Below are 127,086 nucleotides of genomic sequence, written 5' to 3' on the forward strand. Positions count from 1 at the left end.
GTACAAAAATAAAAGTGGAATCGATGAAAAGTTGAAAACATTGCTCAATGCAAGAAGTAGTTTGAAAAGTCTCCAGATGTCCAGCATCATAGGTCAAAGTTGAGCAAAAAGTACTGAACATCTTTTTTTTATCATCACTGAACAATAAAACGTGTTACTCAAACTGAAATTCTACTGAAATTAAAAGCATATTTCGCAATGAAGTAAAAAAACCCTGATGTAACCAATAAAACTATAACAACCCCATACACTCAACACAAATCAAATGCACATTTTACTTGTACATTTTACTGCCAAGTCCACCCCACCCGCAGTCCAGGATTCCCCTTGAATATCCCCTAATTCCCCACTGGAGCTGATAACAAAGCCGTACGGGATGCCAACAAAGCCCCAGGAGATCCTGAAATATCCCACTACCAGCTCCCTCTCCCCCTTCAGGCAGAATAACTCCCTTTTCCTGCCAGAATTCCTTGTCTGTTCATCTTGGGCCAGACAATATGTGTTGCAGAGAATGTGAAACTCTGTGCGGATGGGCCCTTAGGGACATGTAGTCATCACATAGGTTTGGAATAAAGGGAGACCTGCCAGGAGAAGGGATGGTAACTCAAGCATAGAAAGGAGAGAAGGGACGAGCCATCCAGGGAGTCAGTGTTAAGGAAAATAAGACCTTGGTTCAGTTCCCTCTGCACGTGGCTCACACACCTCCAGGCTCAGGTGTGTTTTCTCCTCTCCTCTGGGAATGTTTACCGAGTGCATCGGCGCTGCTTTCACCAGGGTCTGGGGTCAATTTGCAGTCAAGTCAGTCAATTCTACGAGTGCATTTTGGTGAAAGTAGAATGAAATATTGAGCTAAGAAAATGTTTCAATATTATCTATAAATCTGTGAGTAAAATCTTCCAATCTCTGTTTTTATGATCAGCAAGGTTTTTAACGTAATGACTAGTTAATCCTCTTGGCTGCTTTTGGTATTTTCTTTCATATTGAGTCTAAATCATTTTGAGTGAGTCCAATAAAACGGGGTAATTATCTTGAATTTAACAAGTGTAGTTATTATATCCCTTGACACAAGTTTGGAATTCGTCAATAAACTGGACTATTCATTATCTTTAACCATAGCAACTGTTGAATAAATATTTCCATCCCTATTTATTTTTCTCTTTTACACAATCTTTCTCTTTTTACTACTGATTTCCATTAATTATGGTTGGTTATTTTGGTTTAAGTTTATATGCAGACCTAAAAAGTTCTCTCAGGATGTGAGTAATATTAATTTAACCCCACAAACACTATGAGCACTTTTGTGTGAACTGCAGTTTTGTTTTTACAACTTGAATTTGATAAACTGAGAGAGGATTAATATCCCCTCTGACATTTACTGAGAGTTTCACCCTGCAGTGTCATGTACACTGTATTTGTTGTGTGCAAAAGCCATGATGTCAGACTAAAATTCCCAAATGAAACAAAAGTGGTGATGAAATTATTACAGCAGCAGATTGTTGTCCAAGTTTATATTAGACAGTAGAAGAAACAATTAGGCCAAATAACAAATAGAAAGCCAACTGAGCTGATGTGTGTCTGTGTTTGTAACATCAAAGGTTCAGTTCAGAAGTTCGCCGCACAAATTGAGCCTTTTCACACACCATACTTTATTATAAAACATGTGATTTTCTGTCCACTTACTAATTAATTGAAAATGCATCCTTTAAATCTGAATTCAGTTACATTATTTTCTTCATTCATTATCCAGCCATTAGATTCCGGCACTGAATAATTGTTCATATCTCCACCACTAGAGGGAAGTGTTGTCTCTGAATGGTCACTGAAACCTGCCTGAAGAGAAGAGGGCCAGCTTCTCCCTATCGGAGCAGTTTAGGTAAGAGTACTTATGGTATTAGTATTTTATGAATGTAAAGAATAAAACAACACAGTAAACATTGATCAAAAACACTGATATGAGCCAGTTAGCGCATTAACATTAACATTAGATAGTGATAGACAGTGATTACTCTAATTGCTTCCACCTGGTGAGCCAAAAAGTTTCAGCTCAAAATTACATCATTTTGTAGAGTGGTGAGTTGTTATCTATTATGCTCATATCAAGCTTTAAAAAAAAGAAGATTTGATGTGAATTTCTTTGCTGAGACAGCTGACAAAACTGTCAGCTCAACCGAGTTCTCATCTTTCTAGCAAACATTATCCAAACTGTGGTGTCATCTTTTTTTATTATATTTGTTTTCAAAAACTTGTTTGAAAACACTAAGCTAAGTGCTTTGAGCTATTTGCTGAAACCAAATAGCTTCCGCACCACTTTGACAGTAAATATGTAATTTCCCGTTTCCACCCTGTGACTATCATTAGCTGTTGTATGCATTTCATGTGTATATATGTAGTGTGAGTGCACCCTGAAGGCTATACATTTCGCTGTCGATTCACAGATGTGGACCATCATCAAAGTGTACTTTTCCCCTTGAGGGAGGCATCCAACAGTAGGCTACACCCTTCTGAAGTCAGGAGGTCTGTGTTTGCTCCAGGGATTACATTACCACACCAGAGGCCTTCCAGACAGACCTACAGACTGACAGACTGCATCACCACCCAAGGTAAAGCCTCCTCTGCTGGTGGGTGCAGTGGACGGTTCAGGATAGGCCCAGGAGCTTCACGGTGTTCCTCTCTTTTCTGGGGAGTGTGTTGACTCAGATGGGACGAGTAAACAGAACTGGGGTGAAGCCATGTGGGCGCTCCTTTCTCATGGAGCCCTGGCCCAGTGGATTAGGCTAATGCTGGCCCATGAGGGGGGGTGTTGCAGTGCGGCCTTCACTGACAGGAGGTGATGGATTAGGGCTTTGTCAGGGTCCATGTCGGCCTGAGGGACCCAGTGATGAAGGAAGGAGGGAGGCAGAGGGGAGATCAGGGCCCAGGGGCAGCCCAATCCCAGGATCAGTAACATGTTGACAAGGGATTATCCCGTTTGGTGTGTTGCTGAGGTCTCATAGATGGTCTGGGAGAGAGATAGCAAGTGTACATGCACATGATGTGAGATGTCCAGAGATCTTTAACTGAAGGCAATGTTAGGGAGAGTGACTGATGGCACAGATGGTTGTTGTTACAGGTGATATAATACTTGGACACGATACTACTTGTGATGTGATATGTGTGCTATAAAGATCTGTGCATGATTTTTAAAATTCTAAGTCATGTGCCATCAAAACAGAAAAAAAATGCAGGTTTCCATGTCAACCAAGTAACAGTCAATTCAAATGATTGCTCCCTGTTCTCCTTTTTGAGACATCAAAATTAATCAAAATCTGCTGCTGTAGTGACTGTTAGAAATGAAAACCTTAATCATTTTGGGTTTCGACTACAAGCTCTGAGAGCCGTTGATTTAACAATAGCCGTAAATCCCCACGCATGAACAGAGATTGAATTACAGTAAGCGCTGGCGATAGCACCCTTTGCTGGAAACGGCGGTGGCATGGTATCTCAGCCACATTTTGCCTCCTTCGTCAAAATGTGAAAACCAGATTGTCTTTTTATGGGTTCCCTTTGAAATCTGGCACACTTGACCCTCCCTCCGCTGTGATTTTACTGCATGCTGTGGTTTATTTCTGGAAACCTCCTACGCTCTTCAGCTTGTTTAAGACGCCTGCCCAAGTGTGCCTTTTGTTTACTTTGCCAGTTGGGACAAACAGTAAAGTGAGGTGATTAAGCATTTGCATGAGGTCTTGAACGCCCCAACAGAAACCACAAGGAACATTTGAAGGGAGGCTCGTCAGTCCACAGTTGTAGGTACTGTTGAGAAAAAGGATCTGGAGGCGAATAAATTACCAAGTCTTGGCAATATCAGCCACTGGCAGTGGCACTGTCTTTACATCTGGGCTTTGTCTAAAGTTATTAAATGTGAAAAATGAGCTCTCCTGTGTGATGTTACGGTAAACGATATGGAATGACATTATTTGACATGAGAGCTTTCTATCATCTACTTTAGGAATATAAAATGATACTCTGAGGAGGTCAGATATTTGACATTTAACTCTGCAATTTTTTGCCAGTAATACATGCCTCAGAAGATGGATTTGTATTGAGGTTATGAAACACAAATTATTAGTCTTACATATTCAGATCATGAGAGAAGGGAAGGAGGTAAGGGGGAGTAAAGGGGGAGAGTGAGACATGACTGTGAGAGATAGTGACTGACATGTGGCAAGGAGGCACTGATCCGTCTCTTGACGAACTTGTCACCTCACCACGCTCCGTGTGTCAGGGCCTGGCAATCTCCCTGTGTCAGGCGTGGGTGGCCTCCTGACACGCGTTTGAATGTGTGTGTCACGTCCGTCTGGGCTGAAACCGCTCCTGAACACACACCCACACAACGACACTGACACTGTGCCATCAGGCCCGCCACCAAGCCCAGACGGAGTCCCTGGCAATCACAACCTTTATCTCTTCCCTCTTTCTCTACGGGTTTCTCTCAACCTCTCAGTCTCCCTGTTGCTTTCTCTTCCTCTCAGAGTCTAGCAGTCATTGGTTGAGTACAACCACAGACATTAACCAGCAATTTGGGCCTGAATGATTATATTTAATGTAATTACGACCATGAGAAACAGAAAGAGGGCCTTGGGAGTGCGCCCAGCTCTTGGACTGAGTTCATCTGAAAATGAACCCTATGCTGTAAATTGTGAGTACCTGTCAGTGAACAGAGTGCCAGCCAGTCCTACACAGGCGTCACTCATAGACCCCACTCTGTAATTGCCTGCTAGCTGGAGCTGCTGTGTAATTTTTTGACGTGGCTCTGTGGCGGTGGTGGCGCTGACAGAATAAGGGACTAGAGATTTAATGCCCGGTCTCAACTTTCTCCCAAGCTTCTGACTCTCTCTTTCTGCTCTATTGGTGAACCTTTTTATTCCTGGCTTCAATTATTTTCTGTGGGCTAAACTCAGGCTGCCCAGGTTGTTGCAAGAAGGGCACAGTCTGGCATGAGTTAAAAGCGACTTTAGTGTCAGTTGTAGAGCTGGATCATATCCTTGTTTTTGCAGCAAAAAGCACTACGAAGATCCCATTAATTCAGTGGGAAATTTGGAGAGATGTCATTCATATTCACCGAGGAAGGCTGCGTGTCTTCACATAACAGATGTCGGTCCATTTGCTGACACCCTACATATTCATTCCAGTGCATTCCTGCAGGTGTGTTTGTAGGTGGTGATCTCCCTGTGATGCACCCACTCAGCATAAAGAGTGGGAGGAGGAGGAGGAGGAGGAGGAGGGGGAGGAGGGAGGGTGAGTCTTTAGTGACAATAGCTCCCCCCCGGACACTCAGTGGGTGTGGGCGGGGGGCATTTAAAGGCCATTCATCCCCCGGCAAGACCCCCCGAAGACTCCCCCACATTCTAGGGATGACTACCTGCCCAGGAGCTCTCTCTCAGCCCATCTGTCCCTCCTTTTCCCTCCTTCACCAAAGTGCTCCTGGAGAGGCTGCAGGCTCCTCCACACACACGTACCAATGGGTGATTGCTGACTCAGCTCTGCATCAGGCTGACGGTGCAAATGGAGCAAGGCAGGGGGTAAAGAGTGTGTGAGCGTATGTGTCTGTGTGTAGGAGGACATGGGCTGCTGTTGTATTTGTTGGGGAATGAGTCGGTGTGTCTGTTTGTGTGCGTGGGAGTTACCGGGCGGATGATTGAGCATTCATTAGTGTTGATGGATGTGTGTGCGTGGGTGTTTTTTGTGAGTGGACGGATACGTGTGTATGAGGTGGTGGGTGTGTGTGGGTTTGTATGTAGGAGGAATTCAGTGGGTGGCTGTGGGTGTTTTACTGTGTAGGTGGGTGCGGGGCTTGATATCCTGAATTAAATATATGCAAACTGACTTAAATGTATCTACAAAAAAAACTCATAAACATCAGTGACACATTAACATTTTGCCTCTTACAATTAAACACAGATTAAAAAAAAAATGTAAAAGAGAAGAACAGTTTTTGAATACATTTAAGCATCTAAATGTCTGAAATTATGATTATGAATATTGAATATTGTTGAAAAAAATCTCAACATAATATAAATATAATATAATATATACCTATCATCTGCAAATTGTTCTTGTATGTAACACATGCAAAACAAGGTAAATTTAATGCCTGATAGCATGTCTGTAACATAAGATTTTAGAGTCAATGCCAATTTCTCATCTAATTTGGATAAATATTTAGCTTTGGGATATTTTTGCCCAAGAAGATCCATTCATGAAATTTTGATGCCAATATGCAGGTGTGTTTTTTCAGCAACATGCCCTCATTTCTTGCAGCAAGGCAGCAGTTTGTAGCCTTATTCCCATAAGCGGGTCTATAGGAACAAGCACAATGTGACCTTCATTCCAGCAAGCTCAGCCCATTAGTCCAATTTACTCAGCTGTCAAACTCCAAATTCACACTCTCATCCACTCTGAGAGCAGCAGGTTAAAAGAAGAAAGGCGTTCTGCATTCCTCTCACCCTCTTGTATTTAAACCTCACGGTCTTTGCACAGAAACTTGCTGAATAAACCTTCCTCTCTGTCCAGCAGTGAGAAACCAAACCTCATCCCCCTCCCTCAGTGGGAGGATGACTGTAGATGAGTTTGTAGTTGAGAACACTTTCTGGCAAGCAGGCATGCCGCCGGCTGCACACACGAGGCCTGCAGGCGTGGGAAAGACCTGACTCTGATAATAAGCAGCATTTGGCCCTCCTAACCTCTGCAGGCTTTGGCTCGGGTTAGTTGTCTCTTTCTCGCTCACTTGTTTTCTCTCTCTTTCTCTCTGTGAGTGGAGGAGTCACAGGAGAGGAGGTCAGCCAGGGAGAGGCCCACAGCTGTGGCTGCGAGGTCTCGGTGTGTTTATTTGGGCAAGCCCAACCAAAATAAGCTCCAGCCAGGCATTGCTCCTGAGGACTGGGGCCACCACCGCTGCGGTGCTTTTCATCCTAACAATGGGGAAAGTGCTCTGATCGAGGAGGGTGCTGCACGGCAAAGTTTACTGTACAACAGCTGCCTCATCTGTGGGGGAGGAAGTGTGCTGCAGATGTGGACAGGATGGATGGTTCATGTTCCCACACCTACTCAGTTGTACAGTTGTTCACCCGTGCTCGGCGGTCAGTGAATGAGTTCCTTTGTTTAGCATGAGAAAGTTTGCCTGCCGAGTGGGAACGCCACAGGGCGGAGATCCAGAATGAGTACAGTGTTTAATATTTACATTAAACAGGTTACATAGGGTGCATAATGTGTATGCACAGAGCTGTGCACCTCAGTACATTACAAAATATCATCTTTATATAATGTTGAAAGCAGTTAGATGTATTTGTAATGTGATCCTTATGCAATGTTCAGTATTTTCTGTTAGTCATGGTAGTTTGGTAAAATCTGAATAGCTCTGTCATTGATAATCATGTAAAATAAACAAACAACACAGTTGCCCAGGTTATTTTAATGGGGATTGACAGGCCTTTGTCTGTGATCAGAGAATAAAGGGCTCTAAGCTAAACAAAGTAACGGAGTAAAATTACAGGTGTTACTTCTCAGTGTGTTTATAGCTGGTATAATATAAGCTAACTTTGGATGGAAGGGCCATAAAATGCATAAGGTCACAACAATGCCTTTGATTCACTGACCTGCTCCGCTATCACTCAGGTGATCTATATTGGGGGTGAGCAGTCCTTTTATTTGCAGAATAACAACATCCCCATCCTGCTTTACTCATCACACTATCCTGCACTGACCCCTCCAATTAAAAGGGTCACCCAGCCCTATGCAAAGGTGAACAGGTGTGCCCCAGGCCTCACTAGGCTGGGTGATTGACAGCTGCCCGCCCACCGCCCCCTCCAGCCGCCAATCACTCCTCCCTGCCCTGGCCACCTCCTCTCTGCTGCAGCTCTGCTCATCTGTTCTGGGTCGTAAAAGTTGACAGATGATTAGCTGTCCTGCTTATCTTGTTTGCTCCGCTTCCATGCTGTGAAAGTCACCATCTAGCTGTTTATCTGAATTTTGTACCCTGCATCATACCTTGCCCATGCCCAAGGCCTTAACATACCTCCTCCTTCTCACCTCTGCACAACCTCTACAGAACTCAACATTTCCAACTCCATCCTTCCTTCATCAGCAACCCCCCTCCCCCCCCACCCGACCCCTCCTTGCATAGCTCCTGTCGGTCAGTCAGCACCTTAGGTAAAAGCCCTGGATGTGTTTGCCTGTTGAGGCCCCTCTTGGCTCTGACAGTGGGGGAACTGCGTGGGGCCACAAAGAGGGACACGTGTCAGCAGAGCCGACAGACAAAGCAGGTGCTGTTGCCGGGGCTCAAGGAGGGGCAGCTGTCCGTCAGACCTGCTGCACCCAAACACTGACCACATCACATATGGCCACTAGATCAGGGCCTGACTGATTGACAGCCAGCCAGTCAACTCTACTGCTGGAGACTGACCTTAAACTGACCGCAGCTTCACTGACGTCAGAATTGTAAAACAAGTATTCTGGTGTTTTGTTGCTGGTTTCAATACTACCATGTGTTGTTTGAGAGCCAATTTAAAGGGCCAATACGTTAAATTTGAGGTTGATTATGTGTGTTGCTAAAGAACTTCCTCTTGTTGACCATCTTTTTTAGCCACAGAAATTGCAGAAAGTCTCCCTTTAATCCACATTTATTAATTTACCAAGTGTGACTGTAACAAGCAACAGATGCCAACACACTGTATCTGCCACATCTGCCAGCTTTTATCTGCACCCTAATTTTTGCTACAAGCAGGATGCTTCCAGCCAATCACCACCTCCAGGGGGCCCGCGATTCTTAACCATTACCCCCCACCTCCTCTGAAATTAAAATGCAAAAATGCAGACTGCCCTGTGAGATTCCTCGCTACAATTCGCTGTTCTTCCCCTCCCCTAACCCCGACTCCCCTGAAGCATCACTCTGAGGTCTGACAGCAAGTGGGTGACTTCTGACAGGTCGCATTGATCTCCTAGCTGGGAAAGAAGTCAGCTTGACAATGGAGAACATGTGTCCATTTTAGGACAAGCCTTAACTTGTCTGACCCCCTCATTTGGGATGCACCCACAAAAAAGCCATCCTTTGGTTAAAAAAAATATTTCATCTTCTCAGACAGGAATTTGTTCCCTTGTAAATGTTATGGCCTGACTTGTTTGAAGTAAAGTAGAAATGATTGTATTTTGTTTTTCATCTAAATACTGAATAGAAGCATTTGTCTTTAATTCAGCAATCTGCAATGTTGCGCACTTTCTGCTTGGTGGGTTGTGTTGGTGGGTTAGATTGAGGGCTTTTTTGGGGTTCCTTTAAAGCGGCACCATGGAGAAATGTGTTATCGTCTGTGTGTGATTAGGTAGTTCTGTTCCATTGCTGTTGCTTCCATGTGAACATTAAATAAGAGCCAGCCCACTTCTAAAATGTCTTTGATAGATGATATGAATAGCTAAATTCATTTATACAGCTTTGAAATGACTCAAACTGGTCACATTAATAAAAGGGATCATAATGGAGACACAGATAAGCAGGAAGATGGTTTAGTTTACATTTGGCTGGCTTGTTGCTGTATTACACATTACAATGATTGTTGGAAAACCACAGTTTTACACTGTGATGTGCACTTAGAGTAGAGCTGTGCGTGCCTAAGACACAGTAGGCTTCAGCACAAGGCGGGGTTGACTCTCTTTGTCCCAGGCCTGCATATGTATACAGTATATGTGTGAGAAAGACAGGAAGAATTGATTTCCCTTGATAAAACTGAACTAGAGGATCTGGGAGGTAGAGCATGTGTGCATCTGACTGCCACAGCAGCCTGTAATAGTTTTACAGAACCCCTTTGAATGAAACAGTGTGTGCTGATGGGGAAAAATGCCAAGATTGCTTATCTGGGTTCGCAGTGGCAGCAGGCTAATCAAGGTAACAAGATTCTTCCCAGCCATTTCCTCTAGCTTGCTCACTCAAAGTAAACGCTTTTATCTTCACTGTTGTCACTACCCATAGCTCATGACCAAAGGTGAGGTTTGGAACATACACAGAGACGTTTGCCTTCAGACTCAGCTCCTTCTTCACCACAACTGTCCACATTATTTCTGACGCTGCACCAACCTTTAAAAACAACAATTTCAAATGACATGTTTTGGATGTGTACACACAGCAGGGTGGTTCTGCTCTTGACTATGTCTGGACACCAAGGTTAAACAGCTCAATACAAGTACTGTACTGCTTGCTCCTCAAACTGATTTTCAGTTTATGAATGCCATATTTTGCCATAGATTGCTTCTCAGTATGGACGTTTGCACGTGCTCATGACAGCAGGGTTAAATGGATAGCACCTACTCATCGGTGTTGACGTCTGAGAAGTACTTGCTAAAACAGTCACTCATTGGTGCAGGATGAAACGTGATGAAGTCATGCTTTACATCTACTGCCAGACGGTTTGTCTCCAGAAAGTCAGTTAGTAGTGTGAATGTGTCACTTATCCAGGATAACAGCCTTATTCTATAAGTTGCGGTTTCGCATATCTGGAGTCTGGATGAGTTGTGATAAGATGCAATAAGCTATAGCTCCTGTTGTAAGATATGACATATTACAGAATATAATAGAAAAGAAAAACTAAACATGGCCTAAACCCACAAACAGGTGCGGTTGTTTTCTTCTTCCTCTGTTGTACAGTTTGGTGAGAGATGATAGAACACCTTTCCTTCTCTAGTTTAAGTTTTCTGTCAGGGCAAATAGGCTGACAGGCCCTCGTATTGTACATGTGTATGTGTGAGGTCAGTGTGAGGGGACTGGCACGCCAGTGAGTGACTTGATTTCAATCTGGAGACATAAAGTTGATTTCAGGGTGAGTTAAAGGCCCAGCACTAAATCAAACAGGATTCTCAAAAGGAAATATTCTCAGCTGCCAATCCACTCAAACCATATAAGACACAAATACTGAGTGATAGAGTTAGGCGAGGACAGCCAGAGGACAGTATGATGTCAGAAATCTGTGTTATAACTATTAGAGAATGTGGTGACTTGCCATCAAGGTAATAAACCTTTTAAAGTAAAAACAATTTGTGTATAATCCTGTCAGCACTTTTATCATAATACATTTCCCATCAATGTAATAAATGTAACCTGAAAGTCACATTTCCCCTTTTATCAGCATTATTTCATTGTTGGTTTTTATTGCATGAACAAGCAGGTTTATTTGAGTTCGTTTCCACTGATAACATGAATATCATTAGTCATATGCAGATGTAGCACCATTGTTATCTTCCTATTGTAATTATTCTGATTGAATGACATCTCTACTGTGATGATTATTAGTATACAACATATTACATTTTTAGATCAATATGTTTCATGTATATCCATGTCTTGCATATGCTCTTGATGATTCTGCAGATGTGTAAACTGCCAACATTTGTTAACTTGTAAACTATCGATAGTTAACATAGCACAGATTCTTTCAAATCAATAGCAGCTGTTCAGTTGGGTACATTTTTGTCCTGCTTCTGTTACAGCTGCAGTTAGTTATTCAATAATTTCAATGGTGATTGAAGGAATTAAGTTTCATCTTATCTCAGGCATACTAGAACCCTTACATTTAGATTTTCACGCCAGTGGCACTGTTGAATTTCATTTTAAACTCATATAGTTTCTGGATCTCAGATGTACTTAACCATCTATGTCAACACTGCTCCTTTTGTGGAAATAGGCAAGAAAACAATATTTTGAGTCATTTCATCTTTCAAGAGGCCACAGTTAATTGACGACATCCCTCCTTGCGTCACTCACAACACCACAAGCTGAAGTGTGGTGAGTGTGAGTCTGTGTGAAAATGACAGCAAGTGTTCTAGCGAGGAGTAGGAGGGTGGCGACTGTGCCTTTCATATCAATGCGAAATGAATTTGTGTTCTAATTAATGCATCACAGCTCGGCCGATGCACCAAGCAGCATGTGCTGAGGGCTCCAATCTGCATGGAAGCTCAAGCTAACTAGAGAAATGATTACAGTTTTACTATATCTCTCTTGTTTGCTATTTCCATGGTTACTCTCGAATGAAGTGCCTTTTTCAGTTTTTGAGATGTAGTCCTCCAGTTTTGATATAGCTGATGTTGTTCAGAGATTGTGTTATACAGAGCTGAAGTGAAACTAGAACATTCAGATTTTGTTCCAGAAATAAGACAATCCCATTGACATTTGTAATAGTGCATTTAACTAACAATCTAGCTGTAAAACAGCCTTCTCAACAGTATGTAATGTTGTTCATTGCTATATTTAGATAAAGATGGCAATAAAACAAACAAACAATCTAATATTGTTATTCATTCAACATTTCTGTTATTAGTGGCCTTTAACAAACCAGACACTGAGAGTTAAATGTCATTGCTTGACGGAGGAGGCGAGTCCAGAGGTCGAGAGGCCACAGCAAGTTTAGACATGTCTGTAGGCCAGAGAGGACTGAACGATATTGAAGTTTTTTGACAGCAGAGATTACAGCTAGTAAGTTGAAAAAACAACTTCAGAGGAAAGAGTATTGGTGAATTTTATGGATATGGACAAAGCCAAGTTATGATGACATAAATACTCGCACTGCCACGCTGGTAAAATTTCATGTGATCTGTAGTCTTTTGTATGCTCACACAGTTATCTTTGTACAACTGTTAAATTTATAACAGCAAGTGCTCTGGTGGATGCCAATTTGTCTTAGAATATGAAAAGTAAACCTTCAGTTTCAGAAGGTTCAGAAAGACTGATGAAAGAAAGAAGTGACAGATTGCATTTAGCTGCAGAAGCTAGTTGGCTAGCCTGGATGTGATGTCATGACTTTACCTCTCTATTACTATTTATGTATTAAGATAAGATAATATTTTTAATCATTTGCGCTCAAGTTCCACAAGATACTCCATATATTATTGAAGTAATGCACACTTACTTAAGGAGAAATTTATTAGTTTATCTGTATGCATCCAACATGGATCTTATATTCTATAGTTTAAAACTATGGAATACAACCGACTTAAAAACTTAGTAACAGTTGTGTAACGTTGTAACAGTTTTACAGCTAAGTATTTATTTTAGTGTAGTAAAATAAGGGTTTAGATTTATTGAATGAAGATACTTGAATTATTTATTCTCACATGAATCTTGCTCGTCTCTCTTGACCTCTCCAGTGGCATCAGGCGCCCTCACTTACCAAACCACTGTTTTCCCTGCTTTTACATCTGTGACCTTTGATAACCAGAACACATTAACCAGTCATTGTCTGACATTCAACTCCATTCAAAGCCTGGGGTCACAGTCACAAATCAATACCTTGTGTTTCATATCTCCACAAGCAGAATCTCCTAATCAGTCAGGAACAGTGTGGACCATCCACTGATGCCTTTTCCAGCCTCCTCTTTTTAAAGACACTGGTGGAAATAAGTGGCAGTGGAAAACATGTTTATAGATGTTTTATGGCACAAATGAGAATATGAAGTATGTATCCCCATCACTTGAGTGCACGCTCTGTGCTTGTTTTGTTGGCTACCTGCAGATCCTGTCTGTTGTCTGACAAATGTCCAACATAGAAGTCTAGTATTTCAAACTCACCTGTGAGTTTATCACACACCACGTGTTCATAAGGATAGAATAGACTTCTTCCCATGATCACCCTAGATGTGGACAGATGGCAAGCATCAAGCTGCTACTTCCTGCAGTCATTCAGGGGTGACCGGCTGGCACTCAGTGACATTCTCCAGGTTCTCTCTACCATGGATAAACACAGAACTGCTCACTTTCCCTACACAGAAATGTTCCCCTGAACTCTCCTGCTCCAGTTTGTGTCCATTGGGCTTTGATGTGGGCCATGTCGGGTCAGCCCCTCCACATCTTTTGCCTGACCTGAAGGGGCACGCTGAATAGCTTCCCCTGTCTGTGATTCCTCCATGGGGAAAAACACACACATACTCATTACAACAGGCTCTCTTGTTGTTGGTCTGCGTGAAGGCATTCCCACCTGTGACTGGGGCTGTGAGACGGGCGGAGGGATGTGTGAAATATCAGTCTGAGATGGCTGGAGGCTGGGCAGCAGCTCAGAGAGACGGAGGGAGTGGGCCAGCTGTAGATCTAATATCACCTACGGTCCTGCCGGCTGGGAAGGCCTGCCTAATATGATACACATGTGCTACATCCTGTCTGAGCCACTGCCTGGCTTTGTGGTGCTGAGTATAGGCATGGTGGGAGGGAGGTGTGTGTGTGTGTGTGTGTGTGTGTGTGTGTGTGTGTGTGTGTGTGTTTGTCCACTATGCGTATATATGAGCATGACATATGACAGCTGGTGAGCGCGCTTGCCGTGTATTCTGTAATTTGTGTTCTTTTCTGTGCACACATCTATTGCATGTCTGTGTGTCCTGGGAGAGGGATCCCTCCTCTGTTGCTCTTCCTCAGGTTTCTTACATTTTTTCCCCTTTTTATAGGGATTTTTAGGGAGATTTACCTTATTCAAATCGAAGGGTCTAAGGTCAGAGGATGTTGTATTGCTGTACTGAATGTAAAGCCGCCTGAGGCAAATATGTGATTTGTGATATTGGGCTATACAAATAAAACTGACTTGGCTTGACATGTACTGATCCTCCAGACTTGAGTGTTTATGGTGTTAGCTGGAAGTTATATTGTTAGCTTTCACTGATTACCGTGTCAGTTACTACAAAAAACTTTGTTGCTATTGTCTGAAGACCAAAGCATCACTTTGTGTAGCTTTCTGCTGTAATTTTGGGATGTAGGGAGACAAAGGATAAGTAGGAACATATCTTTTTAATGATTGTTTTACCTTTAGGGCCAAGAGTTTTTGTGGGATAAGTCTAAGAAGTTTGGGTATTTTGCAAGTGGCAACCAACCCGTCAGCAAACAGACCTTGTGTACAAGTCGGGTGTGTTGGAATGTTTGAGTGAAGCGAAGCCTTGCCATTAACATACACTTTATCTCTAATTAACTCTCAAGTGGTTACTGATTGACCCTGTTACACCTGGGCGGATATGCCAGAGCTTTTAGCAGCTGCGTCGAGGGAGAAGAGCTCTTTTGATTTAAATCCACCTTCAGTCTCTAACTTCACCACTGGGTAAAAGAGTTTATAATGCAACCCTGGCTGACACCGGTGAGCTGAGATTACTCCGGAAGTGGATCAGTGTTGAGAGCACATTAATGTATCTTTAGAGTCTTACTTGATAATACCAGTCTGACTACCTGGGATTCAATCCATATCCCTCCCCCAGCGACCAAAATAGCCATGCTTTGATGGCTTAAAATTAATTACCAATTTACTGAGTCCATAACTTTATCTTCAACTCCTGCTTAAGCTGTACGCTGGTATCTGGTGCCAATTCAGGGCAATCATCAACCAATTTTAGAGTTAATTGGGAAATGGTGCCTGGCCAATTAGGAAAATAAGGTGTAAGATACAGAGGCAAGCTTGGATGATAAATCCTGAAATAAAATCCACATAATAAGGAACTTTCACATTCAGTGCTCTTAATTAGTGAATTCTCTTTTGTGTGAAGTCCTCTAGTCTCATACTGTGTCTATACTTAAATTATTAAAAGGATCATGATTCTTTGCTTGGTTAGTGAACTGCACCATTGTGCCTGGGAGACTGATTACCAGAGGCTCAGCAAGGGCTTTTGGGAGCCACATGCCTGGCTTGTGCAGAACGCTGGTCTCCTGAGGAGAGGTTAAGGAGAGGAGTCAGCACCTCCCTGGGAGCTGCAGACTTGCTCTCTGCCACCATGTCATCCATTCTGGGGCCTAATCGAGTTATCATATCAACAAATCTCCCATCAGGGGCCCCACAGCTGACAGTCTCAGAAAGACACCCACAGGGGGACAACAAATTTTCAGCAGCAGGGCGTTGCTAAGAGAAGAGCTGAGGCACCTGTAAAGGTCTCCTCTCCTGCCCACGGAGAGGGCACTCCCGCTGGGCATCACACTGCTCTCTGGCCCCTTGTCAGCCATGGAGCACAAGTGCAGGGAAGCAGGAGCCATAGTTAATGCTGTTCACAATAGGTTGACGACACAAAAGAAGCACTATATCACCAAGACTGTCAATAAATTTAAAAGCAACCCACAAACAATTAGCTGAAAGGGCAGGACGGTTTCATGGCCATAGGCCTCAGCTCTGCAGGCCAACGGAGACAAACTGTCCACCCACGCACAAATGGCAGCTGGTGATTCTGCCAAGAGAATACGTTCACAAACTCCTGTGGATTACCGCCTGACCTTTAAGTGTGTCCCCCAAAAATAAACCACATGCTGGGCCATTGCTCTAGTCACGGGATGGTTTATGACTCCTTTAATGCGGGAAATGTCGCCCAATAGTTTGTCCTCGTGGCTATATTGAATTACGTAGTTTGTTCGCTCCATGGTTTACATTGTTGGGAATATGAGCCAGGCAGCTGTTCCCCTTGATGTTTTATGATGTTGTTGCCAAATGTTTACTTTCTGTGATGATACAAAGCATGTATAGCTGTTTGTGCTCATAATTTCTAACTTTTGAATATGGGTTTTCTAACAAATTCCTCCATTATGCTCTCTTGGTTTAGCTAAATGAGGCTAAAGTGAGTCATCTGCAAATCCTGGATAGCATAATGTCTCTCTTGATTTGATTTTTGTGAGATCATTTTAAAAAAGGCTTTGTTTGTATCGTCCATGTAGCCCTAAAATCACCCAACATGAAAAACAAATGCCATCTTTGATTTGGGCGAGTGGGTATGAAGTCCATCTGTTCACAATACCCTAACAAGAACAAAACGCCCTTCAGGGCAATCAGAGCTCGCCTGCCTTCCATGACCAGAAAACTTGTGAGCCTGTAAACCTACTTCTGAAGTGTCCCAGTTTGATGGAATCACTTAAATAGGTTGGCAAGCGATAAACAGTTCGCGACAGAATGACAGATCAAGCTCGTCTTTTACTTTTGGCAACAGATCGTTTTGAAACCACATTTTTAAAGATGTGAGCTAGCCCAGGTTTTGTTCATTAGCAGAAGGTTTCAGGGGAAACATATGCAGAGGAAAAATAAAAGATGACTCAATGGCATCCGATTTTTGAAATGTATAAAAAAAAAACGTCTTAAAAAGCTGACAGCTCAAGTCAAAAAGTTCAAGTCAAGTGCTTATGGTGGGGGATAAGCAAAGCATGAACATATTGTGCCTTTAGAGAAACTTTAAGAAAAACCCTGGCCAGATTTAAGTGCGGCCTCTTAGCATTCTCTCCATCCGGTGCATCTATAAATCATTCGTCTGACCACCATTGCTCCCCACCACTGACCAACTCGACCCATTGGCCAGGAGCCAAGCCTATGTCCGGACAAGGCCCTGACCCGTGAACCCTGGCTAGAGCCCCTGGGCCAATGGGGCGAGGCCGTCAGAGCTGCGACCCCAGCAGCTAGGACTACCTGCTGCTCTGGTATAAAGCAATTGGACACAGCCATCAGAATGATGGAGCACAGGGAATTCTCCACGCTGACCACTCCAATGGTTGCTGACCACTTCAGCCAACACTTAGCCCCTCCAGAATGTAAGAAAATGGCCCTTTTGATATTATGTCACAGATGCTGTTTTTGTGGGGGGTTTTTTTTTGCTTTTTTAGGTTTTTTAGGTGCTGCAATTTGGGCCATTTTCAAGGGGGCAGGGTAAAGACGGTACTGTTTTAAAGGGGCTTTGTTTACATGCCAGCTTTCTGCTTTGTGTTTGCCAAAGTGGTGAGAATAGCCTTAATAGAAAAGCTACTCTTAAAGGTTTTAGTAAAGTTCAAGTAATATCATGACAAGTTTAAGATTTCGAATATGAGCCTCTTTTTTTTTAGTTTGCTGAAACTGTGCTTTAGTAAATTAGCTATTCCTTACTTAATTTACATATAATGTTAACCTTTCGTGTTTGCTCCAGGTTTTACCAATTCAGTCACATTGTCATGTCAGGTACTAGGTCGGTCCAAACTCAGGCTCCTGCTGACATTTCCTCCCTCTGTCTCCACCTCTGTTTTGTTAATGGCATGAGGTTCACACTGGTAGGATAATTACTAACATTAGACCAAACTAAGAAAGACTCTGCAGGGTGCTAACCCCATGAAGCCTGAACCTCTGTTTGCCTATCAAGAGAAAAGGTGTGCCAGTGATTCCCTGCTTGGCTCTGTGTAAACTGAAGGCACGCTAGTGTATTCATACAGGTGTTCCCCCCCACCATCAAACACACACACACCTGAGGGACCCCCTCCAAATCAACACAATTAGCATCCTCCATGCCCTGCGGAGTTAAACTCTCAGTGCAAACAAATGCACCCGACTGACAGGCAGCTTAGGCAAATTACTTGTTTGGGGAGTGGGTTGAGTCTCTTTGGGTTTACAGAAAGGCTGAGTTGAATTTCAGCTGAATTTCAGCTGGGAGCGTTTGCATTACAGAACACAGCGTGAGAAAGAGAAGCACCTGGATACAGCTCACCTGAATTGACGGATAATCTTGTTGAGAATGGGATTTAGAGTTTCCTACATCATAGATTTATACAACACAGGGATGTTAGAGGATGTATGGAGAGAGGTATAAAGTGATGGAAATTTAATACAGTGTAATGGAAATATCACCAGTTTTGTGAGATATTGACAACAGCTGCAATGCAATGAGACGCTTTTTGATGTAGTGCAATTTGGTTGTCCCGTTAAGAGAGAGATCAACAATAATTGTGATCATCATCCGTCATATACATAATTTGACCATTCTTTATGTCCGTCTCTCATTTTTTCAGAGGGTTGTTGCGTAATATCACAATCGTACAGGTCTAACCAAACTAACTTCATGACCCTGTGATCAGATGTGAGTCTCATATCAGCAAATAATTCTGTCATTATTTGTTTTAAGCTTATATAATTATGTCCTACTCAGTGAATGGACTTTAGCAAACAGGACAACATCGCTAGGAGTCTTAGCGTTTGCAATTACTTTGTTAAGGGAAACATGGTTTGGGTTTAAGTTAATACTTAAGACACTACATTAAGATAAATGGACCTTTGTCGTCATGGTTACTATAATAACCACATGGTTTGCAGTCATGGTTTAAAAAAATCTAAGTTGACTTGTGATTGGAAACAGGAAACAAACAGTGATCCCCCGTGTTAAAGTCTCCCCCCGAGTTTTGCTGACCCATCCATCCACCCCGACAGGTGCTTTGGGGCATCTTGAACAACTGATCTTGTCATTTTTCTTGGGAGGACAGTCTCAAAGACTCCTAGCGCAGTAAACCTCACCTGTTGGGTATATAACCAGTTTTTGCTTGACCCAGGCCCAAACATGGGGGCAGGTCATCACTAAGATCTAACATTTCTGAACAGAAATGTTTGGTCTTAAAGCAAGTCACATCATGAACAAACCATAACAGACCATCATATAACTTCATTGACTGATTGATGATGATTCATTTGTATGTTGCTTTGGACAAAAACATCTGTCAGATGAATAAATGTAAATGTAGTGATTCCAATATAATGATTCCAACCTTTCTTGTTTCAGTATTATTTCTATTTTATGAGAAATCCAAATTTGTTTTCAATGGGACAAGATTTATTTTTTGAACTTTTTCTTGCTTTTTCATTTTTCCTGATTTTCAATGATACAATTTTGTTCCTCCTGAGCCTGCTTTAAGATACAAGCATTAAAAACCAACAGCTGCAAGTATTGCCTCTCCTCATAAGACTGATTTTCTGTTTATTGTTATTTTAAAGATTGTTGTCTATTTTTTTGTGTTTCACTTTTTCTATTTAATATATAAATAGATAAATTAGATCCCTCTGACAGAAAAAATGTGGAATCTAATAAAGTCAATAGTTTGACCTCACTTTGAAATTAGCTATTGTGTTATTTTTCAAAAACCCCAGGAATGTCTTCAAAGCATATTCAATATGGGCCAGTAGATCCCATTACTCATCTCTGGAGAAGTTTAGTTTGGGGCCCTAACACTTTGAAAGGGGTTGTAGGCTCGGTACAATGTCCTCTATGTCTTTTGCAATGGGCCAAGGTCTCCAAGCTGCACAGAGGACTGAAGAGAGAGGGAGGTGGGCGTGGTATTATGTCCTAATAGGCCAAGCTGGACAGACAAACAGATAGCAGCATCTGCCTGCTTTGTCAGCGGAGGAGAATTTAATGGAAGAACTGAGCAACGAACGTTCAGCAGGACCAGATCAGGACAGAGATGGATGGTTGCGGGGTCACAGGCTTCTTCTGGCCAACGGGTCCAGCTTCTTATCTCTGACCCTCACTGGGCAATCGATTGGTTGTGGGGCATTAGTCATCAACTAAACCCAGGTCACTGTTTTCTTCTCTAGCTATGACCCACAGGCAAAGCATTGTCAGCCTTCATGTATGTGCCACTGGATGGAGATGGATGAATGTTCAAGCAAATATGTTGCCAATGGCAGCCTTACATCATGGTTCAGAGAAGTTAGAAGGGTCATCATGATCTGAATTATTGTGTAAATATTAAGGGATATTTAGGCCATGACTCCGATTGACTTTTTCACTTGTTCAAGTTTAAATTGATATGGATGATCTTTGGTGAATAGTTGTGACTTTGGAGTTTAATATTCAGTTGGCTCACTGGCCAAACATATTAGTCACTGAGAGCATACTGTGGGTCTGTCTTTGATATTTAATACAAACCAACTGTTTTTGTTACTTTGGTAATGATCAAATGTAGGAATGAAGATTTTTTTCATTAATCACCCTCAGGAGAAAAGTTTTCAAGATCCAAACAATACTGTAAATGTTTTCTGACCAGGATATAAGCTCCTTCTAAATCTACCAATTATATATGTTGGCATTTTTGAAAAAAAACCAGCACCACTTTTTCTGTAAAACACACACTGGCATTCTGCCAATTTCAGGACCTAGAAACATTTTTGTATCTTTAACTTTAATGTCTTCATTAAAAAACAAACAAACCTCTGAGCACTTGTACTGCAGCACTGAACCTGCTCATAGTTTGTTTGACAGACACAAACTTACAATATTTGACGTCATCCAACTCTTGTTCCTACAGAGGTTAAATGCAATTTTTGGAAGTAGCCCTGGACAAAAGTGTCAAATTAAGGTAATATAGATTTCAGTTTAAAGAGAGACTTTTGCTACTTTTGCAACATTACTCCTCTCTGATTATAACAAGGCAGCTTAGCAACACATTGCAATTAACAGTCTCTCCTTGTGCATTATAAGCAAATTTCTGTGTTGCCCTGTCCTCTGTGCCAGATGCCTGATATTGTGCGAGTCATTTTGGCACAATCCGCCAAATTTGGGGGAGTAAACTGGCTTTATGTGGCTTGAGGGGCTGCAGACAGAAATCATGGCTACCCCGCAGGGTAGCCATTGGGGCACAAGACAAGGGGAGCCAAGAGGATGTCTGCACTCCAGGGATCTAATCCAGTACCATGGGCTCTACTTTGGGGGGGGGGGGAAACAAAAAAACAACGTTCTGCAGTTCCTGAGCTCCCTCAGGTTCTGGCAGGTGCTTTACTCCACCAACAATTAGCCATCCACAGGGTTTGGCTACATTTGTGGCTGAACTAAGCCCATAGGAGCATTAACTCTGGTCACATTAGCTCAAATGGAAAAGTCAGCAGGGGCACCTTTTTCGGCTTGGTTAACTTTATTGTTTCATTTTTTTGTTGGGATGTTAATAACATCCAAATCCTGACTTAGTCCCAAGGATCTTTTCATACAATGTCAACAAAAAAAGAAGATTGAAGAACTCTGCATGGGTTGACAAATTGCTTTACTGGCATAGTCAGTCAGTCCACAGCCAGTCAGTTCTGAGTCAGTAGTGATTGCTGGCCACAGTTGATACTATAATGGTATGAAGGGCCACTGTGTTTGACTCCAGCCCTTCACAGTTTACTTTTACTTATCATAGTCCTCTTCTGCTCTCACTTCTTTGGTCTATGAGCATCTGTTCAGAGCTCTTCTTAGTGGAGTCTTTACGGCCTCACCTTTTAATCTTGGTTTTGGAATCAGCCCTCCTCTTATAGGGAAGCTTTGAGCTGCTGCATGAGAGTGAAATTAATTGTGTGCTAAGCAGAGTGGAATTAATGGCTTGCACTGAAACCTGTGGCCACGGCTGGCTTAGCCCTTCGCCGATCCCCCTGATCCTGCTTGTTACAGGAGCTTGGCCATTGTAGATGGTGAGATGATTGTGTGGTTTCAGCCTCTTGTCTCTGTCTCTTTTGTCTTTTGGGGGAGCACAGGGATCTCTCCTTTTGTCTGCTTCCATGTTCCTTTCAGGCAGTATCACAGCTGGTCCCTTTAATTCACTCAGGACATTGGGTGACCCTACCCCCCAGGAGGCTACTGTAAACACACACACCAAAAACGACATTAGAACATAGCCAAAATAGGTTTCTCTCTACATTTTAAACATTTCAACTTTAACAACAACTCCTTGAATATCAACATGGGTCTTTGTAGGGTTTGTCACATGATAAAATGTATAGCTTAACCTTCCTCCAAAAATCACTGTAAATGTGGCAAGTACATAGCAGTTAGACATTAGTTAATAGCTCAATTTTCTTGTACAACCATTATCCAGTTGCCAACCAAAGTTTCAACAAAAATGTTTGAGTCAGGTTTACAAATGCGTCAGGATGTCCCTGGGAATCCACAGCATGTGTTGTCTAGCCATCTGCCCACTCTAAAGATGCTGACTCATTGAGCTCCACAAATAGAACTACTATACAGTCAAACAATTACCCTAAACAGCTTGGTAATGGGTTTGTGGTGTCTAGAATGATGGCCTGGAAAATAAAACTACAGGATCCCCACAAAAACCTTACATGGCTGTAAATATGTATTAACCAGAAAATGGGCCTTGTGTGGGATCATTTAGAAGAGACAAAGACTGGCCCTTTGACAAAGACGCAAGATGCCGTAAGAAAGAGGGGATTCTACTTAGCTAATGAGTTGCTCCATAGAAATGTAAAGAGGTGGGTCTTTAGGAAGAGCGGTTGCCCCGCTGGTCAGACCTGATAGACTGTAAAGTGTGGAGGTCTGGGCCACTGTGCCCAATGTCCATTGTGGCCATGCTAATTCACCCTGGCCCCTAGTTATGTCTCGGAGGGCTTTTATTGTGGCATGAGGTGGAGGGGGACAAAGTCATAAGGAAACTCTGCGATAAACCAGAGAGGAGAAAGAGGCTTTGTTAAGTGTCAGTTCTTTAGGAGTCTCAAAGAGAGGCATCCTCCTCCAGCCACAAATAAAAATAAAACTTCTAATATGAGCAATGGACGACAAGCCAATTTAGCCCAGAGTCCTTCAGCATCAAGGGCCAAGTGAGACAGCACCTACTCTAGTTCATGAGAAGTGGTCAGCCATTAAGAGGAATTGACAGACAAACCCTTGTGTCAAATGAACATCATATAAGAAGACTGACATGAAAACACACAGATGAGCTTTGTTCTTTTTTAAGTTTCACAAGGTGTTTGAGTGTAGATAAAGGATTTCTTGGAAATAATGAACAAAAAATTATTCTGATGCAATTTCTCTAGTAGAGAATGCAATGAAAATGCAAGACTAGGGCAACAACTAAAAACACCAGAAAAATCAACCATTAGTATCTTACGACATACATTGGTAGCTAAACACCTTGTAAAGCATCATCACAATCGGTGGAACTGCTCGTGCTTTATTGCAAACTTTAGACCGATCCCTTCATTATCACATCTAAATGCCTGAATTAGGGGGATATCAGTGTTTTTGTGTTGGGGAAGATGGGGACTTGGAGATTATACCACCGATTGAAATGTAAAACAGCTTTTGCAATTACCCATAACCTCAGCGCGAACCTTGCCTGAAACAATGCAACTAGTTTCAAAGCCTGAGAGGCAGGCGCATCCCTGAGAGGCATGGCTAGATAACAAGAAGGCATCATTAAAGGTAAAGGAAGGAAAAAGAAGATTTTTTTAAAAAATCTTTCCTCACAGTGATATGGTCAACAGAGGAGCTCCCTCAACCAAATGCCTTTTAAATCTTCTTTTAGTGGGTAGTGAAATCATTTAAGATGGAATAGGAGGTTAGGTCAGTTTTGTTTCTGTGTTTGTGATTTATTCATTTTGATATCAAAGTCTGAAATAAGAGTTATTTGGTAAATAGAGAGCTGAGACTTGGAATTGGGAATTAGATGCTTATCACTTAACATGTATAATAGGCAAAAGTAAGGAAAACAAATCTAAGTTACAAGCACTGTTATTGAAGACCTGTCCAATTGTTAGAGGTATCAGCTAGGTTTGGTTTGTATCGGTTCTGGTCTTGCTAAACCCTTTGTCGCTGGATTGGTGGTATCAGTTGTGTGTGGATTACTCCTCCCTGACCTGCCATATTCTACTGTTTCATAGGGCTGTGAAAGGTCTGTTCAGCCTTGGACAGAGCTGGATTTAGCAGATATTTGCATGTTAATGTCTCCAATACAATCCGGTACAGAGAACAGATATAGGATCAGAGCTACTGCTACCTTTTTAAAAGGGTTCAGTGTCCCTTTTTTCAGGGAGGTCTTTTGATTGTTGGAATTAGCAAAGTGCACTGTTTCAGTCTCTGTGTTGGAGGGGTGTGGGGCTGAAACACCCACTACCACACACATTTACTTAGGACACACCTAATCTCACCATCCTGATTCCCCCAGATGGATAGGTTTCGCTCTCTGTTTTGATGTGCACTGCTGTCCCCTTAATTCCAACCTTTAATCACTCTGTATGTCGGAACAGAGACCTCAGCTTGCCCTCGACCCACTTGAGAACGACCCCGATCCCTCTTCAAATCTGCTACACTGGCAGCCCCAGTATGAAGGGCAGATGTGGGACATGAGCCAATCTGCTCCCCGAGGTGTTTGCCATCTCCATCCTCTTTGTCAACACTCTGCTTTCTCTGCCTCTCTGTCACTCTCACAATAAGAGGCAGAGTTCCTTTGTCTAAGATGAGTTTAGATGGAGACGGCAAACTCTGTCCAACACGGATTGAGGTTGGAAGATGTCAAGGGAGGTTGTTTGATGTTTAATGTTTGATCTGCTGTTGCCGTTTGTGCTTTAAAGGATGACTGTTTGGGCCTTGAGTCGTTGTGTCTCAACAAGTATTCTTTAGATTGGTGTTTGCATAGATTTGCATACTGGCCTGAAGATGAGCTTTAATGAAGAAGTGGGTTTTGGTGTATTTACGTTTTGGAGTGAATTGTTCTGCCTGTTGACAAATGTTGAGCAGCTTTTAGAAAGGAGAGGCTGTAGCTTTAGAACTTTTTCTTTTTTCATACAATATATAGTCTTGCAGTTGGCATGCCTAACCATTTAAGTATAACATGAACTGAACTGATTATGTATTTAAATACTTCTAATGGTCAGAAGCTCACTTTAAAATTAAAAAAATAGTTGCCACTGTTTAAGTTAATGACAGTCACTGAACTCAGACATAAAAGACCCGTCTAATAATATACAGGTAACAAAATTGAGAGGGGTAACCATCTGTGTGCCCAACAGTGGTAGTTATGCAGCATTAGGCCCTGGAGAGTGTAGGGGACCACTATAATGTCCAAAGTGAGCATTATGTGACCCACAGACAGCTACACTGTGCCCACTAGTGTGCTTAATGCCAGTAAATTATTGTTACACTGTTATCTTATAGATTACCATTGGCTGTGGGTTCAAATCTGTGTTATTTTTCATAGAGTAAATTTTGGCATGACAGTATTGAAACTGACTTGTGTTTTTGTTTTACTGCGTTATGTTTGAGCTACACCTTCACTATTTGATACTCCAGTAAGGCATTTTGAACAAAGATTTTGGTTTGTGCTGGCCCAACAGCAGAAGAAAATTCATTGATAGCAGAACTGTAACATAGAACAAAGTAACTTGTATACTGAAGGCAGTAAATAGAAGTTATGTTTGCATTGACTGTATTTCCATGAATGATAATATGTCACATTTTGTCGTTCAGTCCAGTCTGTATTCAGCCCCAGTTTGTTTTTCTCAAAATCTTCATTTTTACATGTGAAATTTTGCATTGAGGATTATATTTGAATCATAGACACAAGTTATTGTTTTGTATGTAAGACCGTAGGGATGGAAGGTTGGTCCTTAGTTTTCCATTTTCTATAAAAAGTAGTTATTGCTGCCTCCGTTGGTCATGTGACCTCTATCTTGCTCATTGCCCATAAACAGTCTTCCCATTTGGCCCAGAGCCTCTCAGCTGACTTTGTATTTAAATGTGAATTGCTGAAAAAATCACCTGACTTTGTGGAAGAAAGAATGTTAAATCTAGTGTTGTTTTGACATTAACCTCCTAACTCATTTTCAGCATGAGATGAGGACTATAAATCTGGGTGAGGACAGAAGTGTAAACAGACACCTATTTTCACTTGCTGGGCAGCACAAGGACCTTATTGAGATGAACAATGTCTCAGCAGAGAAGATGGGTGCTACTGTTTGGGAAGGGAAGCTGTGACTCAAACCACTGCCTTTAGCCTCAAGGTGTGAAACACATTAACACCTCTTAAGCCCAGTGACACACTAGCTTATGTATATAGAAACTCTACAATGTAGCAGCAGGAGCCATTCTGTATTCAGCCACCTCACACAGTGATGGTGCATCAGCTGACCTAAATTTCATGGTAACGTGACAGGCAGAGGTTTGTGTGTAATAACATCTGTGAGCGTTGAGATGATGATCCTAGTCCTATGACCTGGGTGGCTACTTTATGGTCTTCCTCTGGCAATGCTCCAGTTTGACATTTAGTTCAATGGTGGCCAAAGGCAATATGTTCCGCTCATGTGGTTGGGTGTTATGATGCAGGTAGGCAGGTGGCGGGGACTGAGATGACAGTGAAGAAGTAATATCACTACAGAGCCTTCAAAAGCAAGTAACTGAAATTACAATTTCAAGCATCACAATTTGATGTAAGTGTCTTTGAATGCCTTTAAAAGTTCTGTATCAATAAAATGTATTATTATTAATATTATGTACTGTAGTCCTACAGTCATGTATTGTATGTAAACAGTACTGGGAGACATGGCTGGTATGATTTCATGCAAAGCTGTCAGGTTTGTTTCATTTTCCACACATTCCAAATAGCAGTGAAAATAGAAAGAATCATGATAACGCAGCATTAAAGATCATCTTGATGTTGGGGACAGCTTTCTTGACACAAGAAACTGTAATTTTGGCATAAATTCTCAAATAGTTAGTAAGTGTGATGTCCCAGAAAGGGATCTATGTGTCTTTGATGATAAGACAAAGATTAGTAGAGGCTGAAACAATGAAGAAGTCTCACTGACTTGCCTTGTACCTACATGGTTTAGGTGTTGTACTTCCACCGTGCAGCTTTGCCATTTTGCCATTTGAAATTATACTGTTTAACACATACACTCCTATGGCAGGCAGACATGTTTTAAGTGTGAGAGGCAATGAGGTGCACCTTCACTAATTATACCTCCACTAAATGCAGCTCTGCCCCCACACATGCTAGTATGCTGCATTTCAGACATGTTGGAAAGTTAGAAATTCCATCATCCCGAGATTTCTCAGCCTTCAGATGCTGATGTGACATCAACATAGCTACATACACTATAACTTTGAAACAAATATACTTTGAAATGTAAAGTTGCATGTAGATGCTTACATTTAATAACTATCTAGCTAACACTTCTAAATATTGACATGAGGTTAAATGTATTTTTTGTACGAAAACCAGCAGCAAATATTATTCTGGATGTTCATGTCTTGACTTTTTTGGGCTTGCTAATTAGTGCATGCTTTAATTATTACCTAACACCTGGCAGTAAGTAAGTAATTAGTCAAAGGTTTTCCCCTTGCTGTAATAAGGAGGGTAATCATGTTTTAACACAAACTTAAAAAACAATGTTTTGCACAAATTGTAGTGTGAATGCTGATATTTAGCTCAGCAATGGTCGGTTAATTTTTTATTTACTATTATGTTTTGATGCTAAAACACAACATGCACCATCTTTAGTTTCAGCACTGCTTGTATGTATTTTTTCTGTTTATGTGAATTAAGTTTTTATCCCAAATTAAATTCCCACAGATAAAACTGAGTGTGGTTTCCTGTGTTATATTTCTGTCTCCTTCTTTACCAGCAGCAGAGAAATCTAAATTTACTAGAGCTGCTATTTATCGTGGTTATGGCTGGTCATAAAGAAGATGATAAGTACACCTTTAAAGTGCGGCCAATCCATACTATTGATGTAATGGTTGTTTAATGTCTGTGTCGACTCCTAGTTTAGTGTGTAAGTGGCTGCTGATTGCCAAACGCAGGCCAGGTCTCCTCCCCACAGATGAGTCTAGAGGCTGGCGTAACACCAGGCCACGACCTGGCTGCTTTTGCACCATCCATACCTTCCTTTTCTCCCCTGCTACTCCCTCCCTGCCTCCCTTAATCCATTTCTTTGTTCTGTCGTTATTTTATGAAGAACTGCAGTAACGGTCATTTGGGTGAGGGGTGGTCAGATCAGAGGGGGGGGTGGAGTGTGCCGTCCATCAGACAGCTCGGCCCTCGCTGTCTCCTAATGATGATATCACTGGAGCCAGACATGCAGAACGCACACATTCACTGGCACACACACACACACACACACATCTCATGTCGCCTCGCCTCAGGCTGCTTGTCTACCAGGCTGCACAGGTGACTCACGGTGGCCCTGATGGAGTGTGTCATCGTGGAGTCTGGTGTCTTCATGAGTCTGGCTGTGTGTGGCGTCAGTGTGTGTGTCTGTGTGCCTCAGTACAGCCGAATGCATTGGTGAAATGGAGCATGATTTACCCAGTGACCCCCTGGAGTGCGCCTCTCTTATGAACTCATCTGTGACTCAACTAATAGCTAAACCTGCCACCGATTTAGCTGTGACCTCATCACCCCACAGCCCCACTGCAGGTTTATTGAGGCACGACAGTGTCTGTATCTAGAGAGGATAAGATTCTGGGTAGGTGGGTGTGTCCGTCCCTGCTCATGTACTCTTAGTTTTTGTTTGCCTTTAAGAGGCCTCACTTGGTGAAATCATGCAGTGTGAGCATCCTTTGATGGCAGTTAAAGTCAGCAGGCATGAAGGATAGCTAATAGTCTGGAACCCCCACCACAGGACATTACTAATGAGTGATTGGTGTGTTTTATAGCCATCTGATGACAAGGTATTCATATGACTAGAGCTCCCTGTGAGCGACATGTGTTTCAGGGTTTTAAGCGATGGAATGGCAGTGACGTTAGATTTAATTGCGACACACAGAAGCATATTTTACTTTATGGCACCATATTAACGCAGTGTGAGTGTGTGTGTCTGTGTGAATTAAATGGTCGGTTAGATTTGTGAAGGGTCAAAGTTCTGTCTTATCGTCCAGTGTGGGTGAACCTGCCTGCCTGCTGTTAGATGATGTTTATAGTCCTTATCAGGCTCCACAGCAGCCACACACACACACACACACAGTCTCTAAACATACAAGCCTCTGCCCTCTTGATTGCTTTAGTGGCAGAAACTGCATGCAAACCAAACAAACATGTGTGCAGACACACTCACATATACACACATAAGCACAGTTCCGCTAGCCTCCCAGTCTTTTCCCACACTGATAGAGATCTGGAGCATGCCATAAAGCACAGAGTCTTGGATCACAGGGCACAACAGAGGCCCTCCTCTCCTCTCTTAGCCCACTTAGATCACTCACGGCTCGCAGGGCTGATAAGATGACCGTGGTGCCTCCCTTACCCCTCTCCAGCACCTCCTCCCCTCTCTGTTTCTCCTCACCCACTCCTACTGCTTTCCTCACTGCCGCCTTGTCTTCACCTTTCTGCCTCGCCACCCCTCTTAAATTATTAGATATTTCCACTTGCAAGTCTGTCAAGGCTGTCAGTTCAGCTATAAATGCACACTAACCATTCCAATGAATGCTATAATTGCTTTGAATCCAAATCACAGCTAAAGCAGTCTGCTAGCTTTGACATTATAGTGGTAACTTCAAACCATATAAAATGGTGCATCACCAGCTATAACTCTCCTGTTTCCTTGACCTCATCATCACACAACCAGCATGACCTCAGCTTAAAGAGAAAATTTTCTGTGCTGAGCTGCCCACACAGACCTCACCTGCCTCCCCCAAATAGATAATAAGTTGAAATATCTCAGCTATTTCTATGATGTCATTATTTAATGTCCAATTAATGGATTGCGGTGGAAACTCAGATTGTTTAAACTCTGTTCTGCAGATTATTTACTGGTGTTTGAGCATGTCCAGCCCTTTGCTGGTTGTAAATCATCTGCCCTCTCTTGACCCTCACAGCGCTATAAAGCCGAGCTTCCTCACCAGGGCCACTAAGTGGGCTTTAATGGAGCCTGCAGTCAAGTTTGACCCTTTATAGATTTTTTTGGTGTTTGTTTAGTACACATGAGTTTGTCTTAAAAGAGTAATGTAAATATTATAATTTTATGGAACTCATTAAAGAACACACTTTCCTTAATTAATTAGCTCAGTGCTGTTGATGGTGGAAATGACAGGCTGCCATGTTTCTATTCTTCTGTAATAGTGATTGATCCTCCCATCCTATCCAGCATGGTACTAAGAAATGCAGTGTTTCTAATGCTTCCACTACCCTCCTGATATGTAGTTATATAAAAAAAAGTTTAAACATTTCTGTTGTTTTCTTAAAAATAATCAAATCAAATTCCATCAACCTCCTGCAGATGTGTAACCTTGCCAGCTGTTCTGGATCTTGAGACGAAATAAAAGTAAGAAACTGTAATCTATACATATTATCTCCATTTCTTGATCGTTGTCAAAACCACAAACATTTCCCACACGGAGTCTGACTAACAGGCACTTGGCACTTACTTCCAGTAAGGCCAGCAGTGGTTGTTATGAGTGGAAGAGGTCGTCTCATCATTCAGCGGTATGTTGGGTGTGTATGGGCTTATCAGTCAGTGCATACTGTACAACGCAGGAGTGGAGGGAAAAGAAGGAAACAACTCATACAATTATTCACCATGCTAATTAACCCTTTAACAAGGACATTCTACTTAACTACTCTAAACCACTGATACTGTATATAAAAAGTGCACTGCAACCATCAAGTCAAGTGTCCAAACATCACAAAAATTCTCTTGAATTCCAAAAACAGCACAATCTTTAGGATCTTGATTGGCTGTCATATCATTGCAACACAGCACATAAGAAAACACAAGGTCACAGCTTTTTTTATTTTTCAGTGATTGTTTGTGGTTTGCAATGTCCCTCAAACACAAATGTCTGCACATGGGTTTATTTTTCTCTACAGCACAACTGTAAGTTAATTTTTTAAAAACCCATATATATATATATATATATATATATGGGTTTTATATATATATATATATATATACACACACACACACGTACATATATATATATATATATAATATTTTTAAAGATATTTTTTGGCTTTCTGCCTTTCATTTGACAGCAGGTGGAGAGAGACAGGAAGCACCAGGGAGAGAGAGGATTATACCATGCAACAAGGGCCCCCCGGCCGAGAGCTGAACCATGGACATTGCGATTATGTGGTATGCTCCTTAACCGTTAGGCCACCAGGGCACTCAGGAAGGGATATTCTACTTCACGACAGCAACAACTGGAGTATGTTTGGAATTAATAGAAGAAGAGATGGATAGATGATGAGCACGACCATTAGCTTTCACCATGTTCAAATAGACAAAGAAGCTATAGAAACCTAAACTTTATGAAAAGAAAAGTTGTCACAGTACCTTTTTAATTTGAAATCTTTGAGAAGAATTAAAATTAGGAACATGTGAATTTGTACAAACAAAACATGGAATATTATTGTTATTTTAAGAAATAACAATATACTGTCGGTGACACTGCATTACTGCTGTGAACACAGCAGGCAAAAGGTTGAAAGAACATCTCTGAAGAACTAAAACATTAACATCAAGAAACAAAAAAGTAACCACAACTCTGTCCATATATATTATCTTGCCGTGATTTAACACAAATGGGTAGCTGAAACAGTGAACCAGAGTAATGGGATGAGACTGTGTGTGTGTTTGTGTGTGTGTGTGTGTGTGTGTGTGTGCGTGCGTGCGTGTGTGTGTGTGTGTGTGGGAAAAGACTGGAGAGACGGTTGATCACTGTTAGGAATGAGTGAGTGAAGAAAAGGGTCAAATAAAAAGGGAATGACCACCCCAAGTTGATTGTGATGGAAGTGTGTGTCTGTGTGTGTGTGCGTGTGTGTGTCTATGATGAGGGGGAATCCCAGCGCCAGCCACAGAGCCAGATATGGGAGTGTGGGAATGAGACTGAGGGCTGGCAGGCTAACAAGGTCTAACACAGGAGGGGGAGGCCCAAACCAATATGGCACAGAGTCAGCTTATTCAACCATCAGAGAGAGCCAGGGCTGTGTATGTGTGTGTGTGTGTGTTTGAAACCCTTGGCCACTTATTCTCCCCACTGGTTCAGTTAAATTGCACCCATCCTTGGACTTGCATTTGTATAACACACACAAACAGACACACACACACACACACACACACACACACACACACACACACACACACACACACACACACACACACACACATACACACACACACACACATTATTCTTCCTCTTGTCTCTCTCTCTCTTTCTCTCCCAGGGATATTTGTATTTTATTTCTGTGGGGGTATTTGGCGCTGTCTGTGCGTTGATATGGAGAAGGGAGATTTGGATGAATTGAGGATCTGCTCTTGGCGCCTGGCTCGCACTCAGGATAGCTTTGTGTGTGTGTGTGTGTGTGTGTGTGTGTATGTGTGTGTTTGATTTATTGTATTCCGGAAAACAGGCTTTAGAAAGTGGGCACACCGTTTGCAGCTTAACAGAAATACAGCTGTCTTTTTGTTCCCAAATAGTTGCACTATTATTAATACTGTTACAGCGTTTAAAAAGCATGCAAGGAAACAAAATCGAAATTTGCAAACTATTAAGCAGAATATTATGGATTTAATGCATCGGTACAATCTCTATGAATGCATTGTATCTTTAGCTGCTGAGAAGGTGTAGAGACTGGAGAGCAGGCTTTATATTGCGACACCCTGGATGTCGCTGACAGGAAACTGCAGATCTGCTCGTCTTCCTCCAGCTGGAAGACAGATCATGAGGGCTGAGGACTGCTTATGTCATCAGTACTGTGTGTGAAAGAGAGAGTGAGTGTGTGTCTCAGCAGACATGTTTTATGACATGTGGGTAGGCTGGGTGAAGTACGGCAGGTGTGAGGAGTGTATTTTTAGGCCCTGTTGCGGAGGAGCATGGGATGATTGACAGAAATATTGTTCTGTAAAACCTGCTGACAGGAGAGAGATACAAAAACACAGACAAGGAAGGTAAAACCAGAGTAAAGTCTTGACTGGTTGCATAAGTGAACAAGCGCAGATAAATCTGGCTTTCCAACGAAGGCTGGCAGTGTTCACACCGCACATGGACTGAGATAAAAACAGAATTTCACTTCCTCACCTCGTGCATCAATAACAAGAATAACTGACAGAAATATCTTTCCAAGGAATAGGTGCAAAAGCAAGACCTCAACATGGAAAAATGTGTGTGCAGCAACACAACAGCAATTTGGTAAATAAGTTTATTATAAGTTGTGCAGAAATGATTTCCCTTAACAGCTGTTCACATCTTCTTGAATACTTTATGAAGATTAAAAGTGTCTTTGAAGGGAAATGTCACCAAGACAACAGCAACGTAGACAGTTACAGCTAGAGGACAACATGACACAAAACACTAAAGATAACAGCTATGGGGGTAGCAGTTGAGTATTTAACTAACAAGTATGCAAATACCAGAAAAATGCTATTGGATCTGATTTGAGACAGAAGGAAAGGAAGAGATTGAGAGAATTAAAGGGGTGAAGACATCAACGAAGAGTGACCAGACTGGCTGTAAGCTCAGAACATGCACAGACACAAAATGGAAGTAGAAATTTTCTGTTTGCCAAGTGAACTTTCTATTAAGAGGAGAACAGCAGATAATATACACTTGATGTTGGGGAGATTGATAGTTTTATGCTGAACAATTTGTTATTTGAAGCAACTATCTGACTTGTTGGCAAGCATCAGAGAAATTCAGAAAGCTGCCGCAGCTCTGGATCCTCACAGCGATGAAAGCAGTGTACACAGAGAGAGAAGATGTCAGTGTTTGTGTTGAAGAGGAAGAGGCAGAGAGAGGGGAATGGGATACAGAGATAAACACACAGAGAAAAGGAGGGAAAGAGCAGCCTCCCTTCTTCTCGGGGCGTCTTGGCTGTTTCTGACAAGGAGTTGAGGAGGTTGCCTGTGTGAGTGTGAAATGTGTGTGTGTATTGTGGAGGGCTTGGTGTTGGCATAGAAACTGTCTGCAGGAAGCGGCAGTTCCAGGCGGAGCTCCGCTGGCAGACGCTCTCCGCTCACTTCCTGTGTGCTGCAAGGCAGGCACACAGGCACGCGCATAAACACACACACACACACACTCTCGCATGCACACACACTCGCATAGGGTTGGAGCAGGGCAGGGCGCTCGCCTGGAGAGCAGTCCAACGAAATGAGAGAGCGAGGGAGGGAGGCATGGAGGGAAGGAGAGAGGGAGGGAGGAGGGAGTTCAGCAGAGAGCAGCACTTTCCCACAGTCTGGGGATTTGACACATGGCTCTCACACATTCCTCAGCCCTGCGGCCGACCGAGCACCGGCACTCAGGGAAAGGAGGGAGAGATAGACAGAGAGGGAGGAAGGTTCCACCCTTGGCGCTCGAAAACAATATGGAGTTATGGAAGTCAGGGAGTGTGCGTCTGTGTTCGCATGTGCCCCGCGTGTGTGTGTCTTAACATGTGTTTGCCTCATGCACTAGTGTTTAACCCGTTCTTAGCCACATTTGGCTTGTCAGACAGAAGAGATCAGTGACACAAAAGACCTGACAGGTAGAGAGACGAGCCACCAAGCTGAGGGACAGGCGTCTTTTTTATTAACTATACCAGCTGTGGTTTTCAACTTGGCCTGTGCACAAACACATTACTGGCTTTTTAAACATGCTTGGAGCTTTTTGCTTCCCAGTCCATGTTAATGCTGCAGGGACCAGCGGGTTAATGTGTTATGATTAAGGAGATTTTGTCTGAGTATTTCCAGTAACATCTAAGCACAGGCATTCAACTTCAGTGACACTGTCATTATTAAAGATACCTCATATAACATTTAAAGTATCGACCAGTTACTGTCAAAATAACTGTGTAACCATTTTATAATTAGATATTTAAAAAGTACACAGCAGTCAGCCTCCATGTCAAACAAGTGGTATTGTTAAAGGAGCACTCCACCAATTTTACACATGAAGATCAGTTTACTTGTCATGAGGAGTGCTGCTCAGCCTTTGGAAACATTTGCATCATGTCTTCTGTGGCTCTTTCTTTGGCGCTTTCCAAAGTTCACGTACCTGTTTAGAACGGGCTGATTGCTTGGCCTCTGGCTGCTGCTTCAACACATAGAAAAATGAATACAGTTGATGTGAGGTGTGAATGAGTATACATACCAACAACATGAAAGAAACTAACATTCTATTATACACAGATATAAATAATCAATACTCTAATAGTAAATAAATGTTCTTTTCTCATTTCCAGTAAGAAAAGGGCTGCATTTAAAAATGAATACATAACAAAGCGTTTTTGAAAAAATGTGCATCTTGTGGATTGATCATAGATTGTTTATTTTCTGTGCCTTCACTTTGGATTTGAGTGCATACGTTTGCTCAAAAGATTTGTGCTTTGTCTCGTAGTGGCGCTTCACAATCGCCATGGTCTCGGAACATATGAGACATACTGGTTTTGAACTGTCTGTGGGAAGAATGAACATGTAAGAGTCTGTTCATTCTTGATTAAAAGCTCTGTTTTCGCTGTCTACTTTGATCTATTTAGAGCACGTCACATAAAATTACTTTTCTCTGACTCTCGTCTCGTCTCTCCCGTGTATGTGTGTATCTTACTCACTGGCTTGAGTCACAATGCTTATCGGAATGCACAGATTTGATGAGTAGCATCACGTGAGATGATTTACAACGCATGCAACTGGTCTGTGAGTTTCCTGGGCTGCTAAACCAGTACCGTAAAGGCTAGAAAAGCTGTGCCGGTTAAAATAGAAATGCTCCATCAAAATGTAATAATCCTCAATAATTTATCAGTTATAATGAGCTTGCACTCAACACTGCACTTCCTTGGGTTCTCAGTAATACACCCGCCGAGTGTGAAGTTGATTGGATGAGCAGTTGTCGAGAAAATCAAATATTGGCTGCCGACTGAGGTAGAGAGGTAGACAGAGCAGAGAGAGAGAGAGACAAACAGCCAAAGCGATAACCTTTTTAACAGTGATGAAACTAAGAGTAATGTATTATAACAGGTAAAACATTATGATGTTGCTGTTTCTGTATAGATACAGAAATAGAAATGACACCTGGCTGCCGCATGTTGCAGCTATGCATCTGCGCCATGGATTTATTATAAGAGCTGGATACTGGACTGAAAATGGTACCTATTCAGTCCGATAAAAATTGCTCATCTGGCGCATACGCCAAAAAAATTTCTAGTTTCCAGATTTACTTCTGGGGATATGCGGCCTTCTGCATATGCGCAGGAGTGTTTCTCCCGCTGGCCCCACCCGCAAGTTCCCGCTTAGTCCATAGACTTTAAATCGTGATGATGTCACAGATCACAGATTAAAACCATTTTTCTCAGCTCGAGGAACGTTTTACAAATATAAAACCTCCATGGATCCATGGATGGATAATTGATGTTGTTTGCAGCTTGAGGTGTCCTCTCAACAGTTTTACAATGGTGGTCTATGGGGAAAATGTTTTTTTGCTGCAATACCAAAAGTGACCACTAGGAAAAATTGGCTGCAAGGCGGAGCAGCGGTGCCATATCCAGCTCTTCTAATACATCCATGGTCAAGATAGATGGAGAGGTCAAGATACACTAAATGTTTTCTTTTAATGATATCTTTAACATTTCTCATCCAAAAAACCTCACACTCAACACTGCACTTTCTTGGGTCCTCAGCAATACACCCGCCAAGTGTTTAGTAGATTGGATGAATGATTGTCGAGAAAAGTGAAGGACAGACAGACCCTCCTTTATAGTTAAATAACCCTGATGTCCAATGATGTCATCAGGGTTATCTCAGCTTGATTTGTCTTTTCACTTTGAACAGAAAGCCTGCATTAACAAACTAGAGGTGGACAAATAGGAGGTAAGGAGGGTCTAATAAAAGATCAGCTGCATTATGGGAAATGTAGGATACAATGGTTTTAGAGCTTGACCCCCGAAATTCCCAACTTTATGGAAGTGCAATACTAAATATAAATGGAGTACCCCTTTTAATGTGAATGTTACTCAAAATTAAAACCATGAAAAATGCTGAATCAAATGTCCACCTCAGACTGAGTTTTGGGGGTATTCAGCTATTTTCTTCGGTCTAATGCATCTAATTTGACTCAGATGTAGCATACTGCTTCACCAGCTCCTCACTTCCCTCAGGGTAATTAACTTTAATGGAGATAAAAAATTCAAACTGTCTTAATTGCACAAACTTCTTTGCCTCCTTGGCTCTGTAAAAGACTTATTAAATGAGGGTCCCTGTATTCTTTCTTTATCAAATACAGTCATGTGACCGGATACTGACACCATCTCATCCTCTGTATCTCCTCTGTGGCAATCCATTTAGTCCAGGTTATCATGGGCAAGAAAGGACAAAATATTAACATTGGAAAAGTAAGACAGACTACGCTAATCTCCTTGAAATGTATAATAACAATCCAGAACAGGGAAAAAATTAGGAATGTGGTCTTGTGGTTCCCCTCTCATTTTCTCTGTCACTTTTTCTCTCCGTTCTGTCTTACCTTGTGTAGTCTTTGATGTCAAGGCTGTGGGTCCATCCTGTCGTTCTCCCCCCTCACTTAACAGCCCCCCCACCCCCACTCCCACCCCCTTTCCAGCCCTCAGTGCTTCCTTAAATAAATGTTCTGCTCCGCAGGATTTTAAAAGGAAGCCAAGGTCGTCCTCCTTGACAATTACAACGCAGCCTGGGAAGAGTCGCTCCGTGAAGCTGCACCGGCTCGCCCCTGCCAACAGACACACAGACCACCCATACACGCTCATGATTGAGTGTGTGTGTGCATGTTAGTGTGTGTGCAAGCACCCAAGTTAAAGACCTGACAAGCAGGAAAAGAAATGATTGCAAGAGAAACCTGGGATGAAGGGAGGTGGCATGAGGAGAAGATGGGAAGATGAAAGTAGGCAGGCCAAATCATTTCTTACTCGAGTGCCCATCCGCTATGGAGGATCCCAAATTGCCAATTAGGATGTCCTCTCTCCCCCCCTCCCTCTTCTTCCTGCTTTCAAGCATGGGGTCAAAATTAGAACATCTGAGTCTCTAAATGGCTGTGTTTCTAATTTACGAGAGAATCCAAACACAGCGGGGAGGAAAATGGCTGCGGTCCAGGTGGCAGAATGGCAGGCGGGCGTTTGATGCCGGGAAAGCGACAACAAAGTATTCCCCGAGGGAATCAATAGGGGGACAGAGCAGCCCTGCTATTCCGCACTACACGCCTGTGACACCTTGACACTGCAACTTCCTGCTAATTAAGAGCCGGCAGTCTCTTCCCTGTCAGCACATCCTCAACCACATGTGTGTACGTGTGTGTGTGTATGTGTTTGAGGCCAGAGAGGTCAGCTGGACTGATGAGCCAGGTCAGTTGAGATAGGAAGGGATGGGTGGGAATGAACACTGGAGTTTTGGTGCGTGTGTGTGAGAAAACACTTTTCTGTGTGATGCTGTAGTACAAGCTGGTCTAGGTGTGTTTTGGTAGTTCAGTGCCTCTCATCTTTTGCCAGTTTTATGTGTATGTTTTTTTCAATGGAGACATCAGGAGGACAGCTGCTGAACAGCTTAATGTGCTAATAAAAGAAAATGAATGATATGATGGAGGTGTTATTCAGAGGAGCTGGAGGCTGCTTTTAGAAATCACCTGTACGTTCGTTCTCATGTCAGAGATCGAGCCAGGGATTCATTTTAATGAGTGCATCAATTCTTTCTGCGACAGACAGTAAAACATCCATAAAGATAAAGAACTACACATACTGCCTCTGTATATAACCATCTGTTGCAGCATTGTAAAGGTTAAGTTAAAGTGTATTTCTATATATCTATACATTGTGTGTGTGTGTGTGTGTGTGTGTACATATGTTAATCCTCTGTTTGACAGACGAACATCTGTCATGACACGCTGCCTTACCTTTCTTTGATTGGTGTGTGCTTTTTTTAAAATTTAATATTAATCATAATTAACTTTATGTGCTACAGGGCAATCTTCATGGCAAACATAAAAGCAGACATTAAAGATAAAAAAAAGTAACCTCGTCAGAAGTGTTAATCTCCTCTTTTTTGGTTGTCAGGTAAGTCGTTTCTGTGTGTCATTTGGTTTGTATGGGTGTGTAAGTCAATGAGTGCAGGAGTGTGTTGGTGAGCGAAAGTGAACGCTCATGTTTGTATGTTGGGGCCCCACCCAAACGGTGAGTTGGAAAATCAGGGTTACCCCATTGTACCCGAGAGGCGACTGTTTCCCACTGATGTCTGATGTTTTTCAAGGCAGACGAAATGCTCTTTTGTTTCCAGATGACTTGCCGGCACAAAAATGTCTGTCCTGTTCAGCCATCTCCACGCGCAGATAGCCATGGCGCAGTGAAGGCAAAGGAATAACACACACACACACACACACACACATATGAGTCTTTAGTTTGGGGGACGCGGATGAGGAGCGCTTTGATGTTTCCTCAAGATGTTTTGTTCGGCTTGGCGGACGCCATGCACCACAAAACCGTTCTCCCCCCTGTGTGTGAAGGCAGGGGATTAGCAGTTCCTGGAGTCCTTCTAATGAAGCCTTTTTGATGTGAGGGCCCAATTACCGTACGGGGGCCTAGAGAAAGGGCGGGGTGTGTGTTCATGTCGGGGGGGAGGGGGGTGAGGGTCCATCCACTGCGACAGCTCCAATGACCTCGCCATCCACCCCTTGACTCTACATTACCCCATTCTCTCTAGTTTGGGGTTAAACTAGGGAATGGGGCCTGCTTCTCCATCCCTCCTACCCCATTTAGCGTTAATATGCAAAAGTTTTTATGTTTAAAGTCTGAAATGAATATTTACAAGTCAAATTCAAAATATATGATTTGTATCATCACATTTTCTATAAGCTACATATGAGGACATGTCATAATGCTGAGATGCATTATGTAGCCTTGATCTTATCAAATTCTGTATTTGGCAACATGTAACTTTGTAGCTTCAGCACACAACCATGGAGTCTCAGCAAAGACATCCAGCTGCTCATTTCACAGCTGTGAAGTTTCAGCTTGTATACTTTTGGATGCATTGTTACTTAAAGATAAAGAAAATGTAACGTATTTTTTGTGAGAATGTGGAGGTTGGACGTGCACTGATACTTATCTGTTGCTAGTTTAAGGTAAGTAAATCCCGCTGCCCAGATGTTTCATTAAAAAAATGCAAGGGGCTGTCTGGATGGGGCATGTTGCTATATAACACTGGAAAGTTATCGCAGCCACAATCATGAGGTAAATAGTAGAAATACACAGTTCACATTAACAGTAATCTACAACAAATGTGCACTTGCTCCTATTTCACTGGCTGTCCGGTGTCAGATGTCAGATGACATTGCATTGCGGTGCAGAGGAGTTGAGCAAGGTTCCACTTTTTTGCCAGGTGACGCTGCATGTTTTTTGCTCGATCTCAGGGTGCAGATGCATTGTTCTCATTGAAATAAATGAGGAAGCTGCGTTTCTTGATGTTGTGTTAATGTTGGTCTGAATACGCCCTTAGTAGGAAGTCACTCACCACAGGCAAGATTGTAAGTGTATGGAATGAAAGAGATGAAGGGCAAAAAGAAAGTGCTGAAATGTTCTCCCGTCATTCAGGCCCATATCTGAACAAGAGTAAATATTTGGCTTGTGGGTAGGGAAGAGGTTGGATATGTTGGCACAGGGAGTCTGGCGGATGTGCTGCGTGTGCATGCTGATTGCAGTGAGTGAACATGTAGTGCATGTGCACATGACTGTCTGTGTGTACAGTATAGGGACAATTGCAAGGTTTGTATAAGCAGAGTGTGAGCATGTAATCATAAACATGCGCGTGTTTCTGCAAGGTTGTGTGTGTGTGTAAGAATGTATGTTTTTTTCCAGTAGGAATCATTTCTCTACATGTGAGAATATTTGTATGTGTGTGTCTGCGTGTGTAGCCATTTGGAAAGTATTTTAAGAAAGTCTTATTCCACTTTGTTGAGTCTTTAACAGCTGTGGTTAACAGAGACAGCACAACAAGAATTGGACTGAGAAACATTTTTTCTAATATTGATAAGCTGTGTACAAACTATTTCTGTCGCGTATAATAAAGTGTGATAAAGGTGTTAATAGGAAATTTATCTCCTAGATGGACTACATAATATAATTCAATGCTAATGTGGTGAGCATGTCAGGCAATGCTGATACTGACCTATTGGGTGCATCTCTTTAAACTATGATAACCCTAACCTCATCTGAACCTCATTATATCCTCTTTAAAGTAAAATGATGACCAATATAATGCTGTCCAAATAAAATATGAACAACATCTGTGCTGTTATACACATAATCAGTTTCAAATGAGGTCAACTCAAACAACAAACAAAATCTGTTTCTGCTCACTCATTGTATCTACTTTTATGTAAGGACTGTCACGACATAAACGGTAAACAAGGGACTATCCCAAGAGTCAGAGATTACTCATCGTCTGCCTGGATGATGTCTGGGAATCAGGATCTCACTCAGCACCAGACTGTCCTGTTTTTACCACTATGATCATGCCAGTGATCAGTATGAATGATGGATGAACTGACCTCATGCAAACAACAAGTCACACTGTCATACCTCAAATGTTATGTATGTATGTCTGTGGGTCACTTTATGTGAAAGAGTGACTGAAACATAAGTTAGAGTAGCAGAGTGGAGCAATGTGTTTATCTTTTACTGCTTCTACTCATTGTATATTCAACATTATACTTTTTATTCCACTACGTTTATCTGACAGCTATAGTAACTACATTTCAGATTTCCAGATTTTCCATTTAAAAATATCAAAAGTGTATAAAATACAATGTATTGGTTTAGATTAAACCACATTTTTGGATTGTGATCCAAAAACAACAAAAGTATTTTTTGGACCCTTTGTCATGTTTCAGAGGTGAACTGATCAAGTTTAAGAGATGTAAAAGTACCCAATATTTCACAGAAAATGCAAAGATTATAGAACAGTCCCCAAAAAATGAACACATATTTGTGTTGCAGATCTTCTCTGATTCATTAATCATCTCACAACCTCCTGCCTGACCCCTATGTTGGGGAAAACTGGGATAAACCACTAACTGTATCAAAAATAATCAAAACTAGCTCCACCTCACAACACAGTAAACATTGTAGAAGGCTGCTTACACACTAATGCATCGGGATTAACAATCTAAGTGGTAGAGCAGTAGATGAGGATTTGTAGTGGTATTCATATCCTGAAAAGCAACAAAATATTGTAAACACATTATAGATGCCACATGCTGCATGTGAAGTGTGTTACAGTACCATGAATTCATTAATTCTTAGAGTGGGTGGCCCTATGGGGGTCAAATATGGCTGAAAGGAGCAGTCTGTAGGGTGAGTGATTTCACAAGCAAAGACAAGAGAGGAAGTAGATGACACACACTCAGTGGCATGGCTGTATTAGGTCACTGGGGGTTATGGTGGTCAAAGAGGATGTGTTTATGTGTGTGTGTGGGTGTGTGTGGATGGGTGGTGGGGGGGCTGCTGCGTGCCAACAGGGTCCTGTTTGCATCTCCGGAGAGGCCCTGAGAAGCAAGATCTTATCTGGCGCGTGCCTCTGCCGCTGTTTCCCACACTCTGCATGCTCCATTGCCAGGAGGGGGGTGAGGGGGGAACTTATGATTATGTGTGTGTGTGTGTGTGTGTGTGTCAGCAGGGGTCCCATCCTGTCAACTTTACGCTGTTTTGACTGCCATGACATAATGTGCTTCAATACAGTGGACCCCCCTTCCCTCCACACACACACACACACACACACACACACACACACACACACACACACACACACACACAAGCACACACATTTTTTTCTGTCTTTTTTCTTTCTTCTTCAAAGGTTCCGCACATCAACAAGGGCCTCCTTTTCTGTGAATGTCGCATATTTGGCTTTTCATCAGTGCCCCCACTCCTCTTTTTTTTTTCTTAAGACCTGCACCCCTCCCTGTCTTTTCCGTCGCCTATGTTTTTCACTTTGATTGCGGCTTTGCTAAGGATTAGGACCCCCCCACTCCCTGTCTATTACCACCCTAGCCTGCTTTTCTTATGGTGTTTGCTATGAATGAGAAGTGGTGAACCATTATAGAACATATTGCAGAGATTAAATGATGACCTTGCCAGTCTGCCTGAATGCAGCATCTTTTACTAACAGTACATTTGACAGGACACACACACACAAAACACTCATACATGTTCACACACTCACATGCACTCTCTGTCGTCTTAATACAGGTGCCTTTTGATTTTAATTTTCATCCTGTTTTTGTTTGTATATGACCCAAGATTGCTGGTTGATTTTGGTATATTGTATTTAAAGGTGTACTGGCTTCATATGTTGGACACAGACACAGTCACAAATAGTAACAAGAGGTAACTGTTTGAAATGTTTACCAACCAGGCCAGAATTCATAATGAACACTCAATATACTGTATTAAAGGGGAAAAGAGACTAAGCATCAGTAAACACTGTATTTTCATCGGCCTGAAATGATCTTGCCTGTTGCATATTTAATTTAGTTTAATTATTATTCATCATCTTAACAATTCGCAGATGTGCAGCCTGTAAAATCTTCTACTTTGTATTCAAATCAGCAGCTACTGTATATCTGTGGTTTGTCCATATTTAGCATGCATACATGTATTCCAGTTTGCATGTGTGCGATTAAGTGTTTGTGTGGGTGCCCATGTGGGTTTTGGACAAGCTTCTAGAGGTTAGCTGAAGAAAGCCTGGCAGATTTCAGAGAGTCACACCAGGTCGAACCTCGAGCCCTCTTACATCCACCGCCACTGCTTCAAGGTTAGGAATCTGATGTGTGTGTGTGTGTGTGTGTGTGTTTTGCAGCCGCCCCCACAGCTGGGAAAAGATCGATGCAGCCTCCACCAGCAGGCTCCTGGCCCCCGGCTGCTACTGTCTGAGAATGAGAGGCGGCGGGGGGATAGGGGGTGGTGGGATGGGGGTGAAGGGGTAGGGGGGGTGGATGGAATGAGTGAGTAGCAGAGGGAGGGATGAGGGAACAAAATGAGAGGTGAGGAAGGAGGGAGGAGACAAAATATGCCCATGCTGGCTGACTCACTCCCTCCTTACCTCCCTCCCTTACTCACAAACACACATATGCTTTCTCCCCCGAGTACACACAAGCATTCACACACACACACACACACACACACACACACACACACACACACACACACACACACACACACACACACACACACATACACACACACACTCATAAACACACTCCTCTCCTTTCTCTGCCAAGCGCTCCTGTGCCCCTGCTCATCTGCGTGGGGGGCCCTGCAGGCAGTCTGGGCCCTTACGTGCCCTCTCTTTACACACACACATATGTACACACACACACACACGCACACAGAGGAGTTGATGTGTAAGACACGCTCTGATCCTGCATGCTGATGATGAAAGACAGGCAGCCGGGCTCCTGTCTTAGTGCCAGAGGGCAAGACCTGAGAGGAACCCGCGGATTCTTGATCTTCCTCCTCCTCCTCTGTCTTCATCACTGTTGAAATAATTTGAATTTCAGCACAGTTTTATTGCGCTTACTCTTTTCCTCTCTCATCTTAAAAGGCATCTAGCCAGGTTCCTCTGTTTTCCATTGAACCGGATTTGAATGACAAAACCAATTAGCAGGTCTCAAGTTGAGGTCTCCAAGTTGACGCTTTAATGGAAATAAGCAAGAAAAGCAGTTGTTTGCTTGTGCAGAAACTGAGAAGCAGTCTAATGAACATTTCCTATATGTGCGTGATTCTGTATTGCTCATAATGCCTCGCTCTGCGTGGTGCAATGCTTCATGTTTTTACGTGCATTGCCCCCAGCCTCACACCTGGCTTGGCAGGAGCTCTGGTCCCACCCCTCTTCCTCTTGTTCCTACATTAAACCCCCCACCTCCAGCTCTGCCTCCATACACCCATGAGAGGGAAGGACAGCACAAGACCTCTTTTGGGTTCTTCAATCACATAAACAGCACTCAGAGGTCTGAATGAAACCTGTTGCCCACATTCCAGCGCAGTTTAGAGAGAGGATGTATCACATGTGTGGATGGTGCAGATGGCCTGGGTGATGAAGGCATAAATTAGCCTGTGCAAGGAAGGGAGATCCCCCATTGTTCTGATGGATTGCACACACACACACATACACACACACACACACATACACACTTGCTCACGACCCTCTGAGTCGGGCTCAAGCAGGAAGATCACACACTGTCTGTCACAGCCTCTCAAATCAGGCTGCCCAGAGCTTCCTGTAATCCCTCCTCTGTAACATTAATTATAAACTGGTGCTTTGTGCCCCGCGGACCAACCGTGACTTTCCCAGGACAATTAAAGTTACTCAGTAGAAGAAGGGGGATTGGGTAGAAAAGAAGGGAAAGGGGATCAGGGAGTGAGTCAGAGGATTTGACTAGAACTGCGTCTGAGAGCGCTGAAATGAGGCAATGGGTGAGATGAGAGTGGGAGTTTGGGGCCGGGCGTACAGGATGTCTAACTTCAGTTGGAGCAGGGATAAGTCATAGGCACTGGAGCTTTTATATTGTTCTGTAAGTGAGGCTTTTAGCATAAGCTTCGGCCCGAGAGTTGAGGGCTGAACAAGGTAGGGTCTGGGTGGGCAAATGCCTGGCCGGGGCGGGTGCGGATTAGCTGCCATCTCAGGGGAGTGATTGGCCAATGTGTGGGAAACATGTCCCTGTTGTACTTCTCCACCCCAAAAATTCATGAATGTAATAAAAATGTATAAAGTATCCAAATATGGTGACACATTATTACAAATGAAAGCTGTCCTAGCAGGAATGCAAGATCATTACTGCCCTTCTCTTGCTAAACTCAGTCAACTGCTGGCTCACATGAATCGTATGAAAAAAAAAAAAACATCTTGATGCAGCTCTTTAAGGCTTTTTAAAAGAAATAGTTCAAAGTGTCATAAATTGAATAGTCATTTTTTGCTGTGGCAAAATGTCTTTTTTGGCCCAAGAGAGGCCCTGTGACCTGCAGTTGCGTCTCTGGCTACCACACTAAAATCATTGCACAGTACAGCACTATCCCTGGGGGCTGGCAATAATTGCCTGAATATCTCTCCTACTGGTCACTGACCTTTAACAGGCCACCGAATCACTAAATCCTGTTTGACTGGCTTTTTACTTCCTGCCAAGCATGACTCCCTCTGCTGAGGGCACCTGCGTTGCGCTGTGCCTACAACAGGTGGGAAAAAAAAGCGTAAAATATGCTCCCGAATGGAGAAAAATCCCATTTCAGAATGAGGCTGTGTCCCTGCCCTGCCCTGCCCTTTGCCTTCCTCATAGCCCCGAGAAGACTCCACTGCAATGGCTCACTGAGCCAAAGGCAAACCCTTTCAAGTTGCTCCTGATGTGTTTGCAACAAGAGGGTTGATTTCTAGATAAGTAGAGGCAGGACAGTTATCAGGCTAGCCAGTGAAGTGGTTCATTTGACAGATGTTGTTATCCCAAATGGATCTGATAGGCTGCTGTTTAATCCTGTTAAGTCACCTTGCTCCAGGACATGAGCCCAGCTTCCTCAGTGACGCCCTTTCTCTGAACCCTTGACCCCTCACTGTGGCTAGCGAGGTGAATTATGTATGATGAGGAATGGCCTCACCACTGTCTCCAACAAATCACATGTATATATGCAATAAATATGCGTTAATAATTCACATTCAATAGCAACATTCAGTACCAATGCTGAAAGGACTGTGACTGTCATATAGGGCAGCAGAAAGCAAGGATGAGAGGGTGGAGATGGCGGCTGCTTGTTTGCATTGTGTCTCTGTTCTAACCTTAATCAAGTGTTTTAAATGGTCTAACCTAAACCATAGCTTAACCTTACTGTAGTTGCCATGCAAGCTAAATGTGGTTTCATGAAACCATAAACAATGTTTGAGTAGTTGGAAAGATCTGCTCCAGAACTTTAAGATTACACATTCAGTACAGCAGCCAACAAGTGTCTATCAAGGAGTTTTCACTGTTTTGAAAAATCAATAATTTATCCGCTCACATGTTGTCCATATGGATAAACAAATTATGAACTGGAAAGAGAAAATGAAGGACTGAAGAATGAAGTCAGAGACAATGCAGCAGGATACAGAGAGAGCGGAAGAACACACACACCCTGCAATCCACGCTAAGAGTGCCACAGGCAGGATAGCAGCATAAAAACAATTGAGAATATCTTCTTACTTGGCTAAAGAGAGCAAGGACAGGTAATGCCTCTGTCCACAGAAATATTTTAGAACTGTAAACAAGGCCTTGGAATAATATTACCGCTTTCTTAGTTGCTTTTGTTTACAAGAGGGAGAGTACAGCTTTTTGTGTTTGTCCTCTTTACATTTAAAGAAAATGCCGGTGGTCATTGTTGTTCTTAAAGTTTTTTTTCTTTATCTTTTGACCCTTTTGGAGTTAAGCAGTGCATCACTTCAGTAGCGTAATAAGAAGTGTTGTTCTACATAGGATAATAGTTAAAGGAATAGTCTTCCCCAAAATGAAAATGCAAGTTCACCCCCTCTCACCCTATATGCAACTGAACTTGGAAGGGACACCAAACACACGGTGAGTTAAGCCACTTCAATCTATAACCTGCTGTGTTGTCTTGCAATGTTTAATTGTGTTTCAGAATTTCAACAGAGTAAATAATGTCAGAATATTATTTCAGGGTGAACTATGCCTTTAAGAGGGTCCCCCACATAATACTATCAGCCTCTCAAGAACTTAGACATGTTGATGCAGCCAGTTTACTTTACCCCTGTAGGTGGTGCATTTAAGGTGGCTTAAAGGAATTTCTTATCCAATATGGATTAAGTTGAGTGGAAAGGTGTATGAGGTTAATAGAAGTAGTCAGCACGGTGCAGCTCTGTGTTGACTGAATAAAGATTATGTACAGTAGATATCATTCTCTTCATTGTTAGACCATGCTGTGAAGCAAGTAGCACCTCTAATGGCCCTTGAGGAACTGTGGTGAGCAAACCAGCCCTTTTAAATCACTGAAATCAATGCTGCAGCAGCAACACTTGACTCCAGCCCAACCACTTACATGTCAATGGCCTTTCCCATAATCCTTTGCCCAGTGATGACTGCGTGCAGGCTTGAGTGGGTGGAGCAAGCCCCCAAGAAGTGCACCAGGAAGGCTTTGAAGCCAATTTGACATAGTGGCCAAACCCAGTGATAACAACTTGCGGATCCGACGGGCCCAAAAAGCACTTTTCCTGCAAACAATCGTGGGAAAATGAGTAGCTGTAAAATGGGGGATACATTTTTTTGAGCATCACAACCCTCACGAAATGACTTATTTCAGAATCAGAATTTGATCCATTTGGTCTGATAACATCTTAAAAGTCTAGAAAAGCCGCACGCTTGAATGATTTTATCCCCATTCAAGTTAGCGGAGGGCTAAACTGGAAGTTAGTTGGTTCAGCTGGCAGAAGTCTCTGATGCACATGCGGTTGGAAGGCAGGATATAAAAATATCAACATCTAAATATTACTTTCAGATTGTTTCAATTTGAACCAGAAAGATAGTAATGCTCATCAGTTTTGGCTGGTAGCAACCTGGCTAACTGTTAGCTCACCTATGCAAGCTAATGTTACCTTACTTCCATGGTGGAAAAATGCTACTCTAAAAAGCAAATATACATTTTAATATCATCATAATAATAAAGCTGTAGTAGCAGACTAGTGAAAACTAAGTAAACTTTAAAACTTTCCATGTTGGATGTAGCACTTTTTAATGTGTAATGTGTAATTTGTACCTTTTTGCACAGCCATTTAATTAAAAAGAAAAAAAAAATGCAGGCATCGGCAGCAGGGCTCTCTCTGATGACATCACAATCACTGAATGGCTGATGCAGCTGTTGTCCCAGGGTTATCATACTAAATTGGTCTCAGGACAACAACAATGTGGCAAAATTGGGACATGCCCCCAACGCTGTATCCAGTTTTCTTAATACATCGGTGGGGTGGAGAAAACAAACTGATTGCTGAAACCAGTGTGACGCTGAGGGTTGTAGCCAGCAGGACTGCAATCTTACAGCAGCATTAGTTAGCTCATCTCCTCGTTGAAAGCTGATACTTTCTGATGGGAAAGAATGGAGCTTGACATGGGTGTGGCAGTAAGGCTGAATTTACACCAAATCAGGTATTGCAGCAAAAACGCAAGTCCTCCAATTCATTTGAATGGGGGTAATGCTTTTAGGCTGTGGGCGTGGGGGCCGCAGTTAGGCTTTGCTGATGGCCTCCTGAAAAAGAGAGGGAGAGGGAGCACAAGCGAGCTGAGAGCACCAGCAAGAGAAAGAGAGAGAGAGAGGGCAGCGGAGGTCGAGCGAGCTAGAGAGTGAATGAAGAGAGCGAGAAAGCAGGTGAATGAGAGAAATATAACGTTATTTTCTGATTGTTTCACGGCAGTTGCAAATAAACACACCCACATCCCCGCACACCTCTGCACAACCCTGCTGAGGTGCGCCGCAATGCCTGATTTAGTCTAAGGATAGAATATGGCCTAAGGAGAGGTGAGGGGGCAGATAGGGTGTTAAAATGACAGAGCGAGAGACTGTGGAGGGGATGGGGGCAGCAAGGTGAAACCTAGAATGTGGCAGTGATGATCTCATACCTGTGCATATGTGTGTGTGTGTGTGTGTGTCTGAGAGAGAGAGAGAAGTCTCAGAGAGGATTCGGTTCAAAGCCCCTTGAGGCCCCATCAGTAGTGATGTCATGGGAAACTATTACAAAGCCCATCCCGGCTGTTTGTAAACTCTCTCCATTTCCTCGTCGAAATCTGAGGGCCACATGAAAGCCTCCGTTTTGAACTGCAGAATAAAAACTCAGCATGTCTGAGGGCAATCTACTGTAACATTACCAGACCGGAGTAAAAAGTACTGAGTGAAAATGTACTCCAACTTGGACAAGATGTAAATCATTACTTTTTCTTTGATGTTCTTCCGATCTCTTCCCCTCGGTCTCTGTCTCCCTCTCGTCTTCATTACTTATCATTTCTCTTGACCGTAAACATTGTGAACTGATCCCCGCTGCTATCCTGCAGGAGCATGGGGCCCCTCTCTGCGGCGCGTTGAAAACAGATCAACTTGGAGGAGCTGGGAACATGAAAGGAGGGAGCTAACTACAGGGGATAAACGCATTCCTCTGCAACCCGGCCTGCTACTGCTGCTGCTGCTGCTGGCTGGTGGCAGTGCAGGGGAGCTCGCAGCAAGAAGCATTGTTGCCACAAAGCGAGGTGGAGGGGGGCAGCTGAATATCCCTGAGCTCCCTCAGATCTCACAGGCAGCAAGCAGCACTTGACCTTTCCAGCACTAAAGGAATATGACAGCCGTGAAGCCGACAGAGAGAATAGGGAGAGAGGCAAAGAGGGGGTGCGAGAGGCAAGAGACAAAAGCCACACAAAGTGCAGGCTGCCACCAAAACAGTTAGTTTGCAATCAACGTCAGTCATCCCTCCTGTCGGGACAGTTTGATTTCCACTTTTCAAATGAGGCGTTTATTTTTGGCCTGATAACAGGGCTCGCTAAATTGAAATTGGCAGCTCGACAATCTACAGATAATAGTCAACTACGCAGGAGATCATGTGAACAGCCCTTTCTTTCACTTTACTTGAGCCCCCACCCTCTCTCTCCTGTCGAAGACGAGAAAGGAGGAAATGAGGGAGGGAGAGAGAGAGAAAAAGGGCTAATCTTAGTCACAATCAGAGGAGGCTGAGAAGGCAAAAAAGGGCCCAAAAATGAAGGGAAGGAGAGGAAAAAAAAGGGGGGGTACGCTGAGGAAAAAAATAGAGTAATGTCCCGGTGATCAGGAGGAGGGCTTGAGGGGTGGTGGGGTGGGGGTGTACAGGAGAGGTGAGGATAGAAAGAGAAAAGGAGGGAAGGAGGGAATTTCTTTAATGTTTCTGGCAGCAGACCAGCTGAGGTCTCAAGGTTATCCTGGCTTTGCAAACTCCCACGGGAAAGGTGGAGTGCTGAGGGCCGAAGGGGGGGATATGGGGGCTTGAGGTGGAAGAGAGGAGGGAGAGATGGCTGCCCTTTTTCTCCAGGAGGGAGGCTAATGCTCTGGGGGAGGGTAATCCTCAGGCCCTCATGTCTGATAAGGTTGGCCTTGGCCCAGGTAGGAGGACAAAAAGGGCTCCGAGGCCTCCCAGGGCATCCTCGCAGACAGCTCCGCCCTCTGCCAGGTTAGCACATAAGGAAATCTTGGAAATTTCATGAATTATTACTCAAGACATTAGTTATAATTACATTTGATTGATAACAATGTAATACCATATTGGTTCCCATGGCGAAACTTTCTTTTAGCATTTTTCCCTCCAGGGAGGTCAAAGGTCAGCTGCTGTACAGAACAGCTGCTCTTGATCTGGTTAAGTTTAACATCTTGCTTAAGAACACTTGGCTGTCTGACACAGGGCATGAACCTTACCATCATTTTATACTGCTGTGTTGATTTATTTATGAATATGTATTTGTTGTAAGATCAGGCTTTTCCTCTTGCTCTTTATTTCATTTTTCATTCACAAATACATCTTGCCAGTGCACATTTAAGTCCTCCTTCAACTACTCACCGTCTACAGCGAGATCATTGTCCAGAGATACAGTTGATGCAGCAGCCATTGTGACAAGACCATCCAGTCTTGAAACAAGCGATGGAAAAGATGAAACGGTTTCATCTCTCTTTCTATAACCCTTCACCTCTCCATTCCCGGACAAAGAATTCAAACTCATCACCTTTATGCAAATATGAGTAAACCCTGATTTTGACACGTTTTATCTCTTACTCTCTTACTCTGCATGTGTTTGTTTACACTAAACTAGGCCTATTAGAGATAATGATTCACAGCATCAAGCTGTCAGTTTAGGGAGCTGAGTGTGTCTATGTGTGTGTGCATGTGTGCCTGCCTCTTCAAAGGCTGGCCTTCTTATCTACAGTCAACAAACGGCTTCCTCAGGAGGAAATAGGGAGGCTTCATGCACCTGTAATTCAAATGTCCCAGTGCTCGCTGAGAGTAAACAAGTGAGATTCTCCCCCACTCAATTTTATGTGGACTTGATGATTAATGGATCGAAAAAGAAAGGGGCAGATCTGTTCAAGGGCTCGACGAGAAACTTAATGTTTCAGCTTCAGTGTTTTCTGCTTGTGTAAAAGTGGCTTTGAGACAAATCGAAAATGTCTTGTTCTAAAGACTGATCTTTGTTCCGAGCCCAGTCTTGTTTAGCCAGTGATTCTGCTCTGAGCAACTAATGGAAAACACATACTGTACATCCATACATATTTAGCCATAGGAGCAGAGCCCATCAATACATTATCAACCTCAACAAAATGTAAATATATGCCAGTGTGGATCCCGAACATCTGACCCAAATCTGATGCTATGTTATCTTTTATCTCTCCTGTAGTTCGACAGTTTAAACTCTGTATATAAATATGTCTACAGCCAGAACATCCAGTAAATGGTGGTTACGCTGCATTTGCATGAGTGGCCCTCACCCCCACCCGCACCACTACCAGCAGCAGCAGCAGCAGCAGCAGCAGCCGTATTCCCAGTTTGCTCCAGCCTCAGGCATGCTAACCAGAGACCCAGGCCAACTCACTGGTCCTCTCCCCAACCACTTCCTCTCCACTGCTGCTGGGTTTGACTCACCATGACCTCTGACCTTCGATGCTACACCGCCTCCCCCACACATGCAAATAGAGCTGGTCTGCTCCAGGAGGCATCAGAGAAAAGGAGAGGGTCGGACGGAGGGAAAGAAAAGAGAAAGAGAAGTGACGTGGATGGATGGAAGCTGAGGGAGGTGTCGGTGAGCGAAGGGGAGAGAGAGAGACCCCTAAAGGAAGTGCGAGCATCTTGGTCTCTGAAGTGGAGAGAAGTGGAGGGAGGCGGTGGCAGCCGCCTAGGGAGGCTCCAGTCTACAGCCCAGCACTGAGGCCTTAAAACATTTCTCTCTCTGTTTTAGCCAGCCAAAACGGACCCCAGCGCCTGTGTCTGCGAGGCTTACAGTGACCCACGCTGATCTTTTCTGTATGTGTGTGTGTGTGTACGAGAAAAAACAAGCGTGAGTACATTCACTGTACTTATTGTTTTCTTTGCTCCCAGGCTGCTCCAGGCACCTCGGTTTGTGTGTGTGTGTAAGTGTGTGTGCAAGGGGAGGTAAGCGATGTGTGCGGCTGTATCTGGAGAGCTTCCAAACTCCCTCATCTCCTCTCTTCTCTCCTCCTTCTGTTCTCTCTGCTTGGAGGATCTGTCAGTTCTCCTTCTCTCTCTTTGTGCCTGCTTTGATCCTGCTCTCCAAGCCTTGGCTGGCCTCGCTAACAGCAGCTGAGCACAGGTCCTACTCCACTCCCACTAATAACACACATTTATGACACACTCGCGCACACACACACACACACTCTCACTCGCTGCTCCACTTACTCCCTCTCTCACACACTCCAAAATCGGTAACGATTGGCTCTGCTATCATTTAGCGCTTTCTGTAAGTTGTCAGACCTTATCGCTTTCTCACAGCCCTTTGTTTGCTGTAACCCTGTGCTCACACTGTGAGCAACTCGGTTGACGGGTCACTCTATTCCAGCTGATTGTGGGTGGTGCTGGAGCCTCTAAATACAATCATATAATGGTTTCTTGTAGATGCAGTATGTTTTTATGTTTTATGTTTTTAATAGGAGAATCAGATCATTTTGCTTATTTGAAATTTCTTATCACAGTGTCGCTTTGTTTTGAAGAATTAAAGGATTTATGATGTACGGCAAAGATTTACGATTGAAAGATTTATTGCATGCTACCATGTAGCATCTTTATCGCACATACTATGTTCAGCGTTTCTCACCAAGACACATTTTGTGAACATCGAGGCCTAACTTTGCTGCATTTCTTACCTTATAAAAGATTTATATACAGTTATTGTTTTGACATCTACACTGTTTTTCTTATCAGCTTGTGGTTTTTCATCATTTTTTTTTTACTGGCACATTGCTTCTTTTTTGGAGTACATTACCACTAACATCTGTTACTGCCCTCTGCAGTCAGCAGAAATGTGAATCATGTCACACATCTGCTGGTTTTGTCTATGTGCATCTTCGTGTGCATGCTGGTAGAACACAGTTTACACACAATACACTCAATCCTCCTTTGTACTGGGTACCTTTGAGCTGTACCAATTAAAAAAATTATAAAAGTACAGAAGCAACCCTTTGCCAAGCACCTTTATTCCTGTAGTAATTCAAGTAAAGTTCAAGATAAATGGAAATCTCTGAATGTTTATTATGAGCCACTTATCTATTTTGCAGTTTCCAAGCAGAACTGCAAAGTTCATTGGCTGTTGACAAGCAGTGACAGTGCACACACTGGCCACTCATCTCTGATAGAGATGAACTTCTGGTGACTTGTTGAACATGCTTATCACACTGTGAACTGCTGGATAAGTCAGTCAGATAGTCAGCCACTGTGTGGCAGCCTCTTGGGAAAGCAGGCTGCGTCAACACAGTGCCACCCTCAGTTTGGCAGTGGCAGCCACATGACACCTCAAGGCTGGCCTTGATACAGCCTGCCTGTCTGCCCGCTTACTTCCCACTCTTCTTGCCAGCCATTAACGAAGCTTAAATGTCAGCATAGGCATTTAAGCTTCACCCCCAACTCCTCACCCCACTGAACACACACACATACACACACACAACCTTGTCACCCTTGTGGCACTAGGAGTGCCCGTTGGCAGCAGTACTGTTCACCAATGGCTTACACATTAATGCATGAGCAGTGGGTGACAGCAGGCCAGATTGTTTTGTAAGCGCAATATCTCACACTTTCACACACACTTTAGCCCCACAATCTCTCTGCCTAATTGCATTATTGCAGTGTGTGGAGGTCCATGGTCGATAGGGCTCAATAAAGATATGAGCCCTGGGAAAGACTGGGAGCGGTGGAATGAGAAAAGAGGAAGAGGGAGATAAATGGGGGAGGGAGGTGGGGAGGGATGATATAAATAAAGAGATAAAAAGGGGAGAGAGGATAAGATCAAGAGGGATAAGGGTTGGTGCATGGGACAGGGGAAGGGATCATAGGTAAAGGAATGTGAGAATTTGGAGAGTGAGGGCTGGGTGTCCCAAATATAAAATGTAAAATAATAACAGTTGTTTGTTTTCCTGTCTACTGGCCAGACAATTGTCATCTTTTGCTTTTCATCAGTAAAGTATCTCTGAACATCATGTGATCAAAAGCTTTCACAACAGAGAGCCATGCTCCCTGAGTCGGCCTGTTTCCCACAGATTTCTTGTGATAGAGGAGTTGACACATAGCAACAGGTAACACTCGGGGGACTGACGGCAGCCAGGTGCGCCCGATAAGATGTTAAACTCAGGGAAAGGGAGGGACCGACAAACCCAAGGCTCCATGACTCAGTTCACCACCGGAGACCTCTTGCAACATGAGCGTGAGAAAGTCATTCGGGCGGAGAGTGTTACACTCTGTCTGCTTCACATCAATACATTTGTTTTGGGACTCTGTCAGTGTCATTGTACAGGGAAAAATGACTCAGGTGTGCAGTTCACAACAATGAGACATGTCAGTGATGTGTTTGACAGAGGCAGTATTGTTGTGCATGATATTTAGGATTATATGGTTTAGGTGCATGTACAGACCAGCCTCCCTCTTGCCAAAAGCTAAGTTTGCAATTACACACAAGACACGTGTGTGGTTTCACTGATGTCTCCACATGCCAGTTACTCATTCTGACATTATAGCTTATAGAGTGTAAATCTCATTGTAATCCACCACATAACAAGAATTCACGTGACTTTTTAGACAGATATCTGGGTGGCATTAAGTCAATAATAGTTTCAAAGTCTTGTGAGAATAAAATGATTTGAGTGTCAGAAAAAGCACAGGTGAATGTTTTAGCCTGCTGATGACAAAATTCATCCTTAAGTTGCTGGTGGTGATGTCATAGCCTATAGTTTGCAGACATTGTAATTTACCGCTGCGTGCTCAAATGCAGGCTTGGAGAAAACCTAAAACCATCTCTGCGCCTCTCTCGTGTTCAGTCGGGGAACCGGAGCTCCGTGTTGCCTATCAAATTCACGATCTTGCGGCCAGCCGCCGGCGACGCCCCGCAGATCCAGGCGGCAAGCCGGCGAGAGGAGCGCCTTCCCCTGGTCGCCTGCGCGCCACGTGTCGCGGTCTCTGCAGCAGCTGGAGGTGTGTGAGCTCAGCAGAGAGACATCCGTTGAGCTCCGTATATTCAAAAAAAAATAAAGGGTTAGTTGCTTTTAATATGAGAGAATGACATTACTTTTCCTGGTTATACTTCTCCTTACGTTGGCTCACTTTTCAATTAAAGCCTGCGGAATTACGCATGACCCATGTTCTTGTCTTCTTCATTATAATAGCGGGTATAAGCAACTTTTATACTGTTTCTCTTATAAAAAAAAGACAACAATATGATCGAACATAAATAATTAATGATAAAATCAGTAAACTCATCAGTCTTCTGCTGAATTTAGTGTTCGGTTTTTCTGAAATTAATATTTAAGCTATATATATACGCAGGGGTCGAGGAACCAATATGTTGATCACCTCACGGACTCTTCAAACTTAAAACACCCACAAGAGTCCTGCACTCGGTTAAATGCATTACCAAGAACGCAGGTTCAAATGAACTTCCCTGTTTGTAACCACAGGCGCACAATCTAAAAAAAAATGTTGGAGCTGCTGTCCGTCAATAAACTTATAAGACGCAATAATGGGCCCTATATCTTTCTCTCTTTACTGCGTGTCTGCTCTTACGTCTCTCCAGCTGCAATAAAGATAAGGAAATGAAATTATGACCTGAAATCTAAAAAAGCCTTGAACGCGGTGGGGCGACCATAAGCGGGGAGGAGGAGGAGAAAGAGGAGGAGGCATCGGTCTGATCGTGTGAGCTCTCCGGGCTCAGAAATATCTCTGCTCTGGCTCACATTCCGATAAGGGAGCCCGATCCAGCTCTCTCTGTAGGCGTGGTTTTCCCAGGCTTTTAAAACAGCAGCTGCTATTTACCTTCCCCTCTAATGTAAACCACCGCCGCCGCCGCCACATACCCTCCCCTCACCCCTCCACCCTCCTCCCTGGCCCGGCGGCCAAACCTCCAACCACCGCGCTCATAAAACATCCTGGCACGTGCTCCACATTCACAACACCGACAGATGATTAAATGCCAAAATTTGTACCACAGAGTTAGGAACTACAGTGGTAAATAACATGGAAATGTAATGTGCGTATTTAATTTTATTTCCTCCTCTGAGAGCAGGCTAAATTAACGTTACTTTAGGAATATAATTGTTGTCTTCCTGCATGTGTCTGAAGATTGGTGTCTGTCTCCTCCTTTGGTTTTTAGTTGTCATCCAAAGTTGCTTATTTCGCCAATTTAATTTTACTATAACTATCTGCTGGGAAGTTTTTGTTGAAATGAAAAGTGTGCCTCCTGTGCCCCCACATGACTGAAACCCCGACTGTCAGATAGCCTACCACTTCCCAGTAGTGGTGGTTTTTACACTACAAAAGTGCTTCAGAGTTTTACTTAATTTTTTTTGTTTCACTGTAAGCAGTTTTCAATTAATTTCGGAAAGCTTTTTTGCACAGCCTACAGCCTACAAGACTTAGAAGGTAACTTTGTGGAGACAAACCGAAGTGTAATCTGCTCAAGGCTGAAGAAAAGTTGATTTGATTGTGTAGTGTTGCTGATGTCTGGCAAGAGAATAATAATAACATGCATATTATGTTTAGCCTATTATTAGTATAGATGTTGTATTGCTGTTTGTATTTGGATTTGTAGTATTTTTAACAATTAATTTATATATACTTTCGTATTATTGTGTAATATTTTTGCTGTTATCTGTTATGTTATGTTGTCTGGTAGATTAAAAAAAAGTCCCTCAGCCCGCTCCTGGTGGCGGTGCCCAGTCAGCGGCTCCACTGTTAATATGTAAACGGTGCGATGATTGAAGACTGAAGGCAGTTTCCCCGGCTGTGCCCTGAACCCGGGCCGCGCGCCATTGGCCGCCAGCTCCAGCGGCCAAACAACCAATGGGAGGGCGCCGACCACGAGCCGTCCTCCCTCGGGCCGCGTGTCCCTCGCCCTGATTGGTGGAAAGTTACTGTGGGAAAGAAAGTTTGGGAAGTTTCACACGAGCCGTTCGCGTGCAGTGCAAGATATAAATACAAGCCACACGCAGAGAACCCAACAGAGAGACTCTGCATCCGCTCCTGATAACCGCTGCTGCTGCTTTTGCGCACCGCTCTAACGGATTTTAACTTGATACATATCTCAGGATTTTTTTTTTGTGGGAGAGGGAACTTTTGAATATTACAACCTGAAAATATTCATCATCCCTTTACCTGCACCAGTGGACCGTAATTTGCTGTGGTATTGTGGGATAATTCCGATAAAAAGATGCCTGCCGATATGATGGAAAAAACCTCCTCCTCTCCGGTTGCTGCAACCCCGGCAAGCATGAACACAACTCCCGATAAACCCAAGACAGCCTCTGAGCACAGAAAGGTTAGTATTTTTATTTATAAGCGTTTCACACTCACCGGCATCTAAAAGCAAACATCCTCAAACAATTCATGTTGACCACAGTTGTGCACAAGCTCCTCGTCCAAAGCGAGGATTTTCACTTTTACGCACGAAACAAGAGCGGATACTTAACAATTTGTCTCGTTTTGTTTGTGTCTTTAGTCATCCAAGCCAATTATGGAAAAGAGGAGAAGAGCCAGAATCAACGAGAGCTTGGGGCAGCTGAAAACCCTCATCCTGGATGCGCTCAAAAAAGATGTAAGTACTCACTTGGCATCCTGGTTGTTAAAAGATTTTTTTTACCTGCAAATCAAAACTGCCACTGTCAAACAGTGAACAAGAGAGCGCGTAATCCTAACCATGTGTGTTTTCCGTCTCTTCAGAGCTCCAGACACTCCAAACTGGAGAAGGCGGACATCCTGGAGATGACGGTGAAGCATCTCCGGAACCTCCAGAGGGCTCAGATGACCGGTAAGTCGCATTTTCCGGACTAATCTGTCGCATGACTGTGCGTTTTTGTTCATATCTGGGCTACTCTCAACAATCCTGCTTCATAATCCTGTCCAGTGCGATCGTTGATAATTTTTCAGATACAAAAGTCGGTGGATATTTGGATATCCTGACTTATTCTTCCTGTCTGTTTTTTCTACAGCTGCGCTAAATACCGACCCCACCGTCTTGGGAAAATACCGTGCCGGTTTCAGCGAGTGCATGAATGAAGTCACCCGGTTCCTCTCCACCTGCGAAGGTGTTAACACCGAGGTCAGGACGCGGCTGCTCGGCCACCTGGCCAACTGCATGACCCAGATCAACGCCATGAACTACCCCAGCCAGCATCAGCACCAACACCAGCTCCCCTCCACCGCCGGGCCAACCCACCCCTCTTTCGGCCAGTCCATGGTGCAGATCCCCAGCTCACCTCCGCAGGTCCTGCCCATGAACGCGGTGCCCTGTAAAGGGGGATCCTCGCCGGCCAATTTACCTTCAGACGCCACCAAAGTGTACGGCGGTTTCCAGATTGTGCCTGCCACAGACGGACAGTTTGCTTTCCTCATACCCAATGCGGCATTTGCGCCTAACGGCCCCGTTATTCCTGTGTATGCCAACAGCGTCAGCACGCCGGTCCCTGTGCCGGCTGCGGTTTCTCCCGGAGCCCCTTCAGGCAACACGGACTCAGTGTGGCGACCCTGGTGAAATGTGGAAAGGACCGTAAAGACTCTGAAAGTGACACTTAATAGTTCTGTTTTTGTTCAATGTTAGAAAAGTTGTTTTGAATCTGTTTTTCTTGTAAAATGGAAAGAGTATGCACTATATTTGTACAGCTAACAAGGGAGTAAAGTTCATATTGAAATGAGATTTGTATTGTGGAAGTCCGTTCACTGCATTTTTTTTTTATATATTTGTCTTTTTTTACTGTGTGATGCCAAAGATATGTTCAATGCGCTTATGCTGTTCTTCGTTTTGGAAGACAAATAAATTTGTAAAGATATGAACAAATGTGCGCTTGTTTTTGCCTATTTATTTGGAAAAAGTAAACCTGATATCCTTATTGGTGCGTAAGATGTTACGAATTTCAGCCTGCTAATGTGGTTTATTTAGTAGCCTACTTTTGTAGAATGTGCTTAAAAGCAAAATTGAGAGTGGTGGCACATATTTAATGAGCTACCAGAAACTTTTTCAATTCAGTCATCCTATGTATTAAGTGAAAATGACTTTCTATTGAGGTCATCTACACATGAAATCGACAAGTATTTTGGGTTTTTTTTTAAAACTACCTTTTGCGCGCAATGAGGAACAAAATTGATATAAAAACTCACACCAACAGCATCAGTTATCAGACTTTGTTGTAAACATAAAAAGGAAGGGTTGCTCCATCCTATCCAGTAAGGTTTATGTTTCAACCGTGCAAAAAAACAGTGTGGTGTTAAATAAGAGGCATGCATCCTGCTTAAGTTTCTTTAAGAAAACCTTGTACATGCTCACTCACTGTAAGTCACACTAGACCAGACTGCCAGTAAATTGTAGGCTAATTGTAATTCAATTATCTAAATAAGTAGTCGGGCAGGAGACAGTGGCTCTGTAATTAATCAGCACAGGAGCTAGACTATCTGCTGGTGTTGTGTTCCTCAGGCCCAGCGGTTTCATGGTGGAAGCTTTGGAGCCTTACAGAGGTCACTTACGCCATCTAGCAACGCAGAGGCGCATTGCAATCTGATTGGTATTTGGCAGATCAATGAGTGGAGCATGCATGTGTGGTTGGCTCTTATGTAAAAGAGTGCAGTCTCTTTCTTATTTAGGAGTTACTTAAGGTAACGTTGCCTGATTATTATGCCCTGATTATTATTTTATATGTCAAGTGAAGACAGAGAAGTGTTTTTTAGGAAAGGTTGATGTTTCATTACTGTGAGTCAATGAGCATGTTGGTTGCTTTGCAGGACTTGGTGATCAAGACACAGGTCACTTAATTTAAAATAGGTCTTAAGTTTGCTTGTATTCTATAAAGCAGAATGGCCACTCGGTGCAAATGAACCAGCAGTTTCTATACATGCGAGATAACTTATTAGATGAGCAGCCAACAAACAACTTGAAGTGATCAAGCCTGTAAAAAAAACATTATTAGTGGGATTTCTGCTGTTCATTCAGTTTTCACATGGCCAGCAGTATTAATCTCCTGGCAGTGTGGTGCAAAGAGGAGCTTTGGGCTGTGTCTTTAATCAGAGCTGAGGGAGTTCCTTGATGCCAAGGGGGTTGACAGCAGAAGGACACGTTAAACACCTCGCCACTGAGCCATGTGGTAGCGCTCTGCTCTGCCCAGGTGTGCGTGCCCCCTCAAGCTATCCGAGTGTGGCCCTTCTTTGAAGGGGGTGTGTGTGGGGAAGGGGTGCAGGTGTTTGCAATTATCAGTGCGCTAAGAGGCACAAAGTGTGGATAAGTGCCATCATTTTGAATTTCCATCACACCTTTTTATGGGGGGCCATGCATCCCTGTTTGATTGAAGCCATGTGTGTGCTCGTGTCTGTGTGTGCATATGTCTTGTGTGTGTGTTTGTGGAGGGTGCTGGGTGAGGACATGCCTGGCCAAAGGGCACAGTGGGTGAGGTAGTGGGGAGTTAAGTGGGAGGTGGTGGTGGTGGTGGTGGTGGTGGGGGGGTTCATGGGAAGGCCTACCACACGGGATAACAGTCGGCCTCCTGTGAGCCAGAGCTTCTCCACACAAACACACACACACACTCACAGACACACATACACACACATAACGTTCCCACAGCATTCCAGCTGTGCTCGGACCAGTGTCGAGCTTCCTGCCCTGAGCCCCGGGGCCACAGCTGGACACAGGACGTCTGGGAGGCACGTGGTGTGACCCGGACAACACCCAGCTGCTGAGCCCTCCCACCCCGCCTCACCAACATCTTCAGCGGTTTCTTCCCCTCTGGAGAACAGCTTTACGAGCCTCTCCAATTACCCAGTGCAGTGGCCGAGCTGCCGGAGTGACCGCACACATGTCACAACACGACCGGGGGGTTAGCTGCCATGCGTGTCCATTAACTTTTCCCACACTCCGCGTGCATGCAGGGAGCGAAAGGAGGGAAAAAAAGCCCCTCTGCTTCCTCCTTGGCTCCCTAAGTGCTACCATATGGTCCGCTCTCCCTCTCTCTCTCTTATGGTTCTTCTCTCTCTCTCGCCCTCTCTCTCTCGGCCCGTCACTGGGGCTGTCTTTGATTGCAGCCCAGACAAGCGAGAGCTTTATGATTTAAGCCCAGGGCTTGCTGTACCAAGCCCTGGACTCATTTTGAAGCCAAACTCCTCTCCCTCCCCTCCTCTCCCCCCATCCCCTTACACCGCCTCCCCCCCTCCTCTTGCAGTTGCAGGGGAAGGCTGTTTTCTGGCAGGAAATGAATAGCTCCCAGATGAGCGCAGGAACCTGAGAGGTCGTGAGAAAGAGGCGAACCCCCCTCCGCAGGCCCGGCCTGCTGCCAGCCGCCGGGGGAATGTGGGAGAGCGCCTCTCTGACACACGCATCAACCCCTCTGCCCTCCACCACACTGCCTGACTGACTGACTGCCTGCCCCTGCACTGGGCCCTGAGCCTGGAAATAGACTGATAGACAGGGCAACCGCCACCAAGCCAGGCAGCACGGCTCGTCATCCAGCCAGCAGAGCAGCCAAGCAAGGAAAGGGAAAACTGTGGGAGGGGAGAGAGAAGTGTTGGATCCATGTGGGCGGAAGTGGATCAGTGTGTGTATATAGTCTGAATCCTGACCCAAGCGTGCAATACAATGGAAAGTTAGATCTGTAATTTTAGTTTACTTTAGACTCAGATATGACCCAGAGTAGGTATTTGCACAGATTTTGTACGCAGACCTACACATGCATACGCTCACTCACATGCTCTCCTCCCTCTCTCTCCCAGAGGCTTACACTCATTCCAGAGTATACACTCACTCAGACAGGTGTTCCTTGTCAGAAGCAAAGGGTTTTTCCCTTTGGTTCCCTGTGTGCTGAACTAACATTTATTCCTCATGATGTTGACACTGTTATGGTTGGACATGGTCAGAAGTTTAGCCACAGCTGTCCAGGCGTATTTTAGGATCTTTTTTAATCATTGCTCTGCATCAACATGACATGTTGAGATCAACTAATTACGGAATGAAGGTCGGCCATTTTATTTGCCAAGTGTAACAAAGGCACAGGATTGTGTCTCAGTGATATTGGCTCAGGGACATAACAGCTAATGTAGAGCAGTGGTCCCCAACCTTTTTGGCTTGTGACCCCATAAAAAGACCCTTCATCACTGGTTATGGCCTTAGTTCAGAGATGAGTTGTCATATTTTTTGGAACATTTATATATAAGTGTGAGAGAGAGCGAGATAATGTAGATATATATATAATATAGAATGACAGATAGATACATGATTAAAGTGATTTCCTTTCCTCTGTTCATCCCTCAGGTTTTCTTGTGGTGGTACAGTGAAACCTGACCTGAGATTCAGGTCGAGGGTGTGGTGCAAAATGTACAACATAAAGCTCACTACACACATCACCCTACATATAAACATAGTGTTTTATCATTGTGTGCATTTATGTATAAGGCTGCAGCTGTAGAGTCCAGCTCTGGTGCGAGACAGGACAAACTAGTTAAAATGAGTAAAGGGGAATTTCATAGTTTCATTTGTCTTTCATGTAGCGGATGAGTGTTGTCCTTTATGCTTAAATGCAGACTTGTGCAGTCACATAAGGTTAATAAAGAAGAGATACACTACTTGGCTCATAGTTGTCATTTATTCAGAAAAACTGTCAGTCAGTGAGCTTGAAGTGATGTGTAGTTGCTCACTAAAGGGCATCCAGATCTCATGGACCTGATCTCCACTCCTCTATTATTAGTGTGTTACTCATCAGAGTTGTTCTGAGCTCTTAGCAGCGCACCCAGTGACTCAGTACCCATCTAACTCTACATAGCGTACCCCCCTTTTATGCTTCCATCTCCCAGTCTCCCTATCTTTTTCTCTCACACTCTTTCTTTGTCTCATACACACACACACACACAGTTTGTGCAAGGCTCCTATGGTAACCTTTAGGCCCAATAAACAGGACAAGCTGTCTACACACAAATCCCAGTGTGCGTGCCCACTTTCCTTGGCTCACCCTGCATGGCAACAAAAACCCCACCAGAGGCTCCCACCACCAGCCCATTCAAATGTCAGCCACCTCGTTTGAAGTCGCAGACTGCTATGTAAATCCACGGTGTTTCTCACCAGCCCAGCCTCTCACACACACTCAAAAACAAGAACTCAAGCAAAGGTGGTCCTGTGATGCTGGAGGATTGTTTCTTTTATAGTCTCCAGCCTTTAGAAGTAGTCTTTTTCATTCCTATGGCCTATCCTCCCAGTTTTGGTTTGTAAACATGTTGTTGAGGGGTTTTTGGTGGATGGTTTCAGGACATGGTGACTTGAGGAGAGCAGGACATGGCAACCATACGAAGCCATCAGTTACAAAGCTGGCACATCCCCCAACTCTGGGTGGTGACAATGATGACCCCATCACACAGCGCCTTTGTATGACCTGTCCTCCAGCTACTCTGGAACCCAAGGCCAATTGAGTGGGAGGGTTTCCCCCCCTCACAGACCATCACAACAAACAAATAGACCAGGCAAACAAGTTCCCACCACACCAGCGTCCAAACAACTGCCAACGGTGACAGTTTGGTTGGTTTTGATATCACACAAAGACGTTGTTCATGAAGCACTTCTGAGCCTCTTGCTTTCATCCGTCAAAGCCAAGTTTCCCAACCTCGGGGTCAGGGCCCCCAAGAATTGTCCCCAGAGAACAAAAAACAGGAAATCCTAATAAAAATGAAATGATTGTAGTGAACATTAATACCAATAATTCAAAACATGCAAAATATAAGCACATATAATCGTACCACATTATTACTGCATTTCTAGCATGGTATTATGGTTTTCTTGGCAGTTATTCAGTGTGTGCTCAAAGAGGTTTAACACTGGTTTAGATGGTTTAGTTCAGCCAAATGAGCGTGTTTTGCTATGCTACCATATTCTTTCAACATGCTATTTTTTTATTCTTTTTTTTGTGATTGGTGGTTGGTTAGAGATATAATTAGGTTGTGTTTGTTCCTACTGTACTGTACTTTATGATGCATTAAAAATTGGAGGGTGTTACACATGTATTTTTATACATACTGTAAGTATTGCAGCATGTGTCTTCCAGTTATTCAAGCTTTATTTATTCATGAAGATCTCTTTTGCAAGAGAGGCATGAGAACATATTACATGTACAACGAGACAATTCAGTTACACAAAGCAGTCATCACAGACAGAGACACACTAAACAAACATTCACAAATATTATTCAAATATCAGAACTTTAAAATCACAAGATGTATAATACCGGAAATCAGTTAAAAGCGGGCACAAGGAACAAGTCTCTCAGCAACTTCAACAGCAACTTATAAATGAAACAAGGTGCAGTGTCCCTGGACTCTGTGTCTTGCTTAAGGGCACCAGCAGCTTACACCCCTGTCAAAACACCACCCTGCTTCATGATTGAAACGGTACAATTCAAACACAGGATTTTTAAAATGCTACAACTTCATGTTTTTACAATTATGCACTTCAAACAATTTAAAAACTTCTGCAGCTATTTGTCTGATCTTATCATCCCTTAAAAGCATTCAAGTGGGTCACTCTGTGCCATGGTGATCTTTTCTTCTGCATATATAAAACTGTGAGCTCTGAATCTGGTTATGTTCAGATATGTGTGTTTTCATATGGAAGGATGTTGAGAGGATTTACTTCTACTATATTTCCTGCTGTGTGTGTGCAAGCGTGCATGAATGTGTGAGACATGGTGCCTGCTCACATTGAGTCTGAGTTCACATATGTATTTCGACAGGTACGTGTAAGCATGCACACTTGCAGCTTACCAACTACTACTTTTTAACTACATCATTGTTTTTAAGTGTATTTTGTGTTTCTTTGCACATGCACATGAGGCTGAGATCAATTAACTTGGCCCAGGGAGACTTGTGAAGTGCAGCAGGAGAGTGAAACACACCCCTAACACACTCAGCTTACACGCTGTTTGGCTGTATGATCTACGAGCTCTGCCCTCGCGTGGCTGGTTTTATTTTCCTGCTTTTAACGGCCCCTCCGCGGAGGCTTGGGCCCCTCTGAGATGAAGGGAAAGAGAAACCAGATTTTTTGACCCTTGAATACATCAAACGGGTCCGGATGTCCAGCTCTTTTTCACTCTGATGGAGCTGGGATGGAGTCAGCTAGTTTGATGTCAGTAAATCAACACATTGCCTGTTGTTGTTGTAAAGTCATGATGATGGTGTTAATGATGTAATGTTAACTTCAAGGCCACACACACACACACACACAGGAGCATGGGATACTGAGGGAAATGTCTGCACAGACACTGATGGATTAAATCTTGGCTGTGCAAACAGTTTGTGTTTGTGTTCTTTGGTTTAATGTCTCACACTCCTGCATGGGAAATGATATCAATGTGCTCTGGAGGGAGAAACTCCTCCACAGATGAAGAATCCTGCAGAGAGGGTATGATCTGTCTGACTGTTTGGTGTGGCCGCCTTGTAGACTTTTTGTAGTACAGTCTACTGTGTTCCTATACATACTTTTTTGTATTTTTTTGTCAATATGTGCATGCATTGTACATATAGAATATGGACATTTACTTTACACAGTATACATGCGTACAAACAATAAACCTGCTAGTTCAGACCCATGATTGAAACTTTATATTTAGTTTTTTTTGTCAACAAATCACAATAAAACACAATAAATACATTTAAAATGCACTGCAATACTCTTTCTCATTACACTTGTACCTGGTTAGCTACTTGAGAATTTGTACCACATGTCTTTTCGAGTCACAGTCCTCTAATGCTTGATTGTCTAGCTTCGCTTGTTGCTTTGGATGAAAGCATCTGCCAAATTACAAAATGTAAATGTACTTATATTTAATATTTGTACTTAATGGATATTATTTTTAATCTCCACAAAAAATAAACAGGAGAAAAAAGTATTTATACATGCAATTAGTATAAATCTTATTCACTCAGTTTTGATTTCCATTTTTCATTTCTATCACTGACTGGAGTTGTCATAGGACAGACATATTAAAGCCACAATCACATGTAAATAAACTTGTATGTTTCTTGCAGAGAATTGTTTTTTTTACATGACTTCTGGGATGGCATTAGTTGCTGACTCAAATAAGTAATGTGAAAAGGTTTGTGCTCTTGAATCAAGGCTTCTCAAAAAGTAGTATTAGGCAGGCGTAGCCAAGGTAAACAGTCCCATAACATAGGGAAAAAATGCCCACACACTGACAGTACACTTTAAGAAGCTCTTCAAATGCATAAAAGGAACAATTCATTACACAGCTGAATGTGACAAAGTGTGAATAAATGTGGAAGAAAAGTGAGTGTTTCGGTCAGAGGGCCATCGTCAGCAAAATTTGTCAGATGTTCCACATTTTGACAGTTTGGCATAATAATAAATTGACCCTTTTTTGGTATCTGAGGAGCCTCTTCATGCTGTATTTTCTGCAAGTAACTGTCAACTTCAACTAGGAAAATTATTAGACCTTTGGGCACACAACCCCCTTAATCTTTTTATGAAAGATTACTCTGTTTTTTTATTAATCTATGCTGTATATACCAGTCAAAAGTTTGGACACACTTTCTAACTCAAGTAAATGTGAAGGTGGGTCCAAACTTTTGACTGGTATGTGCACATTTATCCAGGGCAGCTGTGGTGACTTGTAATGCAACAAATTTTGTTATGAGACACACTAAACTCAACTCCACTTGTCTGTTTCAACCAAAGAGCCCTTAGTTCCTGTTCATCCTTTGTTTCATTAGGTTGGTTTTACTTGGACTTAGTTTGGTCGTCGTTTGTTTCCCTGTACTTAAGTGTTTCACCACTGGGAATCATTGCATCATGTCAGCGCTCAGAGACATGAAATGGCATTATCCCACCTCCCTCTGCTCCGTCCACGCAAAAGCAGCCTAAACTGTGACGTGGACCAGCAGTTAATCCTCTTTCCCTCGTTGGAGCCAGTGGCGGGAGCCGCAGAGGAGCTGGCCACAGAGATACGACCACAAGACGCTGTAGACACAAAGCAAGCTGTGTGTGTGAGTGTGTAATTGTTTGAGGGTGTGCACAATAAAGAGTTTGTCCATGTCATTTAGAGTGTGAGTGTGTGATGGTGTGTGTGTGTGTGTGTCCTCGCTTGTCTTTCTGCCTTCCAAACACGTTGACAAAGCCCAAGTGTGGATTTATACTTCACTCAATGTGTTTTTCTATGCGTGTGTCTGTTCTGTGCCTCCCACCTCATCTGTCTGTGTAACTTCACCTTTGTGGAGTTTATTCTCAAACACTCCCACCAGATCCTGTTATCTCACCTCCGGTTTGCATCATGAATAAGACAAATGTACATTGTGTGTACATAAATTGTGTGTGTTTGTGTGCGTTAGGTTGGGGTGTTGGCAAGCCTGTCTTGGTGTCTGAACTTGTAAACCCCGTTTCTCTGGGAAATGGGTCCAATGTGATTATCCCAGAAGTTGTAAAGTAGCCACCAAGAGTGGGCAGAGGAACTGAGACCTCAGAAGAATAAGTGACATGTTTCTGATTGTACTGTGTTGTGTGGTCTAATACAGAGAGCATTAGACTCTCTTTGTTTTTCTTAGGTACAGTAGCTGTATGGGAAGCTGCAGTGTGTCATCCCTGAGAGCTAAGATAAATCACTGAATGTAAAAGATGACTGACTGAGAATGACACCACGGCAACCGAACATTGTAGTGGAGCTCGTCTGTCAGGCTTTCTGGTCTTTGTTTTCATCAAAAAAGAGGAATGAAGGCAACACTTTGAAAAACACCAATTTGCTATCCACGCAATCAATCTCAGTATCTGAGGAGTTACTGGACAAATCTGCAGCGCATGATTTACACCCAGTCCCAATGCAGAAAGTAGTTTGCGGAGGTTGTGGTGAATGATGGGTTATCGTGTTTGACTGTCATACAGAAGTATTTTTTGCTTTTTGAAACATTGTACAGTAGAGAGCTGACAGAAAACCAAAGTAGAGAGAACGGGGATGACATGCAACAGAGGTTCCTCGTCAAACTGTTGACTTGCGAATACATGGTCAGCATCTTAAACCCTTACTTAACCAGGATACTCATTGTTGACCATTTGTAATTGAACCACAATCTTTGTGTTTCCTACTTCAACTAACATAACTGCCTAGCCACAGCCATACCTTAACTATAGTTCATTTACCATAACTGCAATCTTTCCCTAACCTTAACCACACCATAGCTGCAATATGCATACATTGCAGAAGAGATGTTTAAAAAGTGTTGTCAGTGACTGTAATGTTGGGTATTGCAGAATCATTCAATATCAATGTTCTTGTTTGGTGATAAGGTTTGTTCAGTTTTTCAAGTCTGTCTTAAAACAATAGTCGGCTGCCCATATGAACATTCATACTGACCAGTAGAAAATCCCCTCCAAATGCACTTACAATGTAAGGGATGGGGGACACAATCCACATTCCTTTTTTTAATCAAAAATGTATTTAAAAGTTTATCTGAAGATAATATTGGGCTTCATTCATCCAAGTTAGTCAAATAAGTGGATATCTTCCACAGTTAGTCTTTTTAGTAAAAAAAATCTGTCTTTGTATCTTGACAGACATTATTTTCTTATTCAGCTGCAACGGAAGAGCAGTAAGAAAAAAGGGAATTTGGCACTAAAAAGACAGTAACTTTGGATGATACTGAATTCATTTGACTAATTTGGATGGCTGAAACCCCATATTAGCTTTAAGTAAACTTGAAAATATTTTTTTGTACAGAAGGAGAGCTGTGGATTTTGTCCCCATCATTTACATTTAAAGCGGTGCATTATGAAGTGATCTCTTAATGGCCAGTATGAACAGGTGGAATGATTACAGCGAGAAAAACGTGTCAGTGTTCATTTGGACATCTGACTGTTGTTTTTGACAGACTAGAAAAATTGTTAACCTATCCCTTAAAGTGATACTACCCCAAAAAATCTATGAAACATTCACCTGAATGTATGAAACATTCACCTGAATTAGCCTTGTAACGTAGCTGTCAAAATGTTTTTGTTTGATAGTTTGTCAGAAACTTTTTTTTCATGGTAGAAACAAGTCAAAGCTAGAGTAATCAACTTACCCGCTGACATCCAGACAGTATTCTCTGTGTGTTCCAGACACTCATATTTTCACCACTCATATTTTGTCTCTGGCTGTAATTTACTAAAAAGATGAAGGAGGTTTGAATCTTGATTGATTGTGCTGCTGTAATGGTTTGAGGGGTTTTTTATTGATGTTTTGGTGCAACAGTGCTTTAAAACCTAGAGTCTGGCCTTCATTAGGAGAGAAGATTACTTCCACTTTTGAAATGTTCCCATCTTACAAAGCTTTTCTGCAGGTGGGGAATGATAAATGAAAGATTAAAATGGTGTCAAATGTTGATGTTTAGCCTGTGGTCTTTTGGCTCCTCACTGGTGATATTGACAACATTTACAGTATGCAAAATGAAAATGTATTGACATATTTAATCTCTAGTCTTATTCCAAATTCACTGAGCTAAACTGCAAAGTAATTGTGACACTAAAGCAGTTCAACATTCCCTAACTCTGTGAACTCCATTTATGAAGACAAAAATCAAGCCGTATAGTCTGTCAAAATATACTTGTGAGTATAAACAGGCTGTGTGCATTGTGGGCAGATGCACAGACACTTCTGAAAGACTATTACTCTTCTAGCAATTTCCACAGTGCTATATTTAGGCTTCGTTGTCAGCTGATGGGGTTCTGCTGCTTTCAAGCCTTAGAGCTGCTTCATTACCACCAGGAAGAGATGTTTAACTGCACATCAGGTCTCCTTTTTTCAGTTTCATTTGTCCCATGCTTAATTGGTCCCTTATGGTCAGCTGCTTTCTTTCTTAGAATAGACATATTGTTCAAAGACTCAAGTTGAAACCTTCAGGAACATCATAATTACTCTGTCTCTGTGAACACTGAGTGGTGGAGCTGTCATAGATTTGCGGAATCAGATAATTTACATGATCCACTAATCTAAACCTGGCATGCTCGCTTCCTCCTTAACTCAGCCAATAGGCATTAGTGTGATTAGCATGTGGCATCGTGGGCTGACAGGGGCTGACGGTTTGTTCTGAAGATCGCAAAATCAACACAGCATACAGTATAATCACTCCCTCACACACACACACATACACACACACACCTACTCACACTACGATTTTCCCACGTGTTCCACAGAGCCAGCCACCAGTTGCTGTGTGCTCTCTCTTTCCCCTGAAGCGCTGGCTGCGTGCGACCCTCCACAGACGATATCAGGGTAATTGACAGTGACTGGAAATATGCAGCATCATTGAGCCTCGACCCGTGTGACTAACAGGGTTAGGGCCTCCCCCCTTTGAGACCAACCCCTCCTTCGAAGCCATCAGTGATATTCAATTTGTGTTAAAGCTCCCTTTGAGGGGCCCCCAGGGGCCCGATTTGATTAACATATTTTATGGTGAGCCCTTGGATGTAGCTGGGAGTGCTTCAGGCCCTGTATTAATAATAGTCAGAGCCCATTATGGCTGACTATGTGACGACAGTGACAGTGAGGCCTGACAGTGGTTTATGAACGCCTCTGTAGTGAGACCCAAACAGGCAGAGAAGTGACTGGTCCTCAATGGAACGGAGATTCCTGATTTTGGCGAGGCCTCCATGTGATTGTGCAGTTTCATTGATGGCTCGGCCATGCCAGCTTGAGGATAATCAGAAGTGATTCATGTATGCGAGTCACAATGCTGCAGTGGATTGAATTTGTTTCATCTACGGTTCTCTCCATCACTTATCAGCGGAATGAACCGCACAGCAAATAAATGGAGGGTAGACAATAGCCGCCGTTTGTAAGGGCACTTTTCCCACAGTCCTATCTGTCATGAAAATGGACACACACTGACACAAGGACAAAGCGACAGACAGACGCACACTCGAACCCGACTTCCGAGAGTGTCTACAGTAAGGACATTCCTGTGCTCCACACGCCTCGATCATTGTCTGCTGCAGCCGTGCCTCAAACAAAAGAGGCGTCCTCTCTGCCTCCTCTGCCTCAATGCCACCGAGCAGTAAAATGTAACCATGTTACCCTATAAATGAGACTCCTCTCCCCTCAGTTTTTATAGCCGGTTGATGGAATCTATATGTATGAGGAGCCCTTTTCACTATCTCCATTTAAAAACTTCAATAAATGCTTCCATGGCACAGTTTATTTCAATGGGCCAGCACAAAGGAGAGCCCCCTGTAAATCAATGCTTTTGTTTAGAAAAAAATACTCCCCAATATCATTCAGCAGAAGTCTTGTGATACTCATGCTGAAACTGTAAGACCTATAGAAATCTACAAGATAATGCTTTTCTCTGTTTTAATTTCCCTCACACGAAGAGAGACACATAAGCAGCCTTTGAAAGGAGACTGTATAGGCTCTCATATATGGGGCAGCGAGGGAGAAATTGGCAAAAGCTAAAGTTTCGCCCTGAAAGAATGTAAAGCCCATGACAAAAGCGACTACGAGGAGAAACGGAGAACAGGTGGTCATCGCTGCGTTCCCCAGCCTCAGCCCACAGACATGAAATCAGCCAGGGGGTTTAGATTTCAGCGATAAAGACCCTGAGGTTTGTTTGCTCTTTATGTCTGCAAAGATGTGTGAAAAGATGCCGGACCTCTAACCTCTTCCCAAGTCTCCCACCAGCCTTGGGCTGGCAATAAGAGGTTAAAGATTCAAGCGCGCAGGAAATCGTCTGTCGGCGCTTGTTTGGGAAGGACATATTGGATATGTGGGTGGAGGACGAGGCCTTGACCTCTGTATATATCTGTAGTGTTGCTGGAGATCTTAAGGCTGTGCTTGGGAGGAAATGAATAAACAACCACCCCTGGTGGTATGTAGTTAAAAAACTGGCACGCAGTATAAAAGGGTGAAATTAAATGAAACTTTATCTTCTTTAATTATCAAGATGGCAGATTCATTCTGGATCCAAACAACGGAATACCTACCGTACAAGTACTGACTTCCTATTAAAATGAAAGAACATTTAGTGTGTGTGTGTAGCACTGTTTCGAAGGGATAAGGTCTTGTATCACCTTTTAAATTATTATGTTGATTAATCTAGTAGAGCATGTTGATGGGATAAGAACCCAACTGGAATTTATGCCTAAATGACTCAATGCACTAAGTGTTTTATTAAATTTGGCAAAGAATACACAGTAATATGTGCAGTACTTGTATCTACACCCAAACCATGCTTAAGCTCAGCAACTTTCACATGAATACATCTTCTCCCCTGCTGCGATAAATACAAACCACTTTATTGTTTTTTGTAATTTTGGTGGATGTTTGATGTTCGGTGGTGCATTAACTAGCTCCATACTGTTCATATATTAAATTACAGTCACAGTTATATTACATGTTCATAATTCATGTATTTCATACTTGCTAGCACACTTAATATATGTCAAGATAATAAAAAATATATTGATAAACAATTTTTTACTCTACAAGACAGATCACTGTGGTGCTTCAAAGTAAAATCAACATAAAGAAAATGAACAATGATGAAATGAGTAAAGAAACTGAATGGAGATACTGTAATACCTGCACATACAGGCTGAGACGGGCTGATCTGCCAGCCAGGGGGGCCATGCAGTGTTTAACTGTGCGTGTGTTTTACTTTCTGTCTTTGTGTGTTTGTGTGTGTGTGTGTGTAACCATGTGTGTCTTCTCCTTATCTATTTCCATCTGTGTGTGTGTGTGTGTGTGGTTTAGGGTTGTTGTAACCATAGGAGCATGATGACAGACGAGTGGAGGGAAGGGCAGGTTGGGTAATCGGGCAGCAGGCAGACCTTCAGGTGTGTGATAAAGTAGAGGTGGGGTGGAGAGGATGAAAAGGGGCATGAGTGAATTTTATGTGTGTGTGTGTGTGTGTAGCAGAGTTCTGCTTGGGTGAGCTTGAAGAATGCCCATGTGGATCCTGGCGGGGAGAGAAGGAGCTCCTTTCATCACGTGTAGCCCACTCCACCCCAATTTTTTCCTCCATCTTCCAGGGACCCACCCACCCCCCCCCTTCCCCATTTATCCCTCCTGCTCACTTCCTTCATTATTAACAGGAAACCTTTTTTTTAAAAGAAAGTGGACGCATGCTTTCCAGCTCATTCACAATCCACCTCATCTTGCTTTTTTTCCTTTACCTCTTTCCCCTCTCTCTCTCTCTTCTCTAACCCTTCCCTCCCTCCCTCTCCTCTGTAGCGTGGGAGCTGTCAGTGGCGTTTGCACTGACACACACTCAGAGCCCCGGCAGCAGGCAAGTCCCTGTGCTTTAAAGGGCAGCAGCTAATTAGCCATAATGGCTTCCATTTTGTCCCGGCCTTGCGTCATGCCTTTGATTTTGTGATTGGGAGCGCCTAGGGGGGAATACCAGACAATTTTCCATGTCTAATTTGTGTTGAAGGGGAGGTGGGTGTGATAACAATGATGTCAGGGCAAAAGGAAAACCATTTTCGTGTTTTCCCACTGAGTGATATGGACTTTGTCCTTGTATTCTTGAAGTAGGTAATTAGTTCTCACGCAGTAATGGAGGGTTTGTTTCTCTTTCTGTTGGTGAAACTGTTTGAGGCTGGAAAATAAGGTGTGATGTCACAAGATGTGTGCAAATTTTATGTTCATGCTGTCAACATTTGAAACTTTTTTACAGGAAGATTTTAGCCATTGTAGCCATAATGTTAGAACTGGCTGACTGCCAAATTATCACATTGCATTTTGGGTTTTCTAATAACACCTATGCTCTTTTTGAGGGTGGTCCACCTCAGTTAAAACAAATGGACTACTTTTAATCATTAGACACTTGTAACAAGTTTTCAAGGATTTATTACATTATTGGACTGCCAGACTGCTTTGAACACAGGAAGACACAATATGTTTAAGGTTTGATGAAGTGCTTTACATGTTCAAATCCCTCATATTTATTTCATGAAAAATTTCTGCTGAATTTAAGGAATTTAAGGAATTTTTGATCACCTTTTTTAATTTAAAAACAATCTTTAATTTTCCTTGCTGGAAAGCATCACACAGTCATCCATGAATACCAAGAATCAGGGACCATCCTGCAGGTGTAAGGGTGACCTCTGCACTAACCTGGAGAACTTCCATTTAAACCCTGAAACTGTCCCTTGCTTTCACCCCCTGCCCCCTCATTCCCCCATGGATCAGGTTGACTGGTGAACTATAGAGGCAGAACCCTTTGAATCTTCTCAACAAACACACACAAAGAGGCAAACACACATAAACACAAAAATACACACACCACTCAGGCGCTAATGGTGCTTGAAGCCCGGCACAGCACAGTTCTCCCTGGGAGAAAAAGCAAGAGAGAAAGATGAAGGGAACAAGGACAGGAGAGGCGGGGAGCGTCAGGTTCCCCCTCGGCATCTCTAAAATAGGTTTATCTCTGCCAGGGAGGTGTCTCTTTGTGTCGCCACGTCGGGGGCTGAAGAGGGAGAGGATGCAGGCAGCCAGGGTAGAGAGACAAGAACAGGCAGAGAGTGAGAGAAAAAGAGAGATAGAGGATGGGGGGGGGGGGGGTTGAGCCTTCACTGGGATGGGACCACCTGCGTCGCCTCCTTTGCTGGGAGATTATGCGGGCACACAAAGGAGGGCAGGGGCACTGAGGGAGCCCAGCGTCAGGAGAGTGAGCAGCGTGGAAAGTGGAGCTGGCGTGTGTGCCAGGGGTCTGCCACATACTGTACCACCACCCCCTTACCCTCCCCACCACATGTCCTCACAACTGCCTCCCGCAGGCTGTTGTCTCTCAGGATACCTCCGCTCCCCCTTCTTCTCCCGCCTCAGTCTCTACCATATTGTTAAAACAGTGTCAGATGTGGATGCAGTTTGTTCATATTACCTGATATATTAAGTCTGGCCACTGCTCCCTTAAAAATTATGACCACTGCTTAATTGTGTGCACATAAAGTTTATTGATGGACACTCAAATGTTCGGTTTTGAGAAGTATCCGCACCCTAAAAAGCCTGTTATGTCAGAAAAGTTAGCTACACTGGCACTTTTAGTGGCCATCTGTCAAATCCATCAGTTCCTTGAATACCTAAAAATGCAAATGATAGACAGATCAAACTCAAGAGACCTAATAAATAAGTAAATAAATGTTCCTCCCTAGTATACGTGGTTTGTATCTGAATGCGTGGAAGAGTTTTCAGTCCAAGCAAAGCTGTAGGTAACGCGTTATCTGTGCTGGCTTCATATTTCTCATGACTTGCTGTAGGCTATTTGCATGCATGGTAAATGGCTGCAATTATATAGCACTTTTATCCAAAGCGCTTCACAATGTTTCTGCCACTCATTCAACCATTCACGCACACTCTCACCCACCAATGGCAGCAAGTTACCATGCAAGGTGCTGGCACAACCATCGGGAGCAATTTGGGGTTCAGTATCTTGCCCAAGGACACTCCGACATGCAGACAGGAGGAGTCGGAGATAGACACACCGACCTTCTGATATGTGGACAACCAGTTCTACCACCTGAGCCACAGCCGCATGGATATTAAAGATCAGCAAATTCCAACATGTATGTTTCGAGTGGATACACTGAGCACAGAGGGTGTGGAGTTCCTACATATGCACATTTCCTACAGGTTTCATGCCTCACAAGTTGATTTTGACACCCTTGTGCAGCTGTTGCTCTTTTTCTGATCTTTCCTATTTTGTATTTGAATCTCCTTCACCTCAGAAGCTCAGAGATGCCTGAACCGAAACTTATTTTTCTACTTAGTTTCAACTTTAGCATAATCTGACTATCAGTCCTTTTGTGTATTTAACCATCTAAAGTCATTATTAAATTATAATTATATTATAATATTATTATTATTATAATATGCTCACCACAAGTGTAATCACTGCTGTAGTAGCCTTGAATCAAATCCCAGAATCTGATGTTACTTTCTTTTATGCTACTGCAGGTAGTTTTCGACTGCAGCTGCCTAATCTGGAGTATTGAGAAAACAATAATACTACCAGGAAGAGGTTATTTTCCTGTTATTCGTAGAAGGAAACTGCATTGTCAGCAACAAACTAGTTTTTCCCACCAGCTCTGTTACTTGGTTTGTCTTTCAGTCTCTTTCCTCATTGATCTGCAATTCATCCATCACTGTACTATGTGAAGTTGATACATTGTGGTTAAACTACCACAGCCCCTCCTCCTTGATGTTGGGGATGGTCCCACAGCTGTGAACCATGGTCCCCAGCGTGGATGTTACCATCAATGATTGGTCAGTTCCCATTGTTTCAGGCACTGTCACTGGTCAAGATTAATAGCTGTTTCTGGTTAATTATTCCAGGCCTGGGTATTGGTCTGCAGATGAACCTCAGCTAACCCCCAACTTCTCCATCAACGTACAATGACTTCATTTGGACTTCCCCATTCAGTGCAGCCAGCCCTTAAATCTAATAATTGCCAAGTTCCTTTTGTCTTTTTGCTGATGCGGGCTATTAGCAGAGCAGCAAGAGCATCTTGGGCCAGGTCTGGGCCATGCCATTTTTGATGGAACTGTAACAGTCTCGCCCCCCCCTCCCCTCTTGTTGTCCTTCTTCTTCTTCCCAAGAGGTCTGTGAGGAACCCGCAGACCTCAGCAAATTCTCAGCCTAAGGTGAAGAAGAGAACAGAGAGAGAAGGAGAACAGAGGGGGACCGACCACAGAGGCAACCTGTGCTTCTCAAGGTCTGGCTGAATGGGGATTTTTAGGTATTCATTGTGGCCCTCTCTTTCACCAGCTCTCTATTCTTCAAAGTGTTGGCGGAGCCCTGGCTTGGCGTGGGTCTAAGCTCGCATCCTTCCCAGCAAGAGCTCTGCAGGCCACACTGATGTTCTAATCATAACCCAATAGCAGCACCTTTGTGTGGAGCGTTGGGAGAACTGAGGACTGGCTTCCTGCTGCTCACAATCCCTTTGTCCCACTGGAAGGTGCCGCAGCCAGGATTAAAGCTGGTCACAATAGAGGTCACCCCGAAATCTATCCCTCGCTCTCTCTGAGGCTGTGTCTGTAGGGTGCTAACAGTGCGAAGAGGTTGTGTTTCTGAGTGTATTTCAATGTATTTAAGCTAAACATTTAACTGGTATTATTAACCATAGTAACTTACAGAGGGTGGGTGGTTACATGATTGCTCATTCCCGAGAACAATTCAAAATATGGCTGGTGCAAACTGAAAACTAGGCTACAAGACAGAATTTAGGACATGTGTTTGTTTATGTGGAGGTGGTTTTGTGTGTGAGTGCAATGGTTTTGGTCTATTAATATGTCTGCAGCAGTGCAATCATGTATGCCCGTGAGTGTGAATACTTAGTGTGAGAGGTGTATGTAAATTCACACGTCTAAAAATGCAGCCACAAGTCGCGACAGGTACATTAAATACAATAAACTGGCTATTAGATTAACTGTATTAAAGACTGATTCTAATTTGGTATTTAAGTAAATTCCCCTAAAATTTTCATATAAATAAATATCTATTTTGCAGTATCCTTTTGATGATGTCACACAGCAGTATATTTTACAGTCATAAAAACCTTTATGTTTTCTGAACAGAATCTTACAGATTAAAGTGACATTAAAATGCAGTGACACTCACTAATTTCTGCCTCTGTGCAGAAGCCTCAGACAATGAAGTGACTAGACAAACTCTAGAGAATACAGCTGTTCTCCACCCACACTGTCTCCATTTTCCCTACAGACTCACAGATATGTCAAAAATAGGTGAAACAACCTATGATGACACTACTACATTTACACTAGTGAAACCATTTGCTAGAGAGACAACAGGAAGATACATTTCACTGTATAATACACAGTTATCAAAAAGAATGGGTTTTTTATTAGAATTTTTGAGGCTGTAGTTTGTGGTGACATTTGTTTAGGATCACAAGGGACGAAACTATAATGCAAGCCAACACCACAAACAATTCCCAATGAAAAAATAGTTTATCAAAGCCTCTCTGAGACGGTTCTACAAAAAAAGGATCATTGAAAGTTTCACAAAGGTAGTATTTATTGCTAAAACATTGTATTGGATTGCATTATGTTGCACAGGTGTTACGCTTTTTGTGCTGAACACCTGCATTTGCCATCAGTTTCATCAACAGTGACAGTTGACTGAATTAACTGCATGTAGACTCAAAACATACAGAAAACATACACAAGTAACTGTGTTGACATTTAATATCTACATGTCCATTTGTTCAGGAATTAAAAATAACAGCTTTTTTTGATTTGGTTGACTGCCATGCATGTTTAATAATTCTATTAGCCTTTTAAAAGGTCTTATAATTCAGGCTTTTTCTTAACGTACAGAGAGCCATGTAATCCTTCAGTTGAAGTTAAGCATAGAAATAACTAAAATTGTCAGTGTTCACTCAAGTGTGGTGAAATTAAATCTCCACCCCTAATGAGACATAAGTCGGTTATCTTTATAGTTTGTCCCAGTTTTCTGACAATTCCTCTTAAACGCTTGTGTAGTGGCCATCCCCCGTGACACTGACAAAGATCATAATGATGACCCTGAGGATGAGCCCACATTCCTCTCCCTAGCACACTCCCTCTCTCTCTCATCTCCACCATGCAGACCCCCAGCCGTCATGTAATAAATGTTTAGTGCCATAATCAATTTGCAATGCTTGGGGAGCATCTCTCTTGATTTAGCCTGTAAAAAAAGGGGAAAGAGAGAGAGAAAAGGATGAGGCAGAACACAGAGGACAAGAAGGATCCCTGTGAATGTGGCGAGAGTGCGAGGCGAGGATGAGGGAACAGGGGGGGCTATTAGAGAAAAGACTTCCCGTGGCGTAAATAGTATTCATGGATGACAGAGTGGTCATGGAGGATAGACGAGGGTCCTCTTCTCTGTGGAGCTCGAGCTGACTCATTCTCCGCCTGGCTTTTCTTTTACTGACGTGGCTCGCCAAGGGGCTCTTTTGTGCCCTAGCAGCAGGTAGCAATGGAGTGGCAGGTCAACTCTCGGTCCAACACAACCACCCCCTTCTCCCACTGACTCCTGCTGAGTGTTTCTATGTGCAAAAGGGAAAGCGTAAGATTGTGCATGTGTGTGTGTGTGTGTGTTGGTCTGTGTGATAGGAGAGGGGAGTTCATAGCAAATCACAAATGTAATTTCTTTAAACATAGACTACCATCTTTGACGCATATTCTCAGTTTAGTTCTGTGTTAAAACCTTTTAATTGGATCTTTTTGGATCTAATGCACTCACCTTACTGTGTGTGTGAGAGTTTACTATCAGCGATTGCTGTGGGAAAAAATATTCAAATCCATTTAAGATTTGATTTAGATTTTCAGAAAACAAACAATTCTTGACTCTTGCTACCAGATCATCATTGACCCAGAGCAGCCATAGCTTTTATATTGTAGGGTTTCTAGCTGCTTGGATGCTTTTTGTCCTGGACATTTTTCTCTTTCTCTCCCCATGCTAACTCTAACAGTTTTCCCAGTGGGTGGTTCACTCGTCCACAGGGCTGCCGAATGGAGTTGCCCACATAGCACGAAGCCTAATCGAATAACCGCCCCAGCGTGGTGCCCAGCGTGAGTGTCGTCCCCAGAGGGGAGCTTGACCAGAGGCTGCAGGTACCTTTCATTGTCGCCTGGCAGGCCGGCTCCTTTCTCTAACATCCCGCTGCTAGAAATTTGTTGTCCCCCTCTGGGTGTCTTTTTGAGAGTGTCAGCTGTGGGGCCCCTGATGGGAGATTTGTTGATATGATAACTCGATTAGACTACAGGATAGATGACATGGTGGCAGCAGGCCAGTCAGCAGCACACAGGGAGGTGCTGACTCCTCTGCTTAACTTCTCCTCAGGAGCCCAGTGCTCAGCACCTGCCCTTGCCTAATCAGCCTCACTGCCCAGGATGGTGGCCAGAGGAAAGGTTGAGGTCAGGGCCTGTTTATATGTGAAGGATGGTACAGCCTGACATTGGCCTGTAGCTCCTTAGCATCCAAAGGACTCTCACTCCTTTAATGGCTAGAATGTCTCTCAGGGTCAACACACAGGAAAGGCATCTGAAACATCTTAAGTGTCTCTCAAAGAGTCCTCCATTGAAAAATCCTGAGCAAAAGCAGACAGTTGCTCAATTAACTTTCTGTTTAGGTCTATTATGTAAGTAATTACTGTTGTAATTCTCTATCATGTGAGGTAGGCCTTGGGGATTTTTTTTACCACTGGTAAGTAAAAGGCTGCACAGTTTCTACTTGAGTTTGTTGTGGAAGGTATTTACAGTAATTAGGCGTGAAAATTATTTTAACATTCATATTTCCAGATCTCCGCCCAGGAGTCTTGTGATCTTGTTCTGCATGTCATCTCTCTACAATGCTGTTATCAATGGCAATTCAGCTACTTTTCACTGTTGAAATCAGATGGTATAAAATTCTCCAGGGTTTCATTAGCAAGGATCGCAGGGGCCCTCAAACTTTCCTCACAGGTTTTCAGCACTGTTAGGACATCCAAAAACACTTTCGGTTGCACAATACCTTCTCTGTATCTCCTCCAGGTTATTCACTGCACGGTGCACTGGGGCCACTCAAGTCAATTAAGTTCACATCTCCACTTTGGCCAAACAAGGGATTGTGGCGATATGAGGAGCGCTAAAGACCAACAGGAGCCTCCCCTTCCCAGCCCAGGCATTGAGGAGCAGCAAAAAGGACACCAAACAAAGGGCGGCCCCTCTGTGTCTCAATGACTCCTCTCTTTGTTGCCTTCTTGGGCCCTATAAAGGAAGAGGGACGCTCTTGTTTGCCCAGGAGGTGGTTTAATGGCCCCGGGCAGAACAATGGCACCACATTCAAGCCATCCAGAGGGGCTCATTATATGGGGCTGTCCCAAAGCACAGGGTCCCTGGACGTTCCCACTGGAGCACTGGGTGAATGGTGGCGATGGGCGGGGCGGGCCAGGGAGGGCATACAGGGGGGAGAAAGGAGACCATTGAGGTGACAAGCAGGTTCCATCTGCCCCCAGTGCCTCCTCACCTTGCACCACGGCAGCTAGGGGCCTCTCCGTGCACAAAGGGCAAATTTAGTGTGTCGGGGTGGCTTAAAACGCTCACTTTAGAAGAGACTATTGAGGGAAATATCAACACTGTAGACCACGCAATGGTGCATTCAGCCTCTCCTGCCCCCTTCCCATTGACCGAGTTCCTTTTCCTTTCAGCTCTTTTCTCCTTTTGGCTCCATTCAAGTCCCACTTCTCTCATCTCCCAAACTCTTCAGTCCAGGCCATTTTTCCCATACCTTGCAAAGGGGCGGATGACAAGAATTAAGTTAGTTCTGGCCCAGCCCAAAGGTTTTGTCCTCTCTGAGCTGTGGCAGGTAGCTGTGGCCAGGATGAGCCGGATCATCAATCACTAGCCAATCCTCTATTGGGATCTGACACAGGCACCAAGGACCTCAGATGTCAAGAGACAGCACAGATAGGATGGCACTTCACTAACTGAAGGGTTTTGTAGCTTGTGGCAGTTGGTGCACATGGGTGATGTCTGGCAAAATTAGTGTTATGGAATGTAAATTTAATCCATTAAAGAAAGAACCCAACCTCGGTACTCTGTATTTATTTTTATGGTTCTTCATAGCTCTTTCATAACTCCAGTCAGCTTTCTACCTTTATGTCTCTACGTATCTCTCTTTGGAGGTAACCCCATTTATGACTCAGATGACAGTATCATCATGGAGATGTAGAGGGGTGCTTACATCAAGTGGTTACATCATGTGATATAGACTATACTACAATAGTACAGCAGGCTAAACCTACCTAGATTATAATTAAGCTAAACATAATTCGTGTTTTTCAAATATTGGCCTCCAATTAACTTGAATGTACCACTGCAGCTCATCATCATCAAGTGCTATGCATGTTTCATTCAGTTTCATACTTTTTGAATACAGTAAATTAGTTATGTTTTTTGTCAAAAAGCTTCACAAATAAACTTCCTCATATTCAGAACACACAAAATAAAGGTAATTGTCACAACATACTCACAATGGACAAAAACTCACTATACAAAGCAAGCTTTTGAATTTTCTACATCCAGGGAAGTTTGATTTAACTCATTCTTTGTACTCATTTATACACATTCACATGTGGAAGCTGTCCAGTAAAACAACTGTACTCTATTTTTAGTAACTCAGCAGCTAAACAGCATCAGCTGGGGACAGAGATCCCAAGGCACTTAGTTAGTTAATGAGGAAGCGTTTTCTTTAATCATTGATCTTTTCAAAAACAGTCCAGAGATGCAAACTATTGACATTGACTACTGCTACCTAGTTTTTTTCAGAAGGTGGGTACTGAGGTTGTTTGGATAACTGGTAGAAAATACAATAGTATTCACTCTGTCCAAAACTGACCTGATGATCACCTTCAAATATAACATCAAAGAGACAAAACTCAGTTTTCAAACCCAGTGTAAAAGTAGGTTTATGTAGTGACTGAAAATCTAATTCCTTGAAATAACTGATAATTATTGCATAAACAGTCTTTCTTTGTGTAATACGAAATCTAAATCACGAAATCCAACTCCTCTTACACCTGCTGTTCACATACACATTATTATTTCGAAGTTTTAAAAAACTTTGTAAATTGCTCTCATTCTAATTTTTCCATGATCACTTTTTAAGTCAGATAACTATTATCAAGATGCCACAATTTTGACCTTTTCCAATTTATTATTGGTTGTTTTCAGTGTTTGTGATGATTATGATATTGTCAGATGCCTAAAATGTAAAACAGTTCAATGATTTGGCCCTTTTCCACTCATAGTTCTTTAGAGGCCTCCGTCTCTTTGATTGAACTGAAGCACATTATCTAAATTCTCATCAGAGATGACATATATGTCCATCACTTGCTCTCAGACACATATGAAGTCTATTCAGTGTTAATTTTTTTCATGGGCCTTTAACGATGAAAACGATGATTAAGAGGTCCAAAATAATTTCTCAGGACCCTTAAGGTTAAGGCCATGGGAACTGCAGTTGCAAATGAATCGACACAATCGTCCATGTCTAAGAGCATATGCATGGGCCTGAGAAAGGCTCTCACTTTGCGGTTTGTCTGAGGGACAAGGCCTCCATGGTCACCACACCACTCCTAGCCATAGTCTCCAGGACCGCATCTCCCAGACACCCCGCTGAGCAGCTAGCAGCTAGCGCCGGAGCTCCCACTGGGCAAACTCAGCAGGGGCCGTGGGCGGCGGGCAGGCTCCCCAGGGGCCAGATTGTACCCATTTTGCACCAGGCCTTTGTGGTCTATGTGTCTGCATATGTGTGTGTGCTCTAGTATGTACATTTTTGCACATATACTCAAGAATATGTATGTGTGTTTGGGCATCTGTATGTTTTCCTATTTAGCCCCATGAGTCTGAGTAGGAGGAAGATGTTTTGCACCAGATGCCTTTGCTCCCAGAACTCTTAGCGGGGTGCCAGTGAAGTCCCGCTGGGCCACCACAGTAGGAACATACATCTCGCTGCAGGGGAAGGCCATCGCCCTAATGATGAGACACATCAGTCTTCCTCTCAGCCTGGCCTGACATGCCCAAGTATGTTGTTCATGCGGTGGTATATCCATGGTGAAAGAATGCATATGGTAGGGGTGCTTTATCAAGCCCTGTGGGAACCTGTGTTCACTCTCAGCGGTGGAGAGTATTTAAAGACTGTTCAGCGCAGTTGGCGCAGTTTATTCGCTTGGCAGGAGGTTGTGATCTCATTTCCAGTGCCTGGTTTCCCTCCTGTGAGTGCAATTGTATAATTAAATATTCACAGTTTTTTCACAATCATTGCGCTTAAATAAAATGGATTTTGAATGTTATTGATAGGATTTGTGGTTTCTTCCAAACATCTAATCATTTGTCATACCTCTGGTGGTTTGAGCAGAACTAAGTCTGAGGGCTTTGTAACTTGTAACCACAAATTCAGAAAAAAATACAGAGGTAAGGAGGGATAAAACAGCCTGAAGTATTGGTGTGGAATTTTGGTTTCAGAGAGCCTTATGAAGGAAACGGGTAAAACAGGGTGGCAGGTGTACTTTGAAATCGCCTACGAAGGTGTCGCAGTCTTCAAGCATAGAACATAGCTGTTTTTGGTATTTCAGTGATGATACCAGCGAGATTCTGCTTCCTTCCAAAAAGGAGAATAGGACATCAGAGGTCACTCTGTTCTGCCTCGCTAGCACACATCTCCCCCACTTTGCTTTCAACATCTCCATTACTGGGAGCTATTCGCTGCTGCAGATTATATAATGACAAGCATTTTACTTCTGGAGCTAAAGCACATCAGAAAATGAAGCAAACAGAGGAGAGGGAGATAGAGGAGCAGAGAGAAGCGCACAGAGTAAAAAGATAGAGCCCATGCGTGGCCATGGAGGTTGTTTTTGCATGAAAGGCTGCTTCTCATTCTCTCTTTCTTTCTTTGTCTCTATCTCCCTCTCTCTTTCTTTCTTGCTTGCTGTGTGGAGAGCGAGTGGTGCTTCGCTTGCCTCCAGCCAGGAGGTAAAACTGAACTGCAGAGCCAAGCTGCCAAATGATGAAAGACTCTGGCATCCAGGGATGCTATGAGCCTGGACCAAGAGCTCAGAGCGAGAGAAAATGCTCGCTTTTCAACTTAACACTTTTTTCCTAGTACATTTCTTCTCTCTTGCTTTTTTTGGTGTCGGTTTTTCCATCATCAGGGTGAGCGTCTTTTTTTTATGAGCGCTTGCACCACAGCCTTGGAGCAAGAGCTCCTCGTGGGAGATGGGTGGATGGAAGTAATGAGGAGGAGGAGGGCAAAAGAATGGGCAGAGAATTGAGTGTTGATGTGTGTGTGTATGAATTGTGGGGATACAGGGATGCAGCCTGAACGTGGGTGTGCAGTTTTTCTTATTGCTGTCAATACTACTATGCCCCCCATCCCAATCACGTTTAAACACAGTGATTTAAATAGAAATAGATAGGAATGAAACTACAAAGTCTTCAGTTTTCCCCCAATTTTACTGCCACATCAACCCATTCATAATAATTTTCCAAAAATACACAGGAGATACTGTGGATAAATAGCATTTCTTTCCTCTATTTACAGGATGCGGATATTCAGAATTACAAAAACTGCAACAAAGATGGGTAATTTGAAAGACAGAATTTGCAGTCCAGATATACTAAATACAGTATTTGTGTTATATCCCTGTTGTAATTTCAACGTGTTTCATGATTTTTGAGACTATTCCACTTGCTCTATTATTGTTTTCATCTATGCTCAGCTGCAGTTCAGGACAGATGATTTAACCTCTTTGGAGCTTTGTTATTTGCCTCATGTTGCTTTGAAAACTCACATATCAAACTGCAGATTGCAGATGTCTTCATGGCAACTGGCATTCAACATAATGGTAATATGTAATACGGTAATATGTGCCACGTTTGCAGCAGGTTTCTGAATTGGAGTCTAAGTCCTTATGAAGTAGCCATCCTCCTGTGTATTTCTAAGTACTTGTGTGAACCATTGTTCATGGCATCCATCTATATATGAAACTGCTGTTGTGATATTTGTGACTTCATAAATGGAAATTTTCAGACAGCATGGAACTCACTTACCTTTGTTGTCTGCTCCTTTCCGCCATACCAGCATGGCATTGAACTGATTAGAACACATAATCACAAACCTTTTTTGGCATCATTGCCTGTAAAGAGACACAGAAAACACAGAGAATGGGAAAATGGTAATGATGTGCAATAAAGGTCACTGGTAGGAGTTGAACTGGGTACATAGTGATTTGATTTATATGGTATGCATCATAACTACTAGACCACCAATATGCCCCATCACTCACTCATTTATTAATGAAAACAAGACTGAGGTTTTTAGAGACGTTTTTGTTGTCAGCAGTGGTGTTCTTCAAGTGATCTCATCCCCCTCCACAAAGCCACCCTGCTCAACCAGTAGGAGCTGCTCCTGCAGTTACTAGGACATGATCCCTCACTGGCTTCCCACTCACAAACACTGCCAATTTTGTTTGATGGAACGCACAGCCAAGTTGGGGGTATGGCACCATGAACTATCTAATGCACTGAGACATTCCTAATTTTTAGAAGCCCTGCTGCCACTGATACAAGAATAGAATAAATATGTGATTGCAATGGATGTGACAAAAAGCTAAACATCTAGTGTTGAATTGACTAAAATGAAACTTTAACAAAACCAAAAACTGATAACCAACAAATAAATAATGAGCATTTTAACTGTTCCAAATTTCACACTGTAGAGAGCATTTTCCCACTCTCCTCCATTTGGTGCGAGTGACTGAGTGGCCCAGCACATTGAATATGAGTATGTGTTTGTTTGAGAGACTGTGTGTGCACACCGTGGCTGAATTCAACCACAAACACAGAGGAATCCCCTGATTCTCAGGTCAGGCTGCGAGCGCCCTGCCAAGACTCTGGTTCCCTACCATAATCCTGTCTCAAACAGAGAGGATATGTGATGCAAGGTGTCAGCAACACCATCAAGATTGTATTTTTCTGTCTTTACAGTAAAGCTACTCCCTTCAAAATTCCATCCAGGGGTGTAATCCTCCATCTTACACCATTCCCTCTATTCATCACGCTTCATTTTTCATCACTGTGTGAAGAAGGGAAGGTGAGGAAACTGGAGGAAAGACTTTACTGTGTTTGTATGTGCAACAAAGAGAATGTCGCCAGCAACACAATCAGAGACGGGGCTCAGGGAGGGAGTTGGAGCAGAAAACACTGTGTGAATATATGTGTGTCTATGCCGTCTGTGAGTAAGCCCGTCTACAGCTCCATGTTTCCTCAGTCTGATGTAGTCTGCTGCATTTGTTCATCCACACATGTACTACAGTAAGTATAAGTGTGTGTGTGTGTGTGGTGCCTTCGTACATGCACACATGTACGACAGTAAATATAGGTGTGTGTGTGCGTGTGCGTGTGCGTGTGTGTGTGTGTGTGTGTGTGTGTGTGTGTGGTGAATACATAAAAAGGAAAAAAGCTCCAAGCAGTGGCCAGAGTCCAGATCCAAAACAAAATCAGTCTCATATGTGGAAGCTGGATGAGGTGGTGGTGGTGATAGAGGGTCTGCATACTGTGTGTATGTGTGTGTGTGTGTGTGTGTATATTTATGTGTATTTAGAGTGAGTAGTGAGGGATAAGGTGGGTGGGAGGGGGAGAGCTGTAACCCAGGCCTGTTTATGTACCACACTATGTCGGTGGGGAGGCCTTAAATTGGAGCCATGCTGCAGGGGATTAGGCCCGCACTGCAAAAAATATCCATCTTAACAAGACTTTTAGTCTTGTATCCAGTCTGGAGAGCAAATTTTATTTTAAAGAAGTGGTAAATTCTCCCAGTAGGAGTAGAAATGCAGCTTCCACTGTAGATTCAGTAGTTTTCAGTAACAACTGGGAAAAAAATGTCTATTTTCAGAAGTACAAAAAGACAAAATAATACCCGCTCACAGCTACCCTGTTCCCAGTTCTTTCATTCTATGTGGACATGATGTTCACATTCCATGTATAATAAAATAATAACTGGTAATTAGATAGTAGTGTGCAGGTATTATTATGCCTTTTTGTGCCACTTTTATTATCCAGCACCTGCAAAGATTTTATATATATGTATGTACCTCCATTTGCCTTTTTCAGATGTTGACCCAAAATAAGTTTGTTTGCATTGGAAACAAATCAAAATCACGTTTTTCACTTTGATACAGTACTAGATGTCACAAAAGCAGCATTGAGACCAGGAAGGGTTTCAGTTTGATTTTCTTCACCTGGCAATAAAAATTACTGTCAAGGTTCTCCTGAGCAAGGCACTAATCCCTTAACTGCTTGAGTGGCACTGCTCATTACAAGTTCAGTCGTCCTAATGGTCACCTCCCACATGTGAATGTGTCTATCTATGTGCATATGAAGCTAATTATTTCTGGAAAGGTATAAATGTCATCAACTTTCACTGGTCAATAAAAGTTAAATCAAGGATATGCTGATGGCTTGGTGGTGTGAGGTACATACCATGTAACCACATCAATCTAAGTATGTCATATGATGTCCTCCCCATTTGTCTTAACAGCTTTCCTGTTTCTCTCAATTTATATCATGCCCCAAAAATGCTGAATGTTAGTTTCACTGGGTAAGCTCTTCGAGTTGGATGGGGCTTGGGGAAGCAAGCTGAGGTGGATGGGTCAAATAATGTGTTCATGGGATTGGGAAACGGCCAGTCAGTCACCCAGCCAGCCAGCGCAGGCCAAGACGGATCAGTGCAGCCCTCCATGTGTGGCGGATGTTTTCCACAAGCCGAGCAGCCAGCTTGGCCGCAGCTGTCCAAACCGCAGGCCCTGGGAGAAGATGAGGAGGGGGCGGGAGGGCTGGGGAAAGAGGAAGGAGGCTCAGGGGGGCAGTAGGGAGGGTGGCGGGCTTGGCAAAGGTCAGACAGGCTGAGGCAGCCGGGAGTGTGGGAACTGTCCGGGAAGGCATGTGCGAAATGCTCCGAGACGAGGTATCATCTTACAGCCAGACCGCCTGAGGGAGAGGAGCGCTGTGTGCCTGCATGTGTAAGTGTTTGTGCGTGTGTGTGTGCGTGTGTGTGTGTGTGTGTTTATGCCTTCTGCATGCCTCTGTGCATGTGAATGTGTGTGTACATTTAGGAGGTTATTGTGACTCATGGGAAAAGAGGGTGAGCATTTTGATATTAAAAGACGGGGAGTGAAGGGGGGAAAATGGACTGAAGCATGGAAAGAAGAGGAAATAACTCTGAACCCCCCCCCCCCAGTCTTACACACACACGCACACACACACACAGACACACACAGCTGTGAACATTCCTGCTGTTGAATAGGGTTGTCTTTGAGTGCAAGTCATGTCAGCACTAAATGCTGTGTGCCGAGGTATGTAGCACATGTGTGTAACATGATTTCATGTCAGGGGAGCACTGACAATCTTAACTGCCCCGTCACTGAGAAATTAGCCTGCTGCACCATTAATATTGTTGTGGTTTTCTAGTAATGCATGGCGTGTGCAGCTAAACCCTGTGTATGTTATAAATTGCTGTGGAGAGTCTCAGCGAGCTCCTCAAAGCTGCAGCAGTCAGATTCCCTCACGTTTTGGGGGAAACTAGCGTCATAATGATCCGTGTTTGTCTGCCGCCGAGATACACTGATGGTTTTAATGAAACACAGACATCCTCAGTTGAACTTTTGTTGCACTCAAAGCTGGGATGAGAAGTTTCCACTCACAAATGCACGTGTACACACACCCTGGCAGTGGTAGTCTGGCAAGTCTGGCTTGGCTTGGCTGAGAGCATCAGACTCATACACCAAGCAGGTGAGGTGAAGTCTGATCCTGCTGTGTAGGTGTCTCAGCATGCAATCCTCTTGCTACCCCCATCACCCCCTCCCCTCCAAAACACACACCCAACCATCTTCTTCCTCATGTCTCAGGTCCTCCTCCTGAGAAAAACTCTGAAACAGCCAAACAAACCCACACCTCAGCTGGATGGAGTTTCATACACCATCTCAACTTTCTGTGTGTGCGTCTTACTGTCATAACAGCAAGTGTGTGTGTGTGTGTGTGTGTGTGTGTGTGTGTGTGTGTGTGTGTACTGCTAAGTCCCATCTTTGTCTGCTCCTCCTGCTCCCATCTTTCACAGGGCCAGGCCTTTGAAGAAGCCTAATCCGGGTTATTTGCTTTCCCATGCTTGTGTCAGGTCCTGCTCTGAATTGACTGTGGAAAATACTCTCTAGTCTGCCGGCCGCTCCCTCTGTCCCTGATTTATCTGAATAGGATGTGGCCGATGGGCGTATATAAAGCGGGCTGAATGGTGAGTAAATATGATCTCACCGCCACTCTTTTTATCCACAAGGCAACACTCTCACTGTTGCTCAAAAACCTTTATGTAGCTTGACATCCATTCAGGGCTTGTTTCATTCAGCCTGGCTCAATGAGAGGTCCCCAAAGAACACTATGCTCACAATGGGGCCTAGTTCATTACAGTAAATAACAGTGGCAGCCGCCACATTGTTTCCGCAATGCAAGTTGATTTAGCACACTTAAACGGGTAATTGTTTTTAGGCCCAGTGAAGCTTCCTCTCTGGGTAGGAAACCAAACACGGCCCCCAGTACATGGTGCCACCCTACCCCTCTTTCTCCCCCTATCCCTTTTTCTCTCTCTCTCCTGTGGTAGGAAGCATGGAAGGAGGGAACAAGGAGGTTTAAAGCTGTTTTACAGGGAGAAAGATGAACTGCTGGGAGCAAAGAGAAAGTTGTGTCGGTTAACAAGCTTGCATGTTGCCTGTTTGAGATGAGAGAGAAAGTGCGTGTGGGAAGTGATAGCATGTGTCCAATATATCCAAATATATCCTGTATGTATGCATAACATGTGGCGCCTACATTATTTGTGTCTACATTTGGTGACATACATGCATATTAAAGTGTACACAAATGTCCCATATCACTGCACAAGACATAGCTTTCACGTATGTGTGTGTGCGTGTGTTTCTCTGGATGTTTCACAGACAGTCAATCTCTCCCAGTGTAGTTCCCCGGCGTTACGTACTAGTCATCCCTCTCCCACAGTCACGCGATGGACGTCTGTGGGCGCCTGCCAAGGCCTCTGCGGCCTCCACAAAGCCGTGTGGCGTTTTCTGCTCCCAGGGGCCCTCGCAGCTCCAGCCTGTCTTGCTCCAGCCCGGCCTCGGTGCACCATGTTTATGTCCTGTGTAATTGCAGACCTCAGCCTGAGCAGGAGGCCAGCGTCTGTCAAAATAGCCGTGTGTTCCCTTCAAGCAAGGCCTTAATCACATCAACTCCCGCAGTCAGACCGCGTTTCCCACAACCCCCTGCCTGACTAGGCTGGGGGCCCCCAGGCCTGCTGATTGGATAGAGGGGAAATGACATGGAATTTCCACTACGAGCTATACAACCACCTTTCATCCACACCAAAACTATAGCTGCAGCAGTCCAATAAGTCAGAGCACACACACATGCACACATAACATGCACAAAAATCCAAACACATTATTTCTCTTTCACAACCCCTAACCAGCCGTGGGGCCCTTGCTTGGTCCCACACCTTGAGCAGGCAGCCGTGAAACGGGGGCTCTGTCTGGGAACTTTTGGCAGACCTGATGGAAACAGCAAAAGCGTGGTCCTTGTTAGCTCTGATGACGCTAGCTAGCTCACCGTCTTTGGGGAGCACGCTCGGCTGTTGCCACTGCACTGCCAAGATGCTGGGAAGGGAAAGGTGAAACATAACCAGGTCTCGGGCCAAGGACTGAAGTAGAAGAGATGTACGTAGCCTGCTAAGCCAATTATATCTTCATAAACCCATTATTTAATAATTAGTAAAAAAGGAACATCTCACCCCAGACAGCATCTCTTCTCTTGTTACAGTATCAGCAACTATCCGCTTGTTAAGTTGTGGCACACTGATCTAACGATAATACTGTTTCCGGATCCAAGCCTCTGCTGCATTGGCTGAGGCTCTCGTCTTTTCAACATCCCACAATGCTGTGTCCCTTGTTGTTTGAATAAATCTGAATTAAAAAAAACCTTCAATTGTAATTCTACCGCTTTTCTTGCAATAAGTAGGAGAAGAGAAAATGGCTGCAATTGATAAGGTAAGGTACAATTCTTAAATGAATGATGAAAAACAAAGTTTGGCGCCAGTGGGTGCTAGGTTAGCTAATGCTAACATTAGCGCTGGCAAACCAGATCTTTATGGGTTTTATAGGTGTTTCTTGCTATGAACCCACATCTTCGTGTTTTAGTTGTCAGCACTTTTTCAGTACTGCCCATCTTTTTTAGCCCTTGTCTGACCAACAATCCTGACAACCAAAACACAAAGATGTGGGTACATAGCAAGAAAAACCCTATAAAACCCACAGCCTACATCAGGGGTATCCGCTTTTGCTAGTGGGTGCTAACGTTAGCTAGGTTAGCTAATCCCTTGATCAACCCTGACAAGCTTCAGCCGCTTGATAACAAATTAATTAGAATCAGGTGTGTTAAGAGTGGGGAGTAGGGTGATCGGACGTCCCGAAAAATTTGGGACAGTCCCAAGTTACAAGCAGTTGTCCCAAATCCCGAATCCTGTCCTGTTTGTGCCAAAAATTAATCGATATGAACAAGCTAAAAACGAAAGCTGTGTGTATGCTGAGACTCGACTGGACTTGAGACTTGAAGGCAAAAATGCTTAGGAGACCTGACTTGGTGACATAGTAATATTGAAAAATACTGCACTGAACATAGTGTGTCTTTTGGAGCACTGCCAAATTGTCATAAATAATTAATAACATGATGGAGATACATGCAACAAGCTGCTGTTGTTTCTGGAATAAAATGTAGAAGACTCTAAATTCTAATGAGAAAACTCTTTCTTCAAATTATCAATTAGGCTAGTCTACATTAATTAGTAGGTCAATAGTTTTTTTTTACTCTCTGAATTTGTGAACATATTCTTATCAAATCACTTGGGCTTTAGGCTATAATTCCTGCTTTTAGTTATTTAAAAAATGTCCTGCTTGTTTTTGTAAAATATTTAAAAGTATTGTTGATGTGTTTTCACTTGTCTGTTGTACTGATTAGACTATCATAACAAACGTATTGTTGATGTAATTCAACTTTTAAAGCACAGGAGGGAGAGTGCAGCCGACACTGCAGGAGGAATTTGTTATAAAAATATCTAAAAAATGTGTTTGTAAGCTCCTACAGTTTAATGACAATCATAGTTGCTGAAAAGGCATTTAAAATGACTGTAACATACCTGTCACCTGTGTATAATGGTTCATGTGTCTTGTAAACACAGGACATTGTGCTTCATATCATCCTCAGAGCCAATCTATCTATCTCTCTATTTTATCCATCTGTACTTGATCTTCATAATATTAATAACAAATTATCAGACTCTTGATAAAGAACAGAACTAGAGCAACTGTGAGGTCCCAGCTCATTGTTGTCCAAAATAGCTAAAAAAAAAAAAAAAGTGTTTGCTTGCAGTTTTTCACCCCTTGATTCACAATTTCCCAAGACAAGCTGAAATGAAGATGACAGACTCAGAGGTTTTTGACTGTCCACCTGCACCATGCAGCACTTGTTAAATTTGCATTGATCCACGTAACGTAACTGACTCCAGTGCGCCGTTTGTTTTATGATCCTTGCACACTGGTACAATATATCCAGGCTTGATGAGGAAAAATGGTGAGTTTATCCTCCATCCAAAGCTGTATTCAACTTGTTTGATAAACAAATATACAATACATTATTTTGTTTTTCCATTTTTCATGTGAATTAAAGTACAGAAATCCATGTGCTTTTCCCATCTTCGTCTTCAAATTGGCAATTGGAATAGAAATTAAACCAAAACCAGTAAACAACTTGTTTTTTGCTCTTATTGTTATATCTGTATTATCTGCCCCTACTGCATCTCTACAAAAGCATATACATTGGCTGTGCTTGCCATAGCCTACATAGACCAACAAGATAAATCAGGATCTAATGGTAATTAATGTTCTGTGTTCTTCTACACACCCAAAAGGTCACACACAGTCCGGGTTCAGTCAGTGAAATTGTTTGAAGTAGGCTAAAGCAGCCTCCGTCCTCCTGATATATCTCCATCAGAGCTGTCTAAACACTTTTATTTCAGACCTAAATGTTGTGATTTTATGTATACATACAGTTTAGTAAATTAACAAAGAAAACATTTGGATATGTCTGCATTTATTCATCTATGTTCAATAAATGTGATGCATTGATACATTCTACTTTGGGAAAAGGAAATTTGGTAAAATAATTTAAAATGACTTCCAAGAAATGTTTTCCAAGATTTTGAATGACTGGTGCAAATATATAAGGTGCAGTGGCAGCGTGTCTCTTTGAGCATCTGACTGACAAGTCTACCTCACATGATGCTTTTGCACCATCATGTGTGCCATGCTAAATTCTTCTACTTTGCTCCTCATCCAGCTGTGTGTTCTTGAACAGGACAATTCCTGAAAAGGGTTAGGGTTAGGGTTAGGGTCAGGACTCCATGAATACTTCAACCAGTCCCAAGATGTCATCATTTTCTGTACTATACTTGTGAAATCCAAGTGGATAAGATATCCCTATTTCTTGGTCAACTTTATCCATTAGTTCTCTAAGGACTCCAAGGTACTTGCTAATCCTCAGTCAGGTTTGAACCTACACCCTTTAAGAACGATTTTAAGAAATTATGAATCTGCTCTAGCTGATTATCTAGAGGAATGTCCCTGCCCTTTCCTCCCTTTCCATTGAAAAACGTGTTCCAGGTTAGTGAATGTGCCATTTTAGGTGACAAGGTGGCCTTGAGCTGCACTGTGAGAAGCAGTACTATACTGTATGCATAGTGAGTGTGCCTGTAGGTCTTGTAGTATAATTAAGCCTCCCTGTATAGGTGCATGAGCCTTTCTCCATTCACCTCTTTTATTGCATCTTGCATGTCAACTAAGAATAACCCAAACCTGAGCCTGGCGTCTGAGCGTTCCTTCACATAGTCTGAAGCACTCTGAGTACTTGACTCTGTCATAGGGGTATCATGTGTTGGGGCATGTGCATTCTTCTCATAATTTAACTGTGACTTGGAATATGTGTACACCTTCTCACAACCTGCTGCCCTACATTGAAACTTTGCCTTCTCTGATGGCTCCCTAAGACCATCTGCTCCATCAAGGTCTTTAAACATAGCAAAGGAGTCTATGAACTCTGCAACTGTCCTTTCCAGACATCTCATTTTCTCTTCCTCTATGCCCTGTATCACCTCGTCAGGTATCAGACCATCTGCAACATCTGTGGAAATATGTAAACAACATTGTGTCATAAATCTTGTGCCTGTTTGTGGGTATTACATAGATGAACATTGGTTTGCATGACATAATTTAATTTAGTTAAAGGGGTAGTTCACCCATAATAAATTTGAACTGTATTTTGTCCCAGCCTTCTGTGTAATTGATTTCCCTAGGAAGATTTTCTTATGTACAAAACATGCTGTGATTTCTAAATGGTTAATCCAATATTGATGACACTGCTCGTTGTGTAGGCATGTGTCAGCATCTTTCAGGCCCAACTGCTTCATTGCAGCTGCCAGGAGTGCTGCTGTATCTTTCTTGACCAACTCCTTATAGGGGTGGCAGGCTTTATGTGGTCCAGCCTTGTCATTACTGCATTTAATCTTGTTCATGTTGGATCACAGTGCCCCATGGTACCGAGCTTGTCCTTCTTTGAAGAATATCCCATGGTAGATCTGAAGAATCACATAGTACACAATTAGATAACTGTAACGAGTGTTACAGACAGCAACATGGTAAACAACTAAAATTTCAAAAGCCAGGATGCAGCATGCATAGAACAGTTAGCAATTTACTTCTTCAATTCAACTTGTTGAACTCGCTGAACTTGAACCTGAACTTTTTTTTTAAAAAACAAAAAATCATTATTATTATTACATTTTCAGGGGCATTTTGCCCTTTGCCTCCCTACAACTCACTTTGTACAAGTTTCTGACAGCATGCCAGTCAAGAAACATGAATATCAGGTCTTCCAGTCTATCTTTCTTACTGGCACCATCTGCAAGGCCCACTAGACATTCCAACTATTTCCGCAAGTAAGCCTGTCGCCTCTAACTGAAATTGGAGTAAATCCATCTGGGGAATTTGGCATATACATATACCAAGCAAATTGTGAAATGCAACAGTTGAATAATGAACAGATTACTTTCACATTACATTGATAATATGGTTGCCGATGTTTAACAACTTACTCTTTCTGTATGTGCTGCAGAATGTGAACAAGATCTCCTGTAACATTCTCATTCTTTAAAAGCAGTCCCATTGGATGCTGATATCAGAGAAAGAGAGGGAGGGGAGATGAGGAGTGAGGAGAGAGAAACATATGAGATCAAATACTTTTTTTTATTTGGGCTTTGTAAAAATTTGATGAGGATATGTAGCCTATTTCCACTTACTGAGGTGGATGGCTTCAACATGTGATCTGAATACTGATGTTGTATGTGATGAACTACCTCTGAGGAGAAGGGCTCGAATGCTGCCAGATGTTTGGTTATAATCCTGCTGGCAAGAACTATGAAGTCCCTACGCCTTAGTGTCTGGGTCTCAACATCAGCCAGAGAGTTTGAAAGGTCATAGTCCTTGAGATTGTTGACTGGCTTTTTGTCACTGAGATGATGCGATGGGATTCTGTCCTCCACTACAACATGGTGGGTCCAGTGAATGGCTTTATTGCAGTTTCTAGTTGTTTGATGGTGTACATGTACGAAGAAACTCAGATTGTCAAATATGACAGAATAAGAGGGTGGTATGGTGGGTTGGAGGTAGGAGTTGGGAGAGTTGCCATTGCTGTGTTGCCCTCTTTATAGACAGCATTTGGTGGAGTGGAATAGATATCGGGAAGGTTGATGTTGCTGTGTTGCCCTCTTCACAGACAGCAGGTGGTTAAGTAGGGTGTGGAGGAGACAATGGGAGGGTTGGTGTTATGTCATCCTCATACAATGTGATTTCTGGCAAACCTACACCCAGGTCTGACACCTCGGAGTCCAACAACTGGCACTGAAAAATGGCATCTGGAGTAGTCGGGTTTCATATGCTCTCCTGTGCTGTGGCTCATGTTTTTATGTCAACCTTTAGCTATTGTAGCTCTTCTCCACAGAGCTTTGCCATTCTATGTTGTTTGAGGACGGCATTGGCATGTGTGGTGGTGATCCCCATCCTGTTCAGACGTCCAAAGACTGCCTTCTTGGCACAACTGTATTGCAGTACACTGTTGACATAGTATGCAATGGTTGAAAGATAGATTTCCCTCCCTCAAAGGGCAATTGCAGCGGCAGCAAAGGCATGGTTGGGTTGCATTCCAGATATCATGCAGATCACAGGGAACTTGAATGGCGCCATCCACTCCATATCCTCCCAAAGGTTGTGTAAAGAGAAATTCTTCAGTTCTTCTGGCAAACTCTTCCACAGCATGAAACCTTCACTTCAATGGCAGAGATGTCAGAGTCACATCTATGCCTCTCTGTGTTTGTCTTACTGGGGTACTTGATGGACACCTAAAAGGAAGGAATAAAATAAAGACAGATTTTTCAATATGATTATATGGTCACAGTTATTTTACAATGACAGTAACATAATAGCCTATAATCAGGGTCGTAGTGGGGGGTGAACCCAAGTAAGAGTTTACTCATCTATTTTCAGATCAACTGTATCAATCAATGAGGGGGAAACAATGTGGGTAAACTACCCACCCTTGTATTTACCACTACACCCCTGCCTATAATATGAATAATAATATATATATATATTTATATAATAATAAATTAATTCATATAATTAGATTACCAGTAATGCATTAACAAAAATTTAACAGAGCGAATGGAAGCAGAGCAGAAAACAAGGAGGCTTCGTACTAAAATATGAGCAAATATACTTAAAACAGAGGGAATAAAGGCCTCACTCTAATATAAGCCTGCTTCCAATAAAGGCCTGTTGCCGTCTTCAGTTGAGATAAATAAAGGCCTCGGCCACTATTTGAGGAAATACAGTATGCAGCCACCTCGACCACCAAGAAACCGAGAATAATGCTGTGTTCACATGGATTCAGTTAGACAATTTGGCAGTAACGGCACTTTTAGGATGACACAGGGAAGAGAAAAGACAACAGGACAAAGGAAAGGCAGCTAACATTAGTTCAATAATATAACATTACAAACTTTCCATATATTTCCATATATTTTTCCATATATTTCCTGGAATTCTGCACAGTTCTGTTAGTCAGCTGCCTTATGTCAGCTTTTTGACAAAATCTCAGTAAGATTTTTATATTTTATAAACCTATGGTGACCAGAGTTGTGCTGGTGGTGTTGCCCTAGTTGAAACTCTTGCCATCTCCATTGATGCTGTTCCCAACAGCTATAGGCAGGAAGATCAGCTTAGAGGATTGCCAGTTATTCCCCATCTAACCGAGGCAGAGTTGATAAATAAAGAGCTGACCAATCTATAAAGCATGTCCTTTCTCAGATTGAGCATGGAAAGAAACCACCTCCCAACTTGAGGAGCAAACTACTTGATCTCCCCCTCCTGCTGAGAGAGATAAATAACCTTGAGTTCCTCAACAACATCTTTTACAGATGTCAAGTAGGATTTCAAATATCCCACCAGTAGTGTACCACTTTGTATTGCCAGCCAATCTTTGTAACACAGTTCTGACCAGCCTGCACAACTATATGAGTCACATGGGGGTTGACTGTACATTGGATCTCATAAGGACCAGATTCTACTGGCCAAAAATGACTTTGGATGTTGAGAGGAAAGTGAAAAACTGTTCAGGTGTGTGGCAGGTGTGTACCTTGCTTGAGAGAGCTGCACAAGACCTCCTGAGCTAGTCTGTATAGATTTCCTCTCTCCTGAACCCAAAAATAGGGGGACCAAAGACATTCTTGTGATCACATTTTACCAAATTTGCAATTGCCATCCCAACACCCAATCAAAGGCACGCACAGTTGCAAAATGCTTGTGGGATCCCAGAAAATCTGCATAGCAATCAGGTACAAGATTTTGAATCCCAATAAAGGAGCTCTGTGAGGTGGCTGGCATACACAAAGTGAAAACAACCCCATACCATCCCAGGGGCAACCCTGTTTGAGCGATTTAATTGCACTCTAATGGACATGATAGGTACTCTTCAGAACCAAGAGAAGTCTCGCTGGCGTGATTTTGTGAAATCCCCTCGTTGAAATCATCCCAGTCTACTGGTATGTGAGTGAACCTCCAAATGCTCAGGTTTCCAGATTTTCAACAGTCCATGAGAGTCCAGTGCAGCCTGATCCAAGTATGTCTACAGTGCAGGATACACAACATACTGAACCTCCAGATTCCTTTCGCTGTGCCAATATTAGCAACTCTGTTTCAAACTCTGTGTTGGCTGAAAGCGTACATATCGGCTGGAATTTAACTGTGCTGATCTGTTGGGAGATGCAGTGACTTGAACTGTTCAGTGGTGAATAAGAAGATGTCTGTCAGCTGTTAATAAAAATGTAACCTGTTGAAAAACAAGGAGCAGAAAAGTCCGCTAGCAGTTAGGCTAATTTATACAACCTAAAATGCCATAGATTTATGCTAACAATTTTAGCATGTGGTATGTGGAGGAAAACCACAATTCTTTTGTCTGTGAACCATGTGAGTTTCATGAATGATAAATGTTACTGCTGTTAAGCCATGGATTGTGCAGATTTTTGGTATAATTTTAAAGCACATTCTACTTCACAGCTTATTTTAATTTGTGCAATCTGTGTTTTCCTTGAAGCCTCAGTGGTTCACAGTGTATATGATGTGCCTAATGTAATAAGGATTTGATGGGTGTAATTCTAAACCTTCAAGTCAAGGTTATTTTTGGTTGCCAAGTATTTTAAGTAATGTTACACTGAATTTGAGATTTGGAAAATATATTTGTTGTACAGCAGAGCCAATTGAAAATATGATTTGAATTATAGGTTGTATTAATACCTGGTGATATTTCACGTCAGAAGTTATATATAACCTATACTGAAAAGTGTGTGAATGTAACTGTATGGGTGTGTGACCTTTCTATAGGTCAGTTTTTGGTAAATGGAGGGCTTGGTGACAAGTCCGATGCCAAGGAGAGCATCCACTGAAGAATAGAGATTCCAGTTAACTAGATGGCAAGCCAGTCTACAGTTCCTGAAAGAGGAACTGCACAAACTGTTGCCTTCTGAAGATGGATTTCCTTTCTTACTTCCTTGTGTGGTAGGACAGACATAAACTCTGACACAAATTTGGGCCCCAATGATCAATCTACTAACTGAACTTAATGACTGAACTCGGTCAAAAAGTGTCTTTGTTTTGTTTTTGTGCAAACTTTATTATTTTAGTTTGTTATTTTGGTTAAACTGTGTTGAGGCCAGATGGAAAATGTCTGAAATGCTGTTGTTGTTTATCAATACACCTGTTCATGCAAACATACTGGTGTCGAAACCTCCTTACTGCTTTTCAAAATCTCAGGCTCCTGTCGTCCTAGTCTTTCTGACATTGGTCCATATTTACCTCATTGATAAGTATTGAAGCGTAATCGGGGTTACAAGAGCATAAGAAGTGGGGGAAATTTCTGAGTGCTTAAATCCCTTCACATCCACCCAGGAATCAGGGAATCCAACTCACATTCTGCCCATACAAACCCAGCCCCTGTGACACTCCTGGAATGCTGAGGCTTTTTTTTCTTCTTCACCAATTTAGGTAATTACCGCAGCGGTCACGGTGCTCAGAACAGAGACCGTGACCCTGGGCGGTGCACAGTGACAGCTCGTGTAGCTCAGGCAGTGCTCTGCTTTGTGCTGCCGAAACCAGACCTGCCGACAAATTCATCACTGACTTCTCTGCAACGGTCCATGGTTATTATGCCTGCCGACTGGTGTATTGTGTCACATCGGGGATACCCAACATTCCCATGGAGTGTGTTGGAATGTTTGTTTGTGTGCATCGTATAATGATGACACATCATCCATTGTGTGTCATGTGAAATATTCTGGCCAGCTATTCATTTGTAGTTTCTTATTTGGTTTTTGCTTCAATTAAAGGGAGACATGTTTTAGTGAAATTTGGAGCAATTTGTCTATTTGGACAGAATTTTCATTTGGGTTGTTGGTCAATACTGATGTTTATCACAGAATATATGACAAGGTAAGTTCCTTACAGATATAACAGGAATCCTCCCAAGCTGTTTCAGACTCTATCAGGGCTAGGGATAGGTATCGAGAACCAGTACTAAATTGGTACTGGTTCCTGACTGGTCAATACTGAAATACTGATAAGCTCCTGGACAAATGGTGCTGCTATCGGTATTTATGTAATGTTAATTCATTCTAACATAGCTGGCGTAGTCGGCAGTAATGAACCAAATTATGGAGAGTAGTATCAATAAGAGTAGTGATAAGTATCGGTATTGATAAGCAGTATCAGTATCAATATTGGTATTGATAAAATCCTAATGATATCCATCCCTAATCAGGGCTGCTTCGATCATTTTAGACCTGTTCCATAATGTATATGCTAAAATCTGGACAACAAATCAAACAAAAGTAGAACATTTTTGAAATGAAGCTGGTGCTTCCAGGTTTGATAAAGACCTGCTGCAGCCAAGGTGTCCTCAACTGTAAGGATGATGTTTAGGCAGGAAAAACTCACAATATAATTTAGTGTGATAAATAATTGTCTTCTAGTCTTATATTGTATTTTCATTTGAGATTCAAGAAAAGGTTATCTAGGAAATTTCTCTGTTTATGCATAATGCAACCCTATTTCTAAATCTGTAAAGATTTGAAAACCCCTGTAATCTAAATTTGGCTTCTCACATGATTTCATGCCAATTATTTCTTGTGTACAAAGTCTCCCAAAGGCGCAAGCAAACCTTAATAACCAAGATATAGTAGTAAACTCTCTGTGGTTGAACATATTCTGTTCTTGTTTTTGCCTCCAGGTATGAACAGCCATAGCAGTTAGAGCTATCTTTAACATCTTTGCTGTGTCATCAAGTGCTAAATAAGCAAGGCTGCTTTTTGTTTGTATTTTTGCAGACAGCTTGTGTCTTGTTTTTTTTACGCAGTGAGAGTAGGTTGTATTTGGCTCAAATGAAATAATCAAATTTGACAATTTGCTGTTTGCAACAAGAATATTAGAGAGTCAGTGAATTTAGTGGATAACTGGGACATGGGCATTAATACTGAAAGGCTAAATGAATTTACCATTTATAGAGCAGAAAGTGGATGAACATTTATGCATTCTCTCTCTCATGTATGTGTAGGTCACCACAACCATTTTTATCAGGCTCCTAGTAGACTAGACTACATTCTTCTGGCAGTGCTGAGAGAAGCAAGTTAGACTTCAACCCAGATACAGGCGGTGGCACACGGCGGGGGTGTACAGTGTCAGAGGTTTCAGTGTAGTCTGATATCACCCTTACATCAAGTGGTACTGACGTAAACCTTATATTAGCCCTTACAACAGCCACCCATAATAATCTTCAAAGGCACCGGTGGTGGTATGTCTGAAGTCCATCACACACGCATGCTCCCGACCCCGTGGCGGGTCCCACAACCCTCCGTCTGTGTGGGGTTCAGGTTGCACCGTGTCCAGTAAAGATCCTGTTTCACTGCAGGTGTTCCATCAAAGTGCTGGCTGGTGCACTTCTGGACTCACACTCTGGCACCGTTAAATGCCTGACTGGCTGCAAAGACCCAGCCAGTCATTAGACTGCACGCGTGTGCCGGGGCACGACGATGGGTCTCCGCTGCAACACATCTGAGCCTTGTGGCCAGAGGTGTCATCCAGGGGATTCACTCAGACTCCTCAAGGGCCCTCCTCCCTCCTCCTTCCTCCTCTCCTCCTCTTCCTTTTTGTTCCCCAGTGCTTGTAATTGAAAATGTATTTATTGCAGGGCCAGAGGCTGGACTGGGGAGAGGGAGTCGCTGCAGCTTATGAAGATGCGGCTGAGGTGAGGGCCGCAGGGTTTGGCTCCTCTTCAGCACCACCAACTCACTCACACAGTCAATTTTTTTTCTTTTTCTTTTTTGGCTGCTCTCTTTGTTTACTGCGCCCTCACATACTTCTCCTTTCTAACTCCTCTCTGTTTGCTCATCTTTTCTTTCAGTGTCTTGCCTTTCATTTCTGTCTCTTTTATCCTTTGTCTCTCTTTATCATTCTTGATTGAGCGTGTATAAGGTCCATTTCAAATGCAAATGGTGCCGCTCAGATTGATACAAGTTATGTGCTGCCAATAGCAATTTGTTCAAAGGAAAGCTTTGTCCATTTTACATCCATAGTTTTTGTCATTATTGTCGAGAGTCTCTGAAGTTTGTCCTTAATGAAGCTCATAAACACATAAAAAATTAAAAGTGAAATCAAATTTATGTGTTTGCATCCTTTACATAATGGGCTGTAAAATTTGCTTTGTAGGAAAATTTGTTTCATTTCAAGTAGCTTTGTTTGGATTATTTTCAAAGCGTTTTGTGTTGTACATTTTCACAGCAAACGCCACGAAAACCAGTGACATAACTTCAAATGATACCTAGGTTTATTTAAGAAAATTCAAATACTTCTTTACCTCTTGATGTTGGATGGCTTCATTCTAAGAAACCTTTGTTCAATAAACAATCTGTATGAACTCAACAGGAGTCGGGAAAAACAGATGAAATTGAGGGACTTTTTTGTCTTATATTCCTTAACTTTTATTTAACTTATATCAATAATTTCTTATTTTTTTCTACTTACACTTAGGGGAGATTTCCCTGAAAAAATGTACTTTTGGAGGAAATATTTTTTGACCAACCTTGAAAACAATTACTGGCTAAAACAGGCTGCTAGTTGCAATATTTTGACACTTAATAGAGAATACTTTGTCCCTGGTGTCCTCTGTGTAACTACACAATGATCTCTAGTAGCCCAAGCACTCCAGTCTTCTGCTCCCCATTAGACTGGAGCAGTGCGAGATGAAAATGGCCTTTCCCTCAGCAGACCTCTTGAGGGGCCCTCATAAAGCGTGATTATCTTTTACGAGTTCCCCTTTCATTCCCAGGTCTGGCTCGTTGAGAAGAGCAGTGCAGCCACTGGGCCTCCCTGCTTTATCAGACCTTTGGATGGGGAGGAAGGGGGGGAGTGAGAGGTGAGGAGAGGTGAATGAGGTGCTGGGAACTTTCTCCCCCAAATCCTCACTGTGTTTTTGCAGGCGCTTGGTAGAAAGATGTAATCTCAAACATATGTCATATGGGTTTTGGTTCAGAATGCATTGCACTTGTAGATTATGCCCACAGTAGTGATTTCCTCCTGAATTAGATTTTTGCCAGGATGGTAAAGTCTCTCAAACATAATTGGACAGTAGCACTCCTTATAACAGGGTAGCCACCTGTTTTCAATGGTAGGGTACACTGTGATTCATAGGTGTTTTGTGTTTTATGTTTATGGCTTTTGATTAGGAAAGAGTAGAGTTACAGATATTTCACATGGAAAAATATACTCTTGTCCAAGAGTTTGAAAATATATCCTCTTGGATTTGTACCTCTGTGTACTTGTGTGGCAGGCACCAAAAAAGGACCACAGGGTATCTTTAGTATGTCCTATTACCTCTCCTTCCCTACATATGTCTCTGCTTTGAACCAATCTATCTCTAAACCAGTGAAAATCATCAGCAGCTTTGCTTAAGGCAGCGCCAAAATGTGGCTCCTCTTTAACAAAAATGTAGGAACATCTGAAGGGAAGGTTGCAAAATGTGTCCCTTTTGTGGAGAGGCTCTAGGAGGGCGGATGGTGCGGGATGGCGTGAGCATGCCTTGAAATCACCCACAAAGGGATTCAAGGCACAACAGTAGCCTTTGGCTGGGGATGGTTATCACTTGCATCCGCTGCCACTGCCTCCAAGACACGCTGGCTGAAACGCCAGCACTCCTGGAATCTGTCAAACTGTCAGCTGCAACAGGAAAATAAATAGGAGGGTGAAGAGATGGAGTAAAAGTAAAGAACCTTGAAAGCACAATGGCTAACTGAAAAAAAAAAAAAATCACCCCTGCAAATGTCTGATTGGTGGCTGGCCTAGGGTACGCATTTTGGCAGGCAGCAGCATGACAATAGTGTTTCTGAAATAAGATGGAGAGCCTGAGCTACGATGAAATGGTGGCTGCTAGCATTGTCTTCATAGCAATTCTTTGACTTCCCTATGACGAATCCCAGTAACACAGACACTTGGCAGACCAAAGTGGGCTGTTTTGCGCTATAGAGGGCCCCTGCACATGAGAAGCCAAAGAGAACCTTTAAAAACGAAGCAAGATGTAATGCAGCTTTTTTATGCTCATTCTGGGCCTGTGATAGCTGCAGTGGCATGGATTTGTATCCCAGCTACACTGAAAGGGCTGCTGAATTGGATGGAGCTTTAAAGTGAAGCAAGAAAGCTCTGGAAAATCGGCCCTCAAAGGCACATTTCAACTGGAAAGCGTTTCTTTTAAGCTGTCACTCCCCGGTAGTTGACAATCCTATTATGGCACCAACTTATTGTAATTAAGAGGGAAAAGAGATATATGGGCAAAAACACATTCATCAGACCATCTAAGATACAAAGAACTTTGTTGTTTTTCGGTGTTTGGGGGCAAACGAAGTGCTGAACAGCCAGATCACCTTATTTGCATTGACATGTGAGTGATGTAAATGGTATCCAGAAGCCAATTTTTCTTTCTCTGTCTCTCTCTGTCCCTCCATCCCTTCACTTGTGGGCACCACTTTAAAGAGACGTAATGGAAAATAGGTTTTATGGCTTTTATTCTCTCCCATTTTTAGAGGTCAGAGAAATGGAGCCTTCAAAAGAAAATCCTGAGGAGGTAACGATCCTTCACCTCATCAACCCTCCTGCTAAAGTCTAAATACATTTTGCACTGAAACTGTGCCCAAAGCCCAGTATAAAGCAGCTAGGAAGGGATTGTGAGCGGCAAGTCCATATGCTGCTATTTATTTGCCTGATAATAAGAGGATTGTGTCTCTTTCTTCTTCATTTTCTCCACAATGGGCAGCTTTTCAAGCAGGAACAGATGATAGTGGGAGTCCTTGAGAGTGACATTGGCTGCCACTGTAGTAATGGAGAGATGTCCTAAAATTTAGGACCGATGACAGTGATACAAAGCCCCCTATGCATTGTGGGGTAAAGAATGTGCACATGATGATATTGTACAACATAACATCTTAATCTTAAGTGACTGTCCTCTCTAGGAGCAATGAGGCCTGACCTTTGAACTTTGTTTTCCTGTCATGCTCCCACACAACGATGATTGGGACCGTAACGCTTAAATAAACATGGATTTTATTAAGCAAAACTTTAAACCTGAGAATTGTTTTGCACTTTATTTAACATGTCAGAGTATATGGCTGGTAAGGTCAGGGGTAATAGTCTTGTAGGCTCTTCATGATTTTTAGCATATATATCTTAACATCTGATACTCCCCTATATGTCTTTGATCTCCATTCTCTGCTCCCTCTCATGGACCTGTCTTGTGTTACAAATGAAGGCGCTGAGGGGGTCAGAATATCAAGGGCCAGACTGCTGACATACAAATACATAGAGATACTCCTTTAGTGTTTCTCCACACCTCCAGCAGCTGTGTTTCAGGGCCATCACTCATCCTCCAAGAGTCTGTCTATAGAGACTCAGCAGCTGTGTCACAAATCCCCTCACCGTCATAATTGTTCAGTGGAGAATTGTCCATATTATCTTCATTTAAAGGTTTTCACATATATTTTAATCACTTTTTGTTAAATTAAGGCAATGGCAAACATGGGCTTGTTGGATCTTGTGATTATTCTGCTTTTGAATGTATTAAATAATGAAAATAGACAAAAAATTATTGGCAATTACAGTATGTGACTGAATTATAAATTACATCTATGGGGCAGATATTGCTTAATCCTTTCTTCATAGAGCAACACTATCTCATAGGAATAATTTTGTTACTTTAGTTACTTCCATTATTCCGTATTATGTTCAGTGGGAACATTTTTTCCAGTAATGGAGACATTTTTTGGAGACAGGGTTGCATAGAGCCACAAAGTGCAAAACAGGGCAATAAATGTACAAACATAAATCTAATTTTATAAGTGAAGCAAACAAGGTGGGGTCAATTTGCTACCAGAAGTTCCTGTTTAAAATTACATGCATGTATGGTAAGCAAACAATCCAGTCTAACTGTACCTTAAGTCTTAAGCGTATAAATACAACCAGCTGTTCTGATAATAATGATGAATTACAATATGGTTGCTAAAGAGTGTGTTAAGCCATACAACCTTTTTTACAATTCGCACATACTCACATCTACCATGTCTCCTAGAAATTATGTTAATGTGCAACTAAATTGTTTTCCCAATTACATTGCTTTGGCAAATGTAATCACTACCTGGATTATATTCACAGGTAACCTTTTTTGAATGAATGAAGCACTACATTCATATATCACTCTGAAGTCAAAGGGAGGAGGTAGGGGTGGGTGGAGGGCATACAAGATGCCACAGTCCTGGGTTTGCAGCCTGAGTCCTGTGTGTGGTTAGGTTTAGGCAACGAAAGCACTTTGGGTATGGTTAGTGCAAGATTGTGGTGTGCCTTAAATGTTATGCTTCAAATCACTGTGGATTTTTTCTGTATTAAACCAAGACCAATCTTTCCCTAACCTTAACCAAGTGCTGCCTGTGCCTAAATATAACCATAAAAAGTCTAATATTGCTGTAGTTTCTACTAGTGGATATTGTACGCAAGATCAGATACTTTGGGGGGGGGGGGGGGGGGGGGGGGGCAACAAGGTACTACCTTTTCTCTGAACATTTCACTCATGCATTCATAATCAACATTTTTGCAATTTGCCAAATATGTTAATTAACAACATTTTCTCATTATGTTGAGAGAAAATGTAATTCTGCCAGCATTACATTTCTAGCAAAACATATTTGCCATTGCAATTCAGTTGCACATTCTAGGAGACAGGCTTGCTCACATACACCAAAACCCTCACCTAACCCCAGCTTTCTCTAGTCTTATATCTACACATAACCATTATAAGTCTTAGGCCTTAACCAACCTTCTACTCTACTGGCCAATAACAGTTCTTCAGTCTGTAACTCTCAAGTATCCCATGTGTGCTTCTGTTAGGGCGCCCAGAGTTTCAAGCAGTGCCCCTGCACATGCACTCGCACTTAAAAAACACAAACACACAGGTAGTATTTCACACCAGGAGGCTAGCTGGCTCGACACCCCCTCTGTGCCTGTGATTTTGGCCTCAGTGATTTACATTGTGTGTGAAAGAGGGCGGCTGGCTGTGTCTTAATGCAGAGCACCGCGAGGGAGGGAGAAGTGGCCCGTAATGAATTGGTGTTAATGAGCTGTTAACTCTGCTCCAGCCCAAAGCACCATAGTAACCCCTGCTGCTTGGCTTCCAAGACAACACAAATATATACAATCTCACACCCACACACACACACATATGCACAGTGGAATGCAGACATTTGCTGAGAAAGAAATTTTTCAGCGTAAACGCCAGTAGTCAAAGTGTACATTCAGACGTCACGTCACCCACAGACACACAGCCTCTGCCACACACACTCACTCATACACATGTTCATTGTCACGGGTGCGCATGTACGTGCACACATACTTGCACGAGCACCCACGCACATGCACACACTCTCCATCCCAGCACATATTCAGTCAATCGGCCTCTAACTCCCAGGCTAAACAGGCCCCCGGCTCAGAGGCAGTAAATCTTCCTCATGCTGACATGTACTTGTGGATGGCGTACACCCAGCCGAGCTATTGAGCAGATCAGACTCAAATAACATTTGCAAATAATTCTCAGTGTTTGTTTTTCCCTAATGGAGAGCCGGGTGGACAGGATTTACTACATTTCAAATAAGTTCAAGTGTCAGACACCGACAGAAAAGTATTTTAATTTCCTATACCTAAACCATTTATTTTTGGATGTATTGGGATATAAGGGTATCATATATGTACAGTATTTTTCTTTATTATAAAATAATCAGTCCCTCAACTTCTTTGTGTGCTGACCATTTTAACAACAACAACACTGTTTGCATAATGACCAGCACTGAATTCTAACTATTTGTTGGGCAGTCCCAACAAGTATGTACAGTAACTACTAGTGCACCTTTTCAGTGATTTTATACTTCAAGGTCCAGTTTTATTTTGCTGTTTGTTGTAAACTGTCAGCTGCCACTTCTTCTTTGTTTCTCACTAAGAATGGTTCACCTCATTTTTAAAAGTGTGCTGCTCTGCCTCCAAAAAAAAGTAGTTTTCACTTTTCGCCAGCCTTCAGTTGACTTTTGTGTAAGCTGAAAAAAGGCAGACTGATGTGAATGAATCCTCATCCCTAGTCACTGCTTGTTAGCCTTGACAAGTGTTTATGAAATGTTTGTGAAAATACCTTATGAAGACATGCCGCCCTCTCATAAAACCTGAGGCACTTTGGTGGCACTGTTGGAGATATGTTGCCTTCCACATTTTAACAGCAAAAAAGAAACATGAACAACACAAGTCTGAATGTCTAGCAGTGTTTTGTTCAGCCAGTCCTCAATAGTGGTGTATCTGTGTAACTGCCTAAAAAGGAGGGAATCACAGTACATCATTAGTTGTCTATAGGTTTTTGGACAAATGTAATTAGCATCACTTGGAAAATAAATAACTGTTCAGGCAGGATCCCAGCCTGCCTTCTGCCAGGAGGACAAAGGCGCTCTCTCTGTACCCGCACAACACTGACTAGGAGCAAATCATCCTAGTGCTGATGCTGAGCCTGATAAGCCTGCTGTAGCTCTACACTTCCTCACACAGTCTCACACACACACACACACACACACACATGCATATATACAGTCCTGCCGCCCGCTGCCTGTTTCTGAGAAACCAAATACCGAGGGGGGAAAAAAAAGAGATCTGTGTTTTCAGTGTTTGACTCACCTGAGGGTGTGTGTGTGTTTGTGGTTTAATGTGTGTGTGAGAGCATTCTGCTGTTCTGAATGTGCATGTCTATGAACAAATGTGTGCCCCCACTTTAAGCTTGTTGGAGGTAAGAGGCCAATTAATGGAGGATGCTGTTAAGTGATTTTAGAGGCTTCGCTGGAGATTTAAGGGAAGGAAGAAAGATGGCCGCCCGCAAGGTGCTTTAATAGTCCCTGACAGCGCTAGTGCTTTATAGCTAGCAGCTGGTCCAGGTGTTAGCCTCTGCCTGAGCACACATGCACATACACACTGCTTGCCTCATTAAGGTCGGCCCTAACAGGAGAGCTCTTGCGGTTTAGAGCTTAGTCTGACGCAGAGTGTATTTGCAGCCTGTGTGAACGCACATTAAACTGCTAGCTTGCCTGGAAGGGGAAGAAAACATGAGTGGAGGGAGAGATTGGGTTGGTTGTCATGCTCAGGCATTCAAATTGCCATTTGTTGTGGCATATAAAATACCCCCAGAAACAACTGCCACGTTTATAGTTTCTCTTCCCAACGCCAGACAGAGTTTTACAGTCCGATGTTTACAGTCATCACGACCACCAAATTTGTGTTGTTGTGTACGTGACCTTTTACTGAGTTGTCTTTTTTTCTCCTTTCTCAACAAGCCTGGGGTGTATTACATTAGCATGAGCACTGACCATGTTTTTACTATGTGGTGTTTAACACATGCTGCGAGTACGTGGACGTCCACACCCTAAATTCCCTGGATAATTAAATTGGGTGGGGGCTGTTGCTGTGTCATGAAAAAAATTGATTTATTCTTTTTCTTTTTGTAATCTCTTAATTCTCTAAACTAGACAACAAAAAATTCCAATGAGTCACTTGGATGAAAAGCAGTTGGTGCAGTTCATTGAAACACTGATTAGATGTGTATTAGGGGCACCTCATCAGCAGGCTGTTCCCAACAGGACCATATCATCGTAGGGAGGCTTTGGAGTGTTGGCCAAGTGTGTGTGTCTGTGTGAGTGTGCTGGGGGAACCTCCACATGCAATAATTGTAATTTGGCAATAAGTAGCTTAACCAACGAGGGGAAGTAAAGGGAGCAGGGTGCTGGAAATAAGCAGCACCATGGGGGAAGAAATACAAGAGATTATCAGTTTGGAGGGCACTCCTCCTCACCCCCCGCTAGGGCACTCTCTTACCCTCACCGAGGCCAACATTCACCTCAGGTCAGCCATATCTAATGTTACTGGACCTCTCCTGGTACAGGGTTATGAAACAAAGGTGTACCTCCCATTCATGTCCTTTGCTCTCTCCACAGGTCTGCTAATGAACATTACAGACTGGTTCACTGAGAAGCTAAAGATGCTCGCCGCTGGTATTCATTCCCCCACCCCCCCGCGGTTTCCCACGAGGACAACGATCCTCAAAGAAAGTGTTTTCTTTTACAAGCCTTTCACTTTTTGGAGTGTATCACCCATGTAACAGGAAATGGGATGTCCCACCTTAACTGTTACTAGGCCATTTTGTGTGTGTGTGTGTGTGTGTGTGTGTGTGTGTGGGCGCGTATTTATTAGTGTTGAGGCTACACTCAAACACACATTACCTTTTTTTTTTGCTCCTTTATGCCACTGATCTGATGTTTTTTTCAGTGTCAACAGAGAAAACTGAATGAAGCAACATTTCTTAAATCTTGACTATAAGTATAAGATTAGAATAGATACCTTCATTCGTTCACCTCAGAGTCATGTCACAATTTTGCGTCCCCTACAGCTTGACTGTTATTCTCAAACCACATGCTCCTCTGTATGAAGGTGACAGTAAGTAGGAGGATAAGGAGAGAGCAGTGCTTTAACCATTTTCTGTTGTTTGGTTATATGCTGATTATTTTATCACCAATTTACCCAATAATGATAATATTAAAAGAGCTGCTGTATAGCCCACGTTGGATTCCATTCACATTCACGCAGTTCCCGTTATGTGCAATATAGGGCATATGTTGTAATTCACACTGACACTATGTCTTGAGCATGAACTCTCCATTGACACGTTAATAAATGAAGCATAATATGAAAAAAAAAAGATGTTTAGAGATATTTGATTGATCTGTACTATCAAATATTGAGCATCATATAGTTGAACTGAACATTTGTAGGGATCATGGGCATTGTTTTGTCTGAAGCAGAGCTTGCAAAAGGTCATTAAGAGCTGAGTTTACAATAAGAAAAGGCCTGCTGATCCTAGCTCAATTTTAAGTCATCTTGCAACAAATTCCTCTGCCTTCCCAGGATCATCTTAGTCCCAGTATTGATATACCATTCTTGATTTATTGCCCAGTGTGATGCAATGCTTTTTTTCAAAAATATAGGCTGTTTAAAGTCGTCCAGTATGTCTTACAGTAAAGATGCTGAGTGTACAAACTAAACTTTGTCTGCTCAGACTCATACCGAAGTTGTGCTTTGATCTCAACATGAATGTGTCTATTTGTGTCCCTTTAAAAACTTCTGACAGGAAGTCCAACCAGGGTTATACATTTGTTGAGGCAGTGAATTTTCGGGATGTGGTTTTTCTGGAGGATTTAGATCTCAGATGATAGTTAGCCAGACTGTCTTTGTTTGTCATTAGACCTTTTCTTTGATGGTTTTCGAATGCTACGTGTTTCTGCATTCAGACGTGAAACTGGATACTTATCCGAGCCAAGTTGAAAGCATTTAATGATATCACAATATTATGATAATCTGACCAAAAACATATGCCACTGAGGAAACAGCAGAAGTATGAGACTGGTAGATCGGCAGGCAGTGCCACTTTAACTTTAATAGTCCAGAGATATTACAGCCTATGTGCTACTGTACATTTTGGCAAGACAAAAGACAGTCTGCAGATACTTCACCACAGGCATGTCTCCCTATATGTAACTGCATGTGTGGGCGTGTGTCTGGATGCAGTATATAGAGGGGAAGCATGGTTTGGCGAAGCCCTTGCAGACATGCAGGAACATGACACATAGTTCCTCCTGCGTATCCTCACAAACCACAATGAAGCTGCATTAATGATAAGCACCTGGATTCCCACAGGCTCCCAGTTAGGTCCAATTGGTGGTAACTGATAAATTGGGATGAGTGGGAGTTAGACTGCAAGGCCCAGTGAATGAACCCTTTTCACATCTAGATGCAAAAGAGAGCCTAAAGAGAGAGATGAAGAGATCCTTTATACTGGCAGTGTGTTCACATGAGAGGAGACCACACGCTTGAGAGAGAATGAGATAGAAAAAGAGAGAGAGGGACAGTGTCTTTCCCAGACAGCCCATGAGAATCCAATACACTCCCACGCGTCTGGGATTGTGTGTGGCCACCACACACACACATGCTACACGCCACATGTGTCCGTGTTCATCCCCTCCTCGTAACATCAACCCTTCGCTCTCTCAATCCGGGCCACACTCCCCGCCGACTTTGATGCGTTTTTTTCTCGATGTGTACGACAATAATCTTTTTCACCCCTCCAAAAGAGCGGGCCATGGGAAGAAAGGCCCTGCTCTCGAGGCTTTGCTTCATCTTTTGCCCTGGCTCTCCAGCGAGACAAAATCGCTTCGCCGGCACCACAGTGCGGTTCAACTGCAGCTGAAAAGAGACGGGGACCAAATCCCTCTCATACACAACAAAACAACACTGTAGCCTTTTCAGTGTGACTGCCCACAAGGAAAGGGCCTTTTCTGTCTGTGGCGGACACAGTGTCTATCTATCTATCCACTCCCCACAGATGTTGACACTGTTTGTTGCGGGTTAAGATGCCCTCTAAAGACCATTGTTCCCCTTGTATCTTCTCTGTTATTGAGTTTTTCCTCTCTTTCCAGGCAAGGGCCGGAGGTAGAGAGGGACGAAAGCGGTGAAAGACCTCCGGATGGCAGTCAGCGCTCCAGGGGGCCTCTCTGCCCAGAGAGACCCCACCAAAGGGCTTCATTGTGGGTAGCAGCAGGCAGCCACTGAGGGCTGTATGCTGGAAGTATTGTGTTGCTGGATAGACCCGAGTCCCTCTCCAGAACAGGGTCAAAGGTTAGCCCCCCTGTGGACTGCTCCATACCTGCCCTGCCCTGTCTCCCCCTTCCACTCTCGCAGGCCCAGGGACACACAGTCACATACAATGGAAACCAATCAACACGCTACTAAGGAGACTCTTAAGATTGAGAGGTAGCAGAGCGGAGAGACTAATTCAGTGCACTCTCCACTTTTCGATGAATAGGTAATTCAATTAATGGGCCCATGAGAGGGAATAACGAGCAAGGCAGGTCAGAGGCTCCTCTCTGCAGTTTACAAGGCCACGTCTCAGCACTTCAGCAGGATAAAAATCTTATCGCAGACTCAAAACAAAAACCTTTGATGACATCTCAGCTATCGTCATTGTTGATGTGGGTGTGAGTCATAAGGTGGCGTGTGTACGTGTGTGTGTGTGTGTGTGTACAGCTGACTGTGTGGCTCTGCATGTGTGGATATGTAAGTAAGTCCGCTTTTGGACGCAACGGGATGGTGAAAGAGCATGTCAAACATTTGGATCTATGCTGAGCCAGATCCCGCCCCTATCGCCTTATCTTGACACCCCTGTGCATGCAGGGAATGCTTGCTCTCATGCCTCCATGCACCGTCAGCTCTTCAAACACGAACACGCAGCTCTGCTTATTAGACAGCCCCTCTGCGTGCGGACTAACTGTGGAATACAAAATTGGACTCCCTGAAAAATGTAATTAATCTTGCGTTGTCGTATTCTTAATGCATGTCGGCCTTTTTTTTTTTGGATGTCATTGATTTCTTTAACTGATTGTAAAGCACTGTGTATCACTGTTTTGGAAAGGTTAATGGGATTAGAATAATGAAAATAAGGGGGAAATACATACAATATTATTGTGATTGTTGTCAGTGTTTGGTGATTAAATTTCAACTGTGGATTGATCACGTTATGGTTTTCTCGAGATACAGTCTTTTGCAACAGCAATTCGTTTTTTGTGTATTTGTATGAGATGTTTTGTTCATATATTAATTTACTGTATTTATTGATCCATAACGGTGATAATGTTATTCGTGAAAATTGAACAGAACTCCCTCTTACTTTTTTAGGGGACCTTTCCAACAGGTTATATCACTGCTATATAATATCATAATTAGAAGTAGTAGTCTACTATCGATTATAACTTTAAAACAGTTCACATTTTTAAGTTGGTTTTATCAGCTGTTAACACACTTGAGTGATTCAGCTGGACAAATGGAGGCTGAAGAATACAGAAAGTGCTCTTTTCTGAGTCTATTTATTTATAGAGCACACTTAAAAACAACAAACGTTGACCAAAGTGCTTTACAGAGAGACTAACTTAAGGGATTATTTAATGTGCAGTGTTTATGACAGAGGATTGGTGCCGGTAGTCATCACTGATTGGTGCTGTCACTGGTGATATATGAGTGTGCAGCGGCATCTCTGACCTCAGATTAACAGTACATTAACCCTCTTTCTAGGCGAGGCCAGCATGCCTCTTAAACCCTGACCCCCTGTCCCCTCACACCACCACAGGGGGTCCGCAGTCGCCGCTCTCCCCTCCAAACTCTGCAAGATGCCACATTGTGTTCACCCTGGACCATTGTGTGTAGCGCTAAATAATGTGCATTCTACATCCCCCAGTTCTCATGCTGACATCCAGTGGATGTCCAGGGCTGGAGGGCTCCTGTTGAGACTTGTAGTGTCCAGTTTGAGCGCCGCCCCTGGAGGGGAGCTTGACCAGGAGCTGCAGGTAGCTTTCATAGCTGCCTGGCAAGCCGGCTCCTTCCCCCAGTGTCCTGCTGCTAGAAATTTGTTGTCCCCCTCTGAGTGTCTTTTTGGGAGTGTCAACCGTGGGGCCCCTGATGAGAGATTTGTTGATATGATAACTCGATTAGGCTCCAGGATGGATGACATTTTGGCAGAGAGCCAGTCAGCAGCACCCAGGGAGGCACTGACTCGTCTCCTTAACCTCTCCTCGGGAGGCAGCAATTAGTGGTAGTAATTGGTGAATTAGCAGTGTTGCTACATGTATTCTCTGCTTCATTCTCACCTCCTTTTGGATGTGGGTAGAGTAAAAGCCAAGCAACTGAGCACCTGCGAAATCACCATCTTTTACAGTCAATAGGTCTGCCTCAATACATTCACCCTTTTGCGTTCCATCCATGGCATCATTTTTCCACTGTGCACCTCTGAAAACACAAAGTGACTTTCCAGACATTTTGTTGCTGATGGGAAGGCTGCCTTTTCTTATTTCTAACTGACGCTGTTCATTATGCAGCTCCATGTTTGCAGTTCAGAAAAGATAATTCAATTAATGCAGCCAAGGCCTGCGTTTCAAAATCTGGCCTTTTTGTCTGAGAGATTTGCATTATAAAACTCTTCCACACAGCTGAAGGTCCTCACAGCTAAAGGAACGTTTTATGCTTTTAAAATGTTAAGATGGCAAAATTAAATATACACTCTCAAACAAGGTTGTTACCTTGACAACGGCATGTCCCCATTGTTTTCTCATGTAAATGTTTCATAACTGCACAATGTCAGTTCATCACAAAATACAAAGGCAGAGTCTGTTCAAATTTTAAAAAAATAAATCAAGTTCAAAAATTTAAATCTTTAGATGACTATATGTGTTACCTCTAAGTTTTGTTGCCTGACATCACAGAGAATGATAAAGGAGATGATTTCTACATTAAAGGTCTGATGGAAACATACAAAATATTGTCATGAGTGAAAGTCTCACAGCCAAAGAAATGTCACATTTTGCTGATTAAAAACTGCTGAAATTGTGACATAAAAGTCACTTTGGTCCTGGTTTTTGTGCAACGCTCCCACTGTCCAATCAGAAATGGACAGAGATAATTTATTATTCATGTGATTTATTTTAGTCAGCATAAACTCAGTTAATTTAACTTAAAAGTCAAGAGTCAGATCTTGATGATTAGTCAGGCAAAACTACAAGAGATATGAAACTATGAAGGTGGAAAAATAATTTCTCATTATGACATGGAGTTTTGGCAGATTTTTAAATAATTTCATAGATATTTGATATCACTGATGTTAGTAAGAAGAATTTGCTAAGGAGGATGATACAGATGAATAAATACCTCTAAACGCCAGAGTTCAGACATAAGTCTAATTAATCATTACTGAAAACTAAGAAATCTCATACTGTATGTACAGTTATCTACAAACATTTGGGGTTAGTTTTTTTCCTTCTCTACAAATTCCTTTAGAGTTTTTAGTATTTCGCAGTTAAAGTGATTCAGACTACAAGATAGTCCAGAAGAGCAGCCACAGAAAAATCTTACAGGCCCTTTCCTAGCAGTTTAATTACCTCATCTCATCTTCCACTCGGGTCTGTGAAGCTTGTTGACTCTGCTGACCTTTGACCCGGCATGCACTGTGAGTTTAGTCTGACGTATTCAAGGTGTTACCATCTGTGTCCCCCCCACCACCCTCTACCCCCACCCCTCATCTCTCTCTGGACAAGTCTGCTGTGTTTAAACCCACTGAGCTGGAAAAGTTGCTTACAGTGGACTGTTTGTTTGTCTTTGTAAGTGTCTCAGCCCTGGAGAAAGGACGGCTAGAGGAGTCGCAGGGCTCCTGGAGGACACTTGTCTTTTCTCTCTCTCGCTCCAGAGGGCTGAGGTTCTCTGCACCTACGAGTTAACTTGTAACTCAATGACCTCTGACTCTATGCGTATCTAAACAGAACAATAGCTGTTTCCAAACTTTACTTGTATGTTTGTGTGTGTTTGTGCGTGTGTGTGTGTGTGCTTCTATGTGACAGTTGGAAACTCTAATTGAATTTAGGGCTTAAACCATTTTTATAATATTAACATAACCCATATCAATGTACATTAAGACTCAAAAACATAACACACAACACAACACAAAACTGTCCAGAAAAGTCCAGCCCCACCCTATACTGTGTACCCTTGTCTTATCCTCGTCTATTCCAGAGAACAATGTCCTTTTATTACTGTATTGTATGTTTCAACAGCAAGCTGATCCAGGAAAGGCCTCCACAAGTTTATGAACTCCTGGACATTTCCTTTGAGTACAGAGTTAGTTTTTTTCAAATGGAAACACATTAAAAGCTTCTCTATACCACACTGTGACAGTAGGAGGAGCGTCCTTAATTCATTTCAACAGAACACATTTTCTTTCCAAAAGTAGCGGTTTATCAAGTAGTTTATGTTTCACAGAAGGAAGTGATGCACTTTTAGAAGGTAGACTCAACAAAAAGAGACCTGGTTCTTTCTTAATTGTAATTTTAAAAATATTACTAACTTCTTTGGCTATCCAATCCCAAAACCATGAAAATAATTCCCTTGTTCTTTCTGACATTTAATACATAGAGGTGATAGTTTACAATCCATTTTATTTAGATTAACTGGGGTTATGTGTAATCTATGAAAATTTTTATATTGAATTTTCCTTAATTTATAGCTGGTACCAGGTCTTTAAATATAAGGATTTCCTGGCTTAATTTGTCATATATGACAGTATATGAAATATCTTTGGAAACAAGCAACCTGAAGATGTCACTTTGGGCTTTAGGAAACTGTGATGTTCACTATTCACATTTTGTAGACCCACTGCATTAACTGAAAAAAATATCTGCAGATTAATTAGAAATTAAAATAATTGTTAGTTGCAGCCCTAATTTATGCAAAAACATTTTTTTTCATTACAAAAAATAAATATATGTAATGAATACTACAAATCTAAAAGCACATATTTACATGCTTTATATTATGGAACACATAAATGAAAACCTAGGCCAGATCAGTTGTATATATCAGTTTACCATGTATTTAATGCAATAATCACAGTTTAAAACCGTTTAGGGTGCATTTATAGGAGCACGGGATCTCTTTTAGCTGGTACACCCAGTGATAAAATAAAACACAGAAGGGAGATGATGAAAAATACTGTGACAAAATTAAATGCTAAAGCACATAAAAGCGAGTATGAAAATGGTATAGAAGGGAGAATGCAAATGAGAAGAAAACAGCTGGTCTTATAAAAACATTAAGACAAATTAAACAAATGAATAATGATGCCAATTTTGCACAGAACTCTTAAAATTAAGAACCAAGAAAAATAACCCTCTCCTCAGCTTGGCAGCATTTTTGAGGTAATCTAATGGTTTTGAAAGCATTTCAATAACCCAGGGGTCGTAGAATTTTCTGAACCCACAGAATAAACTACCAACATTTTATGGCAAGAACTTCTAACCAAGAAGTTACACGAGGTTGCAGCATTACATTTTTTTTTTTTTTTTTTGCAATGATTAGTTCCAGTCTGTCTGTGCAATAATGCCTAGCTTGTTTAAACACCCCAAAATGTATTTTAATGTGACTGAAGTGGACTAAACAGGTGTAATCAGTGAGGTATCAGAGCTTTTACATGGATTCATTAGGTCAGGTCTATTTCAGGAAGCATGAGAAGGGAAGATGTGTGTGTCAGCCTCTACTTGATCAATCCTCCCAATTAGCAGGGGTGCTGCAGGGGTGACTAGGGTTGTCTGGGGCTTCCAAGCAGTACAGGGCCTTTCAGAACCACGAGACAAAACTGTACTTAATTAGATGCATGGTGTTAAGTGCATCTGATCTAAGAAGATGTCAAAGATCCAAGAATATAGTAGTAGAGTAGCGGCCCTGCCAGCAAATGTTCAAGTGTAAATCCACCACTCTTATTTATTTTGCAGCCATTTGCATGCCTGAACTTTCCCCAAACAGCCAAGGCATTCACTGTCATCCTGCTGACGTGTGACTGACACTCTACACAGACCGTTAAATTGAGGAACATTGTTTCAAGAGAACTTCAGTGACGTCTGTGTGGTTTGAATCTTTTCTGACGATCACTGTACAAATCAACAGCTACACCAGCTAAACCGTGTCCCAAAGTCTTAACAGATGGCGCTGCGGTGTCCACGCTGACTGATGTGTCATCCTGTAGTAATGACACCACAAACAAGATGTGTTGGCCCAGACTCTGAGCGCACATCCAATTTATCCATATTCATCATTCCTGCTCTCGAAGGAATTTGCTTTGTTTCGACATGCTGATAGTGAGTGAATATTCTGTTCCTCTCTGGCATTCATTTAGTCCTACAGAACATTGTGGTGTTGGTGATGAATTTCACAACACACAGTACATGATGCTGCTTGGGTGGCAGTAACAGGAACTTGGCCAGGCTTTTGCTCTGTGATTTAGAGGAGACGAGTTATAAATATCACTCTCGATAGGAAGACACTGCCACCTAGTGGGCAAAAGCCTGCACAAGCTTTTACTGCTGTAGAGTACAATTATTATACAATTCTGCCATCTAAAGGCTATTTTTGAACTGCTCATGATGAAACAGGAGGAGCAGCTACTGTTTGACTGGAGAATATTTGATTCAAAGATCTGCAAAGGTTGAACTTTGTTGTCACTACAGCAGTGTTCATACATTGGTCTTTTACACTGAAAATCATCACTGTAAAAGAGTTTGTTTGTTTGGTATTAAAGTGATTGCATAATTAATTAAAAAATGTTCTCTATTTACTAACTTTAGAAAAGTAATAGAACCAAATTGCAGACATTTCAAATGAATCTGAACTTTTAACTGCGTAACCACACAACAACAAAAATTCACTTTTACAGTCATTTTGGGAAAGGTTATGTTTTCTGTGACAGATTTTATTAAGGAAAAAATATACTATAGCAAACACACGAAACACTACAGTATGGTTTATGCACTTCAGCAATGTAGAGGGATGAAAATATAAAATAATGAAAAACTGACAAGTTCATTTTTAGTAAAGTAGAGAACCATAACATTATATTAAGGGATGTGTGCATAGGTCAAGGGATGGTTAAGAGGTGTTTGTCTCAGAAAGTGTCTCTTCTTTTACTATTAAATCCTCAGCTGTCTGTTTTCAAATCTGAGCACAACTTTAAACCATTCAAAACTCAGCATTTTATTTTATTTAGTCAATAGGTATTTTATAGAGTGGGTAGTATGTGGTATTTTATATTTTAATTTGTCTATTTTGTCCGCTCTCCTTGTATATTTTATCTGGTGTCTTTGTTTTAATTTATTTTGATTGTATTTGATTTTATTTTCTTTGATTGTGAAGCACTTTGTGACTGGTGTCTGTGAAGAGTGCTATATAAATAAACTTTGCTTGCTTGTTTGCTAGAGTGCTTCACAAATGTACAATAGCAATGCACTTGTGTTACTGCAGCGCTATAATGTTAGTTAAAACTTTAAAAGTCAGTGATAAGATGAAGCTGTAGCCTGGTTAGGTACCTTATTATTCTTTCAATGATGAAATGTCTAGAATCAGTAACTGTAAAATTACACCTGTTAGACCTCCTCTATACCACAACCATTAGGTGCACTTTGTTTTCCTGAAGAGGATTTTACTAGGATGCATGTGTTATTCTGCAGTAAAAGTGCTGGATTTCTTTTGTGATACTGGAATACTGTTAACATAGAACAATAAACATTTTCTGAATTTTGAGCTTTTAATCCTAAAGTTAAAGATTAACTTTGATGTTTTTGACAACCATTCAGTCATTGTCAAACACTTATCATAAAGTTTACAGGCATAAGAAAACTTTCCCCCCAAATCTGTATCTGCTTTTACTGGAGTGCCCTCTTGTGGAAGAGCTCTATAACTACATGCTTGTTTAACCATTAAGCAAATCCCCCATTCATACATTCCCATAAACATACACTATGTAAAGTAAGGTGAGGAGTGTAATACAGATTATCTATGGATATAATCTCTTTTACTACAGCTGCTAGACAGCTGTGTCACTTGAACCTTAATAGATGTAATTTCTTGAGACATGCTTGAATTACTGATGCTGCCGAATTTCTTGGGGGGACATTTTCAATAATTTGCCCCTTGGCTGCTGGCAACGACTGTATTCTCCAAAATTTTGAAAGCAAGGAAGGACGAGACCCTGGTAGACCCTAACTTAGTCTTCATATTATAGAGTACATAGAGTTTTGCCCTGTTGATTTTCATGCTATGTTGTCATGTGAATAGGGATCTATATAACTTTGAAGAGTTATAGTCAAATAAAATTAAACATTTTCTTCTGTTTTTCCCCCACCCCACTGCACCCCTACCTCACCGTCATGCACACATACAAATACGTAAAGTTGATGGTATTATTATCATATTCTAAAAATGTGTATAGTCTTAATATCATATTGTTTAATTGTAAAGCAAGTGCAGACTTTGGTCGTAGCACAGAGATGCTTTCTTCAGCCATCCAAGTGAGCTGTAGCATCAATAACTGCAGCCTGACTCCCACCACAAGCTAATTGATTGCTTAGTTGATTTCACTCTTAAAAGGTCTGATTTAATGCTTTTTCATATCTGAACTCTGCGTGATGAAACTAATGAATTTGAAAGGTTGTGAAGATTTTCAACAACTGCTGCAAAAAGTCATTATTCTTACTAAAGTGGGGAACTTTGCTTTCTGATTCACAGTCCATGTGCAGGATATTATTTCATCATTATTATAATAAATCCTTTTGCTGGCATTAGTTAGTTGTACATATTGTGTTATTCTTCCAAATGTTTGATGGATGTAAAACGTTCCATGTGACTGAAGTTAAACTGAATGTTTTCCTCTCTGATTATAGAACTATGTTTTTGATTTTTCATTCATTTTGACTTGTATTTACTGTGTCTTGTCTTGTCTTAATCAATGTTTCTTTTTTTAAATATTGACGACAAACAGTGCTAGTCTCATGAGCAGTTTGATTTCCAATATTCCTGTATTACAAATAAATTCTATTGCATGTTAATATTTTCCCCTACAGTATCCCACTATCCCCCCATGTCCGAGCCTTTGTGACACTTTCTTCTTTGGAGACAAAACCTGGCTGAAATGTAATACCATTACCCCAGTTCTGGTCTGTTATGCATTGTATTAAAGTAGGACATACAGTAGTAATGTTACTTCCCAGTGAGTTTTAAGTCAGCTTCTCCAGTGCTGGCTTTGCTTTTCAGCTCACTATGATGGAGAGGAAAGCTTGTTTTGGAGTTCAGCGGTGTAGAACCTGCACCAGTGTTGGGTTTGGTCGCTTGCTTTTCTTACTGCTTCTTGGGACTGAAATTGTTGGTAAGCGGTTTATACTTTTAAGAAAGAATTATCTGGAAAAAAAAGAAAAGAAAAAACAGTTAAAGTACTATGTTGTATAATGCTGTTTGTCACACTTTTGTGATATTATAACATTATAACCATTATGACCATTGAATGTTAAAGACAGAATCCACCTAAAAATGTGACACTGTAATGTACCTTAAATTTTTTTGGTCAAATGGGAAAAAATTGTGTTTTGAGAAATGGAGGAGCATACTGGCAATTATTAACACATCCCAGTTACCATCAACCAGTTAGATTAATCTAAACCCAGCCTTAATTGAGAAGGAACAAGTTAACATCCTCCTCTGAAAGTTATTCTGGGAAATGGAAACTACACAGTGAGGAAAAGTGGGAAAACTACACATTAATCTGCGACACTATGGAACTAAACACCTAGAATGCAGTTAACATCATGTCATATTGTTGGACTCATTTTGTTCTTTAATAAATCTGGTTACTGTCAGCTAAATATAAAGTCAACATCAAGTACCTCCACTACTATTCCTCTTATCGGTGTGTTCCTTCTGAAGTTCAAAATTTCAAATCACTCATGTTTCAACAATGTGATCTCCAGTTTTCCACAAACAATGAGACTTCATACAGTACAATAACAGGATTAGACGTACCGGTTCGCAGTGTTTTTCTGCTGGTTTAAAGTTCACCAAACACAATGTCTCAGGTTCTCAGGGGGTTTCTGGGCCATGGAGAGAAACTGCCTCCAGGCCATCGGAAGAGCAGCCACTCCTGCAGCATTCCTTCACTACAGGTTATCAATGTTTCTGTGTACTTGCCTGAGGAGGAAATTAGGCCAGTTCATATTAGTTCATTCAAACAGCACATTCTACATTTTACTTTTTAATGATGTCAAAATCAAAATATCACAATTAAATGTGTTATTTGCTTTGTGACCTGTCCACAGCATTGCCATTGCAGATTCCATATGAAACCAACATGACAGAAATGAACGTCCACAGAAAAAGAAGCTCGGCCTCCGCTGCCACTAAAGAATCTGTTTTTCCATCAAATATTTTGACCACCTCTCATCTCTCTGCTCTCAGAGATCTGGTGTCAGAGAAGAAAATCTCAGGTTTGCACAATTTCAACCACAGTACCTCACTCAACTCATTACAGCATAATGAAATCAAAAACATTATCTGTGAAGGGAAGATAAGTTGACCTGGACCAAGTACTATCTGCAAATATGTTTTGTTGTTTGTTTCACTTAGGTTTCAACTGGATACAGTGCATCACTATTAATTTAGAATTTAAAAAGGCATTTCTAGGCTAGTATTTCTCCACATCAATTAATTAATTTATAACATCAAGTCAAATTTGAGTTATCTAAGCTCTTTTTTGGATTAAATAACTCAACAACTAAACTCGATAAGTGCAGTTGTCTGTGAAAGTTGCTTAAGAAAACTAAAATTACATTTGGTGAGTAAGATGGTGTAATGCATTATGAAACATTTTTTACTGGACTCAGTTCACAACCTACCAGACACTATCTGAAGTTTATTGATACAGTAAACTCTCCCTGCCTGGTACTATCTATCTGTTGACTGATATGAGCTTTTGAAGTCTCATAGACTCTGGTGCTCATACTGTTTATTTCTCTAGCTGCTACTTTGTTTGATTTCACGCTGACATCCGGTATCATGGAGAGCAACAACACACTAGATCAAAAGTGTTGTTACACTCCCTTCTATAGGTTGAAACACTGCACTAATAGTGAACTGCTGCATCACATTTGGGACAGGGACAGACCTTGCACCCTGGTAAAATCTTCAACCACAAGATGGCAGCAAAATAAAGATTTTTTTAAATTATTTTATGTGTTACTTTTTTAATCTGACTGTTTCTCTGTTTCTTGTCTGGATGAAAAAGCCTAAATAGCATTCACTGTAAATTGTCTCAAGTAGAAAAGGAAGAAAGAAGAAATTAAGTGGGAAGCAGAGTACTTGTCAGCTAATGTGAAGTTTACTCGACGTCCCAGGAGTCAGACTGAGACCATCATGGGACACTAAAATCTTCTCTGAAACCTGGAAAGTAAAATACTGTTATAATGATTAATTTTCAAAGGAAGCATTGTGTTACCAAAATTGACTCTGACTTGACTGCATAACGAGTCAAATAAAAATCCTATTTATTCACTGACAAAAAAAAAAGAAATATTGCTAAGTTAAAATATTGATTTTTTTTTACAAACAAATATTAGTAATACATTTGATAATTAACTTCCATCTTATGATCTTCTGAATAGAGACACTTTTCCATCATATCAGAGACAGACAACATCACACAGGTCAAAATGTGATATTTAATATCACAAAGACCAAAAACAGTCCAGTCAAACCCAGCTTGCAATTATTATTTGGCTCAGGTCTGAATAAAAGCTTTCAAGACAATTGCTTGTGTTATTTCATTTGCAACAATGATGAAATTTTTAACAACTATTTCAGTTGATGTTACTGATAATAATGGCTTGTTTTTATGTTATGACTGTGGCGCAATTCATATCAGAACCTTCTTTTTTTTTTGGCAGTTCGCTTAGGTTTCCGTGTCTCTCTCACTGGTCCAAGTGAGCTCCTTGACCATCAGCTGCTCCTCTCCCTGAACAAAGAGGTCAGTAGATTAACTCCAACACACCTGCACAACTTTGTAGGCATAGAAACATATTGTGCATTTAAAATGGTTGAAACTGTAAAAAGGAAATAGATATTAACTACTACAGATAT

At 42.5% G+C, this 127,086-nt stretch overlaps 1 protein-coding gene and 1 long non-coding RNA gene across 3 annotated transcripts; both read left to right on the forward strand.

The window, feature by feature from the left end:
* Positions 1-1,806: 1,806 nt before the first annotated feature.
* her6 (hairy-related 6) lies at positions 1,807-60,488 on the forward strand. 2 transcript variants are annotated; one of them, XM_042416474.1, is made up of 6 exons: positions 1,807-1,873; positions 2,436-2,600; positions 58,336-58,977; positions 59,158-59,253; positions 59,379-59,466; positions 59,648-60,488. In XM_042416474.1, the coding sequence occupies exons 3-6, from the start codon at positions 58,870-58,872 to the stop codon at positions 60,187-60,189; spliced, it is 834 nt and encodes a 277-aa protein (XP_042272408.1). In that variant the 5' UTR covers positions 1,807-1,873; positions 2,436-2,600; positions 58,336-58,869; the 3' UTR covers positions 60,190-60,488. The 2 variants fall into 2 exon arrangements, with proteins under 2 accessions (XP_042272408.1, XP_042272409.1); XM_042416475.1 differs by lacking the exon at positions 1,807-1,873 and adding an exon at positions 1,972-2,070.
* Positions 60,489-91,321: 30,833 nt separating this feature from the next.
* Positions 91,322-116,107, forward strand: LOC121900283. The gene is made up of 2 exons (XR_006096947.1): positions 91,322-91,475; positions 115,020-116,107. It is a non-coding gene; the product is annotated as an uncharacterized LOC121900283 (long non-coding RNA).
* The last annotated feature ends 10,979 nt before the right edge of the window (positions 116,108-127,086 follow it).

Source organism: Thunnus maccoyii, chromosome 7, assembly GCF_910596095.1.
Source record: "Thunnus maccoyii chromosome 7, fThuMac1.1, whole genome shotgun sequence".
Classification (NCBI taxonomy): domain Eukaryota; kingdom Metazoa; phylum Chordata; class Actinopteri; order Scombriformes; family Scombridae; genus Thunnus; species Thunnus maccoyii.

Bases quoted from the DNA above. Each gene is read 5' to 3' on its own strand.
- her6 (XM_042416474.1), top strand. From the start codon at position 58,870: ATGCCTGCCGATATGATGGAAAAAACCTCCTCCTCTCCGGTTGCTGCA. The intron at 58,978-59,157 runs GTTAGTATTTTT...TTGTGTCTTTAG, and splicing joins CAGCCTCTGAGCACAGAAAG to TCATCCAAGCCAATTATGGA. The intron at 59,467-59,647 runs GTAAGTCGCATT...TTTTTTCTACAG, and splicing joins CCAGAGGGCTCAGATGACCG to CTGCGCTAAATACCGACCCC.